The following is a 144,179-nucleotide window of genomic DNA, read 5'->3' as shown; positions in this document are numbered from 1 at the left end:
TCATGCCTTCAAACAAGCCGTCAGGACTTCGGTAAGGTTGTGATGTCACAACTATACAGTCACCGCCCTCGGCAATGTCCTCAGCATGGCCATGGTTGCAAAAACACCAGCAGAGCTAATGTGGGAACACAGTGGTTGGTCCCCACTCTTGCCTGTGTGAGCTGACCAATCAGAGCAGACTGGGCTCTTTGGGAGGGGGGCCTTAAAGAGACAGGAGCTAAAATGGAGCGTTTCAGACAGAGGGTGAAGAGAGGTGCTGCAGCAATGGACAGAATTGAATTTATTCACACCATGTTTAGTCACGTTTGTTGACTTTCTTCCTCACTCTCCTATCTATCATCTGATAAAACATTTGGGATGATGCAAGTAGACAACTCAACAAAATACATTTTTAGACCTTTGACTGCAAGAATGTCACATACTACATCTGTAATACTACAATGTCAGCATCTTTGGATGCAATTAATGCATCACATCAACCAAAACCAAGCTCTGATCTTATAAAGCTAATTTACACATTTTAAGAACATTTTAGATCAGATTAACAAAAATACAGCACTTCCCTTTTTTTCATTATTTATTTTTTTTTTTTTTTGTTGCACAATCTACAATTCAGCCCCCACATATTTCTTATCGGCTCTCTTATCTCCTGCACCACAAAAAAAATCTATGCGCAGTTAGAGTGTCAGCGAAAATACTTGGCCCTATAATATCATTCTACAAGCTGAGGTTGATTATGATAGTGAAATTGGCAGCGAGGCGTGGAATATCCCCCCCGGTGATTTTCAAACTCCAACTCATTTCACGGGCCATCTCTGGGTCCCGATCTCTGGGACTGGGTTCACTTGGCTCTGGCCCCTGTGCTACTGATGTCTTGATTGCTGTTTCATAGACTTTCACGTGTCAATGCAGCAACGCTGAAGGGACCTGCGAGGAGGAAGTGATGCAACCACAAAGACGTGTAAGAGCGGCTTGAAAACACTAACACTGTGGTTCACTGACCTCAAAGGAAGCACGAGGAAGAGAGAATGAGAGAGAGACATAGAAACAGAGAGAGAGAGACAGTGTTTTATTGGTGGTCAGAGGGTCTAAATGTCAGATGCAGATAGTTTGGCGCATGAATGTCAAACCGGTGTATTTCTGCACATATGTGGTTTCGTTTCTCATGCGTCTGTCCAACCAATAACACTGCACACAATACAACACAGCGTTACATCATGACAACAACTGAAATAAACATTAATCAGGTTAACGGCAGGTGAAACAAAACCAGAATGCTGTGTTATCTAAATTCAAAGCTAAACAGTGACAATTTAATTGCCGCTGCCAAAATATTTGATTTTAAGTAAATTAGATCAGTAGCTAAAAAAGCAGTCTTGGTAAATGGAGCTTTATCTGTAAGTCAAGGCCATTAGCAGCCCTAGTCTGAGTCGCCTTGGGGCTCTGTAATTAACTCTGCTCAAGCGCAGCTAAACATTTTTGACATTTTTCCTAGTCCAGAATTAACTGTCACAGCAGAGGGAGAAAGTAACCATCTTGTCACATTGAGTTTATCTGAAACGCTGTCCTCTTCTGTTTCTCTCTCTCTCTCTCTGCCTCTCTCCCTATGTCTCTCGCTGAGACACACATACTGTCAGACACGCACATGCACACACACACACACACGCACACACACATGCTCCCAACCTGGATCTCATTTCAGTAATGTTTCATGATGAGCGAGATGATGGAAAGTGTGACTAGACCTAATGTTTTGAACGTTTGGGTGGCACCGTCATCAGGTTACATTACGCCGCTAATTGTTAGTCAAAATGCGCTCCTCTTGCTTGTATATATGGAGCAGAGGTCTGGGGCTCATCTAGGCGAGGTCACATGATGCAAATAAAAATCTCTTACACAAGTGGAGGAAAATAGCTGGAAAACACGTATCTGTCATTTTGTGTTTTTCTATCTTCATGGTTAAAATGATGCTTGCACAGGCACACACACTCCCTCGCGCGCACCCACGCCGCACAGAGGCCGTGTGGAACAGCAGATCCACCTGATTGGTTTAGCTGAGCAACAGAAAAATGAGTTGGCTGATGTGAATGGAAAGGCCCAAGGTACCGTAAACATGTAGCACGCCGCATGACAACTCCCAAGCCGTCCAGGAACTGCCTGGTTTCCAGTAAAGAATTATTTCTCTGTCACCTCAAAATGCAGTTAGTGTTTGATGTACGATTCGTCAGGAACAAGGAGTTACCACGGTGCAACCGTCGTTTGGGGTTAGACCACACACAGATGAAGATGTTGACTTTTTATAGGTTGTATGATGAGCTCAGTAAACATGATAATTAGCAAATACACTTCAAACATAAATAAATGACGAGAGATTTGTTTTTTTTAATGTAAATATTTTACCATAAAATAACAGCTTTACAATCATTTTGGCATTACACAGACTTGTGAGAGGGTGAATGGTGTCTGTCAGTCCCACTCTGAGCAAAGATCACTTGTATTTGCAGTATGTAACTTGGGTGGATGTGTAGGATCCCCCCTGGAGAGGTGTTTTCACTGTGTCACACAATACCAACTATGTCAGTGAAACTGGATCATATTTTATGGAGATAATGTCTTCTGGTTTCCCCTCTGATGTCCTCAGGCTGCTTTGCCTCAATGCTCTGTGACTGATGAAGTTTCCTGATGGACAGATAGCTTTCCTTGTTGCTAAAGTAACCGCTAACTGTGGCTAACTGAAGTTGCCGTTAGCTAGTTAGCTCACCTGACATTGCACCTGACAATATTGTCACAGAAATCTGGCATTTGTAGTGAACAGTGGTGTTGCACTCAGAAACAGAGGGGGTGCCAAAATCTCCTCCGGCTGCTTTGCCTCAACTCTCTAAAGTAGCTGCTAACTGTGGCTAACTGAAGCTGCTGAAGTTACCTTACCTGACATTACATTTGACAGTATTTGCAGAGAAACCTGGGATTTGTAGTTAACATAGTGGTGCAAATTTCTATATAATGTTGCTTTAAAGGTGCGGTATGTAAGAATTTCAACATTGTTGGAGTCACAGGAGTTAAGAGCACCGGGGAAGTGTTGGTGTTGTTTAAGGTACAAAGTGGCTAGGAGCTAGCTGGTTAGCATGCTAACTTCAATGATATCTCTGCAACACAATACACAGACGTCTTTGGCATAACATCCAAACTTTAATTCTTCACATTTTGTTGCTAATTTTAGTTAATGTTTAAATATTTTAATCTAAAAATCTTACATATTGCACCTTTAATATAATAAGTAATCATCTCAAAGTTGCATTGCAGAGATATAGGGACGTGCTTTCAGACCGTTTTCACTCAGCAAGAATCACCTTGTATTCATTTTTTAAGTGGCATTTTTTACAATACACTCTTGTAGTTTACTGATATTGTTGGACCTAATAACATTATGTGTGAGATTTCGACAAATTACCTTAACAAAAACAAATTGACAATCTGTCATTATCCCACCTCATAATGTGGATCAACACAAAAGGCACTGAATATTGATGACATTACTTGTACCTCCTTCAGTAAACTTATTAAATCCTCCCTCTTGGCAGCGGTACAATATCGAGTACAAAAACAATCTGCTGTCACCAAAATTTCATGTCAAGCAGATGGTGAAATGAAAGTAGCTAACAAGCTATAAAGTCGACAGCAATTTCTATTCAAACAGCACAGCTGCATGAGAGGGTTTCCAGACTATTCAAGAGCTTTTTAATGATGGTAGAGTTGACCTCAGACTTCGCCCACGCAAATTACTCATTTGGCACATAATAGACCATTCCTGCTAAGTTTCATTTATTGAGAAGACAAAGTTTTCAATCATTCCATCTTCCTGGACAGTCGCAATGAGTAAGTTGGGAGGTTATGAAAGCCACATGATAATGTCTGACTAGCCTAAATGAAATACCACCAAAGAAAAGTCAATATGGTGCAAATTCCCCCTGATGAACGCACATTAAACCAATCACTGCACGTTAGCCTTTCAGTCGCCCACGGAACATTACCCTGCGCTGTAATTATACCACATATTCCATATATTACTTTGAATGAAAGAAGTCCAATTACAATCCTTTTACTCTGTCTCTCGGTGTGCTGGCTGATGCCTCCATAAGAGTCTGTGATTAAATTACTCAGGGGAAAGCACTCACATTTTATATGACAACCCCTGACGCATCGCTCAGCCACGAATTCCCCAACCAGCAGCAAATCTTCTGAGAGGCTCCGACTGTGGACAGGTGGATCCAGATGACTGAGAGGGGCCGAGAGACAAGCTTTCCTTCTAGCTTTACGCCGTGTGCTATTATTCTCCGTCCCTTCTTACTGATATAGAGCTAACTTACCTGTCATACATATTGTATCATCTGACAGGAACATTAGGAGGAGCGTCACTTCGTTTTTGACCTCCCTCCACCGGCATTTTGTTTTCTTTCTACTTAGCTGTCAGAAGGTTTAAGAAACACAATGCTGTAAGCTGTGTGTATCCATGAAGCACGAGGGCTGTACCTGTGAACGTAGGGGCTCTCCAGACAAAATCATAACCAGACAGGGCTTATTCAAAACTTTTTTGCCATTGTCTGTTTGAAGTAGCTTTAGCACAAGCTTTGTTACCCACCGCCAACTGCCCTCCTTTCAGTTGAAATGCAGTCAAAGGCTTTAAATGAATATACAGTAACTACCTACTCCCACATGTTCCACTGGGGCTGAAAATTCCCTCATCTGAGACGAGCGTCTGCTGCAGACTGTAGGTGTTTCTGCGCTGATGAACACTGGACATGGGCAGCGTGAGAGAAACCCTGTTGAAGGCACACAAACAGCAAAGTAAGAACTTTACATAACACTCGAATGCTAGTTTATTTAAGAATTTTTATTCCCCCTGTCGATGCACAGGAGTCATTTTAGGCAAAGAGTGTGAAAAGTGAGGGCTCCAGAAAATCTCCCTCGTATTTCACAGCAGAGAAATTCAGAAAGTTGCTCAGGTCACGCTGGAATGTGAAATGTGAGTTCTGGGAAGACATGGGCCAGACAGACACAGGGGCCCTTTTCTGACAAGGAAGGAACCTTTAACTTGTCAATCACGTCACTCCTCTGTCAATAGCTGTTTAATCCTCTGCTGAAAGCTGGTAGGTGCAGGATCTCGAGGCAGACAGGAGGTTAAAGGTGAGGTGAGTGACAATCCCACCCCTGGACAGCGAGAGCATTCGCCATCGTCCCAGCATAGTTGGCTGAGAGGTAAGAATCTCATTGTTTTTTTTGTGAAACCAGACATCTGAGTTTTTATTATCAAGGCTGTAGCTCTGCTTGTGACAGTGCTACTGATGAAAGTGATACTGAGGGGAAATGCAAAATGCCTCTTATCAACTTTTGCAGATGGTATAAAATGTCTTTGCCTGAGAGCGGATTCTTCAAGCCTTGCTAGCCATCCAAAAAAAAAAAAATCCATGTTTTAAAGTGTATTGCTTTATACTCTGCCTGCATGGGGGAAAAAAAGACAGAGACAGTTGAATCAATTGTGGTTATATGTGTGGGTATAAACAAATCATAATGAAATGAGCACAGTGAAGACAATGCTCTCGTTTTGAACAAAAATACATTTCAGCTTATATAAGCCTTATCATCTCCATGACAACGGCTTTACTGGTAACACGCAGACGTATTTGTGTATAGCCGCGGCAATGTCTTCCAATTGAATTAAGCTGCACCTGTGCACATTATGGATGGAAATAATAGACTGAAAGCAACTGTTACAGTGAGCCTGTTGCTGACTAGATGTGAGCATGAGACCGTTTGATTCTGTGTTGCTCTGCAGAGTACTGAGAGTACATTTTTTTGTCACTGATGACAGAAATGAAAAGAGATTAATTAGCTGATAAATGAAAGTGATGGCTAGATAACAAATGTTTCATTTGGGTAGTATCAATTCACAGTTTGCTGCGAGAAAAAATATGACTAATAGATCCTGTTTTTACGATGTTTTTAAACCAAGCCCTTGATCTTTGATTAGATATCTTGCACAATCTATTTTTCATGTTTCAGATTCCGTCATCAGTCAGCCATAGCCATGTTAATGGTGGTAAAACCACCTTCCTGGTGCAACATTAGAGACAAACAAATTAAATACATTTTCAAACCTGAATATGAAACTTTAATAACCCAAACTCCACTGACATTCAAATAAACAGCTACGCTCTGAACTTTTCCCATTTTGTTTACCACTGGGATATAAACTAAACACTGGATTAGTGTAAAGGGCACCCAAGCTGAGATGCATGCGCAGAATATTAGATCAGAACCTCTGGTAAGATGTATAAGATGAATAAGATGTGGTGATGACAGGCTTCTCTCTGGTACGACAAAGGCTGCTCTGTCGAATAATTGGAGAATGTTATGCCAGCTCTGTCAGTTCCTTTTTTTCTGAGGATAACAGTCCTGTGCCGATGAATATTTATGATTAATACGGCTATTCGTAATAAATATTTTACGATACTTAATTCACCGAGCTGGTCATATAGAATAAAGGTTCAAGAGTTCAAGAGATTGAAAGGTGTTTGTACCATTCATCTGGTCTGTTTTTTCGTTTGATTGAGGATACAGAGCTTAAATGTATTCATTTAGCAAACAGGAAGTCTGACTTGCAATTATGCTATTTCAAATTAAGTTTTAGACATTGATTTAAAATTTGGTGCATTATCTATTACCAGTGTATATTTAAACTGTCCTGTAATGAGTCATAGCAGGCAACACCTGGGTGTTTTGGAACTTGTTGTTTAGCATGTTACAGGCTATGCTGTAGTAATAATCACGATATATTGAATTGAATATTGAAAATTGAAATGTAATTCAGAGGGAATCTTCAGCAGACTATGTCCATCATGTCTTGAACCTGTTCCTAATGTTTCTGTGACTGAAGGAAAAAGGATAAGTAGACTTTTTTTGGCTTTCATCATATGACAAGACATTTATATAAAGTAGGAACCCAATTACATATTTTCATTACCGATTATTCTGCAAATTATTTTTTAGATTAATAAGTCAATCTTTCTGAATATAAAATGTGAGAAAATTAAAAGAAAATCTATAACATGTCTACCCAGAGCCAAAGCAGCATATTGAAATTCCTTGTTTTCAACATCAGCTGAGATCTGAGACCAGGAAGGGCGGGAGCTAGCTGGTTAGCATGCTAATTTGAGTAGATATCTCTAACACAATGCGTCGAGCCGTTATTTCTTCACTATATCTTTTTGATAGTTAACTAAAATTCTTAGCTATTCCACCTTTAAAAATGGTAAGTTTACTCTTGTACTGCATCCTCTCATTTGAGAAGCAAATGTATGTCATTTTTTGCTTCATAAAAAAACAGAAATATTTAATCAGTCATCAGATTAGTCGTCATCTATGGTACATATTCATCAGTTAATCATTTCAGCTCTAATACTGTATATAGTGTCTATATTAAAGTGTCTGAAATGTGTAAGAGTGGCTCAGCATCCCTTGATAGAGGTCCTGTGCTCCAAATAAAACAGTCCGTGATCCATCTATTACTTTTATAGGTACACTGGGAACACACCACAGTAAACAGAACAGGTTGTTCACAACACCAGGAACTGCTACCTTGTAAAGCTGTTATTCACTTGAAGGCATCTGTTTTCAATATTACCTTCAAATCCATCAGGCATGAACAGGATTATACAAAAAGACATGACAATGCTGAATCGATGATAATGATGCAGATGTTGGAAATAATTGAGGTGCTCTGGTAAACGTTGTGATTGCTAAGGAAACATTTATGATTGAGGGGGAGGCTGACGGGTGCAGATCAAAGAGGAGGACTAAATGCTTTGTCTTTTAACACAAAGTAGAAATTTTAATTCACGATCCTCGGAGGGGGGGGGGATGGGACACATGGAGGTGTGTGTCTGATTCAGTAATAGAACCAAGCGAGATAAAAGCAAAACCCTGTAATGCGCCGTGACACAAGGCTCACATCAAGAGCAGAGAAAAGAAATCGTAAAAATGTTCTTCTGATAGAAAAAGCCATGTTTTCTGTCAAATATTAATGACTCCATGAAAGGCTTTACTCATAACAGCAGCTATTCTGAATTTATAAGGGGGCACAGTTACACAGAATAGTGATAAATAACTTCTCCCAGCTCTCACAACCACACCCCTTTCTCTTTTAATACACAACACAGGCAGTCACATCTGTCTGTGTGTCTCTCTCTCTCTCTCTCTATCTCGCTCTCTCTCACACACACACGCGCACACACACAGTGTTTTTGTTCAGGAACACTGTGTACGTGCGTGTGCGTGTGCGTTGCTCTGCAGCTCTGACTTATTTTTCACTTTTCCCTTTAACTTCCTGTGAGTCACCAGCAGCGGAGGAAATACTTTACAGCTGTACCTTTATTTTTTATGTGAAAACACGGCTTAATGCACACGGAGAACAAAAGCAGGAATCTGGTACAATGTTTTGCTTCACTTGTAAATTCCTGTGCACCTACTTAATTTGCTTTGCTACTCAATGGTAAAGTGCGGTTATAGAGCTGTTACATAACCTTTGCTTATTTAAGTATGTCATGAGCCTAGAGTGGCTTATGTAACTTTACAAGATGGTATAAATCTGTAGATCCTCTCCTCTTTTCACTTATCTAAAATCCAAGATACATCTTTTGTGCTGATGGAAATTGCTCGCACAGAATCTGTGAGAGAGTATCCTTGATTATCATGCATGAGATTAGTTCCTCTAAAGTGGATGGTGTCTCCATTTTTTTTTTTTTTTTTCATTTTTTTTTTTTTTAACCACAATAAATGTGATGCAGCGCAGTGCTGGTTGCAAATGCTTCCTGTCACAAGTGAGATGCAGGGAGAAACGAAATGAAGATATTCTTTATTTCAGATATTCATAATTAATGTTTTCCAAGTCGCCACACAAAGAATGAAAAGTCCTTTGATGACAGCGGAGCTTGATGGCTGCTCATTCATTTGTCATTCACAGAACTACATGGAGAGGGATTAAGAAAATGAGAGGTGTCTGTAGAATTTTGCGTTATGATTTGTTAGAATTTGGTCTCCGGAAAAAGCACATAAAAGCAACCACCTTCCCTCGGAGTAATTCTGTGATATAGTCAAGATAAACCTGTCAGTGTGAATGCTTCTGGATGAGTGGTTGGAATGTTGCCGCTGCATTACATAACCCACAGGCATTCAGTCTGATTCATGGATCTAAGAGTATGGAAGAATGAACTGTTTACCTCGCTCCATTTGAATCAATTTCTGAAGTGGAACCGCAGATATAAAACATTTTTGTCACAACTCCATCTAGTGTAAAATCTTTACCATGGAGCTAAGACTTACTAGGATCTGAGATTTACAAGGTCGTTTCTTTGACCTATTTACATCACACAACTCTTTGTTGCCTAGCTGCCACGATGGCAGTTAACGTTTCTGCAAACCACTGACACTTGCACAAATGAGTGTGTGATAGGCTATGTACCATATTGACATTTTTACAAAACGTGTCATTTCACACGGACAAATCTATAACCTGACTGTAATGCAAGGATGTGGAGGGTATGGTTGTGGAGTTATGGGCGAGAAGGCTAAGCCAGTGGTCGCGGTTTCAACATTTTAAAGCAACATTATTTAACTTTTTACCTTAAAATAACAGCTTCAAAACCATTTTGATGGCACAGCAACCCCTTTACATCTGACAAATTGTTACAGACCTTGGATGTGTATTAACGACAGTGGTGTTGCACTCAGAAACTGTAGGGGGCGCCAAATGGTACAAAATGGACATTTTTCCATAATGTTGCTTTCAAGTGCAACACATATTTTTAAGCCAAAAACATGATATTTTCCTAACCTTAACCAAGTGTTTTTTGTGCCTAAACCAAACCAGATCATAAGCAAAGCGCTGTTGCAACTTGAAGAAAATGTAAATTTCAACATAGCTGTAGTTTGCAGAAATGTACATTGCTAACATTTATTCTGGCAATTGAGTTGTTAATTGGACGTGTAAAGTCAATGGTATTCAAGCATAATTACGTATCTGATTCTGGTATCTGATTCTGGTCCACAAATTTAAGCAACTAGAATAACGTTTTACACCAACCGCCTAGTTGGATCGTTCGTATCGATCGTTACATCCAAAAATTCTAAAATCAAGATCAGGCAACTGTATGCTAACGCATTAGCCGCTTTTACTTTATGAAGGCGAATGTCTTTCTCATGTTGTTGAGGGGTTCTACTGCCCCCAAGTGGCCATAAATCAATGAATGCAACTTTAAAACTCAGTTACCTTATATTCTTATGTTAAACTTGAACCGAATACGTTTTGATTTTATAAATAAAATAAAAGTGCTTGTGCTGCTGAACAGACGCTCCACTGCACCACCGCCCCGACCCTCACAATATGGATGTGATGTGATGTATATTTAGATTTATACATTTAAATTTCATAAATGTGCAAATAGTGCAATTGTGTGATTTTCCCTTATTTAATAATTTTATCACCATAATTACAGTGTTCTGGGCTTATCATTTTTATGGGTGATTTATGTGTGAACATTCATCTGCCATACAGGAAGTTGATGTTAGCAGAACTAACACTTGTTGCACTAATGGTAGTTCTGATGCTTGGCCACCATATAAATAAATCATTTTGTGGCATTTAATTGGATCCTTCTTTACACTGTATCTCTCATATTTTCTCCTCATATTTCAGCCCCTCTAGCTGTCAGAGCAGCCAGGGACATTTTAAAATCTTTTTGTGTCAGCCTTGTTTGGCTCGCTGCCTGCCCCACAGGTCGGCTAGCCACCGGGAAAACTCCAGGCACTCCAGATGGCCAGTCCTCTTATGAAAGCAAGTTACCAAGCCCTTTTGAACATCAGTGTATACTACATTTCAAATGATATTTCACTGCTTTAATAGTCAGTGATATTGCCAGATCAAATGTTGTCTGCAGTGGTAGAGGTGTGACAGTTTTTCTCAAAAGTGATGATGGAGTTTTAGCATGTTAAGTTTTGGATAAATGATAAAAGTAAAAACTAGTCACTTCCTCTCAAATCTTTGTGTCAACACTATTTTCCAAATCACTGTATGAGAAAAACAAATCCCATATCTAACAAAATCGTAAGTGTGGGCAAGAGATACTGTAAGGCAGGAAGTTTCTGAGTTCTTTGCTTCCTGTAGGCTGTCATTTGTTGTGGTGGAAACTATGAAACAATCGTGTACGGATTTAGTTTGATCCTCCACAGTCGGCATTTCTAGACCAAATATATTGGGGCAACCAGGCCTGTGCTGCTTCAAAGGCTCCACATGTGAACAGAAAAATGTTAAACTTTAATTTAATCCTTTGCAGCTCTCACTATCCCATATAATCCATTGAGGAGCAGTCAGTTGTTTAATAGCTTGGTCAGATGATCCTTGTCATACAACTGTGGTGTATTTACAAGGCATTTGGTACAGATTGCTATCATACATCACATGAACTGGACCAATGAAGACGCCACAGCAGGATGTAAATAATGGAAACCAAGCATAAACACCATTGTTCTTACAAAGCAGCTGGGGCATGATGTTCACCACAGACCATCATATGTACTGTATATATTACACTGAAGTTACATATTATTTACAGTTAATCTGGTTCAGTATTTGTTATTTGTCTATGTTGTATTAAAATATTTCAAAGCAGTTCCCTTGTGATGTAATTGTTAATATTTAATGTTAACATGAACCACCTGATTAGTTTTAATTGCTGTGACACACAGCATCTTATTTGACCAGGAAGTGCAGATTTAACCTGAACCTCAGGTCACCTGTAAGATGCAGCAGACAAAGGTAGATTCAGTCTCTTTTGGAGCTCTTTAGCTATATTTAGCTGTAGGTATTAATTGCTGTGTGGTGGTACTTCGTGTTCAGTGCTTATAGTTCGACTTCCTTATACCCAAATAAGTCAAGTCAAAACACTAATGAAGTATTGTTAAGGAAAATAATGGCGACCCCAGGAAAAGTAGCTACTGTGTTAGTACAGAAGGTACTGGGGATCATAGTAAACAAACAAACAAACAAACTTTGCCCAGTAGTCATTTTTCTGCAGTCCACTGATACAGTCACATTTGTACATGTCATAGGCTACGTATCATGTTGACATTTCAACAAAACGTGTCGTATCACATTCACATTACATGTTTACGAACTGGCTTTCATCTTGTAAGGTAGACTGAATGGTGGTGGAGTTACAAGTGAGAAGGAAACACACCAAGCCAGTAACTGCAGTTCGAGACTGTATTTCAACATTTACACAGGATGTTTTTTAAGGAGACCTTGGGACTATTTCCGGCCGTGTTTGTGTCTATAAAAAACAGATATTTTTGACGGGAAGTCGGGACTTCTCCAGCCATGTTTGTGGCGACAAAACAGGTATTTTAAGCCAAAACACGTGAAGTTTTCCTAACCCTTACCAAGCACCTAAACCAAACTAGATCATAAGCACATTATTGTCAGAAGATATGACTGATTATGTATATTTTTATATTACATTGCCAACATTGATTCTGGCGATTGGTATGAAGCACTCACAATAGCTGCACAACCACAGAGAGGAAATTAATACTTCAATATAACTCATACTATGGATGTTTCTTACCAATGTCATGAATATTATATATTAAAAGGATTGGCAGCAGTTATTACCACCGTCATTTATAGCTTTGTCAATTTGATATTAGTATGAAATGACTGATAAAAGCCATTTGGCATATTATATTTCAGAATGTGGTGCAGGTATATACTTTGTCATTTGAATGGCGTCGTGTGATTTGACACAGTTTGTCAGGATCTGTATTTACTTGCATTTCTTAAAACCATTTCTCCCTTTTCAGACATGTAAATGTTTTAATTAACTTAGTGGATCGGGATCAGATTCATTTTAGAGGATATGAGTTTGAAAGCAATGTTTATACAGATAATACCAAACCCAGATGAAATAAAGATGATATGTTTTAAGATCAAACTTTATCTAAAAGCAATCCAATCAAAAATGGTACGCAAATACATATCTACCCTCCGTGTGTTATATTAGAAAATGCTGACTATAAGATGGTTGATTTTCATTGAATGATATAGTAGTAATATTAAAGTCAAGTATTAAGAAAGCTGCAAATTACTTGTCAGACCTATCGCACAGTAATTCATTCAGAGAGAGAAATGAACAACTAAATGCACGGGGGTATTAATTCTTGTTGTGGTGGTGGATGCTTTCAGCCGTGATTGGCAGCTAAATAGTTGACTCCAGTTTCAGAAGACATTTGGATTATAAAAAAAGAGCCTTAATTATAGTGAAGAAATCATTTGCATGGCTGTTATTTAGGAGTGTCTTATTATTATTTTTTTTTAGCTAACAAACAACCAGAAATTAAATTAAATTACAGTATTTTTGACTCGGGAAGTGGGACAGATGTTAGCAGCAGCTTTAAGAGCCACAGGATTAATAAGGTTTATAAAAATGTCCGACACACTGCAGAGCAGCGCGTCTCAAATTCAACAGCAGCACAAGGATACGAATGAGAGATTGAACCATGTATCTTTTCTTCCCCACTCGCCTCGACACCCCTCACATTCAAATGACCTCTGAAGGTAGCGCGGGGATCTGCCTGATAGATATTACAGTATTTTGTCTGCTATGTGCTAGACCTCGGTGCCACCCTCCCCCACCATGCAGGCTGACCTTTCATATTTAGTATACCATGTTGGCTAAAGGTCACCACTGTTTTGGCTCCTCTCCACTGGTTTTGTTGTATGATGGGAAATGCCCACAGAGTTTTCGATATATAAATATTTTCCCGTTGCTGTCAAAAGCATGCAAAGGGCAAACGATCACGGTGCATTGTCAGCAAGGGATTTTCTGAGATTTCTAATCACGCCAGGTTCATTAGCCCACATCTGAGAATGCGTAGCCTACAGTACTGTGAGTTTCACCTCTTATTAATTTCCGTCACTTTTATCTAGACATTATCAGCTTTGTGCTCCTGTGATCTGCAGTCTGACGCATGCAAAGCTCGACAATAGTGTAAGACCGTACGTATCATGTGTCACGAATTAGAAAAATAAAATACTTTGTCATCGGTGGAAAGCATCACCTGTTCAAGCACTAAATTATCAAGATATAAATATATATTTTCACTTTCAACCACAGATTTAATATCACAAGCATGTTTTTTCCCCCTCTCTCTCAGGCGTCTCTTTCAATGCAAAGGCGATGTATTTTCTTACATTAGATTTCTCAATCACATAAAGTGCCCGCTGCCGGCTCGGTGTGACAGGTGCAGAAACCTAAACAGCCTCTTTGAAAACCAAATACCTCATTGCGAAAAACCATGTACATTATTTCATTACAGGGAGATCTTATAATAGCGTCTAAGACACGTCCCCGTTCCTCTGTGTTCAGCATATTGTTGAAACGATTTCGACCTTCAACATATTTGACTCATCTACTGGAATTTTAGACTTTTTGTTTCATCACTCTGTCTTTCATTCTGTCATCATCTCTCTCTGTGGTGGTTCTGTTTTAAGACTGGGGGAATGTGAAAGGCTCCAGTTAAGCTTCAAATGGCCCCCCTCCTCTTCCCAATGAGATGGAAACATTAATCAATTAGGTTGGCCCTTAAAGGATCTGAAGGAGATGAAGCTCCCCTCTCTCTGAAAATGAAATGCCACAGACTTTTAAATCCAGTCAAAGGGCATTTTTCCCAATCTTGCTCTCTTCTTTTTTTCCCCCCTCCCTTTCATTCCCCACTCCCTGTTTCATTCATCTTCCCTCCCATCCCCCTCTCATTTCTCATGTGCAACATAAGTAGAAGGTCGGGGGAATGAGAGGATGATGAAGAGGAGGGTTTATTCAGGAGTGGAATGGGAGGATGAGGGGAGGATAGGGCTGCAAAAACACAAGTTAAAATAACATTTTCTTGGAAGAAATCTGAAGGCTAAAAATACACATTTTCAATTGTTTTGCATCAAAACGGAAAAATGCACATTGTTTACATTGTGAAAGTAAAAAATTGTAAAAAAAATAAATAAATAATAATTGGATTTATTGGAAGTCAGAGCCCACAGGTCGTCCATGTGCTTGACATGAAAGAGCAACAAATAATGTATAATTTAATAGAATGTCATGCATCTGTATATGAATAGTTAATATTGTATCGTGGTTGGTTTGCATCTGGTGGAAATGCAACAGCAGCTAATTACTAGTATGAAAAAAAGGGTCACACAGAGGGTGGAGCGGACTCCATGAATGGCAGTTGTTTCAATGGCTGATTGTCCAAAGGAACAAGAGACAACATAGTCTCATTATTGAAGGTCAGTGGCTAGAAAAGGTTAGCAAAGGTTCACCATTGAACAGCCCTTTGTGGTGCGCCTGCCACGGCCTCACACAGAATTTATTCACACGAGCTTTGATACAACACTCAACTGTGCTTTTGGTAAAGAGAAGTGCAAAATCTGCAAAGCATTCTTCGGCATTTAATTGTTGATTATTCTGGAACTGTCATACATTTTAGTTTATTTGCACATTTTAATTCAGTTGATGCGGTGCCAGGAAATGTGTCTGGGTCTTGCATTTTGTCATTTGAACTGCAGATTCCTTAAGATGGTCACAGATTTTCATGTACAGTACATCTTTGCAGCTGAGCTCTCTGAGAGAACATACAGAAATGTGATCTCATAGGGGAGCAAATAAAATTTACTGGGGGTCAGTAACACTCCAGCATTAAAATATCCCCAGACAAGAATGGGCTCTTTTGTGAAGCATTAGTAAGTGTGTCTGTTTTAGCCAAGAAGCGACTTGCTGTGTCTAGAAAGTCTAGATGTTGTGTCTGGAGCCATTATATGCCTTGTTAAGCCAGGATTGTTAACCCTGTCATGTCATCATTTCCACTGTTTACCTTCACAATACTTTCCCAGAAATCCATTTTCTTGCCTTTCTTTTTATGATCAGTTTTGAACAAAATAATAGAAATCATTTGGCGTCAAAAGCCCAACATACTGAGCTGAATGTTTTTTTAGTCACCGTATTTAGGTAGCTGGAGACAAGTGGAAATGTGAAAGTGAAAAATTAAACACCTGAGTACCAGTCTGATTGAGCTCAAATTGACATAAAGTGAAATTCATTGTATGAGAAGCAAAGGCAAAGGCATAAAAGCTTTTTCTTTTTAAAAAGCATTGGTTTTTATTTTCCCACAAATGAGCTGCTTCAATGTAATACAGCAAGAACTGTGTGTTTTCTGTGTAAATTAAGGTCATTAATGAGTCATCTCTCTGCTTAATGGACCTATTGAACTATTTCCTGTTTACCATTACTTTGCTGTTTGCTTTTCTCAGGACGACCTTATATGGAATTGCTCCCAGTGGACCGACGCAATGCTGTTACAACATTTACATTAGTGCTAAATTAAATCATGGAGAAAGGTAGCAACATGTAGGACTTCAAATTTGGGTTGAAAGGAAAAGAACTTTGTGCACTGTCCATGTGAGAAATAACCTCGTGCCGCTCTGACGTTATTAAAGAAAAAGTACTTGACCTCTAAAACTTATGGCAGTAATTTCTGAACCTGAAAGCTTTGACCTGTTTTCACAGAAGATTCAGCATTAATATTTCACGCAAAATGACCAACAATGAAAGTCCTGGAGTGTCTGACGAAACTGCACCTTGACAGCTTCACTTCCCATAACTGGTGGGGAACTGAGGGTCTTATTATAGTGACATTAAATAACACTTGCATAACTCTGCTTATTTGTTACAGATGAGAGGGTAGGCTAATGTGTATTCTCTTGTGCGGAGGAGGAGGAGGAGGAGGAGGAGGAGGCCACTTAAGACACATTGAATTAGTGCACAGAAAGACCTGAAATACAGTGTGTGGAGGTTATTTATTGAGGACACCTTGCGATGCTTTTAATTGATCATTTTGAGTGCTTTTACGTTTAAAAGACTTTTCTTACATCAGGTTCAACTACCATCATTCGCCACCATTCATTTCATCATAGATATATATTCGAGACGTATACATTTGCAAGCTCCTTTCTGATTAAACCTTCCTTTTCGTCATAGTAATGGCATGGCTCCAGGGATGTCAACGCGTCTGTGGGCCAGCCTGTCTGTTAGTCAGGTGGCTGTTCAGTCCACTTCCCTCTGAGATGTCTCATCAGGAAGAATTGCAGTGATTTTGGTGCCACAATGAGGGTGGCTTATGTGGTTTTTAGTGAAAAGTCTCATCAACTGTTGGATTGATTGTCACGATATCTGGCTTTACATTCTGCTCATGCTGTCATCGGGATGAAATGGAACAACCTCCTCTGACTTTTCATCTACAACCAACATCAGATCAGCCCTTCAACATCAGCATGTTGACGGCATCAACGCGAACATGTTAGCGTTATGATGTTAGTCAGTACAGCCTCACAGAGCAATTAGCATGGCTGTAGACGCTTCTTGGGTTAGGGTTAGGGTTATAAGACGGTCGTATCTGCAATTAATATGTAATATGTATAATATAAAAAACATGTGTTAAAAACATGATAGGATTTTGATATTATAATTATTTAGAGCACATTCAAGAAGCCTGTTCAGTAAAAAGACAACTTCACCACCACCAACATCTCAAAACCTTTAAATCAACATATAATACAAATGATACAACACGTTATGATTGTTTTGATATACTGTAGTTATAATGTTGCATAGTGAAGAAAGTTAAAAGCACTGTTAAAGCCTAGATTTCGAGTGATAAAGACTTTTATATCAGTCACAAGTAATGTTAAAACCACAAAACAGTTACAGCATAGAAGTGGTGCTCTCTCCGTTACCTAAGGGAACCTTGTAAAACGCAATAAATAATTACTATTCATATAAATGATTGGACTATTCTCTATACAATTTAAACATTTGCTGTTAAAAACCGAGCCGTGGGAAAAGTAGCAAATACATCATAGTGTGATAAAAGCACTTGTAAATGATATACAGTGATGCAAAACAAAAAGGCAGAGGCAGAAAATGAGCAAAAACCCCAGTCACACTGTGTCTTGAGATAAAGGGGAGAATTATTTCTCTGGTGTTGTTTATCGCTCATTGGTGGTAATCAGTGCACATTTCCATGTGGAGGAAGAATTAACGGCTCACTTAAATGCAAGAGAAGAAATCTAAGGGGCAGAGTAGAAAGGGAAGAAAATGTTTCTGTCTTTATCTTGTGCCACTCTTTGTAAACGTTTTGTTTTAAAAGTGAAATTGTACGTCAGTTGCACCAAAACTGACATTTTTCTCTCTGAAGTCAACTGCTCCTGTAAAAGCACAAAGCATTACTGAATATTACCGAGTTCCTTCGCTTGAGAAACGAACATTTTTGAGGGCTTAGAGTCACCGCTTCCACAAGCTATCTTTCTGCTGAAGGAAAGCGGTTGTCAATTTTGGAAAAGGAAGATCACTTAAGCTCAGAAGAAGTTATAAAACCAGTACTGCTGACATCATCTAAGTACCGCCAGGGTCGTTACGCTTAATGGAAAATATTGTTTTATATTTTCCTCTCATTTCCTGGTGCTAGCAGGAGCTCTTACCAAGGCAATAAAAAGTGTTTGTTCTGCTAATTGCTCTGAGTGGATGAATGTCTTTCAAGACGGTGTGTTCGACGGCCTGATTTGCATCCTTCAGTGGAAAGAATACTTTGTTCTTCATGGTACACATCTTTAGACTTTGTATGACTTCGACTTTTTTCCCCTGTGTCAGCTCCGCTTTATTTCCATGTTTTGCCAGTTAACCGGCCCCTACCTTGTTCACCGCTTCATCACCTCTTACTTCTTTTTCCTTTGACAAAATTTCTCACAACCACTTTTTTTAATCAACCGCCTTTGCAGCTCAGTCATTCCCTTACCATTACTTGGTTTTACACAGTGCCGCAACATTAAAAAAACACATACATTTCCTTTCCTCATGCAGTCATGGCTTGTGCCACATACCTCGTGTCAAGGTTCCCATGGGTCCTTGAAAGTTGGGGGAATAAAAATCAAGCGCTTTATTAAAAAAAATTGCATAAACAGACATGGGCCATTGAAAGTGCTTGAATTTAAATATTTTGTGCACCAATAGAAATTGAAGTCATTTTGATTTTTGCTTACTAAACATTAGTAAAAAAAAAAAAGCTAAGATCTGGGACCTGAATGAGTGTCTCCTGCAGTTGTGTCATCGAGTAAGTGGGTGGTCATGAGTAACTGAAGCTGAATGATGCAGGTTGCATCAAGCAAACAAGAAAGCTAACATTAAAAAACCTTAAACGCACCATTTGTCATTTCTCCCGCTGGTGGTCTCCCCAGCACAACAAAACAAAAGTTGCCGAGGGCCGGGTCGAGCATGACATTCCCGCTGAACAGCTGATCAGAGTTGGCTACCAGAGGGCAGAGTGGGGTGCAGAGCCAGAACATCTGGAGGAATAAACACCCAGAGATCCGGACCCATTGACCGATGGTAGGAGAGATTACTTTTAAACGTTTGGGATTAAAAAGTGGATTTATAATCACTCCTGTTTATCAACCTAGGCGACTAAATTAAATATATCGTTAGCTTGAGTAAACTTGTGTATTTCTCTGGGTTTGAAAATTGTTGGAAACATTTGGGATAAATTCACAACTAAACAATATATATAACAAGGGGTCTAGTCGTTTTTAAACATTTTAATGCAGTCTTTACATACAATGTATTTAAGGCATGCATTCATTTTAAACAATCTCAATGTTGTAACAGTAGCTGACCTTGATCTGTGTCTCAAACTGAGCCACCTTTGGTCCTTGAATTTGAGGGAATTGGCCCTGGAAAGTCATTGAAAAGTCCTTCTGTGTGGGAGCCCTGCCCTGTGTACTGTGTTGTAGCTCATATCAAGTGAACAAGTGACAGTAAAGTGAGAGACATGCAGGCGGAGGAGAATCAGACAGACAGCCACACAGAGGTACAGGATGAGAAGAAATCGGCGTCTCTGTGACAGTTAACCTTATGAGCTTGGAGGCAGGACAGCCTGAGCTGGCAGCTGATGGCAGACCGCCACAGCAAGCCCACGGTGCGACCCATCTGCGCCTGGTATTAAAGCAGGCTCACACCCCAGGGCCAGAGCCACCATGCCGGGTAATAGCTACACGGACATAGGCACAGTCCTGAGGGGGCCAACAAGTCACCCACTGGGATGACAATAGCAGCTTGGTTAACACAAACACACACATACTCCTACACGCGCACCAAAAGCAAAGAAGGACAAGTAACACACAGGTTGGTCGGAACACATAACTTACATGTTGCTCTGCCTTACAAAAACACATTATTGACACTTTCCTACACGTACGAGTGGGCACATAACACCACTCCACCCTATTCTTAAAAACAGTGTGATACACATTTGGCTGTGAGCGATGTTATTTTCCCTCTCTGAACCTATTTGAAGCTCTGGTAGGACATTGTTCGCTGTTTACATCCTGTTGTGTCGACCGCTGTGTGAGTATGTTTTGTCCAGGTGTGTGTGTAAATGTGATTTGTGTGTGTGTGTGTGTGTATGTAGGGGTCAAAACTGGAGCACAGTAGCGATGTAAATTATCTCAGCTACCATGAGAAGTCTATCTATTCTCAGTGTGTATTCAACTGCCTACTGGCTAGTAGACAGGCATCAGGATGAAGTAAGAGAAAAAAAAGCACATTTCCAAAAATAGCTATGGGCAGGGATGTAGTGAGGTTGAGTGGGTGAAACAGAGTTTACCAAAAATTATAGCTTGGAATGAAATTAAATTATGTTACATATCATAACAAGTGGTATCAAAGTGATGAAAGTCATTTAAACCTTACCTTGTGGTGAGCAAGAACAGGAAGTCATTTTGCTCTTATTTTTGTTATGTAAAATACTTACTATAATATATCAGACTGTCTGGTTTCTGCAGTGTTTTCTTCACTGACTCTCCTGTAACTGTGTTAGCTAATGGACATCACAACATGACATTATAGAGAAACTAAAGGAAAATGTGTCAACAAGGACCGAGGAGGTTAATGAGCATTTTGTGTTTGATTGTTTTGCCTTTATTACAGTAAGACTCCAAATCATACACAGGTAATAAAGCTGTTAGCAGCTTAAACCCTGATTTATTTTCCTTAAATAGTTTTAGAGTTACAATATTGTACCTGCACATTGTCTAACAACATGACATCTTATATTAATTATTATAAAAATTGACTCTTGATACTCAAATAAATCACAAGATTTTAGCAGATAAATGTAACACAGAGTACCATGCGCACTGTAATCTGAGCTGGATCTAGGCATATAGACACATTCCTAGGGCCTTATGAAAGAACTACTTTGATTAATGTTTAACAATGTTTTACAAAATCTAAAAATCTATATTAATCTCCAGTTTAAAACTTAATTTAATCATATTTAAAGCAACATTATGTAACTTTTTTATCTGAAAATATCTGCTTCAATATCATGTTGATGGCACAGTGTCTTGTAATAGTGTGAATGGTGTCTCTATCTCAGCCACTCTGCCCTCCTATCGCTTGTTTCTGCACTATGTAACATCAGTGAGAGGGTCGGATCACAGAGTTGCATTCATGTTTACTTCAAGATACACATTTTCAAGATGTGACGTAATGAGTTTTGTTTGTCGTTAGCACCTACATTACATCTGTTACACGATTTGTATTTACAACAGTGGTGTTGCGCTCAAACTGTGGGGGGCGCTGAATGGCACAAAATGCCAATTTCTTCATAATGTTGCTTTAAATGCACACAACATAAGTATATGACTAATCAACTGCGTATGCATACTTAAGTATAAATAGATAAGCTAAAATATAAATGACTGAGTATTATAATAATCATGTGGAGTGAATCAATCCCTGGAGTACTGTGTCCATTTAATCTGGCCCTGACTGTAGTACAGGTACTTTTACTTGAGTATTTGTATTTTTGGTCACTTTATACTTCAACTCTGAGACAATTAGAAAGGGAAATATTTCACTTTTGACTCTGCTACATTTATCAGACAGCTATAATTACTAGCGTCATCTTCATCAACATGATCATCTTATTAAAACGTGATGCTGCGTTATAGATTAAACCACCCAGCTGCATATAAAATAGCCAAATTTAGCTCCACCTGCAGCAATTACAATAGTAAAATGTTGGATCAGTGATACGTTGCATCAATATATATGTTCTTTTAATTTTTATACTTTAAATTTACTTCACAAATTATTGCGTTTATTATAATTTTTTGTAACAAATAACAGTGTGGTAATACTACTTTTAAATACTCCTTCAATGACAGTGGAAGTTGTGGAATCATGTATTCATTTTCAACTTTTATACCAGTTTAAAGTCCAAAGGAGGCCTGGAGCCAACAAGTGTGACAGCAGCTATTTGTGTACAGATCTTTAATTCAGACTGATTAGAAGTGAACCAGAGCTGGACAGAGTTTGGTTTCCTCTATCCCGAGGACCGACAGAGAACTTGACCTCAGTTTTGGGAGGACTCTTTCTCTGCCCCTCTTGCCCCTCTTGCCTGTTCCTCCTCTGGCCGGTAGAGGTCGCAGCCTTGCAGTCGCTCTGTGGGCCGGGGAAACGCATGGATGTATCCGAGCGCTCCCACATGACAAAGCTACAGCGCGTCTGGAAACCAGGAACGGAGCACGGGCGGTTTGTTATCTTTGGGGGACAAACCGTCGACAAGATCAATTCTGCAGCCTTAACCTGCAGCACTGCTCGCTGACAGACAACTTCAGAGACCGTTTGACTTTTTATTTTTACTGTGAGACGGACAGCCCCTCTCCTCTGCTCTGCTCTGCTCTCCTCTCCCCTCCTCTCTCCTTCTCCCGCTCTCCAAGTGAACTTTATAGGGATGTTGTTATATCAGAGCATCCAGACAGCGCTCAAGTAAGTGGATGCGAAGAGTGAGCGACTTGACTGGAGAGACTCGGTCCTCTTCTTCCTCCTCTTCCTCTTCTTCTTCTGCTACTTTTTGTTCGGTTTAGTACCTTAAACGAGTGAAAAAAGAGAGGGAGTGTGTGTGCAGGAGAGAGAGAGAGAGAGAGAGAGAGAGAGAGAGAGAGAGAGAGAGAGAGAGAGAGAGAGTCGCACCGGTTTTTTGGAGCTACGCTTTCATGCCGTCAGTCTTGCGGACTCTGAGATGGACGTCAGATTTTATCCAGCTCCCCCTTCAAGCGTGGGTTCATGTACGTTACCGACTGACTCCGGTTTGGACTATTACCACTCCAACAAGGTAACGATTCCCTCTTACTTTACGAGCTCCGTAGTCCGTCAGACGTGCAGTCGGTGTTGGTGATGCAGGCGCACGGATACGTTGCACATGGTGGCTCATATATATGTATGATGAGAAAGTGCTGCACTTTTAGTTCCCTCAGGATGATTTTTTTTAAAGATTGAACTGAGTGTAAAGGCTGCATCATCGCTCAACTTTGTAGTTGTTTGTTTTTTTTAAAAAAAAAATCTCTGATGTGCGCAATCTTTGAAACAAGAGACACCTGTTCTGTGATCGTGCACGCTGGGTTTTTCCTTTATTTCCTTCATTGGGATTTGCGAACGTGTTCATGTGGTTTAAAGCTGTGGGTGCGTTGTTCTGTGGCTGTCCTGCGAGCTGAGTTGGAGCGCACCACTCTCTCCAAGCGTGCTGGCGAATGCTCCCTCTTAACGAACTGGACACAGAATGCATATGTGCCCGTTTTTTTTTTCTTTCCCTCCCTTAAAACTGAATACATGTGAACCAGCAAACTGTCCCCTACATAATTTAGACCTTGGCGAGCCAACTACGGAAATCTTATCTGCTCCACGCAGGTTCCCACATGGGTCAGTGCACAATTAGTCCAATAAACATCTATCAAGATTGCGTCTGAATGTGATGCATGTTATGGGCTGTTTGTCATGCTGTTAGGTGTAAATCGTGCGGATTGCAGTCGACAAATTATCATATTCATCTGTCTTATTTTGCTCCATAAAAGTGTTTCCATGAAGAATATACTGTAGCTCACAGGTTTGGTTATCAACACCTTTTTGCGCATTCAGCCAATCTCATCAGTGCGCGCTTGATGAGTTTTTAGGAATTAATTATTCATCAGCGACCTATAAATAAATCACCCGCTGTTGCTTAAAATTCTAAAGGATGAAATATTGGTATTTATTCATCACGGTCTTTGTGACGTTGCGAATGGCACATGCGTTTTTACGCACGGAATCGTGTCCAGTTTTGCTAAAAAACCTTTTTGAGACACTTTGGTAAAGTGAGGTGGAAATAATTGCCATCAAAGATTAATAACTGACAAGCTTCTTTTACAATATACGTTTGCATCATCACCCTTTTTTATCCAAGGCTCCTGAATTATGCATTTACTGATATTTCTCTTTTAATGTCATGGGGCCTACTGGCTGTATGGAGATCACTTTTTCACTGCTCCGCTCTTCCCATGTGCTGCACACCGGTGCTGACTCTTTGCTTTACTGATAAAAGGTTTTGCATTTAGACAAATGGCAAATGGACAAACCTCCCAAATAGTCACAAGCAACAAGGCTGTTTTCTTTTTTTCTTTTCATGTGGTCAAGGCAAAAACTTGTGTAAACATTTGGCAGAGCAAGAAGAAGGCATTGTACCGGCAGCCATTCAAATGGGTTTGCTTGCCTTAGCACCTGGAGGGAAGCCAGCGGGCAGTTAACATTTGCTGATGACAAAGTGAAACATTATAGCACTGTGCAATATTTGAATTGTTAATCTCCCCTGTTCATACACACAGTCACCTGTACGTATACATGAACAACACACGGCGGTCAGTAGCACACACACACAGGGACACACACACACACTCCCACACTCCCTTGCAGAGAGGTTTGAATTACAATACATGAGTGCTTTACGTCGACTACAGTCATTCGTTAACCCCTAACCTGCTGTAACACCAACTGACCCTGAGTGTGACGTTAACCTTAAACCATGTCTTAAATAAGCCCATTCATTAAGTGAGCACCGGCTAAATACTCTCACATAGAAGGGGTTTTGTAATCTTTCCGTCCTTGTGGTAAAGTCACGATGTTCACACACACATAAGAATACACACGGTAGCTGCAGATGTATATTTCAGATCTCAGGGGGGCTTGGCTCTCTGACCGAGGTCGTCACTCAGGTCTTGTAGTGCTAACACAATCAACTGTTCTTGTTGTCATGATTCAGAGAGCGTATGGGTTGTTGGTCCCGGTAGGAAGCAGGTTTAAGTTTCAAGGACAGAATCGTATAACATTGTCATTACTAAAGTAACAGCTGTGACTAAGATGTAAAGTGACATATTATCTGCGCTGCGCCGCCGCTGCTGCTGCTGCTGCTACACATAACTGTTGAATAATGATACAGCCGCTTTATATGAGGTTTTGGCAATAGTTCATCTTAATGACACCTTTCATTTCAGGAGCAGGATGGAGTTGACCTGCTGGCGTGGCACTGTGTAAGCAGCAGTGGTCCAATGCTACGTCACCTGCAGGTGTTAACGGGGAAGCTTGCAAGGATGACAAAAAATGATTTAGTTATTTTTAATCTCACAGCCATTATGTAGTCTGTCATGGCTGTGGCATGAATCATTTTTTCTCTGGAAATTGAAAAGATGACTGTAAGTTTTTGATTTTTGCATTCAGCAGCAGTAACTATGAACCAAACTCATGAATAGTGATAAATAATCTCTATTCTAAAAGCGGTGCACATGGTGGGAATGAACTAGGGTTGCAATGGTTTCAGATTTTCTCGATACAATAACCATCTGGGAACATTTTTTTCCTCTTCTTAGTAGTATTGGTACATGTAGTATTAGTATTATCAGTTCCAATGACCCTAAAAGGAATGATAATAGATGTTTTTTTTGGTTGAACAATCGCTTTATAATAATGTCACAAAATATTCTGTGCTTACAGACATGAAACTTGATATGAGCTTAAAATATGAATATTTTTAAAGATGCAATATGTAAGATTTTGCCACCAGATTTAGCTGCTGTTAGCTAGTTAGCTCAGTTAACCGGGTCTGGATTGGGAGCTTGGGGCACCAGGGAAATGTTGATTTTTACACAGCTAGCTGGTTAGCATGCTATCAGCAGTAGATATCTCTGCATAGATGTCATAATGTCAAAACTATGTTCAAATGTTTTTTTTTAATTAAAATTCTTAGATATTGCATCTTTAATAACACTAATATGACAGAAATTAAATAATGTAGATAAGGAAACGTACACGGTACAATAACAGTCAGTTTTCATACTTCGGTATACAGCTGCAGCCCCAGTATGAACAGACTCAGAGGTCTCATAACCTCTCATTCGAGACCTCCTGGAAGGTGTTGATTCACCATCATTTACACATAAAGCGGGCAGGATATATATAGAGCTTGTGTGAAACTCACTAGTGTCTTTATGCATAACTGTACTGTACAAAAGTCACAAACCAGGAAGTGAGCACAATGCTAAGTGGGACAGTCCATATTTAAAAAGCCCATCACTTCCTGTTATACTGGTGTACATTCAAACACATCTATTTTTGAGAGTGACGATTAGGTTTTATGAGAATTACTTGTTGTGTGTGAGCGTTTGCGTGCACTTGGACCTGTAGTCTCACTCTGTTTTCTACCTGAAAGGGTTAATAATTTAGGAACGTAAAGAATGTGTAAGCTGAAACTGGTTCGAGCTGATTGGCCACATTCAGGCTGATGATTGATTGATGCATGCCAGGAATATGGATCACGCTGACAGGATCAGTCAATACCACAAATCTATGAGTGCACTTGACCTTTTGGATTTAGGCATTGTGGTTTTTCCTGTAATTAGACCTTAAAAATCAACAAAATACAGTATGTTACCACCAGTAATGTTGATCGATGATTGTCTAATGCTCTTTATACTTTTTGCTTTTTCAAAACCAAAATTCACGATCAAAACGCAAAACAAGAAGGAGATTATGCACGACAGAAAAAGCCATTGTGCTTCTCCACATTTCATTGTAAATTCCTTGATAAAACAACCTGTTCGTCCACATTTTCAGAACAACGCAAAGACACAGCATGAGAAGAAGCATCGATTTGTATTTTGCTATGAACCCCACGGCTCTGTTGCTCTTCTCAACTCCATCCAACTTGCATTGTCCTGCACTTGCACAATCACCGTGAGTCATCTTTACTTTTCGCCCAAGATTTCTCCTAATCTTTTTGAAGCCTCTCTGTATCTTTCCTCGCTGAGTGGGAGGCTTGTTTGTTCAGCGTACACTCAGCTGTGTATACCAGCGCTGAAGGCCACTTCTTCGCAAATGCCTGTTTTAGCGGGAGACTATTTGTCAAATGCATTATGACTTGTGCATACCCCCAGGCAGAATCACTCCGGTGAAATGAAGTTGGATAGATTACTGTAGCTGTTCCACTTTCTCCTCATCCCTCTTCCCTCTAACAACACGGTGCCCAAGAGAGAGGCTCTCATGTAATTATACTGTAGTTATACTGTAGGTTTATAATCCAATGGTTTGCAGATGTTATTCTTTACATAGTTGCAGTCTGTTCCAAGTTACTGTACGTTATTTATACATGCCGAACCCGTTTTCACTGCAGTGCGGAGCAAACACTTTATTGATACACACTTTGTGCAGTGCGAGTACATCCAGATATCTCAAGCAAAGCATCACTGTGTTTGAGTATTAGTGTATGCATGCGTGCATGCGTGCGTGCGATGCATATGTAATTGCTTATATACCTTAAGGCGTGATGTATGAAACATCTTTAACAAGATAACCCTCATTTACAGTACACATTAATCCAGGTTTCACCACATGTTCTGCTTTGTGGTACATCTTTATACAAGCGCGAGTAACGAGCAGCTGACATTTGTCCAGCCAAAGAGCAATGAGGCAGGCTTTTTGCAGAGCACGTACCACCCCTTTTCAAGTGGTCCGCTCCATTTCCACCACTATCCAAATCACTGTATTAGTCATGGGCTACTTCAAAGTATGGACAGGCGAAAATATTTTTCCATGTTGAATACTCAGAATGTTTTTTTGTTTTTTTTCCTGCCCTCTTCAAAACATGACCGTAATAGAAACAGAAAAAGAAAAGAGTTATTCCAGCAGTACCTCATTCTGTACACAGAGAAAAGTTAATTACATGGAGGCAAGCATTCTTGGGTCGACAGCGTGGACTTGGGGTTTTTCATTGTGCCCATTCATAACATTCTGCTGACTGGCCAGTCCGAGTTGCAATATCCCAACCGTTCTCACTGGGAAAACGTTAACCCATGCGTGCCTCTTGTGCACACCAGAGGGGGGAAAAAAAAAACTCAAACTAAAGCCGCTGGAGCTGGGAATACTCAAAAGTGGAGAGTTTATTGTTCTAATGCAGTTCCAGCAAGTTAACCCTGAGCAAATAATAGATAACACAAAATGGAGTCATGGAATGAACATTATTTTTTTTGCATTTAAAAAAAAAAAAACCTCAAACAGTCTACTTTGTGAAGTTATTTTGTTGGTCTAACCACTTCCTGGCACTATTCATAATCAAGTCTTTCTGCCTCCCCACCCTCTCCCCCCTCTCTGTGTCTGACTCGTTCTCTCATTTACCTTCCCAGCAGCAAAGTCAAAAGGTTATGGAGGGAAGCCGGATCGCCTGGGGCTGATTGTGTCTTTGAGTTAATGATAAGTAGCTACAGTGTTATTCTCTGGAGCAGTGGGGCTGAGATTGCGCTCCGTGCTAACACCATTACAGTAGGAGAGAACTGCATTTATGAACACTTTTTTTTTTGATCACTTGTTTTAAAACACAGGAGGGACTGTGTTGAGTACATTTTGGAGTATAATGAAGCGGATGAATTGTGGTTTAAGTGAGCTGCGCACAGAACTGTTTATGTTTATTCACCTGTGTTACAGCATAGTTACAACACAGGAAATATCCTCATGTTGGCACCACCACATCAATGATATTGTAGTTTTTTATTCTGCAGCTGCACCGTACGTCACATTTCACGGGGTATTTGAGGACAGCAATCGAGTGTTTGCTCGGGCCGACTATCCATAACAGGGATTTACCACCCTTTAGTTTAACCTACAGGATAGCGAAGGTGACAAAGCCTCAACCAGACTCTGCAGCACTCCCGTTGCTCTGCTGCTCTGTACTTTATAATCTAGACCAGACATGACTCAGAGCTACTAGAGGTGTTAAGAGGGTCATAAGTCATGTATGGCCGAAAATAGATAGTATAGTTTATCCTGCCTGGTTAGCTACTTAATCACCTAGGTCCATAGAAACAGGCTATTTATGTCGATGATTGATTGCATTAACTGCCAAGAATTCAGCCATGACAGTGCATTTTTAAAAACTCTTCCCAATATACTTTTGTGATATACTACTGCTATCCAAATCATTTCTGTGCTGCCATCACATCGCAATCTATCAGCCAGGAAGTTGGTTTATTAGAAAAAAGTCGCCGGACTGCTTTTCAGGACGAGACTGATAGCGGGGTTTTCATGCGTGGCAAACTGTAACGCAGCGCTAAACACAGCCACGTCACAAGATGTCAGAGTGATTCCAGTTTTGACGTTGATCGCGAATCGAAGCGGCCCCGGCCCCAGACTCGTGCCCCTCATTAAACCACATTAACCCTAATTATCGTCACTGCAACCTTGAAACCTAGATACTACAGTCGGGCTTGACTCCTGGCTCCTCAGCTGGATGTTTGGGTGTGCGTTTCATCCCCTCGACTTGTGTAAAGGGGCTGAATGTGCCAAGGCGTTTTAAACTGTCTTCACCTCGGGAGGTTCCTCGGTAGCAATAGCCCAGCCTTTCTGTCTGTACGTCTGTCTGTACGTCTGTCTGTCTGTCTACCCCACCGCCCAGTTTCCTTGTGCTGTTTTATATTCGCTTCTTGATTGCTTGGGGGATGGGGTGCTGGAATAGCATTTGAGAGGTTAGTGCAGGGAGAGGGGGGGGTGGCGGGGGTGAACAGATTCAGGGTGTGTGTAAAGAGAGAGAGAGAGAGAGAGAGAGAGAGAGAGAAGGGGCTGTAGATGGAGGGAAAATGGAGAGAGATTTTTAGGGGGTACTTTATTTTTCAGCTCGCCATTGAGTCTGTAATGTCATTCAACGATGTGGAAACCAAAATGAGCCTTGCCACCAGATGTGTTCCAGTCCAGATAGCGACTTGAAAGACAGACGTTTATTGTTTTAGTGCATTTGGTGTGGTTCAAACCCAAACTGCATGAAATGCTGATTGATGGATTTCACTAATGAATGTGTGTGTGTGTGTGTAAGAGAGGGAAGGAGAGAGAGAGAGAGAGAGAGGGAGAGAGAGGGAGAGGCATCTGCTTCATGTGATTTATTTAACCATTTCTTTGCTCTGTCTGCTGACAAGACGGGGTGTATTTCACTGTGCTACAGTTGCATTTCAAAGCAGATTCATTGTCTTGTCTATCAGCACATGTGTAGTAACACAACCATATTTAGTAATGCTCCCCTTTGATATCTGCAGAATGCGGCCTTGATATTCCTATAAAGCATATAGACCAACATAATACGTGTAACAGGCTTCAGTAGAGATAAGTATGGTAAACATTCTTAGCAGCAAGACAGCATCTGATAGAGTAGGATCTGTTTTTTGTTAGAACAATAAGACAAAGTCAATATTAACACTCAGACTGCCGTGACCTTCCGTTATGCAACTTTATAGCTCTGGTTCACCAAGGGCAACAAGCAAACTTATTGTTGATGCTGACATTTAGCATCATCCACATGCATGTGGTTTAGACTGTGGGTCAGGAAGTGCGCAGCGCTCTCTTTTTGCAACAGTTTTAGCATCCCTACTGTGAACCGTGTGTCCTTAATTACCATAAAGTAACATTTTTTTTTTGCCGCCTTTGTGTGACAATTGAGGTATCAGCCCGCCAACATAGACGCAACAAAAGACAAAACATTTCCAATTCCCTCCGAACAAGAAAGCTGATCTTCATTAGGATAATTGCTTCATTTCATTTATAAACAAACAGGCCACAAAGTGATTATTCTAGATGCTGAGAGATTATGAGTGCAGTTTATTGGCCTTGGCAGATTTGTGCAAAGCAGGCTTTGGTACATAAATTAGCGTAATCATTGTATGAGAAACCCATATCAACATTTCACATAAGCACAGACGGAGCTCAACATCTCTGACTTTCACACTCGCCGCTCTGCAGAGAGATCTCACAGTTCATCCGACAATTTGTTTTTCATTTCATCTCTCTGCGGATGGTATATTACAGCCTATGTTTTTGGTACTGTATGATCTGCCGTGCTCTGCGTGAAATGGTGCGAGAATGCCGTTTAGTCTATGAGCAGGAAATGAAACACTAAGGAGAGGAAGGAGTGAAGGAGAAGGGGGGTAAGGGAGATTTCTGGGCACTTTGGCAGGTCAGAGTGAGGTAGTTTTGACAGGTTGTGGACTTAGATCTACCTTGGATATTACAGAATTGTAAGGAACAGTAATCTTAGCAACATTTAGTATGTCTGTGCAGGCAGCGAGTCATCCATCAAAAGGAAAGAGCAGGAATTCATCATCAGCTTGTTGTCATTCGCTACTTGTTGTATTGAGGGTTTGTTGTATAAAATGTTGGAGTGACAGCTGATCCAGGTGCAGGTTGTAATGTGTTACGTTAAATAAAACAGAGCTGCAACGAGGAGATTTGTCGATTGAAAGAAAATGAATCGCCAACTATTACGATAATCGATTCATTGTTTCAGTCATTTTACAAGCAAACATTTTGAATATTTACTGGTTCCGGCTTCTTAAATGTAAGGATTTCCTGCTTTTCTTTGTCTTAATGTAAAGAGTCTTTGGGTTTTGTGTTAGGACTGTTAGGACATAAATAGAAATTTGAAGACATCACTTTGGGCTCTGGGAAATTGTGATTGTTGAATGGAAGGTCTGCTGTATTAAATACAGGACTGACAGCTGATCCAGGTAAAGGCTGTAAAGTTTTAGATTATATAAGAGGCACGGGGAGGGAAGGGAATTTGCCAGTCGGAGATTTGCTGGCATTTCAATCCCCCGGCTCCACTCCTGATGGGCGTTTCCTCAGGGAGTAGGATCCGACAGATTCCATAGGATGAATGTATAAAAACACTGATAAACATAGTGTCTGCGCGCTGTGGAAGAATGCAGCTGTCGGGTGTATTAAGAGAGGTTCGCAACATGGGCAAACATGAACAGTTGTCTTAGCTTCCTGAGGCATGTCCTGTGCAAACAGAACTGGAGATGGCTGGTTCAGGTCCACACTCAGAGACCATGGGCCCACTGAGTACACACACACACACACACACACACACACACACACACACACACACACACACACACACACACACACACACACACACACACACAGAGACACCACAGGTAGACACACACACGTACATGAAGATCCAAGCGTGTCTGCACTCGCATAGCATAAATAAACGCGCACACACGTGTGAGCGCACAAACCACAGAAATGCTGTCGTGTTGTTGTGGAGCAACAGTGTGACCCACTGCTGGAGTGGTTACTGTGCTTTATAGTATACTTAAATATAATTATAGATTATACTGGATTATTACAATCCTGGGACGTGTGTATTCAATTGACTCAAAAGTTAAGTACACTTTATTTGTTGGACTGTTTAGCGTTCACACTTTTAGTTGTTTCCTTCTCAAATTGTCACTTTACGAATCCTGCTCCTTAAGAAAACGAGTCAAGTGTGGGAATAACCTCAACACACGGTGACATTGTTCATGATAAAGCCTGATTAAACTTCTGAAACAAGTGTCGTACTAAATGCTTTTTGTCAATAGATCATGTTGGAGACACTCTAGGATCGCACAGGAAGTTAGTTGGCTGGTTAGGCCACCAGGGACTGGTCCCCTTTCGTGTGCTGTTTGCTTCTGTGCCAAGTGTGTGTGTGTGTTTGTGTGTGTATGTGTGTGTGTGTGTGACTCCCTTCCCTATCACTACAAACCCACAGTCCCCCCAGGCCCCATTTTGCCTCTGTCTAGTAAACCACCTCTGGCACTTTCGGGCTTTGTTCATAATATTTTCATTGTAGCTTTTCCTTACTTTCCAGGAATTTAATTCGCTGTATGTTGATAAATTTTTGCTACGCCTTTTTTTTCAATGAGGACCCAAGATAACGGCGTCAAACGAGAGCACTTAATCTCATAGGAGAACAGCACCCTGTACTTAAATGTAGATGTGATATACTGCAATATTGCTTCCTTTCAGCTTTACCCTGTCCTTTTGAAATCCACACACACATGCAGACGAATGCTTCAACTGGAGCTTGATATTAGAGTTAGCTTGAATTCTGTACCGTGTGTAGGGCTAAATTATATTATTTATTTATTATTCATGAATTATTGTGGGGCATTCTGTTTCGCATTGCTGCATGTCCACTGCACTCCTTTCCTTTGCAGTAGTATGCTTTCGTCAGTCCAATCAAGCTAGCGGCTGCTTGGATTTTGATGCGCTCATATTTTACATAACTACTAAACAAAAATGACCTGATTATACACTTCATGTATTTTTAAACTATTCAGACATTTATTTTTATTGATTGTTTCTCAGTTGAATAATATTTAAAGCAGCTATAAAGAACTTTCGATTAGTTGATTCTGGCGCCCCCTGTGGACAAAGGTGCCACGAGCACCATCGCCTCAGTGATCGTCTTGATCAGGCTAGCCTCTGCATTTGTTTTGAAAGCGTGTGAAAGAAAGCAGCAACCTAATTTTAACACTACTTTTTTTTGTTAAACAGAGCAGTTAGCGGGATGCATAGCGATGAGGTTATGTATCTATTTGTGGCTATGTATGAACAATAACTATAATTAAATTAAACTAAACTATAAAGAAATAGAAATAGATATTTATAATCAGTCAAAAACTTTGAAAGTTCACCGCAAACCACTGTTAAACAGACGAGCTCAATAGATGCCTGATGTTTCCAAAGTCAATGAGAAATCATGTTAAATAATCGAAACCTCAGTATTGACCACGATAATTGTGATTATGATTTTTTTTCCATAACGGAGCTGCCCTCACCCTCGGTATATTGTTAATCGACCTACAGTAGCTGCTTCAGGTCTGCTTTGGGCTTCAGTGTGTTGATTGGTATGTGATGTGTTGGTGCAGCTGAAAGAGAGTGTGTTCACTGTGCAAACACAGCATTGCTGGCTCTCCTGGTTTCACTTAATCTTTGACACAAAGGCACTGGCATGTGGCTGGGCTCTCAGACAGATTCAGTGACAGAGTGGGAGAGAGAGAGAGAGAGAGAGAGACTGTGACTATGTTAGTTGTGGGACTATGTGTACATAAATAGCAGGATAATTGCGTAAAAGGTCTCACATCTTAAAGCTTTTACATTTATTTATTTTTTCTGTTTTATTCTATCCAGACAGGAAGATTACTTTTTTCGGGGATTTCTGTTGGCCTTGAACGTCACCGTCAGTTATTAGGATTTCCTGAGGCAAACACAGCATCGTGTGACTGATGCCATGCCTTGTACTTTGGTCACCTCAGGACCTTATTCTGGGTTGTAGTAGAAGTTCAGACTACTGCCAGTCTGGATGGATGATTTATTTGCCTGCCATCCCATAATTACCCACCGGGTAGATGGGAGGACCTCTCTAAGATGGTAGTTTTTCTTTGCAGTTAAAGAGAAAAAGCCACAGAGTCTTTGGCAGTAAGCTTTTTGAAAAGATCTTTTGATGTTTTATCAAGCAATGAAACATTAATCATCTCTGAAATGATGGAAATGCTTTAGCAGACGTTTAAAAAATTGAAAATATTTATTTTTTTTCCAATTTGTCGTGTTGTGTGGAGTTGTTTTCTTAATTACCGCAGTCCTGCTTGTTTGTACCAAAATGTTACCTCCTGGCACTGCAGCCTGTTTACAAAGTTTGATACCTTTCAGATACATTCAGATATGTATCGAATGAATATTTTCACATCAAAAGGACTGTTTGTGTGTTCTTTGGACACGACTCGAGGCTGGAAGAATGAATCCGAAATGAAAAGCGGTGACCTCCCATCAGACTTTGACAGGATTTTGCTGACACCAGTCACGGGTAATCACCATCTTCTTGGCAGGAGACAGGCGTTAGCTCTTTCTAGATATTCTCCACCTAATATTCTTTTAATTGACTTCAGAGAAACTGTATCAGGACGTGCTGATGAAGTTACAAATTGGCTAAAGCAGCTCATTCCGCGAGCCAGATCTCCTTGTTCCTTTTGGTTTGGTTTGTTGTACTTTCTGCTGCTCCGCATAATGACGAGGGTGGAAGAGTGGAAGATTTCAATTACTCAGAGAAAGTCAAGGAGGTTGTTGAAGTTTGAGAAATACAACACGGGCTGGTTGCTATGTGGAGATTGTGCCCATTTGGAATGTAATTAAATTGGTTTGGCTGCATGCCAGTGAAAAAAAAAAATACATTCCTTTTTCTCTCATCTCAAATGAAAATGTATAGAGTGTTATGCTGAAAAATACCTGGAGGGAACAGTAGGCTGTTGAATATTTGTAATACAGCGAGCACTGTGCAGTCGAAATGAGTTTTGAGATGAGTTATCCGTTGTGGTTTCCCCTTTGACATTTCAAAGGTATGCAGCTTTTGAACCATGGATTTACTGTAATCTATTCTTTTCCTATTATTGATGTGTGGTTGAGTTATAAACTGTAAATTGGCTTCTCTGCCATTTTACCGGCTGTGCCATATCAGAAACCACGAGGCCACGGTGCAGAAAGAGGCTTTGTAATAATGTTTATATAGTCACTTGTAAACCCCAGTTGTTGGTCTTTGTCTACATATGAAACTGTACAAGACCGCTGTTTACCATATAGAGTGTGTGAATGTTTCTCCAGCCCCTCCACACTCTGCAGACGAACCATCCTGAGAGAACAACAGACTTTAGTAGCCCTGCTAATTTCAGATTAATGACGAGAGATGTTCTCACACCATCTTCCTCTTCTGAACACCGATTCCCAGCATGAGCTTGTGTGTCGGCCGATGCTGATATCAGTGCATTGAAATAATCTCTATATATTCTTATTTTTTAATAGTTGTACACTACTAACCCTGTATGGATGTGACATGATTGTTATCATTGCTGTGCAGCCTGGCTCAGGTTGAACCCAACATGAACAGCTGCATACAGAAAATGAAAGCCATACAACTTTCTTCTACTCTCTAGTTTGACAGCAAGTCATAACTGTAATGATAATAATAATAATAAACTAAAATTTCACTTAGTAGAGTTCATACATGCACCAAGTTTCCAACAGTCTAAATCCGCCTGATTTTTTCCATCAACATCCGCGCTTTACTCCCTCATTGCAGAAAATGTGTGTATATCAGCCGGTATATCGTGATCCGAAATCTTTACATGCCAATATCGACATCAGCATTGGCCCCCAAAATCAAGTGTTGGCCGGGCCCTAGTCGAAGGTGAAGAAGCATTGAGGCTGCTGCAGAAAGTATGGATATTGAGGAACTGCATTTCATGGCGTAATGGTACTGTTCACATTGTGGTTGTATCTCAAAGTCTTCCAATCTTCTCACCTACAGTATACTATACTACTCTGTACCACTAGAAATATAGTATAACCTGGTCTTAGATTGATAAAAGGTCTGAAACAAAACATGTATTCTTATCTATCATGACTAACAGATTGGTAAACAGATAGTGTAAGGAAAACCTACTGTGTTATCACTTCCTTCCTCTTAGCTGTGCAAAGACCAACAATAATTGACATTTGAGGTTGTTTTGGCTCTCAGAAAGTACAAAGTGATCTTCCTCTTCTTCGAATGACCTAGAGATAGTATGAACCACAGAAAAGAAAACAGTCCTCAGATTTGTGTCAGAGTTTGTTTGTTTTTTTTTACGGGGAGAAGACTTTCACAGTTTTATTCCAAGCATTTTTAAGGCTAAATAATAATAACAGCAATTTCAGAGCAGTCACAACAGTGTGAAAAGGCCCTTACAATTGTATTGTGAGAGAAATGGAGAGAGAGAGAGATAGAGGGACAGAAAGAGGAACCAGTAGATAAATTCAGAACCATAAATGTGAGCTGTTGGGTTGTTGTGTGTTTGTTGTGGGGTATTAAAAAAAAAAAAAAATCCAGCTGCCTCTGATCCACTGTTGCCTGATCTGCAAATGGATCGAGCTGCCCGGCCGAGCCGTTCTTACAAAATCAGCCTGGCATGGCGTTATAATAGCTTTTCCTTGTACGTGTCCTGTCAAATCAACTTAGCCTCTTCGGGTGCTATTTTAGTGTTAGTCACACAGTCGATAGAGGAAACTACAAGTCCTGTGTGTGTCGCCGCCCGTCCCCAGAGAGCTCATGGAAATATACTTCTATGTCCAGTGCCACAATGCCATCATTTGCACTTTGGGAGAGTGCTCTTTTAAATCAGATGCGTGGAGCGAGTGAGAGAGAGAGGTGCTGAGATGATGAGCTAATTAGTGGGGTCTACCACTGTAGCGCTAATGACTGTTTGCGGGGTTTGTGGCTGCTGTCGCATGCATGTGTGTGTGCTCGCGCCACACGGTTGATTTTCAGTCAGAGGCTTAATCCAACATCCACATGACAAAGCCTGCTAAGTGAATCAAAAAGCTGTGTATCAGTGGAAACAAGGCTCCTCGGTCTCCTCAATGGAGCTGCACAGATAGAGCGAATGGGCACAGACGCATGCCAGTACACCTCCAGGGCATTGATTGTGGGCCATAATGCTTTCATGTGCCTCTCCTGCCTATGTTGAATGTAAACTCACATCTCAATGAAGGCGTAGGTTCTTTCTTCATGTTGTCCAACGTGCGTGCGCATCGCCAGATCGGTTGATGTGAGAGGGTGTGAGAAAAAAAGCGTGTGAATGTGTGCGTGTGAAACGAGACTTAAGGATACACCACGAAGCCGTAAAGTGATGTAGGTTTCTACTGTTACAGCCTTGTTCTCGTGCAAGAAACTAGAAAAGAAACATCTCACAAAGAGGAAGAGGAGATGAAGAGATACAGCTTTATCTGGCAGGCAGAGAAAGAAAGAGGCCTCACGAGCAATTCTGCGAACTTACGGAAAACAAAAGAAAAGATTGAGTGGAATAGAATTGAATAGATTTATAACAGACACAACATGCACACAAACCGAGACCGAGTCCTCTTTCCCAGGCCCGCGTGCGCTGACAGGACACCAGCTCTCACTTTCATTTGTGCTCACACTCACTGTTATTTTCATTACAGCAGAGTGATTGTTGTCCAACGTCAGACATCAGTGTTCCTACCACAGAGCGAGTGTCACATGGTAGTTCTCACGATGAATGTCAGTGAAGTTCAGAATGAGTTGGAAAACATTACGCACTGGTTAAAACTTTGGTTAATGTCATGTAAAGTTTGATGTCATGGTGCAGCTGACTTATTGATTTGACGACAAATGGCAACAATTTTGATGACTGATTAATAGTTTTTAAGCTTTTATGAAGAAAAAAGTTGAACATTTAATGGTTTCACCTTCTCAAATGTGAGGACTTGCAGACAGTTGTCAAATACCAAGGTTTTCTCAGGCGTCTCATAAAGATGCTCAGGCTATCCTTTCAACTAATGTAAACCCATTCCCGGCAATTTTAGATGCTCAGAGCAGGGAGGTTGGATTGGATGGTCAAATAGTCAATACTGACTTTACTATAACTTAAATTCATCAGTTAACTTGCGTTATGTAAGTACGTAACGTCATGCATGTAAGGTAAGTGCATAACGTACCTCAAGTTCTCAATGTAAAGTACTTATTTGAACTCAAACCTTTATCTAAACCTAACCAAAGTAAAGCTAACCCTGAGAAAACTGCAACAGTTTCACACGGTTGGTCTCGTGTCAGAGAGGCTTTTTGAGAGAGAAAGTCTTTGTGGCAGTCTCAAAAACATGCTAAACAGTACCTGAAGTGTCTGTAAGACACGCTGAGTGAATGAGAATGGTTCTGGAATTTACTGATTTTCTCAGATTTATATTGGGTTTTGGACCGTGGTTGGAAAAAACAAGAGATTTAAATGGGGTTTTGGACCCGTGATGACAATGATTATGTACATCTCAGTCGACATGAAAAAAATAATGATTATTTGCAGCCCTGAGAGAAACCGATGGACTTTCTGTCAAGGACGAGACACAAACCATTCATCCATCCTGTCCTCCTCTTCCTTACTTCCATGTGAATACTGAAACACTAAATGTAAGCACAGGTCGCTCTCCTTGAACAATTGATGGGTGCTGTCCAGTTTTCAGAGAGGAGAGCCTTCTGGTTTTAATGTCTCTGAAAGTATTGTGGTTTGGATCAGAAAGGTGTCTGCTGGAGAGAAAACGGTGTTGGAAAATCTATGCAAAAACGTAGATATGGAGAGTTAATCCTCGAGTCGGTTCTTGACCTTTCAGCAACACGTCCAGCTTTTCTCACATTACAATAACATTTCTGCTTTCTCTTCTCACTTTAAAGAGACCTTACTTTCTTTTTTTTTGCCGTCTGGGTCAGGACTTGCAGCTTACTTACAGCTCGGTTGGTGGATTCAGAGAATTCCCCGTTTCTTGACATCCCTTTACAATCAAAGGAGATTTTCTGTAGTCATTCAGGCTGGTTTTGTGTATTTGGCAACTACTATCGCTACACAAGCAACAAAGCAGCGCGAGGGGTAAGCGGGTCTCATGTACGACACCGAGGTGACGAATGAGCTAATTGGGGATTAACAGTTAATAACTGAACGAGGTGAGACGAGCGCTGAGCCCCTCTCTGTGCCAGAGTCTGCGCTGATATTTCTTTCTTCCTGGTTCTGCTCACCCCTGCTTCTCACCTGCCACGCTTTTGTTTCTATCTCCCTGGATCCTCATCCTCTCTTTCTCACTCTGTTGGATCTCTCGTCTCTCCTTTTTCTCCAACCCTGCTTTTATTCTCTCTCTGGCTGATTCTCATCAGCCTGTATTAGTTGCAAATGCAGAACTAAGTGGCTGTGACAACACTCTCAGATGCTCCAGCTGCCACAGATTTATTGAGTTATTAAAGTAATGTACTGTGATTAAAAATGCTAATTCTCCCGAAATTGAACGCCAGCTTACAACGCTTCTTTTTTTTCAGAAGCTGATTTAATTACATGGAAAATGAAACAAGGGCTGATGATTCAATCTTTGCAGCCAATTGCTTCTCCATACAAAAATGAATTACCTCATGATACAGAATTATTGTTTGGGCTACAAAAAGTGGAATAATCAGAGTGTTCGCTGCTCAATTTTACCAGCTGTGGTGTGTACATATGCTTATATTTGAACCAGACAAATATTAGGTTGGCTTGTGTTTTTTAAACAGTATGTCATCTCAGCAATCTTACCTCAAGCCCTAATCTTCGAGGCATTGAATTGAGTGTAAAAATACCTTAAAATCCTTATCTTAAAGTAAGCCACTCAATACGTGTAGGGTAGTTTTACATTTAAAGCATGGATTTTAAATAAAGGGAGAGGAAAAAAGTTTCCCTTTCCGATGTTATTATGAATTGTGTCCTCGTCTATTCTGAATAATTTCCTTTCCCCTGGGGGATTTGTTCGCTGTGCTTTCCTTGGCTCATTTTGGCCTCTCATTATGCATTCATGTATTCGTTTATATAATGCGCAACACTGCAGCTTCATTGGACAAATCTCAGTCGTTTTGGACAGCATTGTGTATGATACATGAATGGTAACGTTTCTTTTCTTTGAATCCGTTTTTTTTTTCGCCACTTCAAGCAGTCAGTTTCTCCTGCTGCAGAATATGCAAGGCCCCTTTTGAACATCACTGGATTGAATCAGCCTCTGAAAAAGTAATTCTCATTTGAATAATGAGACAGAACTTTTTTTTTTTTCTTCGCCTTGATCACTTGATCTTTGCAGAGCACTTCTGCTGAGCAGCACATACTGGAGCGCAGCCCTGCGCCGTTATTCCAGCCCTCTAAAAATCTCTGCAAGATGACCACAACTGCGTCAGATATTGTTTGGATCCCCTCCAGATTTGTCGGTGCGCTGTAACGGATCCTCGTCGCCGCTATCAGCAGCCCTGCCTCCTCCTGAATAGATCCTATAGGTGAGCGTGTGAAACATCCGTGGCCATGTCAGATGTCTTTTCCTCTCTGCGAAAGGATTGACTCATATGTGGAGTACAGCGGAGTGAGCGGGCTCCGGCCTTCCAGATGTCCTAGACATAACAGAGGCTTGTCAGCTCTGTGGCTGGGCTCTAAATGGGTCACTCTTCTTGATATCACACAGCTCCTTCACAATGACCCCACTGTTCTCCTGATATTACAGCACACCAGGTGGCTCACTATGAAAGTCAGACAAATATGGACTGCGTGTGTTTGTGAGTGGTCAAGGAAAACACATGAACACGCACACATGTGACTGTTGAGTTGTTTGTTTGAGGTATGGAGATGGTTTCAATGCACACTGCAGCTCAAATTCAGCATTTAATTCGCTTTTATTGTATTTTTCTTTCTCTGTATGATTTCAAACCTTTGATATGGGGGGAAATGCATTCTTCATTGATCTGCTTCTCACTTCTATGCATTCCTGTAACATAACATGCTATACAGGGAGCTCCGCAGAGAGGAGTAGGAGGGTAGTAACAAAAAGAGAGAGGGAGAGAGAGGGAGAGGGGGTGGGAGGATGGCAGTTCAGTGATTTCTGATTTATGGTTTGATTACAGTCTTTCCATCCTGCTGAAGACCGGCTGTATTTGCCTGCATCACGTGAACTTTTTTTCTCACATGGCCTAGTGGTGCAGTAAGCTCCGGCTCGTTCTGCTCCTCATCAAAACCGAGCACACACTCGCGCGTACACACCACCGGGATGGCGCACGGACACACATGCACACACATGCGCAAATACACACTGATTGAGAGATAAAATGGAGAACGGCTCTTTTAGTCAGCTGAGCAGTCTCCCCTCCAGCAGCTTGGCAACCATTCAATACCATTTACCTCCTACTGGGATATAATATTGATATTCACAAATGTACCCAGTAAAGGGGAAGAAAAAAATAAGCCGTACAATAGAGAGCATTCGAGCACAGGTGTCTGCCATCTACTGTTCACGATATTCCATTCATCTGAATGAATATCAGCACATTTATTGCCCCGAATATGAATGCGAAGCCAAGCTCTTCTCATCTAGAATGTCAGTGCCACCTTTTTGGAAGACAAGTGGCCTTGAAAATTTAGACAATGCACCTTTTTCTTGTGGCTTGGCTGGATATTCTCTACCGAGAGGAGAGCCGCATTCCATTAATTGTGTAGGAGTGATCAGACCTTGGCGAGAAGGAAACACAGGAGTGTGCTCCCTTTATGTGCCATTAGTGTTTTTAACCAGCATCGATCCACCTGCATTTAGACCACATTGGTGTATGAATAGGATGAAAGCTGCACTGGAAGAGCCAGTCACCGATATCATGTCTCCCCAGACATTCATTAAGATGCCATTCATTCTTCTCCTCAGGCCTCCATAGGCCTCTTACTTTGAATTGTCTAACTGCACATACTGTACCAGGGACTCGTGAATGAAGTACTACATCCGAATTTACGCTGTCACTCAGGCTGGTAATAAAATGCATCAGTAAAGTCGAGAGTAGTAGAAACTGAAGGTCTTGATTTGAAGCTTTGGCGGGACATTGTAGCACCATCAAGTGAGGAGCTTATCAGGTTTGAATGCAAGTGTGTTTGCTTTTTATAATTATTATGATTATATAATATATATTATTGTATAATATAATAATTTTCACTCCTGTTGGGTATCATGGAAGCACCAAAATCATGGAAAAAATGACTTTAAAAACTAAATCTTAGAAAGTCAACAGATCCAGGCAGGCAAACACTTTGCTCCTGAAACTCTCCCAGTGGTGTGTGAAACCGTGCAGAACCGAGGACGGAACAAAGCCAAAATGCAAACACGACCTTTGGATTTAAGGCTTTACAACTACATAGGCAGTTAACCAGCTGCTGCATAGTGCCACCTATGATTTGAGTTACTTTGTGCTTCCCTTTACTTACTCCATGTCTCGAATCGTAATAACAGAGTGAACGTTCAGAGTGCTGAGGTTACAGGACTTCCCTTTGCTGTGAATTATGAAGGTATGGCCATTTGTGATAACCACATCTGGACCAATAAAAGACAGCTAACCCGAGCCAGACTCGAACGAACACTGTGTGTGCAGGAGCTGCTGATGACTCAGCTGGTGCTAAAATATCTTGAACAAAAAGTCTAGTTGGAATCAGTGCTAGCTACGGTAGTCTAGCTTGCAAGCTTACACTTTCTGAGTGAAATAGAAACTTAACAGCACAGGTGTCCGCCCTCAGTGTTTAATAAGGGGACAGAAGTCGTGCTTTTCGGTTCATAGAAAAACACTGCGGTCGGAGCTTGTTCGGTGGTCCCCAGTCAGAAGTGATCATAGAAATTGATGCAACGCCGGCTTCCAAATGTCAGTCAACAGCTGCCATGGAAACACCCACTCAGAGGCTTAGACACTGTTTCCACTGATTTGTCCACAAATGGCCTTATGCTCTTTTGTAAAATGGAAAAATATGTACAATAGCTGCAGTGCTGTGATGGTTTATAGATTTTCTTTTATATTGACCTTAAGGTTCATCATTTTCTGTTCTGATGGAATGTTTTTTTAAAGAGCACATCGGTTCGAACAGATTTTCACCTAGTTTTTATGTCTCCACATGCCTGGAACAGGTTTTTTGGCTTTAAGGATAAACCGATCACTGCGGTTTAGAATCAATACGGCTTTCTTGCAATGCAGAAAAAGCTTCCTCTAATAGAAATTTAAGAGAAAAGTAGGGAGAAGGTGTGTTTTTTGTTTGTTTTTTTAATCCAATTTTCACCTGTTTTTTAATTAACTGAAATATAAACAGATATATTAACCTTTTTAAATGAACAACTATCACGAGCACCATTTTTACTGCATGTATTTCTTAAATCTAGAGCCTTAAAACACCAAGCATGCCACAGACTACAGTCAGTCAACCTGCCAGCGAAGCACAGAGTGGACCTGATTGTTTCTGGCAGCACTCAGACAGATCCCAAATTAACACCTAGTAAGAGCTGATGTTAAAAACCTGCGAACACGCAAAAAAAAAAAGGCCATCCAGAATGACGGGTGAGCTCGCAGCGGCTCCGGCAATCGGCAGGTACATTTGAATATGAACGGCCCCGACTGAAAGGTTATGACCCATAAAGAGGGGGAACGATTTGAGCGAAGCGTGCAGCGGGGAGAAATGTCAGAGTGAGAATGGCAGGAAATATGTTAGTGACAAGGAAAAAGCTGCCCCTGGTATTCTAGAGCCCCGATGAGTAAAAATAGGGCATTGGGCAAGAAGGCAGGAAACCAGCAGAGCGAGGCCTCTAGTAGGAATTTCTTCTGGGGAGGAGAGATAAGGGACTTAACTCCCTCCTGTCTGGGCCCGGCGACTTTAACATGCGACATGTGATCACTGATTACTTATGTAGAGATGGACAGAGGAAGAGATTGAAGAATTGAATATATGATTTGAGCACTGAGTGATGTGTGTGTGTGAGCGCATGTGCCACTTTCGCATGCTTTCTGATGACTTGTCAGTTATTGAGCATCGACAGGACTTTTTAATTAGGTCAAGACTTGTGATGGAAACTAAAGATTGCGCACACATGAGAACTGTTTCACACAAAACTCACGGTCACACACACACATTTTGCAGTACACCGCCGCACGCACGCACGCACACACAGACACACACACACATTGCGGTAATGGCTAAGGAGTGGAAAGTACCGTGTGTGAGAGTCTGAGGTTCCTCAGGTTAAAGAGTGGAAGTTAGACAATAAACAGTGGCCTTATCAGACCCTGGGCAGAGCTTCCAACCTGATAGCCCAACATATCACTCCGACTATTAGAAACAAATATGACCTCTACACCACTTGCCTCAGCCCACTCACTCCTGTGAATAAGCGGTTTGGATAGAAAGGACCCTCAGTGGCACATTTGTGTCCGCGTTAAGGGCTTGTTAAGTCACAACCCTGCCCTTCTTCACTGACATTTTGCCACCTCACACTCATCGCGCCGCGTTATTCAATTTCCCCCAAGTTACGTGACATCAGCGGGACAAGATTTGTCAGGATCTTTTTTACAAATCAAATCTTCAGCCCTGGTGGAATGTGAGATCGATGCCCCAGAAGAGGCGAGACTGCGAGATGATTATCACATCGTTGATTACAGTAATTTGTACGTGGTGTGGCAGTTGTTGAGCTGATAGGGCGTTCACTGACAACTACACAGATGACATGTCTGGCCACTTCTTTTAAACTGTGGGTGGCTCAGGAGTTCCCGGCGTTGATCTCGTGCAGGGACGAAGTCAGAACGTGCCAAACATCTACTCAAGAGGCTAAAAATAGGGCTGACAGCTTAACATTTGCACCAACAATAGAGGCCACTGACATTCATTAATTGTTTTATTCCTCTTTTTGAGAGTAGAACAAAACATCGCCCTTGATTCTAATTATCAACTTTGCATCAGTTATTTCCTGATGAGAGTTTCTTTTTCTTTTTGCTGAATTTATATCAGCAGGGAAATTAAAAGGCACATCAATCTTGTTTTGTTTCTCGACCAACTAGCTGGAGGTTTGAACTGCTGTTAGCTCAGCTCGACAGATTCGGTGGAGTTGTTGATTGCGTTCTGAATATGCTGTAAGCCTCTGTGAAATAAGCAGTGGTCGAATGTAATGGAGTGCATTTACATTAGTACTGTACTTACTTGATTACAAAATTCAATGTGACTGTTTTGGTCGCTGATGCACCCAAAAATCTGTCAAGTGCGAACATATTCTCTACAGACACCAACTGGGTGTGGAGACAGTTGCCTTTGAACAGATTTACTACGAGTTTACAATGATTTACATAATTTTTTAACAGGTGAAACTAAAATTGAGTACACCTAACTGAAAATACGTACCAGTGTGACCAGTGCAAAAAGTTAATCTGGAGCCCTGGGTACTTTAGTCGAGTATTTTTATTTGGTTCAACTTTATGTACCTTCTGCTCCGCCACGTCTCAAAGGGACATATTGTACTTCTTTCACTCCACTGCATTCGTCTGACTGCATTAGTTACTAGATCTTTTTCAGATTGCACTTCTGCACACCCTTCCTGTCTCTAAATGTCACCATTTTGAAGGTTTCTGATGAATTGAACGATGTAGAGTTCCTTTATGGGTTTATGGTTCTTGAGCAAAATAAACCAGTTAAGCATGATATATATATATTTGTATTATAACTTTTTTATTATTGGCTATCTATCCGAATCAGTGATATTATAGCCGTTAAATAGAGCCGAAAATACAAACCTAAATCGCTTTTATTGACATAACAAGAGCAGCATCTACATTCTGCTATACAGAAGGTAAAGTTGGTTAGTATCCACCAATGTACACTGAAGAAGAAGAAAGGCGGAGAAGAACAAGCGCAGCATGCTGTTGTCACACTCACCAAACGACTGCGCCGATAGAGCAACAGTTGTAGGCTAGATGGCCAAAGCCAGTGTGGGTGGACATCTTAGCCTTTCTTGCACTCGGTTGCGCATAAACTACAATTTTTTTTTTAATAAAAAATGTGCAATTATCGGTTATCTTATTGGTATCGACCATGAGAAGCAGGTAATCATTGGTTATCGTATGGACTGAAAAAAAATCCATATTGTGCATCCCTAAAATAAACTCTATTGGATTATCGGGTAAACGTCAGAAAGCTGAAAACAGGCTGTTAGCTCTGAGCTAATGAAAGGTTGACTTCACAGAGATACATGCTTCTCACAGGACAGAGACGCTCAAAACATATGATGATCTTATAGAAAAGGATGCACTGCTGTACAATAAACGACCCCACAGTAGGTAAAGTAGTTGAACCTTAAACATCTGCAGCTGTAAAATCGCACAAATAATGGAGCAGAAAAATCAATCCAAAAGCATCACATGTAATAGTAAAACACTGACAGGGGCCATTTTACTGCACAATGAGTACTTTAATACTTTTGCTGATGATTCTTGGCCTTTTAATCATAGTGGAGTATTTTCACAGTGTGGTGTCAGTGCTTTTACTTACTGTAAGTGAAGGATCTGAATATTTTTTCCACCACTTTTTTTTTTATTGTCATAAAACACTTGTAAAAATGTTAAATGACCTGAGAGGAAAGGCAGCTGGAGATTTGGAATAACACAAAAGATCAGGGTATAATTTAGCAGTTTTTGGAATACGGGATTTGTGCAGCACTCTGAATGAAATATGCTCTCTGATAATTAGAGTTGAAAGACAGAAGCGCTCGCATTGACAAGAGCAACTGCTGTTACATAAGCGTCCTTATGTGTCCTTGTTGTGTCCAGTCGCTGTCATATTGAGGACACAGCCTTCCCTCCAGCATTATTGCTGTATGAGACAATAACCTAAATACCTGTCGGATTTCTCTCCGTATTTCTCAGCCTCGCTCCATCTTTGTGATCCCATTTCATCCTCACTCCTTTTCTCTCCCTTTCTCTCTCCCCCTCCTTACCTTCACTCCCTCATGGTCACTCTCTTAAGTGATTGCTACATTTCATCTCACGGTAAATCGGCCGTCAGCCCGGTGAGCTATCATTATGCAAATGATGGGCAATTCAATTTCAGTTGGTCGGAGGGGGAATTTCTAATTAGGGTGAGGCACAGCACTCAAGATGGAGAGAAAGATGTAAAGGCAGGGAGAGAGGATGGCAGAGAGGAGCTGTAAATGGATAGCAGAGAGTAAAAAGAGGAGGAGGAAGGGTGGAGAGGGAGAGGACTGGAGGAGAAGTCCACGAAACCAACACCTGCATTACAATTATACTCTTTAGTTGGTCTGCGAGTCTCCTGCCTCCTCCTCTTCCTATTGTTTTTTCTTCCTTATCCAGTTAATTTTAATGAAGTGCTTGCTTCTGAGCTTTCCCAGAAAAGGATCCTTATAAAAGGTTTCTCATGCTCAAGGCCAGATTTATGATGTTTTCACTGTGGAAACCTCTGAAAAACACTGTAAACGCTTCAAATAAGATGGCCGCACAAAAAAAAAAACTGTGTAATCACATTGATACTAAACTTTTCATGTTACTGTGGTGAGCCAAGTTCTCAAATTAGCAAAATGACAGTTTCACATGGAGGACAGAAAAGTGCTTAGTGTAAACTATAAATATCTGCCGTTGACTCATCTGCTGCTCATTGTCTCATAACTTGCGGCGAGTCATACATGCAAAACGTTCATATGGGTTTCACACTTTGAATGTAAATCTGAATCATTTTTGCATCGCTTCATATGTTATAGGAAATTTCCTCTTGGTGGTCAGAGCTGTTTTTGAGGCTTTTGGAGCGTTTAGTCAAAGTTTCAATTTGTCGAAGCGAGTTTCAAGTTAACGATCATGTGCTTGAGGGCTGATGCAAGTCAAGTCAGAAGTAAGTTCTTAATTGACCATTTAGAGGACACAACATTTGAACTAAGGCTGCAATCCATAATTTTTTATTATCATCAATTAAGGTTTTATTACGTCGAGCAAGGAGGTGATTTTTTGTGTTGGTTGGTTTGTCAGCAGGATTACACAAAAATGACTGAATGGATTTCTATGAAACTTGTATGGAGGATGAGTCTCGGCCCAGAATAGACTTTTTAACTTTTTGACATTTTTGTTAATTCCTTAAGGAATAATGCATGGATCTTGAAAAAAAAATCTGGTGTTCTTAGGCGGTTCTTATCAATTGGTGAGTACAATTAAAAAAAAATGTTAGGCTTGATTGAATTTAAAGGGACTGTTGGGCCTTAGTGGCGGTCAGGAACTACTCAGTGTCATACTAGTTATCTTCTTGATCAATACGATTCATTGTTTGGACTGTAACAGTAACTGTAACACCATAAGGTTTGATTTCGCCCAATAATTTTAACATTCATTTTAAAAATCGCTGTTTATGCTTTTTTTATTTTTTGTTATGTTTTATTTTCTTTAAATTTGTAGGAACCTTTTACCAATTGAAGGAAACAGTTTGCATCTATTTAGATACACTTTTTCGCCCTCCAAGGGAAAACAAATTGGGCATCTGGGAGTGAAAATCGACCGTCAACGACTAATTTCCTTTAGAATTTAGTGTCAAACACTAATTCTTATAATCTTATATTAGTGGTTCGAACTAGCAAATGTTACCTTCCTTTTGATTGACATATTCTTTATTCAGCTTATCATTTTAACTACAATTTGAACATTCTCCTTTCAAAGCTGTTATTTTCAGCCCTGTCACTTTATATGCCTCACACTGAGTATCTTAAGTGTTTGGCAATGAGAGGCTTTCTGTCTCCGTCTTAAAGTTTTTTCTCATCGTTCTGAAATCTGGATGTTTTGCTTTCAAGGCTCAAGTCAAGACGAGTCTTTCAGGAGCCTTGTCTCAAGTGAGTCAAGTGTTATGTCCTCATTTTTTTTTTTTTTTTTGCCACTAAACGGTTTATCTGATGCGATTTGTTTGATGTGACTAACAGAACTGGAATGAAAGAATTTGGCCGTAAAGTTCTGCAGAATGAGTGAACGATGAGACGAACCACACAAACTACGATTATATGTACATGTGGGCTCTTTGTCTAGTTGTAGTCCATATAAGTATGTACACAACACCTGGTACAAACCTATTTAATTACATAAATTAATAATGAATATTCAATTCAATCTTTATTGGTGATGTCATTTTAACCACACGTTATTTAAATACTTTCCGTCCTCACTTTACATTTTAAGCATAGCTGATCAAAGCAGCTTTGGTATCAAGAGGCTCGACATGATGAATACAATTAATACATCTGCAGTATCTGCAGGCTTGTGAATTACAGTTCCACAAATGATTCTTCATGATGCTGTCAAACTGAACCAGTGCTGTGCTGCGTGTTTATTTTGACTGAGCATCTCTTGTTCTCTTCCCGTCACTGTAATGAAGCATTTGGCAAGTCTGTGTTTTTTTTTTGTTTTTCTTCATTCTTTTCAGCAGCCCAGAGGGACGACATGTTTCCTGCAGGGAAAGAAAATAAAAAACACGGTCAAACTATTTCATCTTGATTAAGCGAATGTGCTCGACTTACCTGCACGCGAGGGCTGTTTGTGCCTGAGCGTGTTAGCGCTTAGTTAACAGTCATTTAGGATTTGATTTATGTGTTCACGCAGTCTCACAAACTGTCCACTGTGTCTCTGTGTGTGTGTGTGTGTCTGTGTGTGTCTGTGTGTGTGGGAGTCCGTTCACTTACTCATGAGGGCGTTTTGACTGTTTTTGCACATCCACACATATCTGAACACGTGTAGGTGTATGAATCTGTCGGGTATCAACCATACATTCACACACACAGGCACACACGCACACACACACGCTCGCGCACACACACGCACACAGAACAGAGGATTCAGCTGAGATCAGCAGCTCACCCTAGGCTGTCAAATATTCTGTCAGCACAGCCCAAGAATCACAATTGGACTCTTTGGGAGGCATTAATTCAAAGCACCGTAACAATGCTCTCTGAAACCAAATCAACTGCCTGTAGTCAGCATATCAACTCTCAACTAACTCTCTCCCTCTATCTATCTCCATCTCTCTCTCTCTCTCTCTCTCTTCTTGCTTCCTCTATCGCTCTCGCTCTCTCTACTCTGTCTTTGCTGCCTTGTCTTTTCCTATCCTCACTGCCTCTTTCCCTCTCACCCTCTCTCTTCCACCGATGTGTGATTGAACTTCTAAATATGTTGCTAAAGCTGACTTACTGTACAAGAATGCCTAACATAGACAGAGACTTCCTCTGCAACTCCTTTCTCGGTAAAAGTAACACTTCCATTTTTAAGTAAATGCGTTGGAACTATCAACAAAGCGTTCAAAATGCTCTCGAGGTCATATAACATTGCTTTAAATTCAGTACCACATTACTCGACAGCATTGTGCGTAAGAAACTATATCTTGATTGTGCTTTTTCTAATAATTGAAGGCCGTGTTCAGTTTATTTTCGTCAATAGAATACAATTTAATGCTAATAGGAGATTACACTGTCTCATTACAACAACAAATGGAGTGTTCTGAACCTTTTGGCACTTTCTAATTCTTCAGATAACATTTTTTTTTCTTCATTTTTGATCGATCTTTTAGTTATTTTTCCTATTCAGTTTCAGAAAATAGTGAAAAATGCCAATCGTGATTTCCTTGAACCCTACTTAATGTCTCCACATTGCTCGTTTTGTCCAACCACCAGTCGAAAATCCAAAAATGTTCAGCACACAATGTTATAAATTGAAGAAAAGCAGCAGATTGTCACATTTCACAGGCTGGAACCAGAGAATGTTGCAGTATTTTTTGAAGGAGACATGTTATGCACATTTTCAGGTTCAAAATTTTATTCTGGCTTACCACTAGACTAGGTTTACATGTTTTACTGCTCAAAATGCTCTCATACTGTCCAGTGCTGCAACACCGTATTCCTGATCTGTCTGAAACACTCTCTTTAAGGCCCCACTCCTGAATACCCATTCTCCTCTGATTGGTCAGCTCACACAGGCCTGACCCAGGACCACTAGCAACAACAGAGCAGCTGTGCTGAATCAATTATGATGTGCTTAACTAGCTGCTAGGCATAAATTATACAAAATAGTGACATGGTGACGTAGTGTGATGTCACAGAGTCAGATAATTAAAGGCGGGCTACTGACAAGGCGGAGCAGTGTTGTCTGTGGGAGAGAGGAGCTTTTCTTGGTGCAGACTTAGGCCTTTTTAACTTTCAAGATCTTTTACATAAACAAAACATATAGAACATCGAAGGAAAGGGAAAAAAATGAAAACACACAATAGGTCACCTTTAAAATAAACGGTTGACAATTGATTTCTCGATCTGCAAAATTGTTCATCCATTAAATTTCTGTTGCTAATCAACTCATCATTTCAGCCCTGCTCCGTTTTCCTATCTCACTATCAGCATTGCTGTATTGCTTAAAAAATCCAGATGGCGTTACATTTGCCAAGTTCTGTTAAAGGAGACATGAGAACATTTTATGTCACATCCACAGAATTTCTCGTGAAATCAGATGACAAATGCAAACTGACATTCAGGAGTCTCTGCTCTCCTCAGCAATCTCAATTTGTTAAGGAATTATCCTCCTCAGCTCCTGCCTGCATTAAAATAATCTAGCCTCTGTGTGTACCTCATTGGAAAAAAAAAAAGAAAGAAAGAAAGAAAGAAAGGAGAAAATCCCCTGTTTTTGTATTAGCTAAATCTTCTCCCGACCATCTGTTTTCTGTCTGTAACACACTAGTTATGGCCATCGACAGCCGAGGTGCTGGCTCTGCTTGTCAGTTGTTGGTTGTAAGTTGTATTGTTGTTTTGCCTTCAGGAAACTGCCTCATAAAAAAAGATGAGGGAGGAAAAAATGAAAAATAAAACAGATAAATGAAAATGAAAAGTTTCTTATCTCTCCTCTGTATCGGCGAGAGCAAGGGCACAGACTGCACTTTATTAATGTGCTCCATCTCTCTCGCTTTTGTGTCAAACGTAATACAAAGGGCAGGTGTGTTTGTGTGCGCCAGAGAGAATTTGACAGAAACGAAAGCGAGCACATTTGTGCCATCAGAGCGCGTTATCCTTGGTTAGAGATGTAGTGTTATAGAGGTCTTGGTTGCATCTTTGATGTGAATAAGAGACATCATTCAACACTCAGCTTTATGAAGCTTGATTACTTTTCCTTTCATTCGAAGTGAACCGTTTTTTCTCTTTAATTTTGCACTTTGATGAATCCTGCAACAAGCTGTACGTGACCACTGACTGGAGCCAAAATCTTTAATTACATCTGTAACTTTTATTCCATTTTCCTGTGCAGAGAGTTCAAAAAAGGCAGCGTTTAATCCACTCAATAATCCACTCGGCTGACTGTACTTAGTGTGGAAGCTTTGGTGCAATTTTAGATGGTGCTGTTGAATTTCCTATCAGCCTACCTGAAATACATGCAGCCAGGCTCTACATTGTTGTTCCAGCGGATACAGAATCCACTTTCTGTGACAGCCCTCTGTAGCTGCAGGTAGACACACAAAGTTAGAAAGAACAAGAAAGAGTCGGGGGAAGAGAAAGGGGAGCAGCACAGTGTCATAAAAGTTTGAGGAATGAGCACAAACCCAAACTGCACTGCGGATGCAAAGCCTCTACTTTAACTATTAATTGTATTTCTTGAGAACAGCGAGACATTTTCAGCTGTTTTTTTCACTTGAAAACGTTCAATAACAGTTGCGTTTTCGACAAACGCGGCACCTGTGGTTGAGGCCAAGGTTGGGGTTGAGGTACTGAACTACCACAATATCGATAAGGTACGAAAGAGGCATGAGTTAGGTGAGAAACTGCCACAATCAAAGGCGAATGTAACCTCCTCACCCTCATTTTCCACTGTACTGTACGTATGTGTTAAACAACACGAGCGTGCATTTTAACTCATCACACTCATTACTTGAAATGTCAGCGGACTGAGCTCAGAATAAAGAGAAAGGCGATTAAAGAATGGGTACCACCTTCTATGAAGACCATCTATAGTGCATTCATAGTGAATAATAATGCATCCATAACGCTTTATGATTATACGCATAATGTTTTCTGATGCACTTTATCATAAAATCATATCATAAAACATTAGTGACGCGACTATATAAGAAATTATAAGTTCAAGTTTCCTTTGGGTGTTCTTGACTACTTACAAACTAGCTATGGAGTGATTGGGCTTCTAAAATATTATGACTATGTACTCATGTGTACACACCATAACAATCAACTGTAGTAAGTACTTATTGTATGCTATAACAGTCCATGCAGTGTTATTAGTTTTTACATCAGCCAAGGAGGTTATGTTTTCACCTATGTCCATTTGTTGGTTGGTTTGTCAGCAGGATTACACAAAAACTACTGAACTGATTTCCACGAAACTTGAATGGAGGCTGGGTTTCGACCCAGATTAGACCCCATTAAGTTTTGGTGCTGATCCAGGATTTTTTTTCTCACTTTCTTTAACTTGCAATGGGTCTTGATGAAAAATAATCAGGCGTGTTAAGGTCGCTGGTATCTATGAGTGAGGACAATTTGATGGAGATCCTACATAAGGTGACCTATAGATGGGCTACTGAGTTTTTGAGAGTGATATTGGATCAGGCTTGATTGAATTAAAGGGGAATTTTGGGCCTTCGTGTAGGTATGCATTCTATTCAGTGCCTTTCTTGTCACTGTATTTGTTAGGTAAAGTGAAGTCTATATTGATGCATCTATAACAATGCATACTTTATCATAACCTCTCAGTGTAATTCATCATCAGTCACATTTATAATGTTTTATAGAACATTAGAAAACAAAGTGTGTTTATGGGTATTTTCACAAAGCATTATGAATGAATTATAAATCACTATGATGAACCACTGAAGGATATAGAGAGATAACAACGGATAGACATATTGATAGATAGCGAGAGTAGGGAAAGAATGAAGGCTATTGTGCTCTTGTGTAAGCTACAATCTGTGTTGACTAGCGCGCTAACAAAAACTATTGGAGAAATACAAACAGAAGATAAGGCAGCAAGAGGAAGGGTGGAGGCACAGGGAGGGGTGAGAAGAGGAGAGGAGTCAACAAAAGAGGACGAGAGGAGATAGGAGACATGATACGGAGGCAAAGTTGTGCCAAATTAAATCTTAATTATAGTGGTTGTAGCATAATCAGTTGTTCCCACCTTTGAAGCACAAGTATTAGAATGTAAGTACAGACGCTCACATGAGTTTACACCAGGACTGGATGGAGAGACACTGTTAAAGCTGCGGTCAGCTATAAATAGCCATGGCTCAAAACGCCAGTGTTGGCTGGATATTCCCAATGGTGTGATCAGTGGTTTGAGTGTCAGTAGTGGCCCGAGGCAGGTAGCCCCTGGGTTCATGTCCTGGTTATGGTTGAGCTGCTTAGGCCTTAGTTGACATCTCTTTCACGCACAAGCACACACACACAAACACACACATATATATACGCACACACACACAACTCCACTGCCGGTATCTGGACAAACAACAATATATTCATACAAATACAGCCAAGTGGAACGTGATGCCTGTTATATCTGAACAATTACTATAAACATATACAGTACATGGGGATGTACAATATGCATCAATACTATATGTTTTTGCAATTCAGGTCTGTGGCCTCCATCCTACTGTAATCAATGCGTTGTATTGATTCACTGGCTTAACAATAGAGAGTCTAAACACATTTCAGTACCGGAACCTTGAGCTGTATACTAATGTAAGTTACTTCTGGTATATTGGTATAGTTTAAGTCCGTCCTTCCCTTTTGAGATAAACAACACTCAAATGTCAGTGTCTCCAAGGTCTGCAGGCTGGAGCTCACAGATGGTGGCAGTGATACTGTGGATAAATTAACATCAAAGGATGTCAGAGGATTCTTCAAAGTAAAGTTGGCGTCACAAAGTTAAGAAGGTTGTCATTTTTGAAGCAGAATTTGAGATGGAAATACAGCTTATGTTTAATTATAATCTTTAAACAAATATGTGTCGGACATAAAAACATGGTGAATCATCTGCCATCAGATTAAACAATACCACATTCGTTGCAAAGTTTATGATTCATCACAATGCAATATGCACACCAATATTGTGCCCTGCAGTCAGTTTTGTCTGAGACTTAAGTGTCTAAAAAACCACCGAAAAAGTGATTCACTCTCTGTTGTTGACTGTTCGACCACCACAGCTAGAAATCAAACTGATATGATGTAATATGTTTACGCAACAGAATTGACAGAATAATGTATTTTACCAGTTGAAATATCAGGAACAACAGCACCAAAGGGAGCAGAATTGAACAATGCAGGCACTCGATGGCTATTCGTAATGAGGGTAATGTTTTGTATTATTGATCTTCTGATGTCAGCACGCATGCATTGTTGAGTGCATACTGTACATACAGTGTGAGGCACTGTCTCCATTATGTATAAATACAGTAAATGTGTACATGCATGATTGTGTGCGTGCATACATTACTGTATACCGCAGATGAGTGATAGGGTTTCCCCATAAGCCGGTCTAGGCCTTGCATTCCTCTCATCGGCGGAGTCTGATGTGTGCAGGCACTTTCAGCTAATCTGGCAAGAATGTCGGCTGCAGACGCACATGTGTTCCATTAAGTCCAGATCTGCGTAAATAATATAACATGCAACAGCTAACGTTACAGGTAACTATACCCCCACAGCTGTGCCTTCGGCTTTACAGTGCCCCGCCACCCCCGCCTATAAAAAGGCAACGCTTATATCATAATGAGTAGATGTATCGCAGCACCTACTGCGCTGAAGGCTGCTGATTTGGAGAAAAATTAAGATGATGAATATTTATGAGGTAATACAGCCCGACAGATGTCAGGGTTTTATTGGATATTGAGGACAATGAAAATCCAATAACAATATATATTAGCGGATATAATTTTTTCTTCTTTTTTAATGTTTTTGCGTTAACATAAAAATGTTACATAAACAGGCATTTTGCGATAAAGAAATGTGTGAGTTAAGATATTTTAGATGTTTTATTAAAGATGCCAGCAACAGTATAATTAACAAATATATTGTTAAACTGGCAACGGACACATTTTTGGTTTAATCTACCATTAGGAAATAAATGTTGATTGCACAATGTAACAGCTAGAGAATGAGCATTTAGATTTGTTCCCTATGAACTTTGCTTTCACTTTGCAGTATTGTCCGCCACTGGGAACATAAAATCTCTTGGGAAAATTAAGGCGACAAGCGATCCAATCAGGACGGCAGCCTGGCATAATTTCTATCCCGACAGAAACGGTGCCAGGCTGCCATCCTGGCACCATTTCCAGGTTGTCAAATACTGACACTTGGCGTCCGACATTATGTTGCTTTGACCATAAATAAAAATGTTATTGTTGAATTAAAGGTCAGATACGTAAACAAATGCTACCACTAAAACACAAGTGTTGACGCCAATATACAGTATTTATGTAAACTCAATCTTAGCGTGCTGATGTCTCAGTTGGACTCAATTAGATAACGTTGTGGCCGAGATTTCTATCACTTGTTGCAGATTAAAACATACAACATCACACTTTATCTTATTGTAGCGAATCAACTTCAGCACGATTTGTCAGACTCAATCTGAAACTGTCGTGTGCATCAGTACAATCAGTGTCACAAGCATAAAAGTGTGTCACATGGCAGGAGTCGTGCGAGAAAGCATATCACAGCCCGACTTGTCTCCCTCCCCCTATTGTTAATGGTTCTACACCCAGACGACCATCATTGGCTCTCTGTGTTTATTGTCTGCCGGCTCAGCTTGTAGTGATTGGCTCGACCCTGCCAAGCGACAGGACAATGTTTGCTTTTGCTGTCTGCCTGGGGAAGTCCCTCTTGTCCTCAAACAGGGCCCAGCTACAGTAACTGATACAAAGTTCAGAGGATGCCAGTCTCTTCCTGGTGTGGCGCAGCATCTTCCTGTGGCTGCACACCAAAGTTAGTCAGAAACTGCAAGTGAGTTGCTGGGTTATTTATTCATGTGTTTACTTATTTTACCTTTACCTTTCACAGAGAGGACTACAGTAGGGTGAGCAACAATTGAACTCTGCCTTCTACTCTATTTTGGTCAGAACTACAGTGTGGGTGTGCAGGATTTAAAAAAAAAGTGGTTGGACCCACATGGTGTCGAGTAGAGATGGCAAGCGGCTGGCAGCATCTGGTTTGGTAGAAATATAACAGAAGCACAAAGCCAGCCAGAAAGTGAAAGAGAGGTGACAGGGGTGAGAACGTCTGAAGTGAGGACTAGAAAACAAAAGAAAGGTGTCAGAGAACAAGTGTAGAGAACAATGCTTCTTGCACTTGCAAACTGTTGTGAGCCAGCAAGGAAATGTGAGGAGTTTGGCTGTTGCTGTTCTGGGTGCCAGCACTCCTAATGAGTCTGTCAGGGCCAGTTAGCGCAGCCAGGACTGCTTGTGTCCCCTCCAGGCCGCAGACAGCTGTTATTAGCCCCGTAATGGCATGCCACAGGGCCAGATTAGCCTGGCACACTGGAGAAATATCAAACATTCACTTACCGTGGCTCCTTCGCTGGCTAAAGCAGCTATTCTGCGAGGCATTCATTTAGCCGGGATGCTGGCAGGCTACCTAACAAGCCACGAAAGAAAAAGTCTCCATTGAGAGTTGTTGTTAGTGTACAGTAGCTCGTCTGCAGGGTTGAAAGGAAATAAATGTCTGACAAGAGGATGTACAAGACACAATGTACTGGGTCATGTGTCTGATTATGACCTAGAAATGCATGGTGTCATGTCAGATCTGCAAACAAAAAATAGTTCCCTGACCTACATCGCAATAAAGGAATCAAAGTTAGTTTTGAGTCTAGGAGAACTGTAAATACACTGTAAAAAATCAGATTGCAAATGATTTTGATGATACGTCGATTAATTGTTTATTCTATGAAGACAAAACAACCACATATTTGACATATTTGCTTGAAAAATGACAATAACTTGATTGTCAAAATATTTGCTAATAATTAAATAATTTTCTTTTGAGCGACTTATCGTAGCAGCTCTATTGCAAATCTAGACATTTTGGTTCCTGTGGCCGTTGCCTGCTCAGCCCAGTCAGAGCTGACCAATCAGAGCAGAATGAGCTTTTTCGGAGGGTGAAGAGGAGAGGTGCTGCAACAATTGAAAGCACGAGAAAAATAATGTGTCTTTCGAAACATTAAAGCATATAAACATTTTTATAAGACACCTGAAATAAAAGTATGAACCTAAAAACATAATATGAGACCTTTAAGATTGTTGCTGGTCAGGACGGTGCCGCACCGAGGAAAGTTTTAAATGGGAGTTCTCTTTAATAATGCTGTGTCATCATTATGCGAACTATATCGACAAGATGGCCGCTGCTGTCTACTCATCTGTTTTCACCTTTCATAATGAGCACAGGAAATCAAAACCTTACACAGCAAGTACTCTCTGTCTGCCTCAGGGGATAGCCTGCACTGTATACAGTAGGGTTGTACCGATCCGATCACGTGACTCGGAAATCGGGGCCGATCACGCCACTGAAGACTCGATCGGGACTCGGACGTTACGACCCGATCAGAGATCGGTTTTATATATATTTATTTAGTCATTATTTGTATTAGATTGTTGATATATGGGCTATTGGTGATTCAAAATAAAAAACATAAAATGAGTATTTACTACCACCGTTTACGACATGCGCATGCGCAGAAGACCAGCACGCCAGTTTGTTTTGAAGCGGAGTGGCGAGTTGTGGCGCACCATGTCTGCTGTGTGGAAGTATTTTAAAGTGAGTGACGAGAACGATGCAGTTGCAAACTGTCAGATATGTAAATTTGGGATATCGAGGGGTGGTAAAATATAATAAAAAATAAGGGACACCTTGGATAGTTTTCTTCGATCTTTTTAATTTTTTAAATGTATTATAAGAGTATCGGATCGGGACTCGGTATCGGCAGATACTCAAAAATCAAAGGACTCGGACTCGTATCGGGGGCAAAAAACCCTGATCGGAGCATCCCTAGTATACAGCATGTGGTAGGCCTGCACTGTTAGACCAGGATACTGTTAGTCCACACTGCTCTGCATAGAACGCTGCTTATAGGCTATAAATCATGCTCTTTGAGCTTGTGATTCCTTGAATATGTTTCATGCATGGTATGTTACATAAGCTTTTGCATACCTTGCCTGTGGCTTTCCACTGCATGGTAATCACTATGCATTTAGGCTCATAAACGCAATCTGCAAAGGTGTGTTTATGGCGTTTACACTGTAAAAAGCTGATGCCTGCAATGCTCATGTGCGCACTGGATGCGTGTTGTGAAGTTAAGGGCAGGGCTAGTGCTGGTTGGTTCTGGGATGTTTTCTCACTCAATTGTATAGTCAAATACTCTCACTGCATAGCAATCTGTAGCACTGCCCTTGAATGTATTTGTGTCTGTGTGATTATGTGCGTGTTTGGGGTGTTTTTGCGTGCATGTGATTTTTTTGTTTTGTTTGTGTGTGTGTGCTGATGAAGTGACAGAGTGATCGGAAATAAAAAGGTAACGCAAGTGCTGAATAAGAGTTAGAGAGAGATAACGTGATATTTGTTCTAGAAATATCCTGCATGAATAATCTACATCACATCCTCATTAGCAGACTCAAGTGTGGCAAAGACATTAAGCACGATACATAGCAATCAGCAGCCATAGTCATTTCCGAATATACATTTATTTCATCCTCTTATTTATGAGAAACCCTTTCCACATCACCAGTTGCGGCATTTATTTCAAAAGTAGGCGGCATATAGAAGCTAAAAATGACCCTCCAACATCAGAAAGAAGCTCATTTTATTAATTAACACACGCGCACACAATAGGCTGTGACTGTTGCAAACTGTTGAACAGATGTGACAGAAGAGAGATGTTAATGGGGGAACGACAGAATATCAAGGACTCACAGAGGTGCAGTGAGATGGTAGTGAAGTGAGGAGAGCGATAAAGACATGGAGTGAGACAGAGAAAGTGAGATTTGGAGTGAATCCTGTGATGAACCCCCGCTGCGACTGTGGGCCACAGTGTGATCCCCACTGAGCTGCACCGTATCTCCCTGGCAGGGACCACTTGTTGCAAATCATTAGCCGCTGATGGCTTTGCCACCACTCCTTCAGGCGGTGTTATGCGGCTGAAACCCACATGGAGTAGTACAGCACCGCACTCTAATTATCAGCTGTGTAATGTATAGAAAGATGGAGTCAGTAGAGTATAGTGGAGCAGAGCACAGGAGCCCTGGCTACCAAACACAACAGCTTAGTTCCATTAGTGCCGCTACTGAGCCAACCTTATCCAGTTATTATGTGTGGTACATCACCATGAGGTGATGTGATTTAACATGGCAGCCAATGTGCTGGCTCTCCCACTTGGCAGAAATTTATGAAACACTAACACTCACAAAATGAGGACCATCAGAGGAACTAGAGTGTGTGTGACCCCTGTGATCACATAAAACTTTGAAATGAAATGACTTTAGCATAAATGCAATCCATCTTTGGATCTTAGATTTGGATTTTATTGCAGTGTTTGAACTCTTTCGTCGGTGTTTTTCATGCTGAATTCTTTGTGAATAAAGATGAAAAGATACTTAAAGTCTCTCTCTCTCTCTCTCCTTCTTCAGAGCAGATACGGTGCTGCAGATCGAGGTGTGAGACTCTACAGTTCCCTGCCCATGCGCCCAAACCCTGACGGCAAGAGACTGCCCTCTACTGGGGTAAGACTCATCTCTCTTAGCCTTCTCACCCCCCTCACCCCTGCTCCCTCACCCCTTGGTCTCATCCATACCTACCTGTACGTGCCTACATTCAACCCATATCCATACAGTGAGAGCCAGTGAGGAGGCCTTCTCCTGTCTGCACAGCAAGACTGTCCAAACGCAGGATAGAGTGTCAGCTCAGAAGCAGTGCAGATTTTGACATTTGCAGTATTTCTTAGATCTTTTTTCACTAAACTATGCGCCCTTTGGGTGCACAGTAGCTGAGACTTCTTGATCCCGTAACAGAAAGCTTCTGCGCAGAAACAACTGTCAATGTCTGGACTTAAATCATGGCCAGGAATCAGTACAACTTAAACTTCACATCTTCTTCAGCTACCATGACTTCTTCCTCATCCTCAAACACCAAATCCAAGCATGCACCATCTCCAGTACGCACCCAGTGACCTCTGCATGCTCACCCTCATAGACCTGCTGAGTCCCCCGTCTTCAAATCATCATTGGCCACCGCAAGGCTCCCAATAAAACACCCATTTGACTTGGTGGTTTGTGTGGTATCTGCCTGGTATCTTGTCACTGAAGCGTTTCGCTGCGGCTGATAGGCCAACCAACCGTCTCCTATACTGTGTTTGTGTTCACACAGAACAAAGGCATTCAGTGGTTTTCTGGATTCTGCTTCTGACCTGATTTAGGTTGTTAACAAGAAAGGAAGGGCAAATGTTGATGAAGTGTAGACATTAAATTATTGTTGGATTTTTCCCTTTTTCCTACTTGTTCGGTTGTACAGCCACTGTGTTCGGACATCAAAGTTTCATTTTTCCACTATTTTATTATATAATTGTTCATGAAGAAAAAAGGGGAAAAAAACGACGAGGTTTATTGAAGTTTAGTGATGCAGCACTCGCAGCACTTTGACTTTGACAAAGTGCTGGAACAGTAAGTTTACTTTGTTTGTGACACCTTTCTTTCATTTTTTTTTAATAAAAAAAAAAGAGAAATCTTTTAGTATTGTGAAAATCATAATTAGAATCTGGCTTGCCTTGCTTTTATGCATTTATGCATTTATGTAACAAAGGGGAGAAAATGAAAGAACAATAGAGCGAAAAAGAGAGAATTTAATTTCATATGTCTCCCTTTTTCATGTTTCACTCCATGCAAGTGCTTTTTGAATTATCTCTTCCCTGCTCCAGGGCTCAATGAGAGGAAGAGTGGGTGAGCGAGGGAGAGACAGAGAGGGAGTGAAAGAGAGGGAGAGAGACAGACAAAGCGAAAAGCTGTGTAATATTGTTGGTGCGCACCTTTTTTAATTACAACAGAGATTGTATTGATGTCTCAGGCCACATGTCCTCAATCATTTATCAAGGGGGGAGAGTGCTAACAAAGCATTTCTAAGAAACCCATCCTCTCCCAGGGCCTGGAATCATACGTTATCTAAAGTGAATATTGTTAATGCTGCTCTGTGGAGAGACCCACTTACAAATCATGGGAATGACTTCCTTGTCAGTACATGCATGAGGTAGTAAAGATATATATCCACTTTCATGTGATCCTCTGTTGTGCAAATTAAAGTCTGCATCTAAATCTCAGTGTAGAAGTTGTTTATAAAAAGAAGGAGGGCCGTGTTAAAAATGATGGATAAACGTTAATGTAAGGGAGGAGGAACATTTTCTAAATTGTCTCACTCAAAGATCGCATCTCTCGCGCAGGTTAGAATTCATCATGATAAATAAATAAAACAGCAGCACAAAGGGAGACAATGTGTGCTATTTTCTCCCTCACGCTTTGGTTTGCTGTCATTTCCTTTTGTCTGTTATTACCTGCGTGTAGCGTCAGTACAGTAGCAGACTGTAGCTACAGGCTGCATGGAGAGGAGGAGACTATAAACCACTTAACATGCAGGAGGAAACCAGACGTTTTTCCATTGCACTTATCAGGTGCTGCGGTGAGAGCAAGTGTCAAGGTGCACCAGGTCTCTGCCCCCCCCCCATTCTCACCCCCTTCCTCCCCTCTTCCTTCCCCTGCACACCCCTTTTATTTTCCCCTGATCTCTATCTTTGTCTCCCTCCCCTCCCCTCCCCTGCCTCACCCCCACCAACACTCACCACCCTCAGTTCAGTTAAAAGTGGGCTTGGCACTTCCGCAGCGACCCCCCCCCCCCCTCTCTCTCTCTCCCTCCCCACCACCACCACCACTTCTTTTCTCTCTGTCAAACTAACCTCCAACTCCTGCTCGTTCACCTCTATGTTTCCTGTCAAGGTGCACTGCCCACCTCCCCTCAGCCCCATCCCCCCCCTCCCCCCAACCACCGTCTCTGCCCCCGCAACCTTTTCCTTTTCTTTCTTTCAACATCAATTATGGCTCTAAATGCCTACAGTTCATTTTTTAAAATGCTCGGTGCAGAGGGCGTGACCCCCAGCGCTCTGCGGTGATCTTGCCATCCCTGCATGTGCTTGAAAAGGGGAGGGGGGGAGATTGGTTGCTTTGAAGAGAATCTCTGCCCTTACATAGAGTGTACTCTTAATTTCAGTGCTCCTTGTTTGCAAAGACTTATTTTTAAGTGTGAGAGTGAATGAGTGAAATAATCAGTCCCAAAATCTCAAGATCACAGTATATTCTCTCCATTATTAGGTATGAATGTGTGTTAAGTGTGTTTGTTTTAATATGAGCACGTACCATAGACCAGCGCAATCAAGCATTACTCTTACTGACTTAAGCAAAAATCTAATAAGCACCTGGCCCCAGACGTAATTAGCTTAGCTTGGCATAGAGACTAGAAGCAGGGGGAAACAGCTAGCATAGGTCTGTCGAAAGTTTGAAAACTCAGCAGCGAGAATAGTTTGGTTTCAAGGGCCACTGTGGAGTTCACAATTAGTGTTGAGGTCTAACAGACATGTTGAATGCCCATTTTTTCCCATTAATGTTAATCCTGTTGGTTTGTTTGCATGATTGCACAAAAACTACTGAACAGATTTCCATGAAACTTTGATGGAGGATGTGTCTCGGCCCAGAATAGACCCCGTTAACTTTTGGTGCGGATCGGCATAAAGGGACAGATCCAGATTTTTGCAAGATTGCAAGATAACGTGTTTTTTTTTTTGTTTGTTTTTTACATTTTCATTAATTTCTCAGGAAGAAATGGATCTAGATGAGTACAATTTGATGCGGATCCAAATAAAAATCCAGATCTAGCTGATTTTGAATTGGATCAGGCTTGATTGGTGGATTGTTGGGCCGTGGCAGCGGTATGCATTCTACCGATTCCCATTCCAGTCTTCATCATAACACATATACAAATAAGACGTTTTTTTGGAACATTTTGAAACCGGCACCTCAACGTTGCTGCGTTTCTTTGCCCATTACAGCTGTGTGGATAATAGTGTGAAGTCATTTACCGTAATGTGTATCGCGTCATCCACATGCTCTGCATCTGCATGTGTGTTTGCGTACACAAGATCAACTAAAGCAAAGGGACAGCAATAAAATGTTGCTCCATAGTGGTATTGGTGTAATTTTATATGAAAGGCCTACCATTAAGTAAATCATCATAAAAATCATCTTATTCCACACTGCCTAAAGAAGTGTTTCATTTCATAGTTTCACCTGAATTTAGAAATGTTCCCACTAAAATTAAACATTCTGTGAGTTTAAATAGTGCGAGTAAGTTTGCAACGACTGGCCCACTGGCAGATCAGTCAAACCTATAAACATAGCTAACCTTCCTGCTGCATGCGTGCGGACATTCATTGCCATCTAAAGTGGAATGAGAGGACTCTATACACTGAAATTAAATAATGAAATCCAATGAGTGTTTAAGTTGATGCAATGACTCTGAGAGCTGCTGGAGTGGAGGGTTTGTTTTAGCTCCGGTTGGATGAGCATCAGCGTTTTCTTTGCAGGGAGTCAAACTGTTTGAGCTACCGGTGTAGTTGTTGTTATTGTTGTTGTTGTTTTAGCTCTACTGCCTTGACAGTGATACATAGGGTGAGGGTTCAGAGTCTGCTATAGTGCAGAGATGACAGGATCGTTTCAGAAACCATTCTCTTTCCCTCTCTCTATTTCCCCTTGGTTTCCCCATCTCTCTCTCTCTCTCTCTTTCTCTCTCTTGCTTTGTCTTTCTGTGTCTTTCTCTCTTTTTCCAAGCTGATTTGGAGTCTTGCATAGTCAATTATGTAGGGAGTGAGAGATGGAGTGGGGGCTCCGGCTTCCATATTTTGGTGTGATATTAATATTGCATGAGCGCAATTCTGTAGCGAATATCTAAGAGACTGCCTATTAAGGCAGCAGCAGGAGAAGAATGTGACAGACACACACACACATACACACACACACACGCACACACACACACACACACACACACACACACACACACACACACACACACACACACACACACACACACACACACACACTCACACACACACTCACTGTACATACATACATACGCAGACAGCCAGAGAACAGGGGTGAATCAGTCAGGATCAGGCACAGGTTGTTATAATTAGTGTTTTCCAGATTTATTTTGGTGGGATAATAAGAGTGACTCATTTTCCTGTTTAATATGTCATGTTTGTTTATCTTGACATGGCTCGCATCACACCGTACAGTGAGTGTGTTTGATGTTGGCAAGAACTGAGTGATGTTCCCACTGTAATTGTGCAAAGAATAGAATATTTTAACTAACCAACTGAATCAACAAACAAAACAGAGACACAAAACAAATGCCTGTTGTAAAAAGAAAAAAAAAAGAAAAATCTTTGCCAAGATAATTGTAATATTGCAAAGCAGGAGTGATCTATCTGATGGCAGGCTATTTATTTTCTGCTGCTGGGTGGGTATCAATGATGCATACAGGAAGTGTCAACAGTGACAGGCTGAGGTCCCCGGCGATGACGGAGAGGCCTCAGCGCGGACACTTGATGCTTTTTGGGTGCTAAGTGGCGGTGACACTGGATGGTCTGTGATAGACATCTCATTTCAAGCCACCACAGATTGTCAAAAGCTTCTGATTTTAGGGTGTCAGGGATGCCTGCCACATTAGAAGAGTTGGAGAACATGATATCACTTATGATTCGTTATAGCGGCTGTTTTGTAAACCACGAATAATTAATGAAGTAGTGTGCGAGGACGTGGCTGAAGTCAATATGAGAATATTAATAAGGCTCATAAGGATGAGGTATATCATAACATGGAAAGTGTATGTATGCAAAATTACATATTAATGCAGTGGAATGTGTTTAATATTTACTCATTAATACAGACACATTTCATAACATATTATTGGGCTGAAGCTAACGATTATTATTTATAGTTCCTCAGCTATCAGGCAGTCACAAGGATAAATGCTGTACATCTCTGCACACCACAGATATGTTGAAACACTATGCTTATGGTCCGGTTAGATTTCGGCACAAAAACCACTTGGTTGGGGTTTAGAAAAGATTGTGTTTGTCTTAAAATTCCCAGTTTGGTATCCAAAACCATGGCTGGAAAATGTCCCAGCATCTCCCCAAAAATATAAATTTTTGTTGCCACAAAGATGGCTACAAAATGTCCTGACGGTTGCTAAAATTACCCGGCTTGTCAGTTAAAGCGGTAAGCAAACAGTGGTCTCAAAGTTGTCTCGAACAGCTGTCTTGCCTAGCTGTCATGCCACTATATACATGTATTGTGGTAATGTTGATATGATACATATGAAACACACAAGTTTAACATTTAAATTTGCTCCGGGCAAAACTTTTTTATTTAGGTTGGGTTTGGGTACCAGTAAATAGTTTAGGTGCACCCAATAATACATTTTAATTACATTTCTGGTGCACTCATGCGACCAATTAAAATGTTTGGTCGCACTTGACAGATTTTTGTGTGCACGTGTGACCAAAACAGTCCAAGTTGATGTCTTCAAATGCCCTTTTTGGTCCAACCTACAGTCCCAAACCTAAAGATATACAGTAATTGTAATATAAAAAAGAGAAAAGTAGCCTAAAATTTGAGAAGATCAAATACAATCTTCTTCTACAATCAAATACAACAGATCACAAATACTCTTCGCTTTGCTCTGGAGGAGCTGAACTGGGCTAAATTGCATACTGTTCATAGCAAGTATTCCAACTGTATACCCAGGCATCCCTCTGTAGTTGCCAAATGAGGTAAGCTACCACAAATGTCCTGCACATCAAACATAATAATCAGCGGAGACTATTCCTCTCACAGGACATGGACTCAAACATGCTGAAGTGGTTTTCCTTTACAGTCTTTTCCCTCTTGCAGTAGGATTGCCAGACACTGTCAAAAAGCCCAGCAAGCCTGGGCCTGGTGTCGACACAGTCAGTTAGTCCAGGCCCAGAAGCATCACGCTGGGCCCGACGTCGAACAAGTGCCTGGTGACCTTACAACACCAGCCGGAGTTAAAAGAAGTCTTTAAAAGGCTGATTCTCCACAGTAATATCATCGCCCATGCCTCAAAGAGTCTGGATTAAGGCCCACTTTCCCTCGCTAAAATGTAACAAATGTGCGAAGAAACATCACAGAGCCAAAGCCAATGCGGAGAGAACAATGGAGGGAGGAAGGGGGGAGACGGAGAGAGGGCTAGGAAGAGGCAGAAAAGAAGGGAGAAAGAAAGAGAGGGAAACTCAACATCTTAACACCCCCCCCCCCCCCCCATCCCCCCTCCCTGCCACATATATCAATGTAGTTGGCTTTCTCTGAAATTCAAATGGCAAGAGGGAGAAAACAGATGAAAAAAAAAAATAGAAACCTCTGGCTTTGGAAGGGGAGGGGGGAGAGGGGGTGGTTGCTGAGAAAAAGACCTGCCATCTATGTATTAGTGCTCTGTAAATATTACATGAGCTCCACATTCGCTCAGTTGTTTGGCATTACTTCCACTGGATGGGTATATTATTTTAGAAACCATGCCTTGTTTATGGAGAGGCATGACCTACTTCCAGACACTCCTCTCTTTCTCTCTCTCTCTCTCTCTCTCTCTCTCTCTCTCTCTCCCTCTCTCACTCTGGTATTTTTTCTTTCTCTGCCCCCTCCATCCCTCCATCCCTCCCTCCCCCTCTCTCTTTTCCCCTTTACCTCCCTTTCTCTCCCTTTTCTCCTTCTCACACTCTCTCTCTCTCTCTCTCCCCTATCCACTCTCAATCTGCGAAATCTCAACTGGTTGTCCCTGCTGAACAATTACAAGGCAGAGAGACCCAAATGGAGATGTTTGTAGAAAACAACATGTGTATAATTAAGGTTTAATGAGCTCTTGTCAGGGTGGAATGTGCAATTAGATTGGTAATAAAAAATTCTGCCTGAATGCTCGTGGCAGAGGCTGGATGTGGAGTCAGCATGGCAGTGAATGAAAGAACAGTGAATTATTTTGAGCTCTATTGACAGAAGTAGACGGTGCTGGATGCTGCATTTAGATTTAAATACATGGTGAGGTCCCAAATACAGCAAGAAGGTTTTTTTCCTTTTTCCTGGTGGTTCTATATTATGTGTTATTACTGTACTTGTGCACTCCAGGTTCGTTTCTTAGGAAAATAGTTTTTAAACAGCTGAAGTTATGCTTTAGTGCTGCAGAAATGCAGCAAGAGGCAGTAATTGTGATTTGAAGGGAAAAGGTCATGAATGTCATTTTCTGCACAAATAGAAAAGGTTGAGCAGTTAAAAAAATTTAAAAAATAAGTCATTCTTGACTAGAGAGCATTCAGAGAGCACATACCTCCGCCAAGGCTGCACAAATACTCAAAATGTTTTATTTTAATGGAAAATATTTAGAGTTTTTTACATTTCTATCCAGATCTGAAAGTTCATCATATATCACAGTGAAAGACAATCATGCTGATGAAGGAATGATGTCTTGTCCTACCATAATAAGGTTGCCTGTTACAAAAATGTAAATGCACCAGACTCACTGAATTCATAATTATTACCTTGAATGGCTCTCAGTAAAGTGCATACCTCCGCCAAATTAATTCAATCAAGCCTAATCCAGTATCATATAAAAACAGTTAAATTCTCTAGATCCAGATTTTAACTTTGATATTATTGTGAATAATAATTTTATCAAATTGTACTAACTCATAGACCCTGGCCACCTATATACACCTGTTTTTTTCATCAAGATCCATGCATTATTCCCTGAAAAATTAGCGAAATATGTCAGAAAACGCAATCTCGCAAAGTTCAAGAAAAAATTCCTTGGTCCTGTCCCTTTATCCTGATTCACACCAAAAGTTAATCGGATCTATTCTGGGCTGAGACCCATCTTCCATCCAAGTTCTGTGGAAATCCGTTCTGCAGCTTTCTTGTAATCCTGCCGACAAACCAACAAACGGGCACCGGTGAAAACATAACCTCCTTGGTTGACGTAATAATTAATAATGTGTTTATCATGTTGCCGTAGAACCGGCTACAGGTGAAATTTAGCCTGCAACTACAGATTACTTTCATTATCAGCCCCTTTGTTGATTATTTTCTCGATTCATCAATGGATCTTTAAGGGGGAACAGTATGTAATATAATATCAGGGAACAGTGATAAACGTCCATAATATTTGCCTTGTTTGGTCCAACCAACGGTCCGAAACCCAAAAGATATTCAATTTGCTCAGTTTGTATCTACAAGCCAAAACCTGCAAATCCTCCCATTCAAAAAGCTGGAATCAGCTAATTAGCATTATATCTTGCAAAACAATAAGGAATGAAAACGATTAGTAGATTTTGGAAATAGTGGCAGAACATATTTCACCAACTCTTTCGGCTCTGAAATGTCGTCAGACTTCGCGGGTTCGCTCTGACCTCATCTACGTATTAGCAGTTGTAAAGTCTTTGCTAATGACCACATGGAAGTGCCGTCTGAAATTTAGCATCTCTTCCTTTTCACCAAATTTAATTGGAATCTGGTGGACATCAAGGGAAAACAGACGGTTTAGCCTGGTACCTATAGAAATTGTGTCCATATTGATCATATTGATTCTGTACCTCACGACTTCTCTCCAATGCCGGGGCAGAAATCAGCACTTGAAGTAGTGTGCCGTTGATGTTCAGGGTGTAACACGACTTGAGTTTATGTCTCATCACTACAATTAACGCTCACTTTTAACCATCTTAATCATAGCGTAATTTCCATGGTCACAATATCTTCTTCAATGTAACCATGAAAATGCCCAGGATTTAAAACACCTTGGGTGTCCCAGTGCACTGATAAGGATAGACAGACACAGAGCTGAACACATTTCCACAGTGGTAAATGTGACAATAGTATGCAAATAAGAGAATTTATTGAACATAATCAGCCCTCATTTGCTCTCAAATCGCTGCGGAGCATTTCATTCTAGGTCTGTGCTATTTCTGTGCCAGAGACTCACTATTTCATGGAAGGACACTTCTTCACCAGGCCCAGTGTCTTTTTAAATACTGCACTTGTGAGGGGAAAGAAAACAGGTATCTTGCTGCTCTCTTTTCCGCTCTACTCCTTTTTTTTCCCTTGACTTGGTGAAATTGCTGCTTGTGGGTCTGGTGGAGAGGATCCCCACACACACAAAAATGGTGTTTGGCTCTTTCTGAATTACTTGACTAGTCTCTGAAAGAGAGGGTCCTTTGTTGGCTTCCTCTGGGACTGCCCTTGAAAGGCTCCTATTGTGTGGTAAGCACTATGATATAATGCAAGTGGATTTAATAGATTTAATGGAACATGCAGACATGGTTCTCAAGCCCTCATGTGATGAGAAGCAGGCTGTTAGTGTATCTTAAAGAAATGAAAAGATATGTTAACGTCGCCTTGTTCCAGGAGCATGTGAAGATTTCTAGATATTCTGAAGAGAGAATCCATCGCATTTGTTTTGCTTTTGGTGTCTCGTGTTTTAACAGTTCTTCTCAGGTTTCTGTATCGCCCGATTGTCTGTTTCTGTGTTCCACCTGAGTTGTGTTGGAAGTCAAGGTTAGGCAGAGTGGGGGGAGTTGAATGTCAGCGATGTGTTAGCTTTGTTTTCATTGTGTTAACAGGAGCACAATGGTGCGATTGTGTGGCCATCTGAAACCCTACACCTACCCAGAGCTTTCGGGGGTCAGAGGTGGGGGAGATGTGTGTGTGTGCCTTTAGCCAGACGAACCATGCTTTTTGAAAGATCCAGAAACCAAAGAGTAATCCATCCAGCATCAAAAACCATTCTGCCTCACTCGCATACCAGATCTGCTCGTTCTTGTAAAAAGCTCTCGTTCCCCCAAATATAAATGATGCTTTCTTTTTTCCCCCTCTCTCTGTCTCTCTTTTTTCCCTTTGTTGCTTTGTGATCTGTCTCATTATTTTAAGGTGCCATTTGAGGAGTGGCCTGCCTCTCGAAAACCCCTCAGCGGGATGGACAAGACCATAAAGCCGAGCAATAAACCTGAGATGAATGTTATATCTTAACACTGATAGAGGCAATTAAGTCCATCATAAGCGAGAGAGGGAACACTCTTCTCTGGGGACTCATTCACTTGCATGGTTTAACATGATCCCCAGCTAAATGCCTTATTTTATTTCTCCTCTCAGCTCGCAGCTTACAGTCGAGCACAAATTGAGCTGATTTTTTTTTTTTTTCTCACACAATTTGGTCTTTCTGTCTGATCTGCCCTTTTCTGTCTGTCGTCATGTGTCTCTCCCTCTCTCCCTCTCCCTCTCTCTTACCCTCTCTAGCGCGCTATCTCTCCCTTTTCTCTCTCTCTCACCTCCCCATTTCGCCGTATTTGTCATGGTAATGTAAAAAATCTCAGCTGCTCCAATTCATTTCGTGCTCTTTCACTCGAGAAAGAAGGGCAATTCTGTTTTTTTTTTTTTTTTCTCCCCTCCGCTACTTTCTGTGTGTTGTGGTTTAAAGGTAATGAAGACCATATTTCATCTGCATGGAGTTATATGACTGGGCGTGGCCCGAGCAGGTCTGTTATGGGAAAATAAATATTATGGAAGGTCTAACTTTGTTATCTTTATCTCGCAGGGATCAATGTGTGTATTATTGGACAGGATACATTACACAAACACGTAGGCACGCATGCAGTGTGCACACATCCAGAGCCACATTGTATATACGGTATGCAAACATGCACACACACACACAAGGAACACATAAAGGTGAAATACACATGCAGCAGCAGCAGCAGAGATATCCACACATGCACACAAGCAATCCATATCTTCTTTACAGCGCACCATCCCCCACACTCTCTCTGCTTTGGTTATGCCTGTATGTATGTGTGAGTGTGCCTGCCAGCGAGTCACTGAATGCTCTAATGACCACAATCCTGACACAGGTATTTTGACTGCTGCCTCTTTCCATCGGCACATTGACTGACATGCGATTAGTTACGCTGGGGTGGAAAACTAGGGAGGCGCACACTGTAACCATGAAGAGAGACTAGGAGGAGGGTTAAGTCCTCTTCTCTCTTCGTCTCCCTCCTGCCTCATCTTTTCTTTAAATCTAAAACATCCCAGGCTGCAGTTAGCGCTCGTGCGATTTGGTATTCAGTACATACAGTAAAGCACAGCTGGGCTCACAGCGACCTTACGAGAAAAGCCTCTCGTGTAGATCAATGCAGGTTAGCTGCGCTGTAGCACAGAATGTAAAGTAACCGTCCTAGAAGGAATATAGGACCGGTACAACACAGATCTAAAATGTTTTTTGTTTTGTTTTTATGCAGGGATGCACCACCCCATTACTGAACTCAGTAAGTGGATGGTGCATTGGCCAGATTTTAAGTGATCCACATTAAATCCAGTTTATTTGTCAATGTTGGCATAAAAATTCCTATCTTTTTGCTATATGTAACAAATAATTCAGTCACAGCTGGCATGATGCATATTAATGTGTCACTTATCAGTAGATTTCCACATTATGAGGTAATGCAGAATTTGGGAAAAAGAGGGGAATGATATCTGATTAGTACTCAGTATATTGGCTAGGCCTGGGTAATATATCCATATCGCATCGTTAACGTGACAAAAGACTGTATGTGGTTTTAGATTTTGGATATTGTTGTATCATGATAAGGCATAAGTGTTGTGTTTCCTAGTGTTAAAGGCTGTTCTTCACTAAAGAGATGTAATTTTCTGAACCTACCAGACTGTTCTACTTGTTCTAATACTTACCTTTGCCACTTGGTCATTATATCCACATTACTGATTATTATTTATCAAATATCATGTTTCTTATATGTTGTACCAAAGTAAACCCAACAGTACTGTCGATATCAAGGAATTTGGTAAAAAAAATACTGTGATATTTGATGTTGTTGCCAAGTTGTCATATTTATGAAGTGCTTTGAGGAGATATCTGTATCTCTCGATACAGCCTGAAAATAATGTGGTGTTATTTTAATCAGCCAGAGTTTCGGAAGAGAAAGAGGTTCCAGAAGAAAAAAGAAAAGATCTATTTAACCTTATTTATTAGCTGTTAGTTAGACTAGTTATTGTTTTGGTTTTAATTTCTCATAAAACAATTTGCAGTTAGTTTAAAATAAATTTTGTAACATGTCCGCATTAAAATCTCTTAAGACGTTTGTTATGTGTTGTTGAGATGTGTACTTACAAAAACTTTAAAACATCATCTCATCCATGAACATTTTCTGCCTCAGTCACGTAGATAGATTCTCATCAGCAGTTGTGGTTGTTTAAAAATGAGGACAACAAGAAATTACACACTGTGCATTTAAGTAATTCAAGTGTGGCAGCACAACATTTGAATGCAATTTTATGTCATCAATTCAAACCATCTGGGACAAATAACAGAGTCAGTAGACAATAGGTTCCAGCTTCCTTATTTAATATCAAGGCTGCATGATGTGGTAGAAAAACCAAATCATGATTATTTTAACAGATAGCCTACTGCGTTCGCACTGTGATTTACAACTATGACTGTGAATCAGAGTGACCATTTCTGATTCATAATTTTCATTTTCACTAAATTCAGGAGGATCTTACATTTGTTGACGTCGGTACCACACAAACATGTCTTCTTACATCTGGAGAACAAGATTTGTAGGCCAGGGCATCCCTTCAGCGTTACAATAGCTCCCTATGATGCAGTTTTGTCACACATTTGTACCTTTTTCTAAATATTGCACACGCTATTCAATATGCAACCACTTCATACTCAGCACAAAATCATTAATGTGCAGCATGAAACACAAACTAGATGTTATGCATAGAATTGAAGCATGTCACATCATTAAAACTCTCAAGTAAAAGGTTTACTGTTCATTATTACAACTAAAAAAGGTTCTATGAAATCCTTCATTAAAGGAGACCTTTTCTTGAACTGTAAATAGATGTGAGTCCTCGTCTGAAGCCTTTGAAAAGCTACATTTCTGTTCTGCCGTGTTCCAGTCAACAGTTGTTCTATAACCTCTATGACTGTGGTGCACTTCCTGCATCAAACTGACATTGGTTTGGCTTTACGCAAACACAAAGCTATTTATAGCATCTCTCCCACTTTATTTTCTCCCTTCCATTCTCTCCCTCTCTCTATCTCTCTCCCTCTCATGTATTTGCATTTCTGCTATGCAAACAGGAGTGCGGTGTCAAGTGCGTCACTCGCACAGGCCTCACTCGTCCCTTCTCTTTCTCGAGCCTCAATCCATCTCAAAATTCTCTCTCCTTCGTCTCCTCCGCTCGACATGACTTCCCTTCTCCTCCCGTCTCACTGTAGCTTTCCACCTCTCTCCCACCTTCACCCTCTCCTCCTTCCCCCCTCTCCCACCCTCACCCCCTATCCCCCCCTCTCTCTCTGTCTGTGTTTTCCTTTGCTCAATTGTTTTGCTGTAGATTTGACCGCTATGATTAATGACCTCAAAGCCTCAGGAAAGCAAACAGAGAGAGAGAGACACGACAAGCTTGCCCTTCCCTTACAAACCTCCCTTTTTCTCATATGTCAGCTGCTCGTATGTTCACACTGCGCGCGTTATGACTTCTGCAAAAAGATAATATAAGTCAGATTACATTGGAGAGAGATTTTACGAGCACAAAAACTTGTCTGACTTCTGCAGCCGCCATCTTGCAGAGAGAACAGCGTTCCTCGGCCAGTGCTGTAAAGCTCCATGCATTATTAATTTATTCTTAGTGCATTCTTACTGTAGTTTCTTTGGCTTGTTAAGTAACCGTATACATTTTGTTATCATTAATCTCTACGAGTGCACTGCATGTACATTTTTTTGACCTCATTTCCTCACATTTCAGAGCTTCACAGCAGCAGGGACCACAGATGGAATGAACCTCAGAGGTCAAAATAGCCAGGTAGGCGGTAGGCGTTCTGGGTCTCGCTCAAGGAGACTTTGGCTCGGTGGATGCTGAAATATAGTTAAAGGATAAGTTTACCCAAAAATGAATACTCAGTTATTATCTTCTCACCAAGTTTCGTAGTCCCAAAAACATTTCTGGAGCTTCAAAGCAAAACAGCGTTGCAGAACTGAACTTTTTGTTGAAATCTCCCATAAGTAAGAACTGCTACTGTAGTAGTTGTTCAGCGCCAGGCTAATTGTTTTCCCCGGATTCCAGTCTTTTTGCTAAAGCTAAGCTAATCGCTGCTGGCTCCGGCTTCATATTTACAGTGCAGACATTAGAGGGTAATCAATCATTTCTAACTCTCAGCAATAAAGCAAATAAGTGCGTTTCCTAAAATGTTGTTCCTTCACATTGGAGCAAATTTGACACTATTAAACTCAAATTGGCAGACGGTAAGTGCAAACCCATGGTCACGCAGAGATTTGTTAGTCCCCTCCTGTAGTTCACTTAACTGGCCAGTTGTGAATAACAAAAAAACAGGAAATGATTATTTTACCTTTCCCCTCGATTTAGATATTGTTTGTTATTCTAACAACTCTGCCCTCGGTGACTCCTTCACATTGTGCTGCAGGAGCGCCACCACACACTTCACTTTGCTCTTTGACACTCTGCATAATTGTTTTTCGCTCACCCTGTTTTGCTCGTGGAGATCTGGTTTGCGGGACCCGTTCCAAGACACCATCACATCTGGCACGATGTGATTAGGACAGCATGTAAAATCATTTTCCAGGCCGCAATAAAGGAAGTGATTTCATTTTCATTGCAGAATACAATGATTGTTCCTCCTGCAAACTAACAGTGCTATCAGGCAGAAATCATTGCACTAGAAGTTCCATCAGAGGCGAAATGATAACGTGGAAATGGCATTGGGGCTTCAAATTGAATAATGTTGTAAGGAAGTGACTTAGTATTGTGGTTTGTTTTGGTGCTCTTATTGTGTAAATGTATAAAGATAGAGACAAAATGCAAGAGAACTGTATTGGAGAGGAATCTGACTGTAATGTTCAAGACAAATCCCTAAAAGGATTCATGTTGAACAACCCTTATGACTGCAGTACAGTAAATTTGGTCCCTGGAAAATATGTCTTATTACACATGGTGAAACACGACTGGAAAAAAGATTGTGGCTCATTTCTGGTCCCAGCCCACAACTTGAGGAACACCCCGAGTAAGTCACTGTAGGCACATATCCATCCCGTTACGTGACCTTACAGTAGCAGCGGTAATTCATCTTAGCCACTACTAGCTGTCTTGAGGTGTGTTTTGTTTCCTCATAAATGGCTGGTGCCATATAGTGTCAGACAGAGAAGCAGGGAAGGCCTCTGGGAGTGTGTGTGTGTTTTGGTGTGTGTATATATATGCCTGTGTGTTTCAAGCTGCGGCCTCTGGCTGTGACCCCAGTGTTAATCACACTACAGCCAGAACAACCACAGGCTCTATCGCCACTACTGCTGCTACAACCCTCCTCCTCCTCTCTGACTCCGTTTCTCCTTCATTCATGCTCTCTGTCCTTACTTGTACTTACTGTTTTTATTTCTCTCCCTCCCTCTCCCTCCATACATACAGTATCTTTCTTACTGTACCACCCACTTGCACATGATCTCTACCCACTCCTTCATCATTAGCTCAGGGGTACACCCCCGTCTTTCTCATCCCTGTAACCTCAAACCGTCACCTCTCCTCTAGCCTATGCCTCCCCTTTAGGCTTCTTGAGCTCGGTGTTTCTGAGCTCTGAATTAGAGGGGCTGCCCTGTCCTTGTTTCAAGAGCCAAAGGATGTTCTCGCTTCCTAGATGCTGGGTGGTTTTAGATCACTAACTGCTTGGCCGGTAGCTGGGTGTTGATTTGTGATTGTTATTTTGGTGCTGATCGGGTAAGGTGACTGGCTTAATAAGAAAAGGGCGGCAAATAACTGACATTTGCGTTTTCTATGACTCTGCTCTAGTTGTTTAGTTTATAAAATGGTTAAAGGGGTCAGTGAGAGCTTCCCAACAGCAAAGATGACTTCCTCACATGTCTCAGAGAAATAACAGTTTGGATGGTACGACATCTATGTATTGTTGCACAGATATCTACTAAAGATAGAAATGCTAACCAGCTAGCCACAACATGTTATGGTCCAAAGATCTTTTGATAGCGTTGTAAACACCAACACTTCCCGACTGCTACAGTCCAAACTGCTAGCTGCACAATTAACTGAGCTAACTAGCTAATGGCAGCTACAGTTAGCGGTAAGTGTGATGATATGCTGCCCCTTATTGGTTTGGAGTATGAAGTTGAAAGGTGGCCAATTCTTTAAGTTAGTAGTTCACAACTTAGCGATTCATCAAAAATCGTTGAGGCTTGAGTAGGAAACATCTTCTACGTGTGGCTCTGAAATTTCAGGGGTATCAGCCTGTATTGTAATTGATGATCAGTACAGAGTTCTAATCACCTCGACCTTTCTAGAGATCTAGAAACCTGCATTACAGCCCAAATGAGGTCAATCGGAGCAGGAAGCATGAACCTCCTACAACCAATGAAATCACCTTCTCTTTGAGTCTGAACAGAAGTAAACACTGAAAGTAGGTCCCTGGAATTCCCTCTCGTTGTTCTAGCGAACTGCATGGCACAGCAAATCAATTTCTGGGTCAACTCCCGACTGACTCACCTGTCATATGTCGTTTGATTACATGAATGTTGCCTTTGATTTGATTTGACTGGCAAAATTTGCTGGCTGGCTAACGAGATGGCCGTCGGTGCTCTGAGTGTTGTGATTATCACTCTGTTGTTGTGCCTTTGTCGCCTTGTGACACCCGTGGAATCGCAGCAGCGCCGAGGTGTGTGCACACTTACACACACGCAGACTCAGGCTGTAGGCGAGCTGAGACGAAGAGTGCGAGTTACACAAGCTTTGACAGAGCCTAATTATATGTGTCTCTAATGAACTGTAATTACTGACATCCACCAGAGCATCGAGGTCTATAAGCCGAAGACTCGCAGTCATTAGGCTGCTGTGTTACACTGTTTCTTTATCTCCACTGACTGACTGAAAATCTCTGTTTTCGGTCCCTGTTGTGATGTGTCGCTCTCTCACTGACTGTTTTCTCAACCCCTCTCTCTCTCTCTCTCTCTCTACAGTTTGATGGTGACAACATGTACATGAATGAAAACAACCATGAGTTCCTCCCGCCAAACCAGGTGAGTTCAAATTGCCCCTAATGGAATACCTGCTCTCTTCCTGTTATTTCCTCCGTTCCTGGTGACTGTTGCCTGAGTTGTCGCAGAGCAATTTTCCTCCCACCAGTGTTCGAGCTCGCGCGGACGACAAATTGCTGTTACTGAAACGACTACAGAGTTATGTGACATCAGCCGAAAGCAAAGGGACTGAAATCTTTCAAAAAGTGCTCCAATTAGTTCAACCTTTTCTTTTTACGCTGACAGATGCAACATAAAACTGTCCTCAACAGTGCACTGTTTGGGGGAAATATTCCTGTAGAGTGATTGGAGTGTTAGCGATCCCCCTGTGGAGGAAACATTCACACATTACTTCTAGTACTAGAACCAGGAGTCGAAAAGCATTCAAATAACTGCCTGCTAAGTTTTTATAGTAGTTGTGTTCATTTGTATCACCATTGTTTTTTGACTAGGCAACAACGACTCTTCCTGGCGTCCATATTAAAATAGTATTAGATGCATATTAGTTGCAACCTCAGTTGCCAACTCACCTACTTCTCGTGTTACACTGGACACAAACAATGGTCGCCTGACTGAAAGTCATGTGCATTTAAACCCGACCATCCGTCCCCTCCTCCACTTTTTGCTCTGTATACTACTTTTCCTTACTTCCTCCTTTGCCGCTGTAATAATGACTAAAGCCTCTAGAGGTCGCCGAAATGAAAACGTAAATATGGTCGTAATAAGATGACTTCAGAGTCGACCTATATGGTCAATTTTCTGATGATGACTTTTTCTTCTATACTCGATTTATTTTTTATGTCGCCCCCCCTTTCCCTAGCAAGCTATGATGTAACGCGTTCTACATTTAAAACATAGTGCATTTGTAATGATCCATAATCGCACACAGTGTGGATCATACCAGGCCTCTTTTCCATTCAACTTCATACGAGCCAAAATGCTTCCATACGCTAGCTTTTAAGCTTTAAGTGTACAGTTTAGATAACTAAATTTTGTAGATAAGTTGTTATGGTTCTTCTGTAAAAAATATACATTTGTCATTGGAGTCTGTCCCAGCATGCATTGGGCAGAAGGCACTGAAACACCCTGCATACGTCGCTAGTCCGTCACAGTCTACGTCAGGCTGTCATAATGACATGTCTTCATTCAGTCGGAGGAAACCAGAGATCCCAAACCAGCAAAAATATCCAAATTCCAGACAGAAAGTGCTGGGCCTTCTTTCTGTGAGGCCACTGTGTCAGCCATTAAGCTAACTCTGCCATCATAAAATTCAAATTCACTATATTCCAATTATGCAATCATCCCCTGCGCACACAATTTTCACTTCGGTAAAAGCCAAGCAGGAAACGCTGCTTCATTCTGAGTGAGTTTTGGCCTCATTGCAAAGGATTTATTAAGTTAGAATGGAGGGGGAGTCGGCACTCTTCGACAGTACATGGCAACCATGCCAGATCCACTGTAGCACAGCTGGTCACGAACAACTGGGAGACCATATGGTTGTGTTTGGACAGGGGGATTTGTGGAGTTTGGGAATAAGCCCATCTGACATACACAGGGGAGCAGGGAATTTGTCCCTGTCAATTGCAATTATTAGAACCGACCCATAGGCTACAGTAGTTCTGAGTTTCTGTTGCATTTGCTGTTTTGCTTAATTTCTTAATGCTCTGGTTTGTTAAAGTATGGCTCAAGGCCCAGACTGAGAAACTAGAGCTGGAGCTGCTTATGCTGCTTCTTGTGCATGATTCCCTAAGTTCATTTAAATAACTCTGACAACAAACATGTCTGTCACCAAGTGATTTTCGGGATGATAGTGCTGTTATCTGACAAATTCCTCATGCTGGTTTCTTGGCTGTCTTAAAAAAAAAAAGAAAATATCTTAAGAACCACTGCTTTTATCGCCCATTTTGATTCAGCACATGTAGTTTTTACTGCACCGCTGATTGACTGATTACAAGTCGTGCTGATGTGCGCAGTGTTTTTTGCTGAATTACTGAGGGACAGATAAAACATCGCAATTGTGCCGTGGAAGATAGGGAGAGAAAGGTGGGGATCAAGTAGGCACGAGAGAAAGAGAAAGAGAGAGGGAAACAGCGTGATGGGATGAGAGACGATTTTGCTTTGCTCTGTGTTATACTTTGTTTACTCAAGATCTTCTCATATTTGACATGTGCCTTGCTCTATTCTCCGCTTCACCAAGTTCAGCCTCTCCTTCCCTCTGACAGCTAGAATCAGGGAGGGCCTAAGGGGTGGACACACACTCCGACAACAAAACATAGAGATGGGAGAAATATAAAAATCATTTCAAGTACGTGGTGTTCACACTGGAAAAGTCACAAAGTATTCTCCTAAAAGTCAGTGCGCATACTGAAAATGCTTAAACTTGGAGGGCGCTGTTGATGTACTGTTGCCCCACAATGCACAAAATGCGGATGATGGATGTCGAGGAAGTTTTAACGATATGATATGTAGCATTTCTGCATTAAAACGTCTAAAAACAACTAAACCTGTTGTGTACAAATGTGAAATGTTCAAACCCAGAGAAATCTGCAGTTTTTCTCAAGGTAACGGTGCATTTTAACTGGTTGCCTGACAGATGATACATCAGAGAGTGAGGAAGGAAGCAAATGTGTCTAAATGTTGGCTGGACAATATGGCCTTAAGGTAATATTCCAATATTTTTTGCTATTTCAGGGTACGCAATATATTTCTTGATATTCTGAGGTCGACTGATTCAAAATCTCACAGTATTTTTGACCCGATACCTCAATACTGGTATTGCAACAACACTGAAGAGACACAGTGAGATTTTTGATAAATAATCATCAGTAATGTGGACATAATGACTAAGTGGGTAAAGGCAAGTAGTAGAACAGTAGAAGCAGAAGTCTTGTAAATTCAGAAAATGACATCACTTTACTGTAATGCAGCCTTTAATGGCTTTATTGTACATATGCAGCTAAAAGACTGACAGGAATTGGGCCACAGGTCAGTTTTAAACCCTGGGCCGCTGCGGGGAGGACACAGCCTCTGCATGGGGGGGCAGGCTTTACCAAACTGAGCTACCAGGCTGCCCCAAGTCTCCCAAATATGTGCTTGTATACCGCATACTGTGTTGTTTTTGCAGTTAGAATACAAGAAAACTAAATACCGAACCCATTTGTACAGGACATTATACAGTATGTCGTCAGATGCCAGTCAAACTGTGACTGTAGAATCCAACTGCCAAACAAAGTGACAGCAAAATGTTTAACCAAAATATTTAATAAATGGTTTCTGAGATGATTCTGGAGCAGTTTTTACCACCACCCACCGTTAGCTTGAAATTTTGTCCAGCTGTGAGCAGCTTCTCCCATTTCTTTGTGCACTTCATTGTGGGAAAATACCGCACGATCCAGCACGCTCATAAACAAACGGTTCTTCAGTATGCACACTTTATTTTGTTGCTCAAAAGCTGCTCAGAATTAGCGCGCTGCAGTTTTACTCGTGTCTATAAGTGTATGTGTTGCATGATTTTCTTAGAAATACAAACTGGTAAAAGCGGATTGATTTCTTCTCTGCTTACTGCAAGAAAAAAAAAAAGTGTATTATGACAGTCAGTATATATAGTACATATTTTATGCAAGTGAGCCCGGTTCATTGGTCGGGTGTTTGACTGATTAAAGCGAAGCTTAAAAATACATTTAGAAACTGTAAATGTGTTTATGCTTGTGTTGTTTGCGAGTGCTGGGATAAAAATGGACTTGGTAAGAAGTAACAGAGGGATGAGATTGCTGCGGGGATAATTTTTTATTAACTAGTTTTATTCCTGAAGAAAGAGTACATACAGTCGCTGTATTATTCTCAATATATTCCATCTTGAAGAAAAACAAATCATACTGCCTAAAGCTCGCTTTTCTCTGCTTGCTGCTTATTATCTCACTTTACTTCTCTATCTTTCTCTCCGACTCCCCCTCTTTTGCTCTTTTTCTCACTCTTTTTCTCTTCTTCTCTCTTACCCCCCGTTGCATTTAGATGCATTTGGGTCAGTGGTTCCGCCTCCAAACAGTGTGAAAGAGTATTTCTCAGTGCTCTCACTTCAGTTCCTCCACGTTATCACTCTATTTAATCTGGATCACCTATATAAATACATTTTTCATGTCATATTCATATAGGACAGGGCATGGTTCTGTAGCCACATCAAATAGTGAGACGCTTAGATGGGTATGTTCTCGTGATGAGTCACAAGGAAACGGGGTCAGTGCCATTGTCATATCAATGTTCCCATGAGCATCGTAGTCTGACCCTGCTTAGTTCTCTGCAGTGTTTCTTCCAGTCTCTCTCTCTCCCCCCCAGCGGAGTGACAAAGTGTTAGTGATTCAATGACAAGGTCACGGACCCTGGTCTTGGCATCAACAAGCTCTTTGTCTGCCCCTGTGGCCACTGACCATTGTCGTCGCAACAATGCAGAAAAGAGTATCAAACAACGAGAAGCTCCGGCCTGTTCCGGTGTCTTCGCTGAGGTCTGATCTGACCCCGGAGCACACTAACAGGATCTCCACAGTGGGAAGTGGAAGAGCGAATTCACGTAGAGAGCCTTTTTTTATGCCTTTTCCGGTTGTCCATCCACGTGTCCCGATGTTGTGATCACAATAACTCAAGAAAGCCTTGAGGGAGTTTCATCAAATTTAGCAGAAATGCTCACTTGGACTGAAGGTGAACCAATTAGAATTTGGTGGTCAAAGTCAAAGGTCAAGGTTACTGTTACCTTACAAAAAATATTTGCTGTTAAATCAAGAATTCATCGATTAATTAAAGCAAAGGCGTTCTGCAAAAAACCTTTTCTGGATGTTGATCAACACCATAACTCAGGAACAGGTTGTGACAAAATTTCACATTTGCCCTGATACTGAATTGTTGACACTAATCTTGGGTGTCCACCTTGAAACTGCGGTTATTGTGTAGATCTTCTGTCCCGTTGGGTTGAAGATGTATGTGAAGCATCCACATTTTATAACTTGTAGGTTCTTTGCAGCAACATCTATAATTGAAGCATTGTCTGGCCGAGCGTTTGAACACATAGGAGGAGTTGGACTGTTTTTTGTTTCTCTCAATGAACTTGCACGCTGAAAGACTAAAAACAAGTACAGCAAAGCTTTACAAAGTCAAATCAGTTTCATTTAGATATCCCTATATCACCCATTTAAAAATTTACTTCGCAGTCAAACGAGCTCCTCTTTCTTTGGAAAAGGAACAACTCCCATTAAAAGGGCAAAACGCAAAAAGAGGAGGAAGAACTATCTTCTCTTTCTGAAGAGGGCTTCAGTGTTGTGAGACCAGTCCAGTTTTTTATTGATTTGGATACCAGGGTACTTGAGTGCACACTTCCTCTGCCGGGGTAACAACCATCACAGGAGGGCTTCCTGTTCTTTTGGTAGTCCACCACAAACTCATTGGTTTTGTTAATATTGAGCTTCAGGTGGTTGTCGCTGCACCAGGTACTGAAGCTCTCTATCAGTCCTCCGTACTCCTCTGAAGAAAGAAGAAATTATTCAATGGATCAAACATGTCAGTATAGTGTTAAAGTCTTCACTACATGTCAGAGTCTGGACAGACGCGGATATAAAACTGCAACTTGACTGACTGTCGGAGGCATACAACCACAATTTTAGTCTTTATTATAAAAGTGTGAGTAGACCTTCACCTGAAGTGGGATTTCTCTTGCTAATACTCTACAGAACAGAACAGAAAAGAGCGATGTGATCAAAGATAATGCACTGTGGAGATGCCTTCTCATGGCTCTGCAGCAAAGTGAAAGAAACAGTATACTTCATCAGCACTTTACCTTGACAATGCTTTGCTTTGATGTCTTTCTCCCTGACTTATGAATTCATTTAGCAGAACTGCTGTTTGAGAGAAATATGTCAAAGAAAAAAAAAACGAACACGAGGAGGAAATGGAAGTGTGTGTGTGTGTGTGTGTGTGTGTGTGTACGTCTGTGTGTTGGGAGGGATGGAGAAACTGCACAGGGGAATAATTCGGCTAATGGAGTGACTGTTTGGATATTCAGCAGAAGTAGGAACGGAGATTATGATCTTGCAATTAGCGTAACAAGGTTTTATTGATTGGCTGCCGCTGTAGCGTCTTTGCTGCCAAGACGCTGCATGTGGTTTTAACATGCACAGTGTGTGTGTAGCCCAGCCAGTCACACTAGTCCTGCAACTACTACCAGAGCAGAATCCAGCTCTGCGTTACCATCGAGCTGTGGCCATTTCCCGAGCATCAAAGCTGAAATATTATGGATTGCCGAGTTGAAAGGGTCTGTTTGAATGCCTGATGATAAAGTGGACTACATTTGCATTTTCCGCTCACTTTTAAGTTAATGCATTGCCCTCCTTCCTCTTTGAGCAAAATGCAGGTATGAAAAGGCGGCTTCTGGTAACGAGTGATTTGAAAGTTTGTCCGCCTGCTTTACATGTCGGGAGTTCAGATTGTGTTTTAACGGTAAGTTTGATGCCATTTCTCTCGTCTCAGTTGTTATGTTGTAAGTCACGCTGGCGAGGATTATACCGGCCCCCCCCATTGGGTGTTGTAACTGTAATTAGAGAGGTGTTTGAGTGCCAAGTGAGGATAGCAGATCGATGGAAAGTTTTTTATGCGGCTGTAAACAGATGTGACTATGAATAAGTTTGTAAAGCATGCTGACGGACTGATCGTATAATGAGGCCTTCATGTTATCCTTAACTGTCTTTAATGAGAGATTTAGTGGTGTAAGATTTGAACAGACACGGCGTCTGTCACAGTTTCAAACTTGTAGAAACTCCGGTCTGATGAATATGATTAAGTCCTCCCCCTCATCTTTCCCCCATATGTTTCTGATGAACCATTGTAGAACACAGTCCCGTACTCTTTTATGTCCAACCTTTGACAAATCTATCACCTCGTCCCTCTATGCTCTGAATTAAAGGCCCATTCCACCTTTCCAGTTTCGATGAGTAATTCTCTTGTTTGGCAGCGGCCCAGATCAGCCCAGTTGGCCCCGTCTGGAGCCTCGGCAGAGCCTGATTGGTCAGGTTCAGTCGTGTGTGACTGACAGGAAGCCCGCTGATTGGGGGAGACGGTATCTTCGGATCGTTGCACTGATTAAAGCCTCGCAGCGGCGTTTTGTAAACTCCCGCCGTTCGGGGTCCCCGCACCAGCGCCCTGGCCCTGCTGGTCTGAATTACAGCTCGGCCGCATTAGTCTGATTTACAGCTTCCTCCCTGCTGTTTAGACTGGAGCTGGGGACCAGAGTGGCAGGCTCCTCCTCCCCTGTACTTCCACCTGCCCCCCTCTTCTTTCAATTGATTCTCCCACTTTGTGCCTCACCCTCTACTCTTCCCACTCCTTTTTCACTTCCCAATTTTAAGCCACTTCACCTGATTTACCTCATTTATACATCCCCCTGACTTCGTACTTCCCGGTAGTTCTCCTCCTCTACTTCTCCTACCTCACCTTTCCCACCCTACTCACCCATTTTGTCTCCCCCTCCGTCCTTTTTTACCTGCCTCCACTCTTCTCCTCATCCTACTTTTTCTCCAACAACCCCCAAAACTCTGACAACATCCATTTACCTTTGCCACCCGGCACCTCTCCCACCTGCCCCCCCCCCCCCCCCCCCCTCTCTTTCTCTCTCTCTCCCTCTCTCACTACATCTTTTGTGAAAAGGAAAACAAAGAGCAGCCTGCCAAAATATTTCTATAGCCGTTCGCTGACGAAGCAGGGAGCGGAGACAATGCAAAAAGATGTGCAGGCATATTTGTCGCGGCAGCAGAAAGATGGAAAGCTCTCTCTCCCCGTGGCCTTTTTACAGTCATTTGGAAACCCTCCCTCCCCCCCAACCTCACCCTCCTCCCTCTCCCTGTCTCTCTCTTGCCCCGTTTAAAAGCCCTCTGTTTGAAATCCTCATCTGACATGGCACCACGTATAAATGCACAGCTGTATATTTGTGTAAGGCCCTCTCTCTGCCAAGCTGTCCGTCCCCCCTGTTGCCCCAGGTGATCAGATGAAACTAATGGCAAACTTAATGTGTTTGTGTAGGCCTTTTTCGAACGATGAGGGACCAAACGCTCGCTCCTCGTGCTAGATCACATGCCAGAGTATTATAAAAGACATGAAATGGCCGCTGTCTGTTCAGCCTCTTCATAACTACATAGATTTCCTGTCGCTTTTAAAAATTAAACGTACAAAGTTTGCCTTGAACTGGCTTGCCCTCATCGCTGCGGAGATAAAAATGGGTTATTAGAGAGGAAAATGTTCCATTGAATCCAGGGTTCATTAGCAAAAATACTTGGTTAATTATTGATGCAGTATCTTCAAGTTCTGAAAAAAGCCCTGAGCTGAAATCGATCCATGTTGACTTATTTCCTCAGCTCAGAGAGAGTTGAAATGAGGTAATGTAATTTTTCTTATTAAACTGGTTAAGCAGAGCACAGCAAACGTATTGATACAAAGCCCGAGGCAGACAGCTTTTATGCTTTTACATCATATTTATGTAATCGTGTGTCAGTTTGAATCTCTAGTTGTGGAGATAACCGTGTCAGACAATACAGAAACAGCAAACGATCACAGGGAACGGCTTGAAGTGTAATTCTTTTTTTGTGCCTGACTTGTTCCGATGCAGTTAACACAGCCCGGCGTCTGTTTTCATTTGAGTTAACAAGAGTAAGAGTCTATGGGATAGCAGCTCTGCTAACATCAGCATGCTAACATGTGTGCAAAGACAATGCTAACATGCTGATGTTCACCATCATCACATGTGTGTTTGGAATGTCATTTATTAGGCTCTTATTTAGTACTGGCTAATGTTGGCACTGGATTTAAAATTTAGTGATCCCCAAGGAGGGTTTTCACTCGGAAAGGAAGCCTGATGGTAGGAGGAGCGGCACAGCTACAACCTTATTGCAAATTTCATACTCACCACAACACACAGTCTCTGATATTGTTGTGCTGATGCTGTTCCTAAACATCTTAATAAATGTTGCTCACGAAAACCAATTGTGGAGACTGTCGTCGTGGCTGAGTGAGTCAAGTATTGGGGGCTCACAGAAGACCAGGGTTTGCACACAACACTTATTACACTATTATTACACTGTTCACTTATTACTTTTATACTAATTTCACTTATTTTCCATTTTTAAGCTGTTTGGTTAGCTTTGGGTAACAAAAATACTTACTTTCACAATATAAAACGAGATGTTACCCGAGTCGAGCTATGTGATGAATGCAAAAACATGATTGGTCATTTAATGATGGACCTGGAGTAACTTTAGTTTAGATGTTCCAGGAACAACACCAACATGGGTGGTATCAAAATGTGCAACGCACGCACACTCTTTTTTCTCTCTCTCTCTCTCTCTCCCTTACACTTCCGCTCACACCTCCGAGGCCCGCCAAACTTATTACAATTCATCCTGTCCGTGACGTCAATGTCCGTACCAAATTTTATGGCTATCTATCTGAAAGTATGTAGGAGCATGAGATGAGATATTTCACAATTTTAATTAAATGTCAGCCTCATGGTCGTGCTAGAGAAAAAGTCAGAAGATTACCAAAATCAGTTGGATTTATTCTCTGTTGACAATCCATTTAATAGTTGTAATATTTTAACATTACCGCCTCTAGAGACACACCGTTAGCGTGGCTTAAAGCCACAAAAATCAGGGCCTATGAAGCTGTTCCTGTCTGTGTTTAACTCTGAAATCTTCGTCGTGGACATGCTGCGATGCTGGAGGTCCCTCTGTGGACACTTTTGTGATGCACCAAGAATGAGCTGCAGCGCTGAGCTCTAGTGAGAGACAGGGAGGTTCATTGACACTGGAGAGCTGTCTCCTCCACTCCCCTCCGCTCCCCACCAGCCTCTTATTAACAATGGCACCAAGAGTACGAGGGTCCAGATGTTAGTCTCCTGCTCCCACCAGCTGTGCCAGCCTCCGATACACAGCCTCATTGACTCTGAACCAGGGAGGGGAGACACTTAAGAACACACTAGCACCACACACACACACACACACACACACAAAGAGCAGGCAGTGTCTGACAGTGAGTTTTTGTTTAAAAAAAATCAGGAATACCTACAAAGTCAAAGACAAAAGACAAAATGCTTTTGTGAACTATTACACTCTTCTTCTGTGCAAGAAGACATTAAATGACACGCACTCGAGCACACAGACACACATGCAAACTCTCACCAGCCACATGCACTTTACACCCCCCCTTCTCCTGGTGTAAAGCAGAGTTATTTGTGGGTGACAGGATCCTAACAATTCTCCGAATAATGCACGTTTGTTTGGATGACTGCGCCATCAGCGCTCCCTTTGTTATTTTCAACATTGTTAGAGTCAGTCGGTACTGATCCACCAACCCTTTATTGTGCTGTTTTTTTGTCCATTTACTTGCTCTTATAACAATAATTAATTTTGTCATTCAGACACAGTAGCACCATTGTGCACATGCTAATAATGACTTGACTGAGCGTAGAAAGTAGATAACTGAAGAGTCATTAAAATAAAAAAAAATTATAAAAAGAGGTTGACTGGCTGCTGGGTTTTTTTTTTTTTGGCCTTGTCAAGTGTCCGGGTGACTTCTGTGTGGTCGTAACTCAGCAGTAGCGGTGGCTGTTGTTAAGCCCCGCAGAACAGACAGTGGTGTGCCAATGAGCAAAGTTAAAACGGCTTCCCTACTCCGGGAGACATGGCTGCTCCGAACAGGAAGAGACAGAGGGAACTCTGGAAATAATACCGCACGTCTGCCAATGTAACATTGTAATCCTAGATTCACCCTGTCAGGCAATAAGTTTGATTATAGTCCTCATTTGAAATGTTGGATTCATCTCTTTCCCCATCCCCCCTCCTCATTTCTGCTCCTTCCTCTCCCTTTTCTACTCCCTCCTCTCTCCTCTCTCCCTCCCTTCTCCCCCCCGTCACCCACAGCAGTATCAACATCGGCATCACAATCACTCTAGACGACTATTGGGAAACCTGAGCGATCTCGTGCACCCATGGTTTGTTTTCCGACCGCATTAGCGGAGATCACAGTTGAGTTTTCACTGACACTGTGTGGCATCTGCATATCATTACTACAGCGAGGTCCTGAACTCTGCCTGTGCACACGACGCAAAACAGCAGGGGAAGACATGAATACATGTTTATCAAACAGATACAACTTCTGTTCTAACTAACTTCTAACTATCTAACTTCTATTCTATTCTATTCTAGGCATGCAACAATATGAACATTTTCTTGTCACAGTTATCCTGGCCAAAATAATAGCAATTCACAATTCTTCTGAAAAAAATCAACAAAATATGCTTTAATATCTCAAAACTTCACTAAAACATGCTGGAATCACATCACCCATGTTGTTAAGAAACAAAAGTTTTATTGCGTCCCTCATTTGGTGATTTTAGGTAAATCCGGAAATCGTAGGACTATATGTCATTGAGCTAGACAGTTTTTCTAAGTCACTCAGGGTTAGGGTTAGACTGGCAGTAGAAGTTACTCCGACTGTGGTAGGATATCCGTGTTGGGTAGGTTTGTCTTCAAATCAACAGAGCGGGAACATATAGATAGATCAGACCACCGTGTTTGACCATATCAGGGGTCACCAACCTTTTTTGGACTGAGAGCGACCTCAAGGAGAGAGAGTAATATGGAGGGCTGCTTGTTTTGTAACGTCTTTCCAAAGAGGCCCAATATCAGTTTGCTCAGATAATGAAGATTAATCGACACTAGTTAATCGATTGCGGCTGGCGTCTTTATCTCTGTCTAAAAAAAAAGTATGAAATGCTAAAATTGGTCGCCCAAGTCAAGTATATGTGTGGGAAACACTGTTATACATTTAATAGGTTACATGTACAGGAGACAGACCATCTTAGCGACCCCTGGACTATATGTTTTTAAATGTTACAGCTATAGATGAAAATTACAACAGAAATAAACAAGTTTGCCGATTTCTATTCTATTCTATTCTATTCTCTTCTATTCGTCTCTGTAGTCATTTGGGAGCTATTTAAATGTTGTTTGTGTTCCAGTCGAATGTTCAGCAATAATGATGTGGTTGTTGTTGCTGACAGCACTTCTCCATTAGTCTCGTCTCCCACCAATATCAAGTGTTATTAGACAGTGAGGAAGAAACAGAGACGGAGAGAGAGAAAGAAAGAGAAGGAGGGGAAAAAAACAAGAGAGAAGAGGGTCAGCGACACGTCTTCAGTGAATCAAATTGATAAAGAAAGAAAAAGGGAGGAGAGAAAGAAACATATTAGGCGCAGGAGGCGGCTAATGTCTGGCCACTTGCATCAGTCTGCAGAGTGAAAAAGAAAGCGTGCGAGAGGCAGACAGAAAAAGAGGTACAGGGGAGGTTGTGTTTATTATTTGATAAAGCCTCCCTTATAACCCCAGCATGTTGTGCAATAGCTCTGGCTCTCCTTCAACTCTGCGGTGTGCCACTTCAAATTAGTCGCTCGCGGAGAGGGCCTGCCCCGTCTTTGCAAAATGCATTAGTACGCCACTCAGAGCCTCATACAGCCTAGGGTTAAACACAAATTATATCATTTCTGTCGTCCAATCAAATCACGCTGACCCCTTGACCTGCGAGATGAGTCAAATGCATAATGAAATATGACATGGCACAAAAGCTCTGATTCTAATCTGCTCTGACACGCGATCAGATGAGGGTGACCTCCTGACCTTGACTGACAAGTGAGACGAGCACTGGGAACAGGATACACCGAGGGAGAAGGAGGGAAGGAAACATAAAAGAAAGAGGGACAATATATGCAATTAGAAAGGCTGGTTTTAGTCAATGGGAGGTTAGTTAGTAATCAGCTCAGTATCTGGGGTGAGTCAGGCCATCTGCATCTTTGGACCTCGGACAGTTGGTCCCTCGCTTTAATTATTCTCACCAGTCCTTCTATATTTTCCCTCCTATAATGATAAATAAGACCATTTCCTCTTGCATAGCTGTGGCCAAGTCTGAAGAGATAGTAGCTGGGTTTTACTTCCTAGAAAGAGCCTTTGACGTTATTTTTTCCCCCCCTCCCAATCTCTCTCTCTCTCTCTCTCTCTCTCTCTCTCTCTCACTCTCTCTCTCTCTCACCTCGCTGTCCCTTTCATTCACCGGTCAGAAACCAAGTACACGGCGGTTTAGCATCCCCATTCCCGCAGCCGCTTTCATGATTCCCAAACAGTAACATAGTGACAGATAAATAATGCAGCCTGGCTGTTTTAGAGGGGGGATGAGATGACAGGGGGATGGGTGGTGGTGGTGGTGGTGGTGGAGGTGGTGGTAATGATCAGGGTCCGGGGGATGTGGAGCGGGGACCAGAACTGTTTGGGCTCAATGAGGGGCAGACCAGCCAAGAAGAGGAAGAAGAGGAGAGTGGAGGTGTAGGGTAGCTGTAACTGGATCTCTGGCTCTCTCCCCCCCTCCCTCTCTTTGGGCTCTGCCAGAGGAGGCTTTGTGGTGTGTTGATACCCCCTGACATGATATTGTAGCAGAAGAACAGCTATGGCTTTAATTAAGCCTGAGTTGACTGAGAGAGATGGTGGGATAAAGAGAGGAAAGGAGAGGAAAAGGGAAGGAGAGAGAGAAGAGGAGTCTCAAAAACAAACAGCCCAGTAAACAGAAATAGCAGATCAGTTCATGCCGTTCAGATTAAGCGCTTGAAAGTAAGTGATCTTTGTAGTCTGACAACAGCTATTTGCCTCTGCTGTGTTATATTAAAACAAGAGCTCTGTGTACACTGGTAAACAGGATCATTCATAAATATACAATATAATCTTCCTTTGGGAGAGCGATGGCAGAGTGAATGAGAATAAATGATGCTCTCGAATTCTTCCCAGAGATAAATCCGGCGTTTTCCTTGCAAACCGGACTGCGTGGAAAGGAGAGATAACGGGGCCTGACTTTGTCTCTGAGAGCAGAGCGCCTGCACGGCTGAAGGTGTTGGAACGAAGAGTGTCGGAGGTGATGGAAGTGGTAGTGTGTGGGGGATTTTAGGCATAAATCACCACTGTGACAAAGCTCTCCAATAGGCAGATAAGTGCACATTAGTGGTAAGGCAGATCTGTCATCGTCTGTCTCCGAGCTGTCGGTCCCACCCCTCTCTCTCCCCGAAACCAGCGCTGACTTGAGAGGACTCTAAACTCTGTGTGCCGCCGATCGTACTTATGCACTTATGTTCTTTTTGTGCGGGCTTGATTATTTTTAATAGGGAGTGTTCGCAGTGTGTGGGCAACCTGTCAAAATAAAAATAATGTTTGTATAATGATGTTCCTCTTCAGCGAATATACAAAGAAACCAGTAAATTATACGACTGGGGCTGCAACTAATGATTATTTTCGTCATAGATTAATCAACTGACTATTTTCTAAATCGCTATTTAGTCTCTGGTGTCAGAAAATAGTGGATACAAATGCTCATTTCCCAGAGCACAAGGTAACTACTGAAATGTGTTGTTTTGTCTGACCAACATTCAAAACAATTATCAGTTTACAAAGCAAGCAGAGACGGGTTTTTTTTTTTGTGTGTGTTTCAAATGGCTTAAAGGGACAGTTCACCCAAAAATCAAAAGCACACATATCTTTCTTTTTTACTTGTAGTGCTATTAATACATCTGGATTGTTTTGGTGTGAGTTGTCAAATTTTGGAGATATCAGCCTCCTCTCAAATGTCAGAACACTAGATGGCACTCGGTTTGTGTTGCTTAAAGCCCCCGCAAAATATGAATTAAAACAACAAAATGTAACTTTACAGAGCAACGCAGTTGATTGTTGAGGCTCATCCCCAGATCGTCGAATACTGACAGGCAGTTCAGGTCCAACGCCAAGTCTGCTGCTCTAATAAAATGCTACAGCAATGATTCTTCCCAGAAATCATGACTTGGTTACTCAAGATTTGTGTCGGGACTATTTTCTTTCTTCCGAACTACACCGCCAAGAGTAACACCATGCAGAAGGAGTCATGCATCGACTCATGGATGAGGCTAGCTAACTATGTTACAGCTCAGCCGAGGAGGACGCCATAAATGTTTGTTGGTGGGTGTAGTTCGGTTGAAGAAGATAGTTCCTACTGTACATGAAACTGGCCACAACAAGGTCTGTGGATTATCTTGAGTAGCAGGGTCATTATTTCTGGTAAGAGGCATTGCTTTTATGTTTTTTGAATTGTATTTTTTGCTGCTTTGAGTACGAGTGGAGTCCCATTTAGTTCTTTTATATTCAAGAGTCTATGGAGGATATCTCCAAAACTTGGCCACTCACAGCAAAACTATCTAGATGGATAACCAGCGCTACAGGTAAGAGGAAAAATATGTATTTTTGTTTTTGGGGACTTGGATTGTCCCTTTAATAATTAACAAACGATCGGAATACCTGATGATCAATTTTTCTGAAAATTGACTGATTGCCTCTGAACAGAACATGATGCCAAGATCATGTGTTGTTTCATAAATACTAGAATGCATACAGCTCATTTATTGTACAAACAAATGGTATTTGACAGTGAATCATTTCACAGATTTAATATACATTTTAATATTAATTAGTTTGTGTTCCAAATCCAGTTCTCCACAGGCACTACAACAATAATCTAATAAGAGGAAGAATGTACAGATAATGAGCCATTAGCCACAGTCAATATCATCTCCAGAAGGCCTTGAATACTCAGGCAGTGTTGCAGAGGGAGGGAGAGATCCGTGCCAAATAAAAAGACAAGCTGGAAAGCTCCCCAATCAATGTTATTTTCTCTCTCAGTCCCAGACCAACTGTCTATTCATCTGTTTCTTTCAAATGAAAGGTGTGCCGGTATGTAACACTTACAGTCGAGAGATCTGTCTCTTAATTAAAATGTTACAGATTGTGTTTCGCTCACTGTGCAGACTGAGCATACTGTGTATTGGAAATAACACTCCCTATAGTGTGCGGTATTGATCAGAGGAGGAAAATAAAGGATGTTTCAGTGAGGGAAAAAAAGAAAGAATCTGAGCAATGCAGCTTTTGGTAGAAGTGTGTCCCTGACTATTGAAAGTAAACCAATGACGAGTACCTCAGCGTGGAGAAAAAAAGAAAGAGGAGGCTTTTGTTTGAAAAGCAAATTCCATACTAGGACACACACTGGTCCATACGATCCATCAAATGCATTGCCTTTGTTTGGATTTTACTTTTAAAGGAGAAAAGAGTATACATTAGCCAGAGTGTACATGTGGTCCTGTACATGCAAGCTTATTCTGAATAGAGGCATATGAATAATTTATCTTGCCACAATCCAACTGGGAACGTCCTTGGTATTTACATTTTATCATCAAGGGCACTGGATGAGCCCTCACAGCAATCTAACACATGACACATCCTCAGTCCTCGTCCCTTCTGCACACTCAAAAGCAACAAGGAAAAATGTTTTGGTAGCGTGGAAATAGATTTTTAACATCTGGAAAACAAAAGGTTGATGTCCATGACTAAGTGCAGCGGCCGTAGTAAAGTAAAAGGTGACGGCCAATGCGAGGAGGCTCCGAGGGACACGCACATGGACTCACTTCACACAATAGCCCCGATGTTTACAGCAGACAATTTAGTTTCCTTCCAACAATTATGAGGGAAATTGAATCTCAGGAAATGTTCGTTTTCTTGTCCATTAGACCAAACAATAACATCATCCCCGCAGGTTTACAAAAACATCTGTCTTCAAAGGACAGTCCAGAAAATTAATATCAACTGGCTCGCAGGCTTTGTCAGGACAAAGTAAATCAAATGGAGGCAATCACACTTCTTTTCTTCATCTGGTGGAACATGTAGGAAGATGAAAGTGCGCTTTAAACGCTGAGTCTGTGTCTACATTCTTGCCTCACAATAAACCATCGCTAACATCCCTTTTTTGTGGTTAAATTAAAGATGGGTGTTTTTTTTAGTTTTTTTTTTTAGTGTTTTAGGTATTGTAACTTAATGAAATTCCTCTCATCTGGCTTTGTGCTTACTGCCTTAGATTGGTATTCCTTTAAAAGACATTGCATTTTAATCCTCCTGAAAGCTATTGTTGTAAAAAAAGAAGATTGTTTCTGTGTACTTCAAGGCACAATCGTCAATCCCAATGCGGGTTAAAAAAAAAAAATCTGCCAAATAGTAAAAAAACACAAGGATTTAAAGCCACTATCACTTTAAAATGAACAAACAACAACATTAGACAATTAAAACAGATCGAAGCTGTTTATACTTTCTGATGCTGACGGAGTAAAACAGGCCTATTAGTTTGTGTTTTTAAGCAGCTGAAAAACGCTCGTCATTTAGAGGTCAGCCTTTTTACTTATAGATCCTGTAATTTATATGGTTTTAAAATGACAGAATGTGCCTTTACACTCACCTTTATTTTTTAAAACAGGGTTGGGAGAAACAAGGAAAAAAAACTGCCCTGTATCCTCTCTCTCCTTTCTTCCATCTCCGTGTGCCCCTTATTTTCTAAAAGTATCTGTTTGAGAGATAAATGACCACTCCGCTGCCGAGGATGACAGCCTACACAAAGATGATATTGAATTGATTTCAGAAATGTTGCAGAACTGACTGTTTGATGTATACTGCTAGACATGAATCATAAAAATTCTATTAAAAAACCCTTGAATGGCTGACACCAGAATATTATTTGTGATGATTAATTTGACTCAGTCATTACAATGGGAGTCAAGTTGGATCGTCTCAGACAAAATTGCTTTTCATTCCCCGTTGAATTTCCCTGCTATTTTTCTTTTCTTCTTGCTCCGTGCAGAACTCTGATCTGATTGGACTTACTGTGTTAGCGCGACAGCACACAAATACAGAGGCTGTTGGTCTTCTTTATTACTGATCGCTGAGCATCGAAGCTTTTGTTCCAAAATGAGACGTTCAAGGTTTGAAACAAAATTACTCCTATTCTTTAAAAAAATGACGGATCAGAATTTAAACAGTTTAAAAAGCTTTTTGTAGAATGGCGGGAGTCTGAATTCCTCGGGGGAACAAGATGCTAACAGATGAATAAATACATTCTTCTTTATTTGATTTTTTTGCCAAAACAGTCATATTATTTAAGAAATGCTCCCAATTAATTTTTAAGGTTAGAGAAGAGGGTTTCAACAGAACAGCTTAAATAATCAGCTTATGTCAGTGGATCAGAGGATAACTGGATTTTGTATTTATTCTGTCACTGTTCAACTATGTTAGTTAGTTAGTAAAACTGTCAGTGAGTTTTTTTTCTTCGAGGACTGGAGTCCTCTGTAAAAAATTAAAAACCACAGGGCATCAGTTTTCAATTTATTATTATTCTTTCCTGAGAATTCACAACGATCTTTGTGGTGTCGTCATATATGAAAATAACAGATGGGGCCCAAAACGAAAAAGTCTTACTTTCTATACTTACTTATTAAACTAACACTTACTCACATTGCTTTCACAGTTCTCCATTTTTGTTTTTTTGTTTGTTTGTTGTCATGGTAACAGCAGTACGATCAATAAACGTTACCTGGTAATGAAGCAAAAAGCAGAAGTTTTTAAGGTGCCAAGATGTACAAAAATGCACATGGGGGAAGCGAAGATCATTTCCTTCCCTTGATCCATTTTTAAGTGTCAGTTAGCTGAAACGTACTACAAGGAACTTTTAAGTGTTGATTAAACACCTGCATAAGCAAACAAGAGAATCAGCCTGCAGAATCAGTTATCGTGGTTATTCTTAATGCTCGTCATCTGGTTGGATTACGACTTATCCAGGTCAGATGAGTAATAAAATGAGTGCTGTGGTTGGCTGAGGGGTCTCCGCGAGAGGAAAGAAGCCGCTCTGTAGTCTGGTGGGACGGCACCAAAACAAAGTTTGTTTCACCGTTGTCATATTACAGTTATTAATCTTACAAAGCCACAAATGAATAGATTACCTCATCGTCATGCATCCAACAAACAGCTTTTTAGAAAAGATAGCTTTTTCTTTTTCCTTTTTCTCAGGATTCAAGAGCAAATCACCCTCTTGGAGCAGATGAAAGGAACAAACAAAATAAACTCCAAACAGATAAAACAGTACTTTTACAGTACGAGAAGTCATTGGACAGAGATGAACAGAGAAAAAAAATCCTGTATATATCTTTTAAATGCACAGAAAACACTTTTTTCGCTGTACTATAGGCACCAGAAAAGGTAAACACATTGGAAATAAACCTGGAGGACATTTGATTTATTGAAAATGTTGATGTGTTCTTCACACTGATCCTCTTAAAAAAGATAGTTGTAAAAGTTTTGAAATAAGTTGCATCTTTCTCTCACAAAAAACAAAAACACACACTAGCCGGATCAAGATCTTGACACACAAGGCGGTCGTGCTCGTACCACTTTTGTCCACAGGGGTCACCAGAATCAACAAGAGAAAGAAAGTTTTGTAGCTGCTTTAACTGTTTGCAACTGTCTCAGTAGGTTTGTTGGGTGGAACTGTTTGGAGGTGTCATTTTCAATACCCTCCATGTTCAACAACACACAAGTCTTGCTGATAATTGAACAGTACCATAGGTCTGTCTTGAGATTAGTTTTAATAGTTTCAAGTTGGGTTTAAAAAACGGAATAATTAAAAAGTTGAGAGGCTCTGAATGCTGTGCTACCCATGAACCTCAGCTGCCATTTCTGTGGAGAAGAACCCAATTAGAGGCGTGAATTAAAGTGCTTTGTTGTTGCATTCGGGAGAAAAATCGCACCAGAGTTGCCAAATTCATCCAAGATTGACCGAGAATTCAAAACTGCTGAATATATTTTTAGGTTTCTACTCCAGCTTTTGTTTGTTGTGAGTTGAAGAGCGCTGCTGAATTTGAAGTTTGATAATTGGATGTTTCTTAATGAAATAAACCTTTAGAGCCTTGGTTGACTTTCTCCTTACATTTTATGCATACAGGCCTCTACCTTTGACTTTTTAGCAGTGAAACAGATGATTTGTAACCTCTTTTTGTGATATTTAATATACAACAATGACAATTTTATACCCATCTAAGCCATGGAAGTGCAACAGTCACCGAACTTGGCCTATGCAGGAAATGAACAGGACATTTTGATCCCTTGGCGCCTATAATAGCTGCTCCTCTCTATCAAGTGACTCTATTACTGTAAACTGAATGTCTACATCTGCTACCCATATGGAATAGTGTCATGTATAAATCAGTTATGACTTTGCTTTAGTTTGATCTAATATCCAATATCCATTACTCCCTTATACTTGAGTTATCTCACTTTTCATCTCTCTGTTCCTCCCTCAGAGCTACACAGGTCAGACCGGCGGCGGCGGGGGAGGAGGCGGCGGCGGCGGCACGGGCAGTGGAAATGGAGACGAGGACTACGAGATCCCCCCCATCACTCCACCCAACCACCCCGAGCCTCCTCTTCTTCACCTGATGGAGCACGACTCCACAGGCTACCTCTGCCACTCGCTGCCACACAATGGGCTCATCAACCCGTACTCCTATCCAGAGCTGCCCACACTCATGATGTCGAACATGCTGGCGCAGGACAGCCACCTCGTCTCCAGCCAAATGCCCTCGGTGAGTAGCATTTTTGTGGACTGAACCATTCCTCTGGGGCTCCCGTAACACCAGTAACCTGACATTTAAGGAGTCAGATAATATTTTCAGTAATGGCCACAAATGTTTCTGACCATTTAAGCTTTTAATTATAGTAAAAATGATTTGATACCTTAGAGGAAAAAGGGTTGGACTTAAACCAAAGCCTTTTTCGTTTTTGGTGTGATTTTAAGTGTTTCGGCTCAGGTAGAAAGCTGAGGACAAATTATTATCGCTCACATGTACGCACAGGAACACTGAACATACATGATCATACACTGAGGCAGATGCAAAGTTGCAATCTAGGGGGGAAAAAGGACGATGGAGCACATGAGCGATTTGACTTTTCAAATGATTTTCATCCAAAACAGCCGTTTTTTCACAGTGCTTTCTAATATGAAACAGATTTCAACCTTATAAGGTACAAATGTAATTTTCCAGACGTGAAGAAGGGGGACTAAGTCGGGGAGGAGGGGGGAAGCTGAATGATTGTTCAGCGGTTGCCATGTCAGCTCTGATGCATGGAGAAAGGGATTGTGGGTAAATCCATCAACATCATATCTGCCTCGACAGCATGCATCGGTCAATCTGTCAAGCCTTCAAACATGAATACGTGCTGATTACTCCCTCAGCTCCGCACAGAACTGCTCCTCCACAAATTAGCATCTCCAAACCATAATTGCATTCATGAGAACGGCAGGAAATAGAGCAGGTTTCTATCACAACTAATGATATATGTAGAGCTTATGCGTGAAACATAATGTATCCTATAGGCTGCAATAAGCAAAGTCTCTCTTATAGTATATATGTACTGTTTATGGCCCTACACGGAGAGAAAAAGCTGAGCTGAGTACATGTTTTCAGATCCTCTTCAGTGATTAAAATCAAAGGTCTGTACAAAATCTTAAAAGTTTGGAAAGTGGAAATGTTTTCAAGGTTGGGGATATGCTTGAATTTCTTTGAAAAATGATTGATATTTAAACACAATCTGGGGTTTCATCTGCACTATCAGCAATATTTGACATTAAATGATCCTGTTGTTATATGTTTGCTGTCTCCTGGCGTCAGATACATCCAATTAATATGAACAGCTGGTAAAAACTAATTAAAACTTCAATTTTTTGCAGTTGCATTAATAACAGTTAAGATTTAATAATAAAGGCTTTGAGGGTTTGAAAATTTGGGGGGTTAGTGCTTGAAAGTGCTTGAAAAGTGCTGGAACTGTACATTTAAAAACCTTTACGAACCCGGAAAAATGTAAATATTCGAATAGAGGTGCACTGAATAGATTGCTTTGAACATTTATGTCAGCGTTTGATGTTTCCGTCGATGCTTCCCTTTAAAATATAGACAGATGTGAGCGCTTTTTATTGCTTGCAGATCTCCGTAAAAACAAATCAATGCATAACAAAAAGCACATATGGTCAACAGCATTAACATATTCAGAGATTTCTGTGTTTGGGGTTTGAAGGTCAGAATTTCATAGCTTCATAACTTCCTTGACATTGACTGAGAAATCACAAACAGACAGAAATAGCTACAGTCGGCAGCTGTGCCTCACTGGGAATATAAAGCTCAATAATATACTACACATGTTTTATTTAGTTCTTTTTCTGTCTGAGGCATCATTAGAAATAGAAAAAGAGTCAGCGGTCGGTTTCGTGTATGTTAATGCAAACACAAGAGCATCTATTATATACAATGTACGTTAAATACACACAGATGCATATCTAGGTCAAGCGTAATGTATTAAACTGTTCATCATAAACAGAAGAGATCAGGATAAACAACAGTGAGTTTGTAGACAAAATACGACCAGATAAAGATCTGAAACATAAACACACTATATATTATATATAATGTTGGAATATTCCCCCCGAGCTATTGGATTCGTGTGTCATTTATCTTCATATTCATTTCACATTTTGGTCATGACCTTTACCGTGGAGACAGTGGTTGATTGGCCGGTCTTTCTCTCGGCAGTCAGGATATTTGTTACCGCTACAGAGGGCCGCACTCTGGTTGGTTTAATAGATTGAATACTGCAGGTCGTGTGATAAAAATGCATGAGATGTGAAATGTTGGAAATGACGCACGATGAACATGTAATCAAAGCGCAGATACTGCAAATGCTGGTAACAGCTGCTGAACACCAGGCCTGGTGGTTGAAATGGTGTTTTGGTTTTGAAAGTGGAGACACAAAGATAGAACAACACATACTTTCATTGTTGTTTATTTTCACAATTATTAGATTAGTTGTTTGGTCTATAAAATGTCAGAAAATGGCGAAAAATGTGGAAGTGTTTCGCAAAGCCCAAGATGACGTGTCTTGTTTTGTCCATAACAAGAAGATATTTAGTTTACTTTCATGGAGGAGAAAAGAAACCAGAAAAACCTTACATTGTAGAAGCTGAAACCTGAGAAGTTTGACTCAAAAACAACAAACAAACAATGAATTGATTATCAAAATAGGTGGTGGTTTGTTTAAAGACATAATATGTAACATTTCTGCATTAAAATGTCTAAAAAGGACTAGACTGGGGGTGTCGCAATATACCAGAATTGACATTAACCATGATTTAAATACTGTGTCAATAATAAATCATTTTTAACTCATTTCTGTTTCTTTACGATATCGCTTTGTCATAGTAGATGGCTGTAACGCCAGTTTACACTCGCCATAAAACGGAAAAAAGAAGACAGCGAAGTAACGAGCTAGCCACTACCACAGTGTGTCGCTACTACTGCTGTGCAAAATCATGTCAGAGTAGATGTACAGAGTGAGACTGTACAGTAATAGTAGTAGTCTGGATAGATATTGTCATATCGATCTCATAAATTCTTTTTGAAATCTGATATCATGACTTGGACTGTTGTTTTGACTGACAGACCCCTTGCGACATAAACTATATACAGTACTGCGCGTTTAATAGTCGACAACTAACGACGGGAAAGTTTGCTGATTTTCAACCAGCTTCATATCACTACAATTTTGGTAGTATATGCTAATGAGCAATGTTAAACTTCCCTCCATTTTACCTGCACCCAGAGCCCGACAACTGTTTGTCGGCCAAAGTCCAACAGATGACGCTAAACATACGATCTATCGGCTGTTGTGTCAAGTACAGATCGTCGTTCCGCATTGTGTAAGCGTGCATCCATGGACACAACGAGTGCAAGGACAATCTTTCCAGTTGTGAAACACAAATTGTCCCCTCCAATTCAGGTTAATTTGGAAGCAAATAAATCAAGAAAAGACTACTACACTCGAAAATACCACCACCAAATTAAAAACAGCTTTTTTTAACCAGGTGATCAGGGATCTTAAAAAAAATGTAAACCTCTCAAACCTCACTATTTCTAAGTGGCTCCGAGTTAAGCTCCGTGGACATATTGGAGATCTTTTCACGGCTCTGCTTCAACTTCACTGCAAAAGAAGCAGCATATAAAGCAAACTCAGAAATTTCTAAATCAAATAGCCTGCCTGGCGAAACTACCAAACCGTAGCGGAGGTTCATTTGTGCTGAGAATGGAGTGTCTATTAAACCGGTGCCTCACCTTGACACAGTCTGTTGAGCAGAGTAATTAAGCAAACTCTGCAGTTCAAACACGAGATGCTATCATAATGAATACCTCACTTGACATGGATAGATAAATAACGAGGGTCAATTCTAATTTTAGACTAGTTTTCACGCGCCGAGAAGTGCAGTGTTCGAGGCGTCACGTGCGGACGGGAAGGCCGACTGTTGATGTTGTGGTGTCTGTGTGTTCCTGTGTCCTCACTATAAACAATATCTGTGCTGTTGAAATGGATCCACTACATCTGGAGGTCAGGCCTTATATTCAATCTTGAGCACATTGAAAAAAAAAAATCCATTAGGGTTCATCTTTCCTGCATCAGCCATTCTATTGTGGTGCTGCAGTGAGATCTGTTTTCATCAGGCAGATTCAATACGTGAGCTGGGCAATGAAAAGAGTGCAATAGAGTTGGATGAAGAGAGGAGGGGTTGAGGATGGAGAGAAGGGGGCGGGGGGCATTGTGGGGAGGAAAGCAAGAAGAAATTGCAAGGAGGAAAGAGGTAACTCTTATTCAAAATGAGCATATACCTACAGTTTTTCTGTACCTCCTGGATTTCATTATTAGATATTTTAGAGATAATTCAGTTGAGTGAAATAAGGTTATTCTGTCTCAACAAAGGGCTGAGAGCTCCTGCTTTTTTTAAGGGTGCGCCTACGTGATTCAAGTACGAGGACGTTTGAAAGTACTCCATTGCAGGTGCAACAATATAAACATAAAATAAATAGGGCGATTATATAACAAAAAGGATTTAGAGCAGTATCACAGCAGCAGTTGATCATATTCAGGGAGCTGCTAGACAGAGGAGAGAGTGTGTGTTTCTTTTGTACTGGTAGGGTGAACCGTAGGACTAAATGGTGTTCAGATTTAGATCCTTAGGTGGGTGTGGATCCTTTTCACCAATGGTAGCTATCAAGATTTTCACTTACATTGAGGAATAGAGAATATTAAAGAATAAAACTGGTGTATTTCTATGTTTTTCTTCATATCTGCATGTCCCATAAAAAAGACCAAAACCAACAATTCATTTGTCTTTCTGAGATACTTTCTGACTTCGTTTCCCTGTCTGTGGATTTCCAACCGAAGTCTATTTGTCCCCACTGATGATGTAAATACACAAACTGGTCACTAATATGTAGTTTAATTTCATGCAAGTGAGCATTCACAGCAGCAGGACGGTGCTCATGTTCCCGTGTTCACGGTAATGAAGGAACATGTTACGCAGTCCGACGGTGAAGCTCACTGATGTGTTTTTAATAGTTAAAAAACAATGAAGGTCTAAGATTCCTGGATGTGAAAATAATCAGCAGATTTATCAAAAATGAAAAACCACCACAGTTAAGGGTATTGCTCAAGGGCACTTCAATGGAGGCAATTAAGCAGGGCTGCCTTTCATTTCTCTACCTAGATTTATCCTGCTGGTCCAGGGGATTGAACCAGAGACCCTCTGCTTATGAGCTTGCTTCTCTAACCTTTAGGCCACCATTGAGCCTGTAGTTGGATTTGGTTCATTCAATTTGTTGAAAATAACGGAAGTATAGAATAGAACGAATCACAATGTTTGTTTACAATAACTTCAGGGTAGAAAACCCCTGCAACAAGCACTAACTTACATACAATTCAGTGCTGTTATCTCAAAGTGTACGCATCAAATTAAGCTTGAATAAACTAAATTAGGCTGAGATTTCGCTGTTGGATAGATATCAAAGCCGTCATCAAAGCCACACAGCACATGAAATAAGCACAGCGGAAATGACAGATAGGTTGAACCATTGTGTTTTATATCTAAAAAATGAACATAGAAATAAACAAAATTGCCCATTTAACATATCTTCACAATGCAAATCAACTGCCAGTTCTCTACCTGGAAGGTTTTTACTGTAACATCACGGTGATTCGGTCTATATTGCCAGTATGATCCTTTAAAGGATCAGTGTGTAGGATTTAGTGGCATCTAGCGGTGCTCTCTCTACAGCCAGTGTTTGGTTTGTCTGTTCTGGGCTACATGTGGGTGCTACATGGCGGACCCTGCTCCCTATAAAAGTCTCATTCTGAGGTAACAAAAACACAATTCTTACTTTCAGGTGATTATACACTACTGTAAACATTATTATGAATATTATATTCAATTTCTGGCTCCTGAATCTTATACGCTGGACCTTTAACGGTGGTGTGAATCATCAGCAGGAAGCAGAGGAGCTGATGGAAACTAAACTTTCCAACCAGGCGGAGACTTTTAAGTCTCCAGACATTTTTCTCCTCTGCTGACTCTCAAAACCTTAAAAGACATAATAATTGACTGTACTCCCCTAATTTTGTAAAGAGTCCATTTTCAATTCATACATTTTTCTTTTTCTTTTTTTTTTTTTTTGCTGATGCTTATTATGTTGCGGCCTGAAGCCCCTCCTGGCCAAACCTGATATCTTTCAGAGAGCTCTTTTCTCTGATGCTCTGATGCACTTGGCAGGGCCTCTCTCTCTCTCTCTCTCTGCCTCTCTCTGTTAATGCCCCCACTGTCATAGCATCTACAAGTTCCAAAACACATTAGACATTTAATAGCCATGCTCAGGTTGCATTGATCTTATCAATACAGCCCAGAAAGATACACATCTCTGCTAGCTGCAGCTGCTGCTGCTGCTGCTGCTAGTGAATAATTTCTTGTCACACAAGTGAAGTGGCCTTGTTGTTGTGCATCATTTCTCTATTTACACCAAAACTCGCCTCGAGCAAAACTATTTTATTATCGGCCGCATAGATATATTTGCATGAGCATCGCACCTGTGGTTTTGACAACTACATCTGCGATCTATCTGAAAAGAAAAGGCTTCATATTCAATTGTGATAAATTTTAAAATGCCCCTCAAATTCATATGACCTGTGCCTGCAAACTGGAATAAATTATCTTTGATTAAGTTTTTTTTTTTTTTTTCCATGTTCCTCAACGATGCATGCAATATTAGCCATCATCAAACTGGCTCGAGTGTGATGTTGTGAATATGTAACAGATGATGAATGTATAATCAGCCAGGGGATGTTATGCGTAACGGCTGTGTATTAGCAGAGAGAGCTATATGCAGCTCCATCAAACTCCCAGGTATTATCTCATTTGTTATTTTCCAGAATACAAGACGTGAATCCGCCTGAATGAGGGTCAGTTCATTTGTAATGAGGGTTGCGGCACCCTAAAGATCTGCCGGCTGCATTCATATTCAAATTCATACTCTTAATTTCTTTTGTTAGCAACATTTGAATGTAAGAATTTCCTCACGGGCCCTTTCTCTTCAGTTGTTGAGGTTAATTATCGCGTGTTAATCCCACCCTGATTGTCATGTTAAGTTGGGTGTTTTCTTTCCTTTCTTTACTTTTACTCGCGAGGTATTAAGTGCTCCTGGCAGGTGCTCACTCTCCAAGCCTGTGTGAATGAAATATGAGCTGCAATGTCAACTGAACTTGTCACAGACAAGCTTGGATGAATTAATGATAAGAGAGCAGAGGTGTGTTTTAATGTGTTCCCTCTCTGATGGAGGGTCTCAGCAAATGTATTATCACATACTGTACACCTGCTGTTTCTTTGTATAAACATAGAAGAGAGTGAAAAGGTGGATTAGAGATAAAGTGATGCATTAAAAGAGACGATCTCGGCCTCCTAATTCTGAAGTCTGAAAAATGAACAGTCGCTGCGTATCACCTGGACTGTTATCAAGTGACTTTTCTGAAATATATTGCAATTAAATGTGTTTAGACTTTTTTTCCAATATGGACTTTAAATTTGTCTTACCTTCGCCTTAAAAGACTTTCTGCTCTTTGAGGCTTTGCCTTATTCCATACTTTTCATTCAGATGAAGAAAACCCATTTCTCCTTTGAAAGACCTTCATTTTCAGTCATTTTTTAAAGGGATTAGAGCGTCTGCGGAAAATGATGGAATGTCTGTCGCTTTTCACCACAGTTCAACAAGCCCGGTGATAGAACGGGACTTGTATTAGTTATTCCAATGTTGATTCAGGCATAGATGATTTTGAATGATCAATGCCTCCAGCAGAACAAAAATATCACCTGCTTGTTTGACGGCCTCTTGAAGTCCTCAGGGGAAAGAAGGAAAAAAAAAAAAATAAGGCGGTTCTTTAAACTGCTTCCCCTTTTTTGTGCACTTTTTTTTTTTCTGTGATTATTTATTTTCAAATTGTCCCTTCGGCTAATGTTCCATTTGGCATTTCACACCTCCCTCTCCCATAAATGAACCATCACGGCCATAAATCACTGGACAAACAGAGACTTGTGCAAACCCTGAAAGGTTCAGAGATTTATGTAACACATTCATGTTTTCCACTTCCTCATTTTAGTACTCCACTGGTAAAGCCTAGCTAATAAAAGGTCCTATTAATATTTCCTGTTGCTTAGCAACGGCAGGCAGCAAGTAATAGCATTCTGTGGAAAAATAGATGACCGATAAGGAAAAATTCAATTCTTTTCTCATCTCCTGGGAGAAAGTGCCTTATTTCTCTGGCAATGTGATATGAAACTGTAGTTGTATATTAAGAAATATCTTAAAAGAAATATAGGTTATTTTCCAATTTCATCATTTTGGGGGGATTTTTATTGCAGTCTTGGGATGGCAGCTCATCTATTTTCTCCACCCTGATAAAGTCAATTATCGGATTAAGCCAATCAGAGGATAAGGGGCCGACTTAATTTCTTTCTTTTTAATCAGAAATTCTAAAGAGATGGTGTTAAATAACACACACCGCACTTTAAAAGGATCAGTTCTGTGAGACAAATTGCGTTTCGTTTACGTTGCAGGTGTAATTTAAACCTGTTTTTTGGACAAACATGTGCCGACTTCTACAGTACGGAGTGCTATAATGCAAAATCTCTTCTAATAATGCTGCTTATCAGTGTGATCGCAGGTAATGGAAGAGGATCTCTACAGTGGACAAGTTTCAATTTAGATAATTCATCGCATCGTATTTCAAAAACAACTGAGTAAAAGATGGGTTATCACACACGTGTTGTTGTCATCGTCCTCCTCCATGCTGTCGATGTGATCAACAGTAGCATTCAAGCAAAGAGCAGAAGCTGAAGAAACAAAGGCAGATCCAGCTGCAGCAGATAGCCGGTGTTATGAAGCAGATACATAGATAAGGGATTTCATATTACACTTAGCCACGGGCCCCTGCTGAGATTTATCATGCCATGAAATCGTGTCCATATTGCACTGTGCCCTATCTCAACCATCCATCAGCTCATTGTCGCTTTCACCACCAGGAATATTCAGCCCTGGTGGTGGTGGCAGAGAGTCGTCCCACGTCATCTCACTCAGGGACGTCTCCCCTGCTGTGCCACCAGCCACCAGTTCAACACAACACTGCCACTCTGTCTGCTAATGTGAGCGAGAGTGGCTCGAGTCTGGGTGATTAAAACACTTTGTGCATTCATGGAACGCAGTTCATCATGGGCTGTTTTTACTGTAATCCAGGAGCAAGAGGCGCAAGCTAAAGACAGAAATCATGAGCAGTTTTTATCCCCAATGGTGGCTATTGGGATAAAATGTCTGTAGACATGATTAGATGATTTTCACAGTTTGTATTTGATATCAGAGCTGAGACCAAAAAGGAAGCCAAAAAAAGCTCATTGTTTTCTATTTGGGAATATTGGTGTCTGTTTTTTCTTAGTAAAAAAATAGTGAACATTGACAAATTATGATAATAATTGAAAAATCTGGGTACAATACAATTTCGAGGACAAAACTGTAGTTTCACATCACTTGCTAAGAGGGACTCTCAGTAGCAAACCAGTGGCTCACTTGTGTTTTCATCACATTTTGTCTTACTAGAATATTAGGGGTTAAAAAATTCAGATATCAACATATCGGCCAAAGATACGTAACAGCGGCAGCATATTTTGCCATTCAACAATAAACTTTATTGTCCAAAATGATGCCAGTGCACAGAAACAGTGAACATATAATGAATTATATAGAAATGATAATTACTTGAAACATCTTTTCTCATTATAATCTATAAAAAAAAAGGTTTAATACCGTTGCATTTGCCAATATGGATGTATCTGTGATAAGCAAATATCAGTCATAATATCATAATATCGGCAAATTGATGGCTCCAGTCTTTTACAAGAACTATTTCTGAGCTGTTTTTACAGTGAACCAAAAAGTTTGCTTGTCCGTAAACTTTACTTTTAAATCTTGCTGTAGGAAAAAACAATTGGATGTGTGGGGCGATTAAATCTATGTGAAAACCTGCTTAAAACAGTCTGCTTCTTTTATGAAACCAGGGCTTTTTGGGTGAAAATCAGCAAAACAATAAGCCTGTACAAGCTGCTGATGCAGTCAACTCTGCGATCATGTGCTCAATGACATTAACAATAAGTTAATTTGTTTGGTAGTCCATCATCTGTAACATTTGTTATAGATTGCAGCTGGGGAATAAGATAAAGATGTCAGAAATGTGTGTGAAATCTCTGATCATCACATGTAAATCACCTTTTCATGACCTCCTCACAATACTGTCTGCACCTACCCTTCATATGTGCGCTCTTTCTTGTTTTTGTGTTCATTATTTCTGCATCTACATTCATTTTTTTGTTGTGCATCTGTGGGCACGCCCACGCCCACACACACACACACACACACACACACACACACACACACACACAGTGTGTTTGACACGGCAGTCAGGGGTCTCATTAGTGGGAGCAGAGGAGCCTCGCCTTCTGCTGTCAAGAGTGTGTGTCCCTACCGCTCCTCACAACCGTCTCCTGCATGTCATGTCAGGCGAGGCTCTGATTCTCTGACGCTGTGCTTTGTGAGGTGAGCTCGGAGACACGCCCGGGCTGAGAGGGGAGAGGGAGACACTGAGAGAGAATCAGAAAGACTGAGGAACAAGAGAGAGAAAACTGGGGAGGGGGGTTGGAGAGGAAGAGAGAGAGAGAGAGAGAGAGAGGAAATAAAGGCAAAGGAGGTTCTGACATTAGCAGTAATGAGGAACATGGAGGATGGTGCCGAGGGGGACATCATGACATTACAATCTGCAAATCAACCACTGCCTTGTTGCTGCCACAGAGTCACTCTGAGAGGCGTTCAGGGTGGTACAGTACTTTTCAAACCAACAATCAGTCACAACCAGGAACATCAGCCTCTTTGTGCGAATGCTCCTAGCTATACTTTTAAGATTGAATAACTGTAACGATGATAACCACGTACGCATTTTCCACACAAAACACAACATGTAATACCAGTCAAAGGGTTGTGGAGAAGTTTACCTTTTTATACTTTGTTATAACTTCTGATTTGTTTGTTTTGTGTGTGTTTTTTATCCGCGTGGCACAACTTAGAAGTCATTCCGACTTTTTTATGAAGACATCAAATGTGTTGGCACGCTCTCTGTTTGGCTTTGAGAGATAATGTGGCAGAGTCCATTTCAACAGTGTGGCTACTTAAGACGCTCTTGGAATAAACTGCTTCTTCTCTCCTTTTGAAGTTTCTTGTAATTATTTCCTTATGCTGCTAGTTTGTGAGGTATTGCTGTTTTGCTGCCAGATTAATTACTTGATCACAGTTCAGCGCAGAAGGTGCAAGAGCAAGCATTTTATACTTTTGCTTTTGACTAGCATGTAATTGGAACGATTGAAAGTGACCTTTTAGTGTCTTGTTTTGGCAACACGGATTCGACTGCCAAGCTTTTAAATAAAATGAGGTTTTAATAGCGTGTTGCTAAATACAGTTGGCTGGTATACACCTGGATCACAGCATCATATTACATTCGAATCAAAGACTCCTTGTCTTATGAATAATCTCGACCGCTTTTGAAACACAACGCGTTAACGCTTCGACAAATTCTTAAACGCCTTGTGTTCCTTTTTCTCGAACATCCCGGCATCTGCTGCCCATCATATCTCCTTACTTAGCATCTGTCTGATGTCACGAGACGGCAGAAGCAGCATTTTGCCTTTGCTTTCATACTTAAGCAGCATATGATTCATAAATCCACTCTCTTATTAATTCTCCTCAGCTTGTGTAAATGACCCTCCTGGGTGTATATAAGCTTGATAAACCGAAGACACGGATGAAGAGAGAGAGAAGAGAGGGAGAGAGAGAGAAGAGAGGAGGGGGAGGGAGGGAGGGGAGGAGGCTTGAAGGCTCGAAGGCTCTTTGAGGAACAGAGTTGTTAGTGCTTTGCCCTCAGGGTGAATGAGAAGTAGCTTTGAGGGGCTGTGAGGCCCGGGGTTGGCTCCCCCACCTAAAGGCGTGTTTACCGCCGTGTTGCGCGGCGGCTGTGCTTTTGAAGGATCAGTCTTGAACGCGCCTCTAATTAAAGCTGTCATGGCTGGGTGCCTGCAGGGATAATGTTCTATTATTATAGTCATTTGTTTCAATTAAACGCTGGGTGATTTTACAATAGCAGCCGTGAACCTGTGTGAGTGAGCCATCACTCTAAACAAGATGGCTCCAGTCAAGCGGGGGGGTGGGGGGGGGAGCGAGGAGAGGAAAGTCTCAGGACTCACAGAAGCATTGATCACTGTATATTCAAGCAGGGTGGGATGGGATGAGAGAGGGTCTGTCAGTCTGATAGCGCTGATTAGAGCAGTTCAGCAGGCGATGTTTCGGGATTCAAGATTAATTTAATCAGCATTTTACAACCTGGATTGTGCCGCAAAATGATATTTGTAATCCCTTGAACAAAATGATATAAAAGGATGATTAAATAATAAATCATGAAAATGAACTAGAGACCATCTCGTGATGGGAACATGTTCCCGTTCCGACCCATGACTCCTCTAGTCATTACTACATTATTGCCTGGGTACTCAGCAGTAATGGGCTGGACCAAACTGGACTACACGACTGTAAAGTTTCCTGACTGCATCTTTTGATGCTGTTGTACTAAAAAACTGCTTCTTTGGTAGTTCCAGCTACAATAGGTGACTTCAGGGCCAAGCACTTCCAGCCCTTGCCAACCTTGTAACTTAAAAAAAAGAGAGGATTTCAAAACCAAAGCGCAATTCTGGGGATCTTACCCCCCAAATATTGGAGATTCAAGGACAGAAAATTGGGGGCATGCCACTGCCCCACGTCAGCTTCACGATGAGGTGTCACAGCTGATAAAAAACAATTTCAGGCAGGGTGTGGAGGATGAATTGAGGAGTCTCACAGCCTGAGGAAAGAAGCTGTTCTGTAGTCTAGTGGTACAGCAGTGGATACTTCTGTATCGCTTGGCAGACAGCAGCAGGGTGAACTTTGGGCTCAGTGCAAACATCCCACCCGCTGTAGAGCCTTCCTGTCCTGGGCCGTGCACGAACCACACCAGTTTATGATGTTTCCAGTCAAGATGTTTTGTATCAATCCTCTATAGAAGTTTACAAAAACTTTCCTTCAGAAATAATGCCATTTCTGGGCTTTATGACTATAGAATACCAAGAATAAATCACAGAACATTGTGGGGGGGGGAATAATCTATCATTAGCAAAGACATTTCATTTTCATTTGCATTTTGAAGTAAGTGAATTTAAAGTGAATTGACTCAGCTCTGTAGAAGGCACTTAATCAAAGGCTTTATGGGGAATTATTTGGATGCTATTTTTTAGATGGTGATAATAAGTTGAAACATGACCACAACATTTATTGATTCTTTGGCATCGAGTTTATTATGATGCCAGGGCAATAAAACCTCGCACAGCAATCAACCCACTTATTTAAATGATGAAACAGATGCCACTCCGCTATAATCATCATAAGGACGGAGCAAGGTTAGCTGTTTTACTCTCTCCTCAGTCTCCTTGCAGCCGTAGAGGGCTCTCTTCTCTCCCCTTCTCTCATCTCTGTGCTGGTGGTCAAATCCCCTTAGCTAAATCAAATGGTGCAGGCAATTGGAGCGGCCGTGAAACCATTTCAAAGGTAAGGTCAGCAGGAGCAGGGGAACAATGGCTTTGTGATATTCCATCTCGCACACAATGTGCTACACATAATTGGAAAGCCTTTGTTATTTGACTCCCATTTGACTATGATGTACAAGATGTGAATACAAACACGACAGGCGTAACGATGGCAGAGGAGCACGTTCACACCGAGTTTCCTGGCTTTACATCACAGTTTAGGTCCGCCCGGCTGCTCATCACCAAAAAGCAATATCTAACTGTCCCCTTGCTAACTTTGTAGATGGGTTTAGGTCATGTGGTCTCTCTGTGTGTTTTTCTCTCGCTGTTTCGTCTCTCTCTGTCCTCGCTCCTCTTTCCTTCCCTCTTACTTTGCCTCCTGTGTTTATGAGGGACTCTGATCCCCCGGGGCCTTACAACAAACAACTAAATTGCTAGAGGTTAAGCACGGCTATGACAAAACCCAAGAGAACTCGGAATTCAACTTCATAAATAATCTAAATATATAAATTTAGGCCACTGCAGTGCTCAAGTTGGTAGTTATTGGTTTACCACAAAATGCAGCAGAAGAACCAGAACGATGGAGCGCAGCGTTCAATGATGCTACGACAACCTATAACCATCCGTCAGCTCTAGCGTTCCAAAATATGTTTTTTTTTTCATGTTGCATATGTGTTATTATAGGACTGTCATCTCTGTCAAGAGTCCATGACCAGTCAGTGTGTGTTACATGCTAAAGGCAGAGAGCAGTGACCAATCAAATCCTGTTACTCACCCCTCCCTCTTGGCCAGCTATTCGGATGACACCATTAAGAATTAGCATACAGTACCTATGGCAACCGGCAACCTTTGTCAGATTCTTTCATAATATTTGTACAGCCGTCTGCCACCCGCTTTATTTAGCTCGGGCTTGATGGCGCTATGCGATAACTTCTTGCTCTTTTCTGTCTGACACAGGTGAAAGCAGCAAACTAAAAGCACTCAGAGACGTCTGAAAGAACGACACAGGAGTGACTGTTAGAAGTAGATTATCACAGTGGGAGGGTTTTCGGTAATGAGCTCGAGTCTTTTCGTTGTGTTACCACTGTATATAGCTGCTTTTAGCACTTGTTGTAAGGTAAAGCACAGTTTCATACTTACGAAGAATGCAAGAGATGATTTGTTTCTGTGTTTTCTGCTTCGTCAGGTGGGACAGAACACTCAGCTCTCGTGAAAATTTGAGTTAATGGTTCGAAAAATGGGAGTGATTATAAATAATAGCAGATGTAATGTGTGCTTGATTCAAAACAAGATCAAGAAATACAGTGATTTTTTTATTTATTTTGTGCTCGAAAGGAATGTCACTTGACCCGTATTTGTAGGCAAACATGCTTTGGTTCCACTGTTTACCTCCACAACAATAAGTTGGATTTAATATTACGTTACGTTTCTTTATGCTACGTTTTCAATTTAATGTTGTGACAACGCTGTGCTTAAGGTCTGATCAGGTTTAGAAACAAAAAACAATTGCTTGGGGTTCGGAACGGATCTTGTTTTTAACTTTTATTCACCACAAACACAGCTGGGAATTGTTTTATTTTGTGCTTAAAAGAACCGTAATCCGGTTCATATTTGTAGTCAGACATGCTGAGGTTCCACCATCTTCACCTCCACAAGAATAAGTTGAATTATATTATTGTCCCAATTTTACAAAAGAAATCTCTCTTGAATGAATCCCATAAAATAGGAACTGTAATGTAGATTCATGTACGACTGTAAAGCCTCAGTGACCCGACTCCCAGTACTCGTGCAGCCACGCTGCCTTTCCCCGGGTGAGCTCTTTTGCTCTGCATGTCTCCTTCTTGTTTATATTAAACATGGCGAGGTTCAGATTAAAGGGTGACAATTTTGCCTGGAGGCTGTTGCCATGGCAACGCGTCTGCTATAGCTATGATAGCCCATTCATGTTTGATTAATTGGTTTTTCAATGCTTCTTGGTTTGTGAGGACCCTTAAAGAGCAAGTCCATGGAAAATGGAAAATTAATGGATTTCTATTTCCTTCACTTTCTCCCTTTCTTCCTCTCCCTTCTTTCCTGTCTTACTACTTATTTTGCTGAAGCTATTTCCTCATGTTTTAAGAAGTGTAGTGATGGTGTTTTGAATTATGATTGGAAGTTGGAGATTGCTGGGATGGGGGGGGGGGGGGGGGGGGGGTTAGAGCTCGGTTATTTGAAATGCAAAAGGAATGTCTTTGTTCATGGCTGCCTTTTGTGAGCAGCTGCTGAGGCAAACACAGAATCTAATGTCGTGTGAATATTATGAGTTTTCAAAGCAGGCCAGCGCCTGCGTACAACATTACTTTGTTGTGCATTTTTATTCCAGCAATCTACTGGGACCAATTATGATTAGAGAGCAGAGCCTTCATCCCTGAACCTCCACTCGTGTTTATCAAGACCTCATATGCTTGGGCCTTTTCAATTTGATCTTTTTAGCACTTCGCTAATGTGTAATGTATTATTTAACTCATAAATGTTTCAAAGAGCTAACAAATGCTAGTTCATCACTTTCTGATCTGTAAATTGGCCAACATTCCCATTTATGCCTGCATTAAAAGCATCCTTTGGTGCACGCTCATGTTCTGTCCTGATGAATCTTGAAGAAAAGCTTTTGATGTAGTTATTATTGAAGATCTTTTAGGACTGCTAAGAGCAGAACTTCGTGTGAGTCTGATTCTGTAATCACTCTGAAGTGGTTCTGCATGTTGGGGTCATTCTCCAGCTGCGAGTATAGCTCCTGTTTCTATTTCTATATGACAAAAGTGCTATTTTACAGGGCAGTAAGTAACTTTTTTCTCTTTCACTGCATGCAGTCAGTATAAAATATCTGCAGGATAGGGTTGATAGGGTTGGTGAACAACGCCATTGACGTAACGATTGCTTTGCAAGGTACTGAGATGTCTGGCTTCTTAAAACTAAAAGTCTTCCCCAAACCACCACCAGGCCACAGTGTCTCAAGGACCCTGGAGGGGGTGCACTTGTTGTTGCACTTCCTAGAAACAGCAGTCAATAGAAATTATGGATTGTACCTTTAACTGTAATAGAGAGCCCCCTTGAAATATTATATCATTTTGAGTTGAGTGATAACGGGCCTGTGTGTTACATGGCTGAAGGTTGAAACAACTCAAAATGTGGCTTGAGGTAAAGTTCCCCTAATGACTCAAAATGGCTCGGGCTTGTATGAAAAATCTTTGTTGAATTTTAAAGCAGTGAGAGAAAAACCAGCACAGACGTGGGCTGCAAAACCAAAATAATGAGCTATAAGATGCTAGACTGCTAGGTGGAGCCGAGAGGAACCCTGTGAGTGGCCTCATCACCACAAACAGCCCCTTTACATACAAGTAGACATGTGATCTATCGCTAACCTAGAATGGCTTTCAGTAGAGAGCATACAGTACCTCCGCCAAGACCCAACAGCCTCCTTGGTGGAGGTAAATATTGATTGCAAGTGCTTTAAGCTCTCAGTAGCCTGATTTCATTCTTTCTAGCATAAATTCTGATGGTGAATTTAAAAATCAAAACCTTGAAAAGTCTCTTTGGGTTATATTTGCTTGATTGACGGCTGTCTGAGCCTATCACAGGGAGCCGTGTTGACTGCAGCTCTTCTCAGGCTCCATCCAGCTCCACCTCATTGAAAATCTAAGGTAGCGTTCCCATACCTGTCCTCCCATACTATTTAGTGCGCCAGAAAAAGATTCTGTATGTCCCAATGAGCAAATGCTGTATGCCAAAAATACCAAGACATCCTACTGCATCTGGTCACGTTTTGCAGTATGCAAGCCAGCTTGCTTTTCTGACTGTCCTGACCCACAATCCTCTGTGCAGCAGCAGATACATCACATCGACTGAGCCGCCGAAGGAGCACAGACAGATGAGTGCTCATTGAAGCTGCGTTCCAAATTGCATATTTTTCTTTTGACTTGTAGCAGCATTCACAATTATGTGCACAATGCATGCAACAGTACGTATTTTGTAAGGGGTGCTGCAGTATGTACTAAAAGTGAAATTAAAAAGTATAGGATTTCAAACGCGGCCTCTTTTTTTATGGCTTCGGTAAATGACAAAGATGGCAGCCAGCAATGAGCCCAAAAGCCCAATGAGCTTTAAGAATAGGTGCTGTAATCATGTTTTTCTGGTCCTGTTAGTTAAGAGTGAATGGTATTAACCTTTAGGGAGAAATGTAAATGTGTTCCTTAGTGTTCGAGCAAGCTGTTTTGGTTGATTGGGGTTGTGAGATTTTGTATTTCTTAGTTTTTCTGTAAGATATTTGCTTTGAGTATTTAAAATGTCCTCCTGTATAAATGCCAGTTACCAAAATAGGTAATAAAAAATAAGATAAACTTGGCCACAAACCTACAAGTCTGAAAATAGTGCCCGTTTCTGTCCTAAGAGAAGACAGTTGAAAGAGAAAAGCGAAGCTTTCTAACCACCAGCCTCAGTTTACAAGTGAGACCTCGAAGAGGATTTTTTTTTTTTTTTTGTCTGTCTTATTTCTTCCAAAAGACCTCTTCCCCTCTTTACAACATATCTCAAAAAAAGTTGTTTTTTGTCTATTTTTTAAGATTTGGTCCAACACACATGAATATCTTTCTCAAATTTGTCAAAAGTGTCATCTACACCTCTACGTCTTTGCATATTTGGCTAATTGGCAAACTTTTATCTTTACTGTGAGTAGAGGAGCAGATAGTAAAGCTGGTGTTCTTCTCTCACCCCAGATGCAGGAGATGGCTTTGCACCACCACCAACAGCAACACCATCACCAGCACCCTGACGGCTCTCATTATGACCCCGCCCGTAACCACCCCATGATAAACAGCTCACCTCCGATACTGCCCAACCCCATGAGCGCACTGACCCAGCTAAACCCTCAGGTCAGCCGGAGTGCACTGCCTCATGGTTCCCCCTCACCTCCCGGAAGTAAATCGGCCACACCTTCCCCCTCGAGCTCCAATCAGGAAGAGGAGACTGATCCTCATTCGAAGGTACTGATGTGGCAACGCTTCTCTGGCTTGTAGTAGTGGAGTAGGAGGCGAGGGGCTTGGCAGTGCTTCTCAGAGATGGCTCGCATGCTGACTGTAGTGTTGAGTTTAAACAGGAATTCAGGGGGAGCCATGCTTGTGCTTTTTATTTGGCTGGCTGGAAAACTCACATGGTTGCAGAATTTTGCTGTTGAGGGGAGCTGATGCCATTTTAAAAAAAAAAAAAAATTGTATTTATTTTTTTGTAGTGCATGTTATGGTGTGGTGGAGTGTGGTGTCACATTTGAAAAAGAAATTTGATTTAAAATATTCAAATATTTTGAATGTAAGTGTAGAAACGATTTTTATTTTTTTAATATTTTTTTTATTATTTTTTCTGAGCAGCACATTTCCAAAATCTTGTCTTGGTCCTTTGTGACAGATCATTTTTGCTCTTCAAATTACACAGTTGCAAATAGCTGGCAATCCATTGCCACTGAGGCATGTTTGTAAGATCGAGGGCAAACTCTTTCACACACATGCCACAAGACACCACATGAAATCCTTTTCCCTGAAGTTATTTGGATATATTGCAACCCAACTACCAGACCAAATGTTGGCAGTGTATATTCATGTTAAAACTCTAAATTTCAGTTTTATGTTGTGGCAGTGCTGTGCTTAAGGTCTGGTTAGGTTTAGAAAATAAAACCACTTGATAAGGGTTAGGAAAAGGTCATGTTTTTGCTTAAAATACCTGTTTTGGTCGCACAAACACGGCTAGGGAAAACAACAACAACGTGGTTTTCAGTTGCAAGTGTCTAGTTTTGTGCCACTGACATGGCTGACTTGTTAAAATTCCTCCTTGGTTTCATGTTTGCAAATGTCGAAATGCCATCTTGAACAGTGGTCTCTGGCTTGGCTGCTGTCTCGTGTAGCCATCATGCCACCGCCATCACCTCAACTTCCTGACATGAAAGTGTTAAATCGTAGCAGAAAGGACCCAAATGCAGACTACAGACAGGCAAAGCAAGCTTCAATGAAAAGCCGATCAAATAAATTAAAAAAAAAACTAGGAAAACAGGCAGGGAAAAACCAAGAACCAAGGAAATACAAAACTTTCAAAAAGCCAATGAAACGTGGAGAACTCAGAAGAAACACAAGGAACAAACAGTGCAAACACCAATGAAGTGACAACAGAAAGAGGGAAAACACACATGGGCTAAATACACAGGTGGCTAATCAGGGACAGGTGAAAATCATCACAATCACAAGGGAGGGAAAGTCAAACCAAGACAGGAAGTAACAGACAACATGACACATGAGGATGAACCTTACAAAGTAAAATAGGAAATTAAACCAAAAACCCAAACACTGACAGCAAGTAAGCTCATATACATCATCATCTGAACATTATATGACATGTCACGTATTATAAAAATGTTGATACAATACGTATAAAATTTACAAATTCAACATTTCAATAGTTTGCAGAAACGAACGATGGCAGCGTTTTATTCTGGCGACTGTGTTGAATTTTGTTCATGTTCTCTAAAAAAGTGAAGCAAACTCCTTTATTTTCAGATGCGAAGGATGATTTAATGGGTTGATCATGAACAACGCAGACACAAGGTGTTTGTCGATCCTATCTGTTTTGTCATCGGAGCTCTATGCAGTCCACTCCTTCATTTCAATCACTCATTCATTTATATGAGAAGAGCAGGAAACTTGTTTACATTCATTTGGTTTATGTAAATGTGTAAAACTGCTTTCATAAATTGGCCACCAACCTAACGTCTCTGTGGATCTGCTCCGTTTCTGTCAGGGGGAAACGCGAATGAGTGTATAATTGAATCTGCCATCACCAGCAGTGTTTCAGATTCATCGTGTATTTAAACGCTAGCTCGCACTGATACAGTACAGCAAAAAGGGGGATTCTTTAGTTAAAGAAAATGTATTTCCCTGCCTATGCACCTCTGCTGTGCTTCTCACTGTGTGTGTGTGAATAAAAATGATTAACACCTCTCCTATCAGTAAGTAATTCCATTTGCTCTCTCCAATTCATTCTGAGACCACATCAAAGCCAGAGCAGATACAGCAGGCGATTTAAAATTCCTTTCACCCGGCGCATGAAAAGTCAGAATTTATGACTTGCTGAACAACTGAAAAATAAAGATTTGAAAAGGTTTTGATAAATTCAACTAACAGATGTTATTTTTTGACAAAGTAAGGCAGACAAAAACGCTGTCAACCACCCTCTGTGTCAAAGTGTCGCTGTCAGTGACACATTGCTACAATATCCAAACACTGAACGTGCGTGTTGAACATAGTTTGAATTATGGATTTAATGGAGTTTACATGCTTCACCTGGACCCGATGTTATGAACATTCATCAGAGATGAAATTATTCACTCCAGTTTAATTGGTAGACCCCCTTGTCGCTGCGGTGTCAATAAGCCGTTTTGTTTTTTGTGTGTTTTTGATGGTCTTCCAGATCACGGGCGAGAAGCGGCCGTCTTCAGAGATGATGAAGCCCAAGCCCAAACCCCAAAAGAAGAAGAAGAAGAAGGATCCCAACGAGCCCACAAAGCCTGTGTCAGCCTACGCCTTGTTCTTCAGAGACACCCAGGCGGCCATTAAAGGACAGAATCCCAACGCCACCTTCGGAGACGTATCCAAGATAGTAGCCTCCATGTGGGACGGACTGGGAGAGGAGCAGAAACAGGTAGATCAATACTGTGTTCACTCAGAGTATGGAGAATTTACTGTGAATTGATCTTTGTCCTTAGAGGTAGGGATGAGCGAGTACACTATTATCTGAGACTGTATCTGTTCGACCAACTAAATGATCCGTATCCGTATTCCTACTTGGAATGGGCGGGGCTTACGTTGGAAGTGGGTTGCACTTACACAAAAAAATGGGTGTGGCTAATCAGAATATGTTTATTTTAGCCTGAAAATGATTGGTTGATCAGAAGTTTGTATATTTCATATTCACGAAAACTATTCACAGAACTGCCTCAGAGTATTATTTACGAAGCCGTGTTTAAATTGAATGAACTTATTTTGACAAGGCACTGAACCCCAAATTGCTCCCATTGGTCACTGCATTGTAGCTCGCTGTCAGCGTTGTGTAAGTGCGCGTGTGAATGGGTGAATGAGAATCAAATTGTAAAGCGCGCTGGATAAAAGCACTATATAAATGCAGCCACTTTCAGGTGTTGAGTATTTTCATAACTTTCTATTATGGTACTTCACTGGAAGCACTGGGTAGACCAGTAGATGACTAGCTACCAGTTAAATGATGAAGTACATATTCATATGTCAGTTACTAGCCTGAAATCCGACTAAAAACTGCTCCAACAGCCTAGTTTCCATTTTTTAGGTCATGGCCATACGAATTCACAGGTCAGGTTCACTACACATACTGTAAAGTCTGCAGAGCATTAGCAGCTACCTGAGTCCGTCTGTTGTAACACACTGCTGAGACTATCTGACTCATGCAGCGGCAAAGATTTAACATTTAACAGCTCTGGTGTTGCTTGTCACAACAATATGTCCTTCCTGCTAGTTAATACAGCTAGCTGGCAGGGACCAATTAGAAAGCGTTAAGGAGTAACTCCCCCAATTTTACACATTAAAGTGTAGTGAGAGCTCTTGAGGAGTACTACTACATATGTGAGAAAAGTAGTAGTACGCCTTTTGCGGCTCCAATGGAAAGCTGCATGTGATCTGATAAATTGCCTCCAGTGATGTCGCTCAGTGGCTAAGCTGCATTGTGGGTAATGTAAGCGCCAGGTTTTGAAAATGAAGAAGCATTTGTGGAATACAAAAGGTAATATCCCTGGTTCTGCTGTGTCAGATTTAATCAATTGTTTTCACTATCCACAATCCAACCAATCAAGGCGCAATGTTAGACCAGTGGACTGCTTTTCAAAAAGGGGTCGCCTACATCACCCACAATGCAACTTAGCCACTGAGGGACATCACTGGAGGCAATTTATCAGATCACATGCAGCTTTCTCTGGAGCCACAAGCTTTATACCACAGCACTTGTACTAGTAGTACTCCCCAAGACCTGTAAACACATTTTAATGTGTAAAATTGGTGGAGTTACCCTTTAACTGAAAGTGCAGCTGGAGCTTTTAATTTCAAAGGTGGATTAGCAACAAAATGAGTCTGTTCTATGCTAAACTGCATAAAATATGTATTTATATGGAATGATGGCGCTGCACCAACAAAAATAAGATTCTTGTTCTTAAACGACATTATTATCCTTCAGTCTGCAATGATAACTTGTAAAATATTCGCTTTATGAAGGAAGAGTAATGCATCTAATGCCTTGAAATCTTTCTCTTTGCATGTTTATCTGTGAATTAGACATGCACCAACAGTGCTGAATCCACTGCGAGAAATCTCTTAATGCAGTGAAAATTATATATTGAAAGAAGCGAAAAGTTTCCTACCATCAGCAGTGCAGAAATATACTTCGCCTGAGTATTTTCAGGAGCCAATTTAATTTTATTACCGGCTGACCTGTGCATATGGAGCTACATTAACATTTACTGCAGTTTAAAGCGGTTCCGCGCAGCACATTTTCTATTTCGTTTTAGCATTCCACACCAACAGACAAAGTCAAAGGGGTTCCTGTGTGTTTGCGGTAACAAATGATGGTGTGAAATGAATGGAAAACGAGACAGTCTGATGATCATGCGCAGACTCATATTTTTAGAATATCCAGTCAGGGCGCAGCCTATTGGGTGTCAAATAAAAGCACCTGTCTCCATGACAAAGTGCAGCCCATTCCCCCCAGCCCCAGCCTCCGTCGACTAGACCCTATCTAGCATGTGTGTGTTTTTCTCCCACCAAACCTACTTTATACGCCGGACTTTGGAGGCCGTCTGTCCCTTTTATTTGCAGTTAATTTTTGCCGCCTTCACCGGGGCTCTTCACCATGAATCTTCATTTCGCCGCTGACACCCTTGAATGTGAATTCCTCATTTCCTGTCCTTTTATTTATATCTGTTGCCTGGTGATTTGATCATGCTGGGAATACAAGATTAGCAATTGCCTTGTCCTTGGTTTTGCCTCAAGGACATCTGCTCCTGAAATGTTATTGTTTGTGCTCCTTAACCCTTTATGTCCTGGATTCTTTTTCACCTTAGATTTTGCACCGTAGATGTTTCCCCCTCCCTCTCTCTCTCTCTCTCTCTCTCTCTCTCTCTCTCTCTCTCTCTCTCTTCCTCTTGCTCTCTCTCTCTAAATGCATTTGTCCTTCACAGCATTACCTGGGAACGGAGACGAACGGAAAAAACGAAACCCACAAAAGGGCAATCCCGCCATTAAAAATGCGCCCATTTATTGTGCCGTTCCACAGCTAATTTTTTGATTTGTTTGTGCATTCATGTGTTTAATCAAACGTGTCACCGCGCAAGACACATAATTAACTTGAGGTAATGATGTCATTATGGAATGAAATGTAGTACCCCTGTCTGGGCAATAACACGGTGATTGCTCTAATTATTCTCCGTGACTCGCACTGTCACTTATTCCAGCACAACAAATGGATAAACTTGTCCACTGTGTATTTACAGAGTGGAACCAATTCAAGCTACTTCAAAGATATTAACATTTCTGTCTTCGGTTGAATGTAGCAACGTATAATGGTGTTCTTTATCCACAGCTGCTGACCGCTAATGTTCACGTGAAGTGCATTTCTATCTCCCCATGCTCTCGATGTCTTGATGTATACGCTGTTATGTCTTTTTCTTTTTTTTCCCCCCATCGGCTGTCACGTCATGTCTATAGGACCGATGAGGTGTGTTCTATAATGTCGCAGTCAGACCCTCTGGAGCCATGCAGGAGAATGTAAACACAACCCTTCCCCTACACACAGCTTTGTTTTAACTAGAACGTGGCCCCCTGTTTCCAATTACCAATAGTACTTCTCAAACACACCATGCAGCAGCAGGATTCTCATAAACGCATCGAGGGCTGCATGTTTTATCGCTGTATTTTATTGAAGGAACGATCAGAAGTTTTCATTGTTGTGATTTTTGTCCTTTTTTGTGGTTCCTTCAGCGTGCATTTTCTCCCCACCTCGCTCGCGTTGTTGTGTATTCTCCAGTGCAGCCCTTGAGTTCGCTAGAACAAAGCGTCTTCTTTTTATTCGTGTTTATGTTCATATTTTCTTCTTTTTTTTTATTAAGATGTTTTCGAATGCCTGCACACTATGCATAGCGTTTTTTTTAATTCCCAAAGGCCTTTGTTTTATAGTGCAAGATCAATGCGTTTATTTGGGCTGCATTATTCCTCAAGGTGACTACATGTTAAAGCTGCCCCAGAAACACAAAAGAACATTTTTCTTGTTTTTGTTATTTAAGATTAAGATCAATTTTTTTTTTTTTTTTTTTTACAGCAGTGGGGAGGAACAGTGATAATGGAGTCGGGTAGGAGGGAGGCCAGACCTTAGCCTTATTTAATTGAGTCTGCTGTGTTGGAGTTGTGTATCGGTGGAAGGTCGGAGATAGGAGGAAAAGAACACTGTGTCACGTTGCTTAAGTGACATGTTTGGATATGAAACTTCTTCTAAAGGCTGAGTTTTAGCATCCGTCCAAAGATCTTCATCCTTTTTTAGTCTGTTTGCTTCCTTTTTGTCCGGCTTTGACATCACACTTTTGCTTCTTTTTAATTCGCCACCTCCTCTCCTCTCCTCTCCTCTCCTCTCCTCTCCTCTCCTCTCCTCTCCTCTCCTCTCCTCTCCTCTCCTCTCCTCTCCTCTCCTCTCCTCTCCTCTCCTCTCCACCTTATCTACTTCCCGTTCTCCTCCTCCTCCTCCCTACTTATTCTCCTCCTACTCTCACAGGTCGCTCTGTCTTTCGGTCGTCGGGGTAATCACTCCCTTCAGTGTCAGCAGGGTGCGGAGTTATTGTCTCCTGTAATTAACTGGTTATCAAACAAGAACATTTCATTAAGGTACAATTAGGGGCTAATTCAGGCGGGACACCTCCGTGTCAGGATTACGACGGAGGCATATGCTTTCCCCTCGCAGCTTTGTTATTTTTAATTCATACTGACCTGCAGCCTCTGACGGCTTCAATTGCTAATGAATCCACTCACTTTGGAATAATTAGACATCCTTAGGCATGGTAATTTATTTAAAAGTATCCGTCGTTGCGCGAATCATTAGCTGTGTTAAATTAATTTGAAATTAAAGCTGCTGGGAGTAGTTTGGGGTTCATTAAAGAGGCAGCCATGGCTCTATCAATATTTAAGGGGTGACGGGGCAGGTTGTCACTTGTTGTTTTTCTTTTTTAAGAAATGTAATTCTTAACGAAGATTAAATGTTTCTATCGTGAAAATCTGTGTTCTTGAGTTCCTAATCCAACGGAGTTTTGTTCCAAAATACCTGCATGTATATCATGGAAGGGAAATAATAATAATATTGTAAATAGGGATGAGTGAGAGGATAAACATCAGCTGTTTGAGCAAGAGATTGTATCCGTCTTCATCCTGGTTTGTTTGCTCTTCTCTGTGTACGTCTGTTTGTTTATTGACTGTGTTAGCAGCTGCCAGCCTATGTGCATTTGGCAACACATGAATGCTTAATGGTTATTCTACCCCACCTCTTTGAAAGAAATGACCCCGTCCACAGAGCCACAGACAGTCTCTCGCTGAGGATCAGTAATTACCCGTTGCATTCACGCACACACACACACACACACACAAACACACACACACTCTCCTTCATATTAAAATGCTCCAGAGAGGAGCTGAGATCTGAGTCTTCCTCATCGATTTAAGGGTGGACTTTTTTGCGACTTGTTTTCCCCGCATCAAAAAGGCGGTGGCAGCTATAAAGAGCCTGTGACTGACATGTGATGACATTAACTCGAATTCCCTGTCTTAACGCATCATTTGAGGTTCATTCAGGAGGCTTGAGATTGCCTCTCTGCTAATGCTGTTTTGAATTCTTTTATTTTTTTTTCCCTCTCTTCCTCGTCTGAATGATTTGCTGGGACATCAGCTCTGATTAAGAGATGAGCAACAGCCTTAATAGAGGAAGAGGCTGAAAAGCAGCACACAAAAATGACAAACAGCTTCTCACTCCTCATTTAGCTCCGTAATATTTCAAACTGCCTTTTCACTTTACAGCGCACGAGCTTTCTCCGCATTTCATTCTGGACGGTTTGAAGGAATAAACGCTTCGAATGCGGCAACACCATGCAGATGGTCAAATCCCCTTGACTTGATAACTGTGCAATGAATGCATCTGATATGTTTTTCATCATTCAGGGCAGACTGCCGGGGTCACACAATCGCACCGTGACTCCCAAAAATCTCATCCACATCAGTCAGCGTGGACCACAGGGTCATTTTAGCCTTTGGCGTCACCTTGTAATCAATCGTTGTTGTTGTTGTGTTTGCTCCTGCAGAGCTACAAGAGGAAAACAGAGGCTGCTAAGAAGGAGTACCTGAAAGCCCTGGCCGCCTACAGAGCCAGTCTGGTTTCCAAGGTAACCGTGGGGGTCACATCTTTGATATACATGGGTCAGCGGCGATATAAGGGATGATAAATTAGACAGAATTCCTCTCACTCTTATTCCAAGGAAAGGGTCCACTTGCAGCACGGAGGGGTTAGTATATTTGTGTGTGTGCTAGTGTGTGTGTGTGTGTGTGTGCTAGTGTGTGTGTGTGTGTGTGTGTGTGTGTGTGCCCAGAGGAGAACAGTGAAAATTAGGCCTCAAACACACCCGATTTGCAACCTGGGGAGAAATGAAAAGTAACATTACGTGCGTGTGTGTCAGTGTGTGTTTGTGTGTGTGTGTGCGTGTGTGTGTGTGTGCATGTGTGCGTTTGTGCACATGTAAGAGTAGAAGTGGACATTACCTATCATTTGCTGTCCTCCTGGTGCTTCTGTCCTCCCTGATGGGCCGCTAATGTGTTGGCTGAGGTTTGCTCACACCCACTGCTCTCTCTCTTTGCTGCAGGTTACTCCAGTTTAGCTCAGAACATTAACACCTCTCTACCTGTGTTTGTATAACACAAAAAAAAAAAAAAAAAATCGGAAAAGTTCTACTTTTTAAAAGCTCATATGCCCCCCACCCCTTTTCCCTGACTCTCCTTACATCTGCAGGGCTTATACAATAGTTATCACAGCGCAGGGGGGTGTTTCAATCTGTTTGTGCGCTGCATTTCATTTCAGTGTTTCCGCATTGTTTTGGAAAAACACAAGTCTAAATTGCATTAGCATATACCAAGCTCCTCCTCTTCCCCCTCCCTCTCCATGTCCCCGTCCTCCTTCCTCCCCCCTCCGCGCAGCGCCACACTTCCTCTCGTGCTCATGGGCCGAAAACAAGCACCTTGATTAAGGCATGAATAGTTAATTCATCAGCCTCTTCACTGTGGCATACTTTCAACTAAAAAGACTATTCTCATCTCTTGTCTTTGCCGCAATTAGACATTCATGTCAGAGCTCCTATACAGAGGCTTGATTGATACTATACGTTGGTAGATTGCCAGTCAAAAAACTGACTGACAAAAATAAACCTGCAACCAAACCAACACCCCCCCCCCCCCCCATCCCCCCCCACCGTCTCAGTCATTCAGGACCAGCCAATCTGAATGCAGGGCTGAGTCTCATGATTCAACGCGACTCTCTTTTTAATTACCAATGAAGGAGTCTTTTCAAAGTGAATTGGGGTGGGTGGAATTGGAGGTAATTGGAGTATCATTTGAAGGATTCACATCTCCAGCGTGCACCTGTTGCCTTTTTGTTTTGTGACTCATGCCGGTTTGTTTAGGAGAAGAAGAAAGACACAAAAGTTTGATTGCTTCCCACTGTATGCCGCGGCACTTCTCTTTGTGCTCACTTTCAATCGAAAAACTCCCAAGTGCAGAATGTGATTGGGGGAAAAAAAAGTGTAAATTAAAAAAAAAAGCGACACTATGTCGTAAATTTCACAGATTTCATAAATGTTTCAATCCTCATTTAACACGTATGCTCTTCGTATATTTCCTCTGATGAATATGGAATACTTTTACTGGAATATATTCTGAAATCTCCCCTTCAAATAAAACACGGTTCAACAAATCACACCCATCCTCTCCCTCTCCCCTCGCTCCGTTTCTTCAGTATTTCATTTTCCACTTGACCCTGCAAATGTGTCTGTCCCTCTCTTTTATCCATCCCTCCATCCCGTTCCATTGATTATTTCGGGGGTTCAGAGGGATGGATGTGAGCCATTACTAAATAGCAGACCAGCACACATCACTCCAGCCAGTCTGACAGTTAATGAGAAACAGTGGATGTATTTCATACATACACCACCTCATGAAAGAAAAGGGAGACAGAGAGACCTGCAGAATAAATGTGTGTGTCAGGTCTCACGGCATCAACAGTGGTTTGTGTGGAATACATAAATAAAGAGAAGAGGAGAAGAGCGTTGATCATGAGTAGCCACAAATGGTAGTGTTGTTAAACATAGTGCGAGTACTTAAAGGGACAGTGCGCCTCTCTTATCTGTTGTTTCCTTCTAGATTGTTTTGGTGTGAGTTACAGAGTGTTGGAAATAGACTAAAGATGTCTGCCTTCTCTCAAATATAATGGAGCTGGCACTCAGCTTGTGGTGCTTAAAGTGGCAAAAAAAAAATACATTTTTAAAAACTCAACAACAATGTCTAGGCCCACCAAACATAACATTGTGCATAAAGAAGCGTAGATCTACTGGTGAAAGCGAGGCTAGCTAACTAAACTAAGTAAGCTAGCAGGTGAAACAGTTCAGCTGAGGTTCAGCCACTGTTTTACAGCCGCTTCTTTCACAATGTAAGCTTGTGGGGAAAAGTATTTTTTTGGGCCCCTGTGCATCACATGTAGTTGTAATCACACAGTTTGGCCACTACGTAAAATTGGCTTCAAAGCCTGGCGCTCTTCCTGGCATTAGGGGTCGATGCACACTTCCTCCTGTGCTGTGATACAGTTGGCCAGGTGTAGTTTGGTAAATTTTAGCAAGCTTTGAGCACCACGGTGCCATCTAGTTCCATTTTGTTGTAGAGAAAACAAACATCCCATATCACCAAAACTCTCTAACTCAGATAAAAAAAATGTTGATGGATAAACAGTGCTACAAGTAAGAGCAAAATATATATTTTTGATATTGGGATGAACTGTTCCTTTAAGGTAATGAACAGGACAGGATGAGTGCATCATTTACAACCACACTTTCACATCAAATGAAAGTTTCTTGGAAGAGGAACTATGTCACTTTTAAACTTATCTCCTGACGTTATTTCAATAATTGTCTTTGAATTTGCTGATGCCAGCTGCTTCTTTTCTTTTGCTTTATTGACATATTGTTTTGAAAAATTCCCCTGAGAGCGTCGTCTCTGTGGGAGAGAGGAGGCACAAAGAATTATGGGACAGTGTAATCACTCAGCCACCATCAGCTCCATCAGCTGTTAGATGCATGCTCATATCTGTCTCAAAATAGTGCATACCATAATTTCAATACTGTAAGTAAGCAATTTGGACATAGGTTCACAATGCTGGCCATACTATTCTGGCAATACTGTAAATATTCTAGCCCTAACTGTTGTATAAACTTTTCAGCAAGGTGCACACTTTTAATATTTCACTGAATGTAGTTTAATTCCAAGTTGGGTCGTATTTTGGAGCCTTGGCCATCATTTGTGGTGGTTATGATAACATTATACTCATTAAGGAAATTGCTGAAAACTGGGAGCAATAATAAAATCAGACGGGGTAAAAAACATAGTTGTAAACAACCCGACAGATTTGTCAGTTTATCTAAACCACTTAATTTGGAGTTAAAACTGAAAGTGAGCACCAAAAAGTCCCTCATTGCATAATAATACATAATAAGTGCACAAACTACAATAATCTGTTTTTGTAATAAACTTCTCCTCCCTCCCCTCCAGACATATAATGATCCCGTGGAGACAAAAAGTGCCCAAACGAGCCAGGGTTCTCCACATATGATGCCAGCCAACCCGCCCCTGTACAGTGTGCCACCTCCCCCCCAGCCATCGTCGCCCTACCTGGGCCCCGGGGCCTTCCCCCTCGCCGACCTGCAGAGCTACGCAGGACACGCCCCTCGCCACACGCTGTCGCAGACGCTCAGCCAATCGCAGATGCTGCCCAGCATTAGTGCCTCTCCCCCTTCCTCCTTCCAGATCAGCCCACCCCTTCACCCCCACCAGCAGCTCTCCCTGCACCAGAGCTCGCTTCTCAACCAGCCTATCCGCATGCAGCAGGTCCAGTCCCAGCCAATCATCTCTCACCAGATGGGGCTGCAGGCCTCTCTTCACTCCCCACCTCCTGGGCAGCAGGTAAGGCAACAAACAGGGAGACACACTTTCCTGCTGTGGAGTAGTTAATGCTTTAAGACGGTGACTTCATTTTCTCTCTTCTCTCCAGGGTTTTTCCCACCTCCAGTCAGAGTATCAGAAGAGCATTGGGGGTTCCCAGTCTCCAGGAGCCCCTGGCCCTGGCCCAGGCCCTGGAGTGGCTCAGAGCCATGACTGGGACAGTGAATACTGCAATCGGGAGTGTGGCAACCACTGCAGGTCAGTGGAGACAGAATAGACTGTTTTATTTGCTTCCCGTTGTCTGTTTTCCTCAATAACCTTTGTTAGTGCGAGCTGCGATCCAAATCAAATACATTTCCTTTTTACTACAAAGTACGCACTGTTGCATGCAGAATGTATACAACTGGGAGACGCTACGCCATCGTAACATTTCGCCTTTAACTTTGAGCTATGATCTGCCTGTGCTCTCTTGGTGGCTCAGTCGATGTGACGTATCTCTCTTCTCGCTGTGCAGAAGATTGTGGGTCAGAATAGCCAGAAAAGCATGTTGGCTTGCATACAGCAAAATGCTTTGTTATAGTTTCCCAAAATATTATGTCCTGACAAACATGAAATTTGATTTAAACTTGAAAAAAGTTTTTATTTTAATGGAATTAAATACAGTAGATTTACACAGACAGTGCAAATTTACACGGTATGATAATCTTTAATTTTCATATCACGGTATACCTTGCATAGACCACTGTAACAGACCATGTTGACAAGGCGGCCATTTTCCTCTGACTGCTGCGTTCCGGAGTGCAAGTCATGCAAACGTAGGCAATCTGACAAACTGTTATCATTTCACTGCCTCCTGATTGATTAGCAACTGTAAAGACAGTGGATAGTTTCATCCGGAGGGACATCGAACAGTAGGTCAAGATACAACATCCAGTTAGCTTCCGTTTGACAATAGCTAACGTTAGCATTCAACCACATTCTAGCATAGGTTACTGTTTGACACGTAAATTAATTCAGAAATATCAACACACATCTTGGAGACATTTGTCTAAACCTGGAAGTGAAACACATGGGAAATAATCAATCCGTAATGTTAGCCAGGAAGTTGTTGAATGCTAACATCAGAGAACGAGTTATCAAATAAAAATTGGCCGAATGCGCCTCTAGATTTATGTTAACCGTCATCTTTTCGCTGTCTGACCAATTGGGAAGCTGTAAATGACAAATTACTTGCAACCTGCAACACAGCAGCTTTAGCCTACATTATCCCAGCTTTCAGGTTTCCCTGGAGGAAAATGGCTACCGTGTGAATCAGGTCTATTGTGTCATACTAAATCTTTTTAAGGCATACTTTATAGTACGGCAGTATGGGTACTGGAATGCAGCCACAAGTTTAAAAAAATGGAAATGTTATTTTAAAGTAAAAGAAAAATTATACAGTGAAAATGTACAAAATGCCAAGACTCTTGGGAACCTTCTTAATTCAAGGTTCTCAGGTTAAATTTGTCAGATAGATACGTTCCATTTCGGGATCCAGACCTCCCTCAGATATCAGCATATATAGTCGCGTCTCTCCCACTGCTTTCACAATATTAAGTGTTGAAAATTGTCAGCTCCATTCCAGCGAGACAGAGGAGACAGCTGGAGAGGTAATGGTGAGATAATAGAGCTTGTCATGTGTTTGTCAGACGGCAGTAAAAAACAGATGTTCCTTACACAAGTTTTCACTGGTATTGTTTGGCAGGCTGTGCAGTCCTGCAGCACTGGAAGATATTCAAAGTCTACAGCGTGCTAAAGCACTTTGAAAGGTTTCGTTTATTTACAGGGTTTTGGTTAGAGCGAGGTAGCAGCTATAAGGGAGAGGGTGTTTCGGCTTTAATTCTAGCCATCGGGGAATGAAAAGTATTTGCAATCATTGAGAAATATCCTTTTTTTCCCCTGTACTTTTGCATTTGAATCATTCTTTTTCTTTCTTAATAACTCGTGCCTCCGTGTTTGTTTTGTTTTTTTCTCTCCAGTGGCAGCATGATTGGCAGGGACAAGCCACTCTACCTCACCTGAAAACTGAAGATCATGCTCTGTAGACAAAAACGACACCGGGGAGTCTACTCTCACCCAACCCCTGCATCCCCATCCCCCTCACCCCTCCCCCCTCAACCCTCTTCTGATGCACACACACACACACACACACACACACACACACACACACACACACACACACACACATACACGTACATACAGTTCACACTTAACATGCTGTACAATTACATACACACAGAGACAGACACACACACATTCCGCCTCCCAAACACCGACACCACCGCCACCTTTTTTTGTCAATGTAAATCTTCTTTCTCTCAGTTTCTAGAAGAACTTGTGACCAGAGTTTTTTGACTAGATGACTGCTGTCTGTACCACTTAATGTATTAGCAGTCCTCTTGCTGTTTAAAAATTTGCCAAGCACTTATGAAGCCCCCTCCCTCCCTCCCTCTCTCTTGCTCCCACCCTCCTCTCTGAGTTGTGTTTTCTATGCCCAGGCCGGGCTGTAGAGCACTCATCTTCTGTGTCACCATCAGAGTCCCCTCAGGGACCCCATCCAGCTTTAATTAGAATGAGAAGAAAAAATACTCTTCCTCTTCTTCTTTAATCATTTTAATTTCCTTTTGTGTTTTTTTTTTATTATTTTTTTTTTTCCTTTTTGTTGTTGTTGTTGTGCTGTTTTATTTATTTCTGGCTTGCAAAGTTGTTCCTCTCTTCTTTTACTTTTCATTTCTTTTCTTTCTTTCTTTTTTGCCACTAAGCGTCGGGCCCTGTACTGTAGAAAAATATTAACTTCTAGTAGGTTCAGCGCAGGCTTAGATGTTATGGTAGCTTTGCTTAAGGGCCTGCAAATGAATACAAAAAAAGCACGGGTTGGGAGGGGAAAAACAAAACGAAAAGAATCTTTTTTTAATATTAAAGACCTGTTGAGGTCTACTGAACTGTCACAGTGTGATTGTAAATATCACTTTTATGGGATCAAATTGGGAATTGGAAGTCCAGATAGATTTGTTTCTTCTTTAATATTACATGTAAGTCATTCTGTGTGCATGTGTGCGTGCGTGTGTGTGTGTGTATTTACGCCTGGACGTTAGAATGTACCCCATTCATGACGTGCGCAGCTGAGCGTGTATGTGTGTGTGCGTGTGTGTGTGTGCGTGCGCGGACGCACACTCGCGTGCGAGGGTGTCTCAGTGTTCGAGTGTCGAGTCTTTCTCGTGAATTTTAACAGCCTTGTGCAGCTGGATTTCAGAGGAGTATTTCACACTCTCGTTCTTGCATTAAATCTGTGCTCACTGGTGTGTTTTTTTCCAATAAAGTTCAATCTAAAACTGAATACACAATATGTGTCCTGCAGATCATTAAATGGAAGGAGCCAGGTGAGAGATAGAGAGGAAAGAGATAGAAAGAGAGAAAGAAACGCTGTGAGATAAAATGAAATATGGAAAGAAAAAAAAAAGATATTGCCTCAAAATGCCCCCCCTCCCTTCCCCTTCCCCTTTTTCTTATTTTGTCTGACCATAATGTCAATTCTGTCTCCTCGACATGCAGAAGTGAAGTAATGAAATATGTGAATGGAGCCATCACATCCACATTACAGTGATTTTTATAAGTTTCTAGTTGGTGTTTGGTTGTGTTGATCTCATCTTTTTAACTCTTTTGTGTGATTAACAGAAATGCATTTTGCTGACAAAGACATCTGTATTTATCTCTTTACTGTAGCATAATTTCAGTTTTCGTTGTTACAGAACTATAACATTTTAAGTTGTGTAAAAAAAAAACTAAAAAAAAAAAACAACAACCTGCCAATTGTAGTTATTTTATTTGTAAAGCCAGTAATGATAAATATTTTAAATGGTTATCAATATATTGTTTCCGCTAGTTGCCCATCAGCCATTTGACAGGTTTTCTTATTTATGAGAGAAATTAGATCACTCTTTGCTTCTTACAATGGAGGTGTATTTTTATTCTTATTTTATTGTTTTTATTTTCCCCTCTGGTTTGATAAACATGATGAAGACCACAACAATGATTTTTTTTTTCTTTATTTTTTACATTTTGGATGCTGCTCCTCTTTTCCTTGCCAGCAGCATCTGTTTGTGTCACAATGCTTCTTTTATTTCAAACCTGCATAATAAAAAAAAAGTTTAAAAGTGATCCCGCCTGATGCCTGTTAATTTTACTTTTTGTCTCTTTCTGTCCCCTTCTCTAATGAGACGATCACACCTTCTTCTTTTTTTTTCTAAGACACGATAATCGTTGTTTTAAAGATCCACCAAACACCCACATCTTACTGTACCTTACAGTGTGTTTGCACTTAAGAAGGTCACATTTGTATCCTATATTTATATTTAGCTCAGGGCTCCAATGGCATTAGCTAATTAGCTATGGATGCAGTGTACACCAGCCAGCGTGGATATTGCCAGTAAACTATCTTAACAAACAAGAGAGCAGATGCGAGGAGACGTTTGCTTTGCTTGTGAAAGTGGTGCATCGTAGGCGTCTAGTGTGAGATAAAGAGAACAGAGAAATGCAATGTGCACACAAACTCAGGCAACCGTCCAAGTACTGATTTTACCCCAATTGCACACAAGTCTTCTCAGAGACTTTCTGAGAGAGGAGAGGAGAGATTGAAATGGAACTGTCACGATCCCTCCATTCAATGTTTAATTCATTTTACGTCTGCCTGCCGTCTCTTCCTCAGTACTATTGAATTGCCAAATAGATCATTATTGGACAATTGGAAAACCTGCCACTTTGTGATATGACACACATTATATGAAAATCACAGTCATACATTCTTAATGCAGCGCCAGATAAAAGAGGTTTTGGGTGCAGCCACACAGCCCCGTCTCTTTGCCTTTTGTGTACATACAGTAGTTTTTTTTCATGAATATCTGCTTTTCTGTGTGTGTTTGGGTGTCGCCTCTCCTCTCGTGCATGCATGAAAACAATATTCCATTTCTTTCCTTCTTATTTCAGAGATTTTCCCTTTACTACATATTCCCTCCGCCTGCATCCACACATTTGCTAGCAGTCAATGTCCTGTACCGTAGTAAATACTGCACGAAGACAGTATCAATTTGACACTTGTGTCAGCGCCCTTAATCCCATCCCTCGTCTCGGAGTCAAAGTCATGAGGCCAACGGAGAATGAAAAGCCACAATTTATGGTGGAGGGTGCCGCTGAGAAGAGGTGAATGCAGCGGTCTTGTTGGTTACCATAGATTTGAAAAGACCACTGCACCGGCAAAATGGATGACATCAGTAATGACAGGCTGGTTGACAAAGACGAGGTCAGTGGTGGTATCAATCTAGGAGAGAGCAATATAAGAGTGATGCAAAAACGCTGTTTAGTACTGGGTCAAAAGTGCAATAATTTCAATGAAAGAATTTTTAACTGTCATATATTCTGATGTATCTCATGTCTTTGAGATTGATCCAGGCTAATTCATTCGCCCGGCTAGCTCTGTTCATTTGAAGAAGACCTATTATGCTTTTTCATTTATTTCCTTTCCTTCAGTGTTTTATATATGACCCTCGTGCATGTAAAAGATCTTGAAAGTCAAAACATTCAAAGTCCAAACCAACAAAAGCTCCCCTCTCCCACAGAAAACACTGCTCCTGAAACGCCTCGTCAGTAGTCTTGAATTCCGTGACTTTGTGACATTACACTACGTCAAGGAGTCACACGTATACATAATTTATGCCAGGCGGCTAGTTTGGCACCTAAGAACTGATTTTAGCACAGCTGCTCTGTTGTTGTTAGCAATGCTGGGTCAGGCGTGTGTGAGTTGGCCAATCAGAGGAATGTGGGTATTTTGGGGGGGGGGGATAACTGAGGTGTGCATGTAAACCTGTTCTAGTAGTAACCCATAATAAAATTACGAACCTGGAAATGAGCATATTATGTCTCCTTTAAACCCGCCTTTATTAAATCAAAATGGAATTTAAAGTATAATTCACCTTCTGAGTCCACACAGTCTTCCGGCTACACATTATAGGTGAAAACAAGGTTTGATTAATAATGAAATAATGAAATATTTAAGGGCCATGTCAGATTCAACTACTCAGTTAAACAAATCAATGTTTTTCGGTGCTGGAAATGTTTACATGGCTGCTAGATCATTCATTTATACAGTTATTTATGCAACTGATTTTTAAAAATACAACCATGCATGTACAGCAGGCTGAGCATGTTTGTAGATGATGAATATAAGGTCAACCTCAGCGTGTGTGAGTGTTCATTTGTGGATTTGTGCAGTGGAAAATTCCCATCACTGACAGGCTTGTACGATCCACCCCGAGAAAAACCTTTTATTTTCTTAAAAATGTGCTTTCGTTGCTTGCTGTTGTGACGGAGCAGCACACCATCACTGACTTTCATTCGAGCATGAATATGAATATGGTTAATCTGACCACATGAGAAACTAGCTAGCTGGTACTTCACTGTCCTTTGAGTTTAAACGGACGCAGGCGAGGGGGTCAGTGCTATGGGTGAACCAAAGGGTCGTGAACGCAGAGAGAACCAAACACACCGAGCTTCTCACAGACCAGCTACCGTAGCACACAGACAAAATGTTTCAGTTGCAGCTTTGGTATTGCGGTGGAGCAACAAGCAGGAAATGTGGGTGGTTTTAACAAGAAATGGGTTTCGCTTTGTGTACAGAATCAGTTAAGGTTTCTCTTTATGCTGACTGTACTGCACAAATTGAATTAATGCATAACAAAACACGATATTGCCTGCAAACGTTGTGAACAACGAGTCAACGCAAAATATTTTGAATCTAATTGATTTTAATTGAATTTGCTCTGCAACACATTAAATTTGGTATATTTAGCAACTCAGAAAAAGTTACTAGTTATTAATCATTTCGTAGCAACCATGTTTTGTATACAAGATACCTAACAATGTACAAAAACTGAAGCAAACAAGGTGAGGGGCATAAAACACATTGGACCTAACACGTGAGGCACAAGGCACACTTGTGGTTTCACACCTGCATACTTTTAGGTAATCTTGTGTATATGCTATGTCAGCTTCGACAACCATTAAGTGCTGCCTGCGGGTGTTAAATTTAGTCCATTTCCTGTGTTTTGTTTTGTTTTACATTACATGTGTTTAAATGTTTAAAGTGGTTGCAGTGTCTTTAAAAGAGCCAGTGGTGCAATTTTTCAACCTACAGAAATTCCCCTCAGATTCATAATGAAACATCAGGTGATGAAGAATTTCTCTCTATGACTGGATTAGACCCAATTTGAATGTCTCAATATCAATTTGGTTACTTTGCCTCCTTACACACTGCAGGATCATTAGGAAATTATCTATGACATCTCATGTCCATTTTAACACAACTACTTTCATAAAAGTGGCTGATTCACATAAAAAAATGTTCAATTTAAACAAGCTGACAAGTGGTGCAAATACTAAAGAGGTTTAGTCCTCTTCTGGACAGTTTTCTTGCTTTTAGTTTTGGTAGTTCAAGAGAATCTAGCAATTATTTTTCTATTTCTAATCACTTTTTGAAAGCCAATATTCATTTGCTCAGTTGATACTTTTAATCATTGCACATTAAAGAAATTGCAAATTCTCGTATTTAATCATTTCTGTGGTCTTTTCCTAACCAAGTAGTAGTTCCTTAACCTTAAAGTTGCTATAATCAATATTGCTGCATTAAAAATGTTATCACCTGTATGTGAAGACGGAGTATAATCGCCTGTCTCAGTTCTTCACAGCTTTTCTGAGATTTATGGATTTTTTCAGCATATTCTTTAGTTTTCTGGTCACAGCTTTCCTGTTGTGGAGGCATTTTTATGGATCCCACTGGTTTTCTTGCAAGACCCACGCTACACTGCCTCTGATTGGCTTGCGTCTATTGCTTCGGTATGACGAAAGCCTCGACAGCTTTGTGGTCCTGGTACTGCATGCTAAATACATCCATGATGTTTTTCAACAGGAGAAGCCAAGAAAGGCAAAGTGAAGTTTAGCTGATATGCTTCTTCTTTTTCTTCTTTTTGTCTTTTTTCTGGGAGGAAGGCCTAGAAAAAAGACTAAAAGAAGATCTGTCTGAGACACTCGTGGCCCTGTTAGCCCATTAGACAACAAGAGAGAGGGAGGGAGGTCAGTGGGCCATGATTTATTTACTGTTTAATCACACCACAACAGCACAAAAGCTCATCAAAAGTGTGAAGAGTGACACCAGGAGGAGCAGCAGCAGACTGTAAGAGAGGGTGAAGAGGTTGGTATGTTTACCGGGGAAACCACAGCTCATAAACTGCCGTATCAGAACTGCAAGAACAAAACAGACATAACTAGAGGTACTGTGGGAATTAAGATTTTCAGTCAACCAACAAAGGCAACCAATCAGAGGCGAAGTAGGTGTGGGTTTCATAATAATGCAGTTCAAAGGACTGTCACTGCTCTCATAGCTTTGTTTTCAGCAGGAAGCAACTGTTGTCTAACTGTCCAGCCCAAAATAGCTGACAGATAAAGTTACCGACTAGCTGTTAAACATGAAGGAGAATTAAGTAGCTCTTGCGGATATTTCGTGCAGGAGTTGGTTGAGACCAAAAACAGAGCCAAAAGGCCAGTGAACATTGGACAGGCATTCGAGTTTTTTCCAACATGGAAACAGATTTCAAGTAGTAATGAGTAGTCGTTTACAAAATATACTTGCTGCCACACCCAGACCATATTAATCGAGGATCACATTCAACAAAGAAATATTAAATACAAAGCAAACTATGTATTATTGTTTTCTTCTAGAGCTCTCTTTTAGAGAATTTGATATCTAGAATCAGTTATGATATACTACATTGTACATCATAATGAATGCATGTACATTTTTATTTCAATGAATACGTGATATTTCAGAGGTTGTATATGTATAGCAGATTATTTTTGCCTCAACAGGAACAGAAAGTGATGAGAACAGGCTGATATTGCACTTTTGATCTTTATGGACACGTGCAAATTGTGGTTGCGAGAGAACATTAAGCAAATGGTGGCCGGAAGAGAGACTTGTCTGATAAGAAGGAAAGTCTCTCTTTGTCTCTCTCTCATTTAGCTGTGGGCAGTACGGGGCAGGAGCCCACATCCCTGCAGAGAAAGCACTGTGCTCACTGACTGAGAGGTAAAATAGCAGTGCCTCACATTCCTCCATCTCAGCAGTTCTTAAGTCTTGACTTGAAGTGGAGATGAGTCAGATTGAGAACCACACACATAACTATTTTCTCATCACCCCTGCAGTCGTGTGTGAAAGTCGGGTTTCTTCATGCCCTGTATCGCTCAGCACTGGAGCCACACAAAAAAAAAAAACGGGAAAAGCCATATGCAGTCATTTCAGATGTTTGTTAAACACTGCAGCTGCTCTATTTGAGCAATATCGCCCACACATGCTGCACCTTATCCTCCAATAATTGCATGTTGGAGAGAGTGTTAGAGAAAAATGGTTGTGTTGGTGTAATAAGGTTCTGGTCCAGATGTTTGGGATTAAAGGCTTTTTATGAAAATACAATATAGTTACTCAGGAAGTAAGGTATTCAGCTCTGTCATGCATATGGCATGTAACGCTATTTAAACAGGCCTGATGATGAGATTGGGAAAGGATTCAATTGAATATACTGCAACATGTTGGCATGTTGTATAATAGACGGTCCCAGCATTTGGTTGGTGAAAAAGGTCCATGTTCTTAAAATCAGCACCATAGCAACCAAGCTGTGGAACAGGCTTTGCCAATATACAGTAAATGTAACATCACAATACATTTTTACTGACTTAGTCCTTGCTGTATCATTGCCATGACACCCTTTGAGACGGTGTTTCTCGATTTACTCCAATAATTCTCAAACACAAAACATTTAGGAAACAGTTTTGAATATAAACACATTAAGAAGTTATTTGTTGTTCTGTCTGTTCCCCAAAGATTAAATAACTAGATGAGCCTCTTCCCTAACGCACTGATAGACTACGACTACAATGACCTCTGGTGCAGCAAAATAGCTTTAACAGTCAGCGGTGTACTGAGGCTGCCTGAGGGCCAGGGGTGAAGAAAAAGGGCACCAGCTGCATGTGGTGGGGCAACAGCGAGCAGAAAATTGGGACGCACTTCAATAAAACAAACCTTGGCTAATTTTTTTTTTTGCTAAATTTTTAAACTAAAATAATCTTTCAAACTTATCGAGCTAATTGCTGTTACTTCAGCAAAAACACGTTTGGTTACGTTTTCCTCTGTAAAGCTCCTTGACCTTTGTTCCTCACGTGAGACAGTTTGGGTTATGGTTTCACTTGCACTCTGTTTTCCAACATAAACTTAAATGTACATTTTAATTGTTCTTTTGTAGCTAATACTTTCCTAAGCTTATCACACCGCATACTTGAACTACATCGGACGACCAAGACTTCTGATTTAATTCTGTATCTTTCTTTTCTGAAGTCTACACATACAGTGGCATTTTTTAGCAAAACTTTGAGTTGTTAAGATGGGTGCTAACTCGAAGTCAGGTTGGCTGAGGACAGACTGAATTGTGCTCCATTGTGTCTGACACATGCTTAAGTATTTTTTCCTCTTTTACCAATTACAGTGTATGTGTACCGGCAGAATGGAGAACGCTTTGTGTTTGTCTTCAATTTTCATCATATTTCAAATCCAATATATCATTCCATCTTTAAGTCCCTTCACTCTCTATTTGTGTCTGTAAGACAAACTTTTCCTTCTTCCCAGGGGACGTTTATTTTTGTCAGTTGCATCTGCATTCATTAGAATCAAATACGCCAAAATCTTCTCCTTCTTTTTCTTGACTTTTCTCTCTTTCTGTTTCTCTTCCAAGTAATGATACTTTCTGTCACTCCAAAGTGTTTTCAATCAGTCTCTCTCATTTTAAAGAAATTGACTTAAAAGGCTTGGAGCAGGTGAAAACATGTGGATTGAATTCCAACTCGGGATTCAATTCAAAGGATCATCCTGGGCTAAATCATTCGCAGAGAGTTCCAGGTGCCGGCACACAAACCCTGATGAAGGCCACATGGTGACAACGTGTGGGTTTTACTAATAAATATGTGTTCCCAGTTAAAAGCATTTAACTTCTCTCTCAGAGTTAGCCATCCGTCTTTCAAATCTTGTCAGTACAGTAGGTGAAGTTGTACCAGAATAACTTTTTTTTTTAAGCAGACCCTGGAGATGCAGCAGCTGTTAAAGCTGTAGCTCTCCACCTGAGAGTGAGACAGGTCAGGAGTTCACAGACTTCAGTCTTTTCTGTATCCAGGAGAAAAACTGCAAGTATACTCTGCAGAATTTTGGGGCTCGAACATCGCAAACTAACCAAAAGTAACGAATGCTATTTTTTTTTTTTTATCCACATAATGAGAAAAAGTCTGAATGAACACAAAATGTCCCAAATGGTTCATACTGAGTCCTAATATTTAAGTTGCTTTTCTCACTATCTGCCCTTGCAATGTACTGTCCATTAAGGCCTGCTCAAAGTTTATCCTGGTTATCTTCAGGCAAGGTTTGGGAAAGATTGTGGTCTTGGTTAAATGCTAAAATAGTTGAAATTGATTTAAAGCATGGTACATGACGTGTTTACTTTGTTAAATTTAAATCAAAACCACAATTTTCCCTTAGCTTTAAGTGCTTTCATTCCTAAATCTAACCATATGTGGCAGGATGTCGACCTGCAGTTGTAAAAGTCCTTATTGTAGGTCCACCATTCCTACTAGCCACCTCCCTATGAGTTCAGTGCAGTACGGTGAGGTAACGCTCCCTTCTATGGAAAAACAGCGTTGCCGTTGATTGTAATCTGGGCAGTGGTTAGGTTTTGTGAAGAAATTAGCAGCATTGCGAGATGATATTTTGTTCCTTTTGCCAGGGGAGGATATCCAAAATCTTCCATCTATGACTACTTTATTGATAACAATGTTTAAAACAGTTGGCATTATGATCTCACCTGCGTACTTCTGGAGCTTTCGATACATCAGATGATTATCATTACCATATGGAGTTTGCAGATGTTCAAGTTTCCATATTTTTCAAGCACTTTAGGATTACTATGTCTATGTCTGTGTAGTCCAAAGTTTATTCTTGACCTTGGAAACTGCACAAAGTATTTGATCAAGAGGAAGATAAGCTTGAGGAGAGGATTGGCTCTTCTGGAGCTTTTGTGATAACAGCACAATCTTCATACAATTAAACAAATGATTCAGGAATCCAGCATGAGATTTGAAACTTGACAATGTGCTAAATGTTAAAATGTGCCCGTATCAAAGCGAGAGTAAGAGTCCATGCTAGCGGCTCTTTGGCTGTAGTGAGGAATGGTGGAGCTGTGGGCAAAATGGAGGTGACATCAATTTGCTAATATGCTGATGTCAAGCAAATATAATGTTCACTGACTAAGTTTAACATGTCAGCGTACCAACACTTCACCAAACAAAAAGTACAGTGTCACTGTTGTGCTTGGCCTCGCATACCCAAACAACATCCAATTACATTTTCAAAATAAAACGCGCCTAAACTTCTTGGTTTAGATAAGGGAAAAGATCTGGGGTTGGCCTAAATTAACCACCTCCTTGAAACAGTCCTCATTGACTATTGGCTTCACACAGGACTCATACACTTATTCTCAACGTTGACTTTCTGGCTATTTATACTACATTCATCCTTTGCTCCTGTCAATATCACCCCCTACAGGTAGTGCGTAGTACGTCTCCAGCCTATGCGAGGCAAACTGCCACACTCATACTCCGTCCTCCTGGGGTTGTCGGGTCTATTACACACTTTGGTATGAGACTGAGCTGTATCCAGTAGTTTTTGAGGTATCCCAGTAGACTGACAAACCAACACTGCCATCTCCAGAGCCACAACAGCTAAAAGGTATGTGTTCTGCAGTTTTCTTCAGTTTCCTGTCTACTGAGTACAACGACTATGAGGAAACTCTAATGTGGAGAGCATTAAGGTCTAATATGATGCTCATTTTAAGCATCATATTTATTTTTTTTGGTGTCTACTTGAAGATGTTTACATGCCTTAATTTTCAAAAACTTCTCTATTCACTCTCTCTCTAAGCGCTGTCTCTTTAAGGCCCCCACCCCCACTCCCCTTCTGAAAAGCCCAGTCTGCTCTGATTGGTCCGCTCTCACAGGCCTGAGCCAGCACCCCCCACAGTGTTTCCATGAATAAAGTACTTCATCACTCCTATCTCATGGATAGTGATATAGGCGGTAATAAGCTAATATGTGACCAGCCCAGAACCAGTCCTATTGATCTATTGGACCCCTTTAATCTGAGCCATAAATTCATAGTATTAACACTGCGATTTAATCACTCATTCGTAACTTTAATTGCATTTGTTAACCGTGAGCCAGTAATGACTTAAATCCTGTTTTCTTCTCACACCCACATACTCGCAGCTCGGGGGCCTCGTCTTTCTCTGCTTGTCAGCCTCAGATAATAAACACAGGAGAACATTCTGGAGAAGGCCCGTTTTAATACGTTTTCTTTTAAAGAACGGATTATCAAATTAATGGAAACTGCTCAATAACTGCTGCAGTGAGGAATGCTTCCCACCTAATTGAATTAGGGTTTTCATTTCTGTGATTTCTATGTTTGTTTTTGGCAGCTGCCATCTGTTTGCCTGGGACCAGCTCTATTAATAAGCTATTCAGATTGAGATGGGGCTTTATTCCAGCAACTGTTTCTCACCTCCTCTCTCTCTCTCTCTCTCTCTCTCCCTCTCTCTCTCTCTCCCTCTGTCTCCTCTTTTCTCGCTTCCTCGCTCACTCAAATGATTGTCATGGAAATCATCAGAGGTGCCAAACCACAAACAAAAGAAAGAGCTTTAACATACACCTGAG

At 41.1% G+C, this 144,179-nt stretch overlaps 1 protein-coding gene across 2 annotated transcripts; it reads left to right on the top strand.

Moving 5' to 3' along the window:
• Nucleotides 1-23,208: 23,208 nt before the first annotated feature.
• Nucleotides 23,209-134,489, top strand: tox2 (TOX high mobility group box family member 2). 2 transcript variants are annotated; one of them, XM_073468400.1, is made up of 10 exons: nucleotides 23,209-23,328; nucleotides 61,382-61,474; nucleotides 78,898-78,957; nucleotides 99,212-99,493; nucleotides 117,726-117,992; nucleotides 120,460-120,690; nucleotides 126,401-126,481; nucleotides 129,903-130,313; nucleotides 130,402-130,550; nucleotides 132,311-134,489. In XM_073468400.1, exons 1-10 carry the CDS (start codon nucleotides 23,236-23,238, stop codon nucleotides 132,351-132,353), a joined length of 1,710 nt encoding a protein of 569 aa, XP_073324501.1. In that variant the 5' UTR covers nucleotides 23,209-23,235; the 3' UTR covers nucleotides 132,354-134,489. The 2 variants fall into 2 exon arrangements, with proteins under 2 accessions (XP_073324501.1, XP_073324503.1); XM_073468402.1 differs by lacking the exon at nucleotides 117,726-117,992.
• The last annotated feature ends 9,690 nt before the right edge of the window (nucleotides 134,490-144,179 follow it).

This window comes from Pagrus major, chromosome 6 (assembly GCF_040436345.1).
Source record: "Pagrus major chromosome 6, Pma_NU_1.0".
Taxonomy (NCBI): domain Eukaryota; kingdom Metazoa; phylum Chordata; class Actinopteri; order Spariformes; family Sparidae; genus Pagrus; species Pagrus major.
Note: the sequence above shows the minus strand (reverse complement) of the source record. Positions and strands in the feature narration are given on the sequence as shown.

What these genes read in the sequence shown, in the direction of transcription:
- tox2 (XM_073468400.1), top strand. Translation starts at nt 23,236, where the DNA reads ATGGACGTCAGATTTTATCCAGCTCCCCCTTCAAGCGTGGGTTCATGT. An exon ending in CCCCACCTCCTGGGCAGCAG is followed by an intron (nt 130,314 to 130,401) that starts GTAAGGCAACAA and finishes TCTTCTCTCCAG; the next exon opens with GGTTTTTCCCACCTCCAGTC. An exon ending in GAGTGTGGCAACCACTGCAG is followed by an intron (nt 130,551 to 132,310) that starts GTCAGTGGAGAC and finishes TTTTCTCTCCAG; the next exon opens with TGGCAGCATGATTGGCAGGG.